The sequence below is a fragment of the Pistacia vera genome, unplaced genomic scaffold, assembly GCF_008641045.1.
Source record: "Pistacia vera cultivar Batoury unplaced genomic scaffold, PisVer_v2 Contig71, whole genome shotgun sequence".
NCBI classification, from domain to species: domain Eukaryota; kingdom Viridiplantae; phylum Streptophyta; class Magnoliopsida; order Sapindales; family Anacardiaceae; genus Pistacia; species Pistacia vera.
This window is the reverse complement of record NW_022196568.1, coordinates 217,986-342,082: the sequence shown is the minus strand read 5'-3', so window position 1 is coordinate 342,082 and position 124,097 is coordinate 217,986. Positions and strand designations below refer to the sequence as shown.

The 124,097-nt window shown below is 36.3% G+C and overlaps 9 protein-coding genes across 10 annotated transcripts; 5 read left to right on the top strand and 4 right to left on the bottom strand.

Annotated features, from left to right (window-relative positions):
* The first annotated feature begins 22,524 nt into the window (after positions 1 to 22,524).
* Positions 22,525 to 25,524, top strand: LOC116114341 (EEF1A lysine methyltransferase 4). Its single transcript, XM_031400488.1, has 9 exons — positions 22,525 to 22,786; positions 22,910 to 23,026; positions 23,579 to 23,647; positions 23,749 to 23,768; positions 23,844 to 23,896; positions 24,005 to 24,035; positions 24,145 to 24,223; positions 24,932 to 25,074; positions 25,246 to 25,524. Exons 1-9 carry the CDS (start codon positions 22,525 to 22,527, stop codon positions 25,291 to 25,293), a joined length of 822 nt encoding a protein of 273 aa, XP_031256348.1. The 3' UTR covers positions 25,294 to 25,524.
* Positions 25,525 to 26,453: 929 nt separating this feature from the next.
* LOC116114425 (calmodulin-binding transcription activator 2-like) lies at positions 26,454 to 35,171 on the top strand. Of its 2 annotated transcripts, XM_031400569.1 has the most exons (13): positions 26,454 to 26,593; positions 26,720 to 26,807; positions 27,891 to 28,010; positions 28,308 to 28,423; positions 29,342 to 29,430; positions 30,019 to 30,064; positions 30,410 to 30,692; positions 31,148 to 31,452; positions 31,790 to 32,164; positions 32,283 to 32,983; positions 33,223 to 33,793; positions 34,288 to 34,596; positions 34,752 to 35,171. In XM_031400569.1, the coding sequence occupies exons 2-13, from the start codon at positions 26,768 to 26,770 to the stop codon at positions 34,845 to 34,847; spliced, it is 3,051 nt and encodes a 1,016-aa protein (XP_031256429.1). In that variant the 5' UTR covers positions 26,454 to 26,593; positions 26,720 to 26,767; the 3' UTR covers positions 34,848 to 35,171. The 2 variants fall into 2 exon arrangements, with proteins under 2 accessions (XP_031256429.1, XP_031256430.1); XM_031400570.1 differs by lacking the exons at positions 26,454 to 26,593; positions 26,720 to 26,807; positions 27,891 to 28,010 and having other exon boundaries at positions 28,307 to 28,446.
* Positions 35,172 to 36,263: 1,092 nt separating this feature from the next.
* LOC116114340 (kinesin-like protein KIN-12C) lies at positions 36,264 to 48,303 on the bottom strand. The gene is made up of 35 exons (XM_031400487.1): positions 47,806 to 48,303; positions 47,563 to 47,718; positions 47,148 to 47,231; positions 46,932 to 47,051; positions 46,701 to 46,814; positions 46,522 to 46,614; positions 46,284 to 46,444; positions 46,107 to 46,181; positions 45,242 to 45,329; positions 45,074 to 45,132; positions 44,869 to 44,932; positions 44,727 to 44,792; positions 44,490 to 44,642; positions 44,307 to 44,417; positions 43,914 to 44,149; positions 43,757 to 43,826; positions 43,620 to 43,673; positions 43,475 to 43,533; positions 42,838 to 42,904; positions 42,686 to 42,745; positions 40,963 to 42,571; positions 40,805 to 40,878; positions 39,286 to 40,662; positions 39,072 to 39,179; positions 38,752 to 38,915; positions 38,579 to 38,666; positions 38,379 to 38,453; positions 37,727 to 37,966; positions 37,502 to 37,600; positions 37,342 to 37,416; positions 37,205 to 37,263; positions 36,905 to 37,016; positions 36,697 to 36,807; positions 36,445 to 36,617; positions 36,264 to 36,321 (listed from the first exon to the last, which is right to left on the bottom strand). Exons 1-35 carry the CDS (start codon positions 48,292 to 48,294, stop codon positions 36,264 to 36,266), a joined length of 6,801 nt encoding a protein of 2,266 aa, XP_031256347.1. The 5' UTR covers positions 48,295 to 48,303.
* A 4,024-nt stretch (positions 48,304 to 52,327) lies between these two features.
* On the bottom strand, positions 52,328 to 53,541 carry LOC116114449 (wall-associated receptor kinase 5). The gene is made up of 2 exons (XM_031400598.1): positions 52,689 to 53,541; positions 52,328 to 52,593 (listed from the first exon to the last, which is right to left on the bottom strand). Exons 1-2 carry the CDS (start codon positions 53,461 to 53,463, stop codon positions 52,490 to 52,492), a joined length of 879 nt encoding a protein of 292 aa, XP_031256458.1. The 5' UTR covers positions 53,464 to 53,541; the 3' UTR covers positions 52,328 to 52,489.
* Positions 53,542 to 54,078: 537 nt separating this feature from the next.
* Positions 54,079 to 55,135, bottom strand: LOC116114468 (1-Cys peroxiredoxin PER1). Its single transcript, XM_031400619.1, has 4 exons — positions 54,993 to 55,135; positions 54,759 to 54,907; positions 54,536 to 54,682; positions 54,079 to 54,446 (listed from the first exon to the last, which is right to left on the bottom strand). Exons 1-4 carry the CDS (start codon positions 55,108 to 55,110, stop codon positions 54,201 to 54,203), a joined length of 660 nt encoding a protein of 219 aa, XP_031256479.1. The 5' UTR covers positions 55,111 to 55,135; the 3' UTR covers positions 54,079 to 54,200.
* Positions 55,136 to 55,903: 768 nt separating this feature from the next.
* Positions 55,904 to 80,257, top strand: LOC116114397 (importin beta-like SAD2 homolog). Its single transcript, XM_031400537.1, has 21 exons — positions 55,904 to 56,114; positions 56,797 to 56,969; positions 57,064 to 57,234; positions 57,797 to 57,907; positions 58,014 to 58,091; positions 58,417 to 58,613; positions 58,696 to 58,756; positions 59,103 to 59,177; positions 59,318 to 59,395; positions 59,542 to 59,604; positions 59,685 to 59,768; positions 59,851 to 60,029; positions 60,667 to 60,706; positions 60,803 to 60,946; positions 61,143 to 61,262; positions 61,357 to 61,572; positions 75,997 to 76,173; positions 76,463 to 77,138; positions 78,702 to 78,910; positions 79,132 to 79,267; positions 79,976 to 80,257. The coding sequence occupies exons 1-21, from the start codon at positions 55,976 to 55,978 to the stop codon at positions 80,167 to 80,169; spliced, it is 3,321 nt and encodes a 1,106-aa protein (XP_031256397.1). The 5' UTR covers positions 55,904 to 55,975; the 3' UTR covers positions 80,170 to 80,257.
* A 1,632-nt stretch (positions 80,258 to 81,889) lies between these two features.
* LOC116114339 lies at positions 81,890 to 82,441 on the top strand. Its single transcript, XM_031400485.1, has one exon. The coding sequence runs from the start codon at positions 81,890 to 81,892 to the stop codon at positions 82,439 to 82,441; it is 552 nt and encodes a 183-aa protein (XP_031256345.1).
* A 6,400-nt stretch (positions 82,442 to 88,841) lies between these two features.
* On the top strand, positions 88,842 to 93,850 carry LOC116114338. Its single transcript, XM_031400484.1, has 5 exons — positions 88,842 to 89,098; positions 91,762 to 92,002; positions 92,077 to 92,783; positions 93,289 to 93,359; positions 93,501 to 93,850. The coding sequence occupies exons 1-5, from the start codon at positions 88,842 to 88,844 to the stop codon at positions 93,848 to 93,850; spliced, it is 1,626 nt and encodes a 541-aa protein (XP_031256344.1).
* Positions 93,851 to 101,778: 7,928 nt separating this feature from the next.
* LOC116114387 (ADP-ribosylation factor 2-like) lies at positions 101,779 to 102,613 on the bottom strand. Its single transcript, XM_031400521.1, has 3 exons — positions 102,464 to 102,613; positions 102,293 to 102,374; positions 101,779 to 102,133 (listed from the first exon to the last, which is right to left on the bottom strand). The coding sequence occupies exons 1-3, from the start codon at positions 102,601 to 102,603 to the stop codon at positions 102,128 to 102,130; spliced, it is 228 nt and encodes a 75-aa protein (XP_031256381.1). The 5' UTR covers positions 102,604 to 102,613; the 3' UTR covers positions 101,779 to 102,127.
* Between the last annotated feature and the right edge of the window lie 21,484 nt (positions 102,614 to 124,097).

Below are 124,097 nucleotides of genomic sequence, written 5' to 3'. Positions count from 1 at the left end.
GTTCTCTTTCTCACAATCTATGCCTTCTGCATAATCTGTATTTAAAGGAATCTCTACATCTGTGGGAACATCTACGGGATCCTCCTCCTTAACATTTCATTCTGCCCCCCATCACCAACCTCTTCTACAGTCTCCTCCTCACCACCCATTCACCGTCTACTCTTGATTTTTCAACTAACAAACATGGCCTTGTAGTTCAAATTAAAACTAGGCAAATCTCCGCCTACTTGCTCGTTATCCCTTTCCTTTGAACCAACTTCCAATGGTTTTCTACAAAAGAAACCCTTAAAATCGGTCTCGAACCTTATCGGCCACATCAATCATATATAACTTCACACTTTCATCCGACTTAATATAGCAGGAGGTACCTTATAATGTTCAGGAACTCGCTTAAAACATACTTCACAACTATATCACTACGGAGTAACTCAAATTACCTCTTCTAATTATTTCATCAATCACTCATCAAAACTAACCTCGTCTCACAGCAATTGGTATAACTTCTTGCTCTTCCCAATCCACTTCCAGCTACTTTCTTCCTCCATCCACTCACCAAAATATTCAAAACCCAAAACACGTGTCCCATGTGTAATAATAGCCAACTACCTGTAATGCAAGAAAAAAAAATATTCTTACTAAGGGTTTAAATATTTTAAAAAGAATCTGCACAGTCGCTAATGTGGTTCTGGTGTATCGCTTAAGCGATCAGTTCCTATACACCAGACTTTTAGCAGACGCTTAAGCAATCTTATGCCACATACATATCGCTTAAGCGATCTATCTGCTATATTACCAGACGTACCAGATCACTTAAGCGATCTATCATACCAAGAACACATTTTCAGTCATCTCCACCTACAATCGATCCATCATACCCAAAACACATACCCAGAACAAATTTTCAACATATTTCACTCCTTTCACTTCCATTACATCAAACATAGTCAACACCCTAAAACACTAAATCAAAATCATAACCCAAACCCATCCATGCTAAATCAAAATCATAACCCAGATCTTTGTAAATCGAAATATGAAATCAAAAGGGAGATACACATACCTGGACGAAATGTCAGGAGGAGGAGAGGAGGAGGAGGGAGAAGGATCTGTGTTAGAGAAGATGTTAATGACGGAGGAATGCGTTAACGTGACAGGAGGAAGAAGAAGAAAGTGTTTGGGTTTATTTGCAAGATTTCGACTCTTTAGAGACATTATAATTTTAAAAGATTACACGATTACATCAATTCTAATTAACCCCTAATCATGTTTCATTAAGCTAATAAAAAATAAGGTATTTAGTTAACATGAGAAAATTTAGCTGGCCGGTCATCCCAAGTTTGGATTTAAGAAAATGGCCATGAAACTGTTTATAAATTTTTTTTAATTTAGAGAAGATGATGTGGCATTGTTAGGATTAATTAAACACGTAAAAGGGTTAAAATGAAAAGATTAAAACATATGTAGGCCGAATAGAAATAATAAAGTTTTTAAAAATTGAAATTTCGCAAAACAAGCCCCACAAACTATTCACCTCGCTTAATCGAAATTCATCAGTTCAAAACGATTTGTTGAACGAAAGGGAGACGCGATTTTTCCGATCGAACACCTGCAAATTTGTAACCTAAATCAATTCTTGAACCCAAACGAAAACAGGCGCGATTTTCGGCGATATAGTCGCAATTTTTGATCGATTTGTTGAACCCTAAAATCGATTCCTTAACCGTAAATGAAATTTGTGCCATTTCGGTGATACAGTCCACATTTCCGATCGAAACTGCAAACTTTGACATCAAATTCAATCCAAAACCATGAGTGACACTGACAATGAGGAGGGAGGCCAACGCCACTTCGAATCCTAGATTCCGTGGCGCAAGCAGTTCAATGGCTGCTCCGGTGGATCATCTGACCAGTGAAGGTGTCCACACACAGAGGAGACGCCGGCGGCACAAGAACAGAGGGAAGAACCAGCAAACGGGTCTGAAGACTAGGAGTCGGCAAGAATTCAGGCCAGGGAGGAGATTCCGGCGAGAATTCTGGTCAGGAGAGTCGTCGGAGGATCCAGGCGACAAGGAGGAGGCCGGCGAAGATAGGGTACGTAGTTTGAGAATATTACTTGTACTTTCGCTTAAGCGATCATTTGTATCGCTTAAGCGATTATTCTGTTTTACTCGTGATCGCAGTCATGATCGCTTAAGCGATAAAATGATCGCTTAAGCGATCTGAGATCTCAGATGATTTGCCCAGACCGAAGATCACTTAAGCGATCATGAGTGTTTACTCTTGGTCGCTTAAGCGATCTAGGTCTAGCAGAATCACAGATATAATAAGCGATCGTTGTATCGCTTAAGAGATTCTCAGTTAACTCTTGGTCGCTTAAGCGATCTTGCATGAGGTAGAGTAAAGATCTCTTCAGCGATCCGAGATCGCTTAAGCGACTACAGTGGTTTTGGTTTATTTTTGTTGCTGACATTTTATTATATCGATTGTGCAGATTCTGCGGACGCGTAAACTGTAAAGATTACAAGTTGGAGCCTATAAGTGAGAAGGTACCCTTCTTCCCTACAAGGGTGACGGTGAGGTCGAGCTAGGAGGTTTTTGATAGAATAAGGGCCATTTTAGGTAGAATTAGGCATGGTGAAAGAGTTTTGGTGACACTTGTTTCGGTTTTTTTTAAGAATCGGAACAAAGTGGAAAAAGTCATTTTGGGGGCAGGGAGTGCATTACATGTTGATGCACTCAGTAAAAGCAACAAAAAATATGAAATGTGGTTCGTGGTGGAGGGAAAGCCACTACGGTTTGGTATGATGAATATGCGTTGGTGACGGGCTTAGGATGCGGGAAAATGCCACTAAGACGGAGGCAGACGCAATAAGGACGAGTCGGGAGCCGTAAACTTTTGTAAAAAGGTTTTGAAAGGGGCAAAGTCTATTACAGGAAAAGTTTTAGGAAGAGGCTATATACAGTTCAGTTTAGTGATGCAGAGAAGATAAAATGTGCTTGATATTGTTTTTACATTCTATCTTATGGCTGGTGACTTAACAAAAGCTGTTGAGAAAGATTGGTTATGTTTTAAGCGACTTGGAGTTCTTTAATTCTTATCCTGGGGACGGATATCATTTGAGCGAACCATCAAGAGCCTGAAAAAACCAAACATGGCGTTAAGCATGCCGAATGGGGCGGAAGGCTAAACCAAGCACGTATAATTTGTTTGGCTTCCATGGGCAATGCAGGTAAATATTAATAGCTCTCTGTTATATTTTTTAATATGTGTGTTTGAATAATGACAGGACTGTTTTTTACAATGTAGGCTTGGATGTACGAGGCCATCCCTATCTTCGCTAAGGTGGGGGGAAGGAGCACAATTTGAATGTGCAACAGCAATTTCCTAGGATGTTGCGGTGGCATGCAGGTGAGAACACATTGGGATTATGCCAATTAGAGATTGAGATTCAAGCAGCTGGGGTAAGATTGAAGGATTAAGCTTTTGAATTGCAGTTGCTTTTTTTTTTGCTTCAATCTGATTGATTTTTATTTCTGATTGCAGGGAGTCGTCCGTCCCTTTCTGACGCTATTGGGGATGAAGCGGAAGAGGACTATATCATCTTTCAAAGCAATGGAGGATGAAAGGGATGAACAGATAGACCGCCTAATGCGGACCTAAAAGGGGTCATGCATGTGATGGCAGTTGCAGGGCCATTGCTTGACAATGTCGTTGATGCTGAGGATAATAAAGCTCGGGGGCCAGGATAAGGAGAGAGAAGAGGGAGAAGAGGTTTGTATGCCTCAGCAAACCGTACAACAAGTACCGCTTTGCCAAGACATCGGCGTGGGGAGAATGAGGTTTGACCTCATAAACGGCCTGTTTGAGAGTTTTACAACAGCCGTTTTTGCAAGGTTTGACAAGATGGAAGAAACAATGAAAAGGGTGGAGGAGAAAGTGGATAAGCTGGGAGAGAAAGTAGGTACAATGGAGGGCGAAGTTGGTACAATGAAGGAGGAACTTGGTGGAGAATTAAAGGCGGTTGAAGTGCAAACTGACTTAAAAGAGAGAGCCGAAAGAGCAAGTTTGTGAAATCGCCTTACATGGTAGTGACACAGGTAAAGAAGAAGAAAATGAAGAAACAAATGGAGGAACACCACAAATGGAGGAGGTTGAGGAGGTTGGTGGTGGAAGTGGGGCGGTGATAATGGAGGAGGGGGAGGTGGAGGCGAAGGAAGCGGATGTAAAAATGGAGGAAGGGGGAGGAAGTGGGGAAGGGAAATTGGACCAAATGTCAATTTGTATAGGCCAATAGAGGAAAAGAAAAAACTCTTTATGCCTATTACAATGGATCAGGAAGTGATGGCCATATAAAGTGTAAGACAGGGGATCAGCAAATTTTATGCACTGTGAAATTACCAAATACCCTTTCGCCTTAAAAGACGAAAACGCCCTTCTTTCTTCTTGCATCTTAAATTATCTTCTATGTGTGGTGACCCTTAGGCTCCTCATCATATCGGCAGTGTATAGTATTGCGATTAACACCAATTAATCGTCTCACTAATACACAGACCAAGATTGGCCCCTAGCAAGGCATCATGGCCACCCGATAGATTCGGATTCAGCAAAGTAGCTACCTGTCAACGATACGGTTACCGTGCAATTCGATCTTTCATCATACGTTATCTCGACGAGACGAAGGCATAGAAATAGTGTCAACCTTCGGTTACTCTCGATATTATTTATTCAGTTTCTGGACCAATGACCCGTATTATAAACTGGATAGAGCAACAACTCAATCCCACTGTGGCCACAGTTTTAGTGTCATTGCCATATACTGAATTGCGCCGAGAGTAACTTTCTCCCGTACCCGGGAGTGATAAATCATCTGTCAATCCACCATAGTCTTGATACACTCCTTATGCAGCCAATCACCACCGTATTGACAGCTCTGAAAAAACTGCGTTAGGCTAGTGTCAAACTATACCAATCGATGCACAAGGCACTCCGGTGATCTCAAGTCTAAGGATCACATGCACCACCATTCGTTAGAGGATTTGTTCCATAGACACTGGGGTTACCTCCATATGGAATCCTCTGGTGGGTCAGTCTAGTGAACTTGCTGTGGTGTAATCGCCTACAACAAACACCCATGTGTTGCACCAGGTTGTCACCAAACAACCTTGACAAGTGAGATCAGTCACTGCCTTTCGACAGGGTCGTTCAACACTATGATGAGCCTTACCGTATTATCTGTGCCCTTAGTTCAGAATAATACTGGGGCTACGGACATTTCTAGAATGGCCACCATATGTGCTCATAGGGTTCTCACTATCAAGATTTGAAACACTTGATACCCTTGTCACGGCTCTACCATTCTAAGGACATATATCATACTTGCAATAATAATGGTTTACGCGATATAGAATAAAAAGCCTTTTATTGATTAATGAACATTATTACAAAGAGTCAATTCTACAATAATTGATTGGCTCTAGGGCATCTACTCTAACAATCTCCCACTTGCACTATCCAATCATTCAAGCCCCAACACTGAATGACAACAGTGCCTGCACTATAGCCAGTCATTCATGCACTCAACATTGAATGATCCAAGTGCCCATCATGCTTCTGCTTCAATAGAAACTTTAATAGTGTTGTAGGTATTCTGCAAATCTGCACATTCCCTTTCATATCGATCCTTCAGATCAGATTGAATCAACTAAGTAAGTGTTTGGATTTCTGGTGAGACCGTGATTGCTAGCACACAACAATGGCTCCATTGTTATCGCAGTACAACTATACTGGATTAGCAATGCTTGAAATCACATCAAGTTCAGTAATGAACTTCTTGATCCAAACCGCCTACACGGCTGCATTAAAAATGAGGTACACTTGCATCAATTGTAGAATCCACTGCAGTACACCAATTTGAGCTCTTGCAGCTCACTGCAGTTATATTGAGACAAAATGTGTAATCCCAAATTGCGAACTATAATCTCCTTTTCCTGTTTGGAAATAGCGTCATGGTATTCTCTACAGTGAGCTCATCTTTCTTCCATAATCCAAGATATACATTCTTAAGCCCTTTTCAAGCACTTAAGAATGTCCATTGACACTCACCCAGTTCATTCACTTGGATTTAGTTGATATCTTCTACTAGTGCCGAATGCACATAAGACATCAATCTAAGTACTAACATATTGCTCACTTGAGCCTGATTGACATCCATTACAAATGCTGAATGCACATTAGATATCAATCTGAACTATAAGATGGATCCACTTGCTAAAGCATGTGGGATCCTCTTCATTCTATCTATCTCATTGTGTGGTTAAAGACACATATCCTTACAGAGATAGACACCATATGCCTCAGAAGAAATCCCTTCTTGGATTTTCTATACTGAATGTGTTCAGTACCTTGTTATGTACTTTGACTTAGTTTGAGCAACCTACACGATCTATCACATAGATCTTTATTCCAAGGATGTAGGCTGTTTCCCCTAAGTCCTTCATGGAGAAGCACTTGGATAACCAAGTCTTTACCGACTGCAAGTTCGGTATATCATCCGATCAGAAGTATGTCATCGACATACAACACTGGGAATGCTACTGCGCTCCCACTCACTTCTTGTAAACACAGGGCTCATCTTCGTTCTGATGAAACTGAATTCTTTTACTGCTTTATCAAAACGAATGTTCCACTCCTTGAAGCTTGCTCGAGTCCATAAATGAATCTCTGCTACTTGCATACCTTATTAGCTTGACTATCAAGAACGAAACCATCAGGTTTGTCATATACACATCCTCCTCAAGGTTTCTGTTCAGGAAAGCAGTTTTGACATCCATTTGCCAAAACCCATAGTCATGATATCAGCAATTGCAAGCATAATCCGGATGGATTTAATCATGGCAACCGGCGAAAAGGTTTCTTCATAGTCAATGCCATAAATTTGTTTAAACCTTTGGCAACCAGCCGTGCTTTATAGTATGCACGTTGCCATCCATGTCAGTCTTCTTCTTGAAGACCCATTTACACCCTATGGGTTTTACCCCTTCAGGTGGTTCCACCAGAGACCACACTTGGTTCTGGTACATGGAGTCCATCTCAAATTTCATGCTTCAAGCCATTTAATGGAATCTGGATCCGATTTGTAGGTTCTGGGTTCCTCGTCTTGTGTAACCAGTACGTCACCATATTGAGTCATGAGATAATCGTATCTCTAGGCTCATGCGTACTCTCCAGATCACGTAGCTCCTGTGCTACCTGAGGTAGTTCACTTTGATCCACATTGTGGAGTAACCTCCTCATGATGCTCAACCACTCTTGTGGTACATCATCTCCGTCCTCGTCTAGTATATCTTGTGTTCTAAAACTTCATCGAGTTCTACTTTTCTCCCACTAGTACTTCTTAGAAAATATTCATTTTCTAGGAAGACACCAAATCGAGCAATAAAAATTTTGCGCTCTTCTGGGTGGTAGAAATAGTATCCTTGGGTCTCCTTTGATACCCCACAATATACATTTACAGGATTTTGGGCCCAGCTTGTTCGAAGTCATTTTCTTAACATAAGCTTCGCAACCCCAAATCCTAAGATAAGACAAGTTGGCTTTCGCCCCCTCCATAGCTAATATGAAGTCTTATCTACAGACTTTGACGGCACACGGTTCAAAACGTGAGTCGCAGTCTCTAGGGCTAACCCTAGAACGATGTAGATAAATCACTAAAACTCATTATGAACCTAACCATATCAAGTAAGGTCTTGTTCCTCCTTCCGACACTGCTTTGTGTTGGGGTGTATAAGGAGGAGTGAGTTGTGATACTATCCCACATTCCTTCAGGTATGTTTAGCTCAACTTGCCAAAGTTGGCATAGTAGTCATTTTGAGATTATCCTTGTTGTCTTTCTTAAGAACATATTATTATGAACCAGTTCCATAAAGAATATTATTTATCTCAAGGACAATAATCCATTTGTAAACTAATATTCTCTTTGTCCTATGTGGACACAGAAATATATAATTTCTAGAAACTGAAGAAAAACCATAATAATCCACAAGTTCCAAGAAACAAGTCCTACGGCTAAATCAGACGATAAGATCCTATAGCAAATGTAGCAGCACGTGCTTCATTTCCAACTGGTAGGTCCACCCTCCCTCGGCGAGCAATCTACTCTACCGTAGTTCCTACACATCAATCAATGTGAGTACCACATCTTGTGTCAACTAGATGTTTACGGGAGAAGTTAATCTCAATAACGTACCTGACGAAAAAGTAACATTCTTCTTCCCTTTGCTAGGAAGGCCTTGCAATGTTTCCTCCAGTGACTGGGATTCCCAGTGGGAACAAACACCTTTCCTTTCTACAACAGTTCTTTCCATCGACTTCTGAGCCCTTTCCTTTTCACATTGAGTTGGCTTCAACCAACGTCAATGTTTCTGACATTTTCATGCTGACTCAGTAGTCTTCAACAAATCCAGAAGCTCGGAAAGGGTATTCTTCTTATCTTCCTCAATAAATTCATAGACAAATTGAGAATAAGAATCTGGCAAAGACTTATATTAGGTTTATTGCTAAACCTTCTCTAAGTCCACATCCCAATCTCAAGCTTGTTCATATCCTCGATCCCTTGAGTATGATCGCCAATTTTGGTACCCTCTTCCATCCTACATCTGAATAACGACCGAGACACCATATGCTTCTCATTTCTTCGAAGAAAAAAATAGAAGCTAAATCCATTTTCTGGCACTGCTGTCGCAGTAATGGTGCCATTGATGCAAGCACAATGTATCTAGTCATTTCTGCTTTTGCATCATGTTATGCTTCACATATACATACCCAATCTCATGGATAGAACTATCAGCAGGCTCTGGTGATAGAGCTTGCTCAATGGTGTATAATCTATCGCTTGACTGAAGTATATTATTTATACCTTTATATCGTCAACGAAATTTTTCACCATTCCATTTCCTCCCAGTTCGATGATTTGTCGCAGTGATGTTGGGATCATTTGCTCAAATTAAGTGAATCTACAAGTGCAGAAAAAGTAACCGTTATTACCATGTCATTATTATGTTTAATATGGTCTTTTATTAAACGAAGCTCCCACTATTTACTCAAGCCAATAGCCCTCACTATTAACTCGGGAAACCGTTGACTTTCCTAGTGGACCGAGATCCATCCTGCCCATTTCAACCTTCGCTTGGCGAACAAGCCAAAATGGTTTTATGGTAGGCCAACAACTTATTCACACCAGTTGATAGCTCCCACTATCAACCTCAATGTGAGAAAGCCAACAAGCCAATCACACAATCCAATGGACAGTACATGCCATCGTCCTCAAGTGTGATTCTCAGTATCAGTAGAGTGGACACTACATGTCACCACGTACACACAATATGTGTACTGCTCTACTATGCCTAGACGCATGTTTATCAACCTTCGCTTTGGCGAACAAGCAAAACCGTCATTTTAAGTCGACCCATCACCATTAAGGAAAACTCCAATGTATTTAACCTCCCACTGGTTAGAAGTGTACCCTTCGCTTTGGCGAACAAGGTTTCGACGAACAGTGGTTGATTAAACCATGGTGATGGAAGGCTTTCGTGTTTATATACTTTAATTGAGGGTTTTGTTATTTATGTCTCACCAAATTATTATTGTTAGAATGACATTGTTTGGCATGTTATCAAACATTCAACCTTAGCATGCATTCTAAACAAAATTAAACGTGCCGGTACATGGCCCATCTAAAACCGATTTCCTCGAGCCTAGAGGAATCGGTGGGTCACCTAGGGGTCCTGTAATAAAATCTGAGTCTTCAAGTATGGTTGCCTCGTCCTTTGCTCCGACTTCAAGTACATTAAAAAATATCTTTCTAAATTTACAATAAATAATTATACAAATTCTTACATCAATAAATTTAGAAACCTCGATTTACATTCGAGGGAATTAGATGAGAAGAGAATATACATCGAGAAGAGGAGAAGGCAGGACACGCAGGCCCTATTTAATAAATAATACAACCATACATACCCAATATTTTAAAACATTCACCCTTAGGTCTAAGGCTCATGTACCGGCACCATGCAATATACAAACATGTACAAACATACATTTCAAAAACAATCAATTTCTGAAATTTATGTTAAACATTTACCCCTGATAATTTACGATTTACAATTTGTCCAAAAGTTTTGAAACTTTGCATTTTACCCCCTACACACTTGGAAGTGCGCTCGCTGCAGCGATGAGTTAGATCGCCGCGGCGTGCATTGTTTTGGTACAGCGCATGTCCGAAGACGTCGCCGCGGCGAGCGCTGTTTCATATAGCGCTCTCGCAAAGGACGATCGCCGCGGCGATGAGTTATATCGCCGCGCGACGACGATCGCTGCGGCGTGGATTATATCGCCGCGGCGAGCATACACAAGCTGTAGCTCCGGATCTGTTCATACGCAACCAAAAACACTCTAACCAGATTTTGCAATCAATCAAACACATTGATCTCAACAAAAATCCATCATGCATTAAACCAAACCAGCAGATATCAACAATTAATTAATCGATTAATCAGTTTTTTTTAAAAACATATTTCAAGACAGATTTACGCAGATTCAATATGGCAACATATTATCATCAAATACATGTTTCAACCATACACATAAAAATTGTAAAATTCAGTACCCTAGGCTCTGATACCACTGTTAGTAAACGGTCCCGAATACGCAGCGGAAACGAAAAAAATATAACTCAGGATCGTTTACATGAGCCAAATCAAGGGTAGATTTTACAAATTTATATTAAATAAAATCTGCATAAATATTCAACATGAGTTAAGAGAAACAAACGCACGTTGAAGGCTCCTCCAAATTTGTCGACGAACGTTTTGCTACCGATCCAAGTGTAGGACCGAACCTGCGTAGTCCACACGAAGACAATCTTAAAAGAACCAAAGAGGGATTTGCTAGATCCTCTTGGCTTCAAGATTAAGAAGAAGACAAAATCAATTGAATTGATTTTAGCAATGGTGTTACTGCCGTGGGAGAGGCAAAATTGGCTGCTGTGTGTTTTTGGTTTTCAAAAGAAAAACCCTTAACTCAAATCACACACATTTTTTCTTTTATATTTAAAAACAATTTGCCCTAATCCCATACGGAATAGGCTTGGGCTCAACCCAAACGCCCCATGTGCCAAACACTCCCAATTTGATTTATTTTAATTTCATCATTATCTCAATTAAAATCAATTAATATATATATATATATATATATATATATATATATATATATAACATTACAATAGTATAATATATTTAAATATGTGCGAACACTATTTAAACGTTAATTTCACTTATTTAATTTTTCTAACAAATTAAATAAAGGCTACGACCTCACAAATTTAATGCACTGTGAAATTACCAAAATACCCTTTCGCCTTAAAGACGAAAACGCCCTTCTTTCTTCTTGCATCTTAAATTATCTTCTATGTGTGTGACCCTTAGGCTCCTCATCATATCGGCAGTGTATAGTATTGCGATTAACACCAATTAATCGTCTCACTAATACACAAGACCAAGATTGGCCCCTAGCAAGGCATCATGGCCACCCGATAGATTCGGATTCAGCAAAGTAGCTACCTGTCAACGATACGGTTACCGTGCAATTCGATCCTTTCATCATACGTTATCTCGACGAGACAGGCATAGAAATAGTGTCAACCTTCGGTTACTCTCGATATTATTTTTCAGTTTCTGGACCAATGACCCGTATTATAACTGGATAAGCAACAACTCAATCCCACTGTGGCCACAGTTTTAGTGTCATTGCCATATACTGAATTGCGCCGTGAGATAACTTTCTCCCGTACCCGGAGTGTAAATCCTCTGTCAATCCACCATAGTCTTGAACACTCCTTGATCAGCCAATCACCACGTATTGACACTCTGAAAAGAACTCGTTAGGCTAGTGTCAAACTATACCAATCGGTGCACAAGGCACTCCGGTGATCTCAAGTCTAAGGATCACATGCACCACCATTCGTTAGAGGATTTGTTCCATAGACACTGGGGTTACCATCCATATGGAATCCTCTGGTGGGTCAGTCTATGAACTGCTGTGGTGTAATCGCCTACACAAACACCCATGTGTTGCACCAGGTTGTCACCAAACAACCTTGACAAGTGAGATCAGTCACTGCCTTTCGACAGGGTCGTTCAACACTATGATAGCCTTACCGTATTATCTGTGCCCTTAGTTCAGAATAATCTGGGGCTACGGACATTTCAGAATGGCCACCATATGTGCTCATAGGGTTCTCACTATCAAGATTTGAAACACTTGATACCCTCGTCACGGCTCTACCATTCTAAGACATATATCAATACATATTGCAATAATAATGGTTTACGCGTATAGAATAAAAAGCCTTTTATTGATTAATGAACATTATTACAAAGAGTCAATTCTACAATAATTGATTGCTCTAGGGCATCTACTCTAACAGCTAGTGGTGTAGGAAAAGGACCAAAGCGAAAACGATTGCCGCACAACAGTCGGACTGCATCCCTGATGATTTTCGATTTGATGACAGGATTATGCAGTACGTAAGGGGGATCAGCCCAAAATGGCCACGGTTGGGCCTTTGTTAAGAGTGTACTGCATCATCCTCGTTAAACAGATCACTGGATAGCAGTTGTTGCGCATCTAGAGGAGGGGTTTCTGAAGATCTCTGACTGCAACCCAACCATTTATCGAGACAAGCAGTTAGAGGTCGAGTTAGACCCACTGTCCAGGTTGTTCCCGCGGCTGTTGCTGACAGCGGATGTTTGGGCACTTCGATGATCAGGTGCTAACCGGAAAGTGGCCAATTCAGCGCTCTACTGCCCAATAAATAGTCAAGGTAAATTTTGTTTAAAACTAACTTACATAATACAATTGTTCTATAAGTTTATTATATGCTAATGTCTTCTTCCTATTGTAGCGCTGAATGTGGGGCATATGCCCTGAAATTTATTCAGTCGACATGACCATAGCCGATGGACAGCTTGAATGATGAAACAATGAGAGACTGTCAGGAGCGCTGGGCTGTCGACTGCTTCCATGGGCAGATGGATCCGTTTTGAGTGACCAGAACCTAATCAAAGGGTATGAATGTTGGACGCTGAATTTTGTGTTTATGTGATGTTGATGTTCATACTTGGGTTTTTTGAGTTGATTGTATTTATTCTAAACCATATAACTTCGCTGCTACACTGAGTTTTTTGACTTGTAGTTTATGAAAGATGGAATGGTCAATCTCCCAGAAAGTCAACGGAGGCACCATCTTGAATTTGTTGGATGCTAGTGCAGAGCCAGAAAGCATCGAGAAGAATGTTCTTGGGCATCTTTTCAGCATGGACTGCCCTGATACCATTCCTGTGGACTCTAAACTCTTTGGCATCAAAAACTAAATTAAAGGCAGTGTACAGGAAATTGTAAATAATTTACTATGTATGGTTGTGATCATTATAAGAATTGGTTTGATATTTGGGATATATTTTTGTTTGTCCATATAAGGTAATTCATCACAGTTTCAATTTACTATGTTGGTGTGTCCATATAAGATATTTTTGTTTGTCCACATATCTCCTTAACAACCAAGACTTTTCCAGAAACGATCGCTTAAGCGACCAAGGTGTGGGCAGATGTCATTTTAGGAAGAATCGCTTAGCGTATAAATGGGTCGCTTAAGCGATCATAGTCTGGGCAGAAGTCATTCTACTTCAGAAACGATCGCTTAGATCGCTTAAGCGACCATGTGTCTTTTAGGAAGGATCACTTAAACGATACAAGTGGTCGCTTAAGCGATCATAGCTTCTGCCTCGGAAACGATCGCTTAAGCGACCAGTGTGCATTTTAGGAAGAATCGCTTAAGCGATACAGGTGGGTTGCTTAGCGATCATAGTTTGGGCAGAATTCATTCTGCCTCGGAAACGATCGCTTAAGCGATCTATGATCGCTTAACCGACTATATGTCTTTTAGGAAAAATCGCTTAAGCATACAAGTGGGTCGCTTAAGCGATCATAGTCGGGCAGATGTCATTCTGCCTCGGAAAAGATCGCTTAAGCGTCCTAATCACTTAAGCGACCATTGTTCTTTTAGGAGGAATCGCTTAAGCGATATAGTGTCGCTTAAGCGACCATGTGTCTTTTAGGAAGAATTGCTTAAACGATCATAAATCGCTTAAGCGACTATGTGTTTTTTAGGAAGAATCGCTTAAGCGATACAATTCATACTGGTGTAAAGAACTATATTAAACATACAGTTCTTTTGCACGTCAGTATGAAACCTATAGGGTTTACGATTCGTTCAGAGCACCTGTTCTGTTATTACATTTATATTAAACATACAGTTTTTTACACGTCAGTATGAAACCTATAGGGTTTACGATTCGTTCAGACACCTGTTCCGTTATTACATTTATATTAAACATACAGTTCTTTTGCACGTCAGTATGAACCCTATAGGGTTTACGATTCGTTCAGAGCACCTTTTTATAGCTATACTAAACATATGGGGTTTACGATTCGTTCAGTATATTTTTATATTTGTTTGCTTAATTTTTACGAAATATAGTATATTTTTAATTATTTTCGACCCATTAAGTGATTAATTTTTATTACCAAAAAGTTTAAAAATTAACAAAACACCCCCCCCCACCCAACTTCCCAGATTCTGCTACCGTCGACAGCAACAAACGATCGAAATGGCCAGTAATGGCCATTGTGACCTTTTCCGGCCATATCCACCGGTGGATTTGGCCGAAAAGGCCACATCTTGCCGTCAGGACTTTCATGAAATGTCCGACTTTGATTACAACGCGCCAAATGTTGGCCATCGTTGACGACAACGACGGCCAAATGTTGGCCATCGTTGACCGACAACGACGGCCATATATTTGGCTGTCGAAGACAGCAAGATCTGGACCTCTCCATTCGTCTACGGCCAGTTCTGACGATCGTCTGGCCTTTTCCGGCCACATCCGTGGTCGATCTGGCCAGAAAAGGCCATATAGAGGCCCTATCGGGCAGATCCGACCACTGTGCATCGTAACGGCCTTTCCCGGTAGATTCTGGCTCTGGTGGCCGAATCTAGCACCGTGGGTAGGTGGGGGTGTATCTGTTAAATTTTAAAACCATTTGCACAAGAATTGTTTAAGCTGACAATGGATCGCTTAAGCGATCATTGTGATTGGCGAAGCAATCTGCCCAGGTGCATGATCGCTTACGATCCGTGATATTGCTTAAGCGAATCTTGTCTTTTTCCCATGGTCGATTAAGCGATAACACGGATCGCTTAAGCGATCATGTGGTTGGCAAAGCAAATCTCCCAGGTGCAGATCGCTTAAGCGATCCGTGATATCGCTTAAGCGAATCTTGTCTTTTTCCCATGTTGATTAAGCGATAACACGGATCCTTAAGCGATCATGCACCTGGAGAATCAATCAGTCCAGGTGCACGATCGCTTAAGCGCTCGTGTTATCGCTTAAGCGGTCCTGTCACGAAAACACTTTGTCGCTTAAGCGATACACTTAGTCGCTTAAGCGATCGTGGGCAATGTATACTTTTGCACCTTTTCTCCCGAATTTTGAACACTAAAATTACCAACACGTATTAATTCCATACTTTTTCCTCAATTTGACAACCTAATTCCAAACTAAAATCACCAACAATATTTAGACCATGTAATAAGAATACACAATATAAAGGATATTTATTAAAGTAGCAATAAAATTAAAACATCAATAATTGAAAACAATAACTCTCAATGGTTGCCCTTCGCAACTCCCTCAATTTCATCCTTCTTCAACCTAATTACTTTGCAACTGTCTCTTGTGGCCAGGTTGCTTGCAAATTGAGCACTTATTCATCTTCCGGGGAACCTCAAAGGCTGATGGAATACGCTTAACCTTTTTTCTCCCCTTTGGTGTCTTCTTGAATGGCGGCTGGAGATGTCAGCCACCTCTGGCGGCACTACCCACTGCTCTTCTGGAGGCACCAGAATATTGTTTCTGAATATGCGAGCATGTAGTGATCTGTCATATAAGAGGGGAGCAAAGTTCCATGTAATTCTTGAACCAAAATCTGGCTTCCGTTGGTGTTTTAGTGCTGCTAGTGCATAGGACAAGGTAAATGTTGAATGTCAAACACTTTACAGCTGCAAGTTTTTCTAACAAGTTAACTAGAGCATCCGACCATAGCCGCGCACAGTGAACTCTTGAGCATTAAAGATAGGCAACAGTGCATTGACAGTTCCATCGTTCTCGTAATAATTTTTCAGCTGACGGAACAAGGGTTGTAGTAAAATTATCTGACTCCGTACGACGCTCATGGAACCACCGCGACAGTGTCTTTTGGATTGCATCAAAAAGTGTAACTATTGAAAATCTCTTTCTATTAACACTTCGATTTATGGACTCAGCTATGTTCGTGGTCATGACATCAAACCTTCTTCCAGGAAAGTAAGCTCTATTCCATCTCTCGAAACCAACACATCATGCTCAAGATACTTAGCAACTCTAAACTCCTTCATTCGGATTTGCTGGAAGTGCTCCTCGAACTCATCAACCCGATAAGCTTTTGCTGTCATGTATATGTCTGAAGAGGCCAGCACACTAAACTTTTGTTTTATGTTCCACCAAGGTGCCTCATACAGAATCCGTGATGTGCTTGACGGTAAATAGTGGCAATCCCCTTCTTTATAGAGTTGTGCCTATCGGATATTATGCACAACTCGTCACTGCGGGCACTATCGTACGTACTGCTAAAAAACTAAGTCCACCGTCGTCATTCTCAGAGTCAACCACACCCATGCAACAAGATATGTTGATTCTCGTCCTGTGCAGTGGCCACCAACAATGTACCTCCATACTTTCCCGTCAAAAGCAACCATCAACAGCCACACACTTTCTCATGTTTACAAAACCCCTTATAGCAGAACCATAAGCAATAAAAAAATATTAACATCATATTCCTGTCCCACTTCAAAGCCGTCTTGTTACCTTGGTTTGTCAACTCAAGCATATAACGGTACGCTTCTAATACTGCGTACCCGTGCTCCAGCATGCCCCTCACAAAATCTTGTGCATGTTTCTCCCTTTCCAACATTTCCAGTAACTAACAGCACATCCCAACTCTGTGCGCACAAGTCTCTGAATGTCTTTAGGAGATGGACCTTTCCCTTCGACGAACCGACTTTTGACAAATTGCTAATAACATCAGCGGACGCTTGTCGATGCTCACCTGAAATATGCCCAAACCACATGTGTGCTCACGGTATATGTGCTAAGAATAAACTTTTCCGACTCCGCAACCTTCTACAATAAACCCGCCACTTGCAATTTCAGTCACGACATGCAACCGTCACAGCCAATGAATTTGACTTTTTGGTGATGAACTCAAAATTACCTTTCACAGCAACAAGTTTTAGCTTCCTCACCACTTCCTCTTTGTTATCAAATAAATACCCTATGTGCAACTCCGATCCATCCGTAAGACATGAGCTGATTCACTACTAGCTCCAATTGCCCCCTTTGAACCTACTAAAACGACCATAGTGTTCTCTTCCTCACAATGTACCCTTCTGCACTAATCTGTATTTAAAAAGATCTCTATCTGTGGGAACTACGGGGTCCCCCTCTCAACATTTTCATTCTGCCCCCCATCACCAACCTCTTCTATAGTGTCCTCCTCACCCACCCATTCACCGTCTACTCTTGATTTTTCAGCTAACAAATCAATGGCCTCGTAGTTCAAATTAAAACTAGGCAAATCTCCGCCTACATCCTCGTTATCCCCCTCTTGGAACCAACTTCCAACGGTTTTTTCTCTAAGAAACCCTTAAAATCGGCCTCGAACCACTATCGGCCATATCAATATATATAACTTCACACTTTCATCCGACTTAATATGCAGAGATACCTTATAATTTTCAGGAGCTCTGCTTAAAATATACTTCACAACTATATCACTACGCGAGCAACTCAAATTACCTCTTCTAATTATTTATCAATCAACTCATCAACTAACCTCTGTGCTCACAGCAATTGGTATAACTTCTTTGCTCTTCCCAATCCACTCCCACTTCTTTTTCTCCACCCACTCACCAAAATATTCAACACCCAAACAACTTGTCCCATGTATAATAATAGCCAACTACCTGTAATGCAGAAAAACAATATTCTTAAATGCTGTACTAAGGTTCAAATATTTAAAAAGAATCTGCATATTCGCATATTTGGTCTGATGTTCGCTAAGGGATCATGGTTTTTATACTGGATCGCTTAGCGATACACTGGATCGCTTAAGCGATACCTGGATCGCTTAAGCGATCCAGTATAAAACACCATGATCGCTTAAGCGATCTTATGCCTTACTGATCGCTTAAGCGATCTGCTCCCATACAACAGACTTTAACCAGATCCTTAAGTGATCATATGCCACAACCTATCGCTTAACGATCATATGCCACATACCTTATCGCTTAAGCGATCTATCTCTGCATTACCAGACCTACCAGATCTTAGCGATACACCGATCGCTTAAGCATCCATCATACCCAGAACACATTTCAGTCGTCTCCACCTACAATCGACTCATCATACCCGAAAATAAATACCCATAACAAATTTTCAACAAATTTCACTCATTTCACTGCATTACATCAAACACAACCCAACAACCTAAACAACTAAATCAAAATCATAACCCAAACCCATCCATTATTAAATCTTTGTAAATCTAAATATAAAATGTAAAAAGGATATACACATACTTACACGAAATGTCAGGAGGAGGAGGAGGGGGATCTTGCCAGAGAAGATGTTAATGGTGGAGGAAGAAAGAGTGTTAATGGCGGCCGGGTTGAGCCCTCTTTTTACGGCCGGTTAGGGTTAGCCCGCCTAACCCGGCAGCAACCCCGGCGGGCCGGGTTACACAATGGTACCCGGCGGCCCCCGGGTTGCTAATTTGGCCTCTTTACAAGAGCCCGCAACCCGGCGGGTTCTGGCGGGTTGGCTGTGCCAACGGCCAACCCGCCGGTTGGCCCAAAAAAAAAAAAAAAATTGTAATATTTTTTTGTTTTTTCAATTACACTTTTACCCTTGAAATCAGCCGTTTTATAGCCGTTGGAGGGGTCTTTTTCGTCATTTTCTTCCCTATTTTTTTCTAAATTGGACCTAAACTTTCATATTTTTCTCACAACTCAAATTCTCTCATTTTCTCATATTCTCTATTCTCTCAACTCTCAGTCTCAATTATTCATTTATTCTCTTAATATTTTGTTATCAATTTGCTCTTATTTAATTTTATATGTTTTGCATTTTCAATTCATATTTCCAATTTCCATTCCAAATCTCTTTCTTTAATTTTTATTTCTTCTACATCATTTTTTTTTTCAACTACAAGTCTGCAATGGATAGATATTTCTCTCCATCAATTTCATGAGGAAGAAAACTATTATCCTAGTCCTTCCCCTGATTTTACTATGAATGCGGAGATTCAAATAGTCCCGCTGTCCCAATCCCAGTCTTAGAATCCGATACACCTCAAAATATGTCGTCGATTCCACAGCGCCCGGTGGTTCTAGAAGTCGTCCTCGTAATCGTCGCCTCTGTCCAACTTCATCTCAAGCTGAGGCGGGATCATCAACTGCCGTCGAAAGCGAAAACAGCACACACATCAGACGTTTGGGCGCATTTCGACAATTTTACGAGACAGAAAATGGCGTTCAAGTCAAGAAAGCAAGATCAAATATTGTGCAATTTTTATAAAGCTGATTCAGGTAATGGTACTAGTACTTTAAAAAGGCATGCTAATAAACATATTAATCAACATGGAAATAGAGAAAGCATCAAACTCAAAACAATATGGGTACTACTTGGCGTTATATTCTGATGTATAGGGAACAGTTAGCTTTTATATTTGCTGCATCTGATCAACCTATTAATATGGCAGAAGATAAATATTTTGAAAGATTTGTTCAAAATTCATTTTTTCCAGATTTAAAAGTTATTCTAAACTGCAACTAGAAATGATTTATAAAATTGTTTAAAAAAATGAAATAGAATTAAAAATAAATTTCATACTTGTCATATTAGTGTGTGCTTAACTGCTGTATTTGGAGTGGTAGAGCTAAACAAGATTATATTTGTGTGACTAGTCATTATTTTGTAATGATTAAATTAAATAATCTTTATTAGGATATAGATTAATGGATGTGGATCATAGTGGTTTAGAAATCTATAATAAAATTATTGAAGTTTTAGAAGATTATGATATTATTGATAAAGTGATAAGTTTAACTTTAGATAATGCAAGTTCTAATAGTAAAGCTATAGAATTTTTTCAAATAATTATCTTTTATATATAAATTTGAAGTTTTTTCACCAACGTTGTGCATGTCTGTTATTAATTTAATTGTGAAAAGTGTATGAAACATTAAAAAAATATTGATAGAATTAGGAATCTTTAGCTTGGATTACTAGTAGTAATAAAAGAAATGCTGAATTTCGAAGCTTGTATAAAATCAAATATGTCTCCTAGAACTTTTGCATTAGATATGCCTGTTAGATGGAATAGTACTTATTTAATGCTTGATTCATGTTTACCTTATGCTAATATAATTAGTTATTTTGTAGCAATAATAGAGGTCCTCATCATTTGGTAGAAAATGTTGGAAGATACTAAGTATTTCATTCTTTTCTCAAATGTTTTTACCAAGCCACTTTACAACTTTCTGGTGTGTTTATCCTACTAGTCCATTGGTAATACATGCAATTATAAAAATCCCGAGTTATTTACAAAAAACAAATGATGTAAATTTTACATGCACCATAAAGGCAATGGAAAATTTTTTTTGAAATATTGGAAACCCGTTCCTTTTCTTTTGTTTAGGTGCTATATTTGATCCTAGAATTAAATTAGCACGTTTTAGAAAATGGTCTTGACAATTTAAGTGAAAATTTACAAAACGAATCATATGTCAATCAAATAGGAGAGGTAAAAAATAGTCTTTTCGAAGTATATTTCCATATGAAAACAGGTATGGGAACCCGCAGTCGCAAGAGGCGAAATATCCAGAGAAGCTATAGCAGAAGAAACAAATGAAGACTTATTCTCTTGGAATGCACTGAATAGGCCGAAGAGGACCCGAGTCCGAGCAACGCCTCCTCTTCAGAAGCACCACCACCAACAACAACAACAACTATTGCTATCCTCCAGGGAGTCGCAGGAAATGAACTTCAACAATATTTGGCAACCCCCGAAATGTTTTCAACAGGTCACTTGATCTCTTAGAGTATGGAGAGCCAGAAAATGTTTTATTTCCGGTATTATCAAGACTTGCCTTGGATGTTTTCGCTGTTCCTGTCTCAACCGTCTCATCCGAACAAACATTTAGTGCAAGTGGAAGGATTTTAAATGAAAGGAGGACTAAACTTGCTCCAAAAATGATTGAAGTCCTCACATGTCTTCGAGATTGGGAACGATCGCGCCATCAAGATCATACGAGGTTATCGACAATGCTTTAGTAGAATCATTTCAATTTTGTAATATAGATGATACATATGAGAGGTCCTAGTGAACCACCCCCAATTTAGTTGTTTTGTAAAATGTAATTTGTAAATTATTGTCATTATTGCACTCTTTTTTTTTACCAAGTTTTTCTCTCATTGGGTTTTTCTGGTGAGGTTTTTAACGAGGCAATAATTGTTGTAATTTCTTATTTTATTTTTGATAAATGAATAAGTCTAATTTTTCTTATATTACAATTTTATTGTATTAAATTGAATTAATATTTGAAATGTTAACAAAAAAAAAATTGAATTGAATTGAATTATTGATATTTGAAAAGTTAACTAAAACAATTATATTTATTTATTTATTTGAAAATTTATTAAAAAACAAAAAACAAAAAAAAAAACACAAAAAAAAAAAAAAATTCGGGCTAACCCGGCCCGACCGTGCCTAACCCGGCGGGTTTGGGCTGGCGGGCCGGCTGGGCCAGCCCTCTCTCCTAAATGGCGCGGGTTGAGCCCCCCGCCAAAGCATGTAACCCGCCCGGTCGGGCTCGGGCCGGCGGTCGGACGGTTACTTTTCCACCTTTACGAGGACAAGAAGATATAGAGGAATGGAGAAGAAATATACAGGAAGGAGGAAGAAGAGAGATGCAGAGGAAGAAGAGATGTAACAAAACTAAGAAGAAGAGAAGAAGGCAGAGGTAGAGGTAAGATGCATTAATGGCGGAGGAAGAAGAAGGGTGCTTGGGTTTGTTTACAATATTTCGGGTTTGTGGGAATATAGTATAATTTTAAAAAGATTATATAATACTTCTTTAATCATAATTAAACACTAATCAAGTTAATTACCCTTAATCAAATAACTATTTACTTAAAACTTTAAAATTTGATACTTTTTAATTAAATTAAAACTGCGAGGTTGTTTTAATAAACTCCCTAAGTTAACATTTACAAACTACATAACTTTTAATTAAATTTTAACTTCAAATGTCTTTTAATAACACGCAAGAAACTTCAGAGGTGTTAGGAAAAAAAAAAAAAAGCAGAGATCAATCGACCGGCAGAAATGACGAGGGATTGGGAAGTACACGCAGGCCGTACGGTGAATCATGGTACTGGGACAACCGTTACTCGCACGAATCAGGACCGTTCGATTGGTATCAAAAGTACCCTGCCTTGGCTCCTCTCATCAACCTCTACGTTCCTCATCGCCACCAGCGCATCCTCGTCGTCGGTTGCGGCAACTCCGGTGCGCTTGCATCTTATCGAATTACCTCTCAGATCTTTACATTTGTAAAATAATCACATGATTGTAATAGAACGCTCAGATCTTTCATTTTCTGAAAGTTTTTTCAAATGTGTTTGTTCACAGCTTTTGGCGAAGGCATGGTGGATGACGGTTACGAAGATGTGGTGAATATTGATATATCAACGGTTGTGATTGAAGCTATGCAGAGGAAGTATTCTGATCACCTTCCACAACTCAAATGTATCTTACACTACATAAATGCTACGTTACTGGCGCGGTATTTTAATGATTGTTACATGATAAATACTAAGCTGTTTGCTATGTTGCCGGGTGATCTTTTGGTTGGAAATATAAGGCTGTTTTAGTTACCTTAAATATTTTAAAAAATATTTATGCTATTTGAAACTAAAATTTCAGTGAGATAATGTTACATAATGTACATGATCTTGTTATTGTGGGGGAAATGTATGACACCGGCACGATAACGTTACTGGGTTGTTAGAGTACAACCAAGGATCAGATGGCTTGGATATTTTTTTGAAAGAAAATACTCCATTAAAATGATATATATGTAATATTCAGTAAAGTTGTGACATGGCTAGTTCCCAACTTTTTAAATATAATCTAAAAGTTAGTTATAAATTTCTTAATGAGTGGGTAAGGAAAGGGAGTATATAACTCATATTTGTTGAAGAATTTTTTTATTTTGGTGAGGATGTGCTATAAACATTGTCTGTTTTTGATAGAAAGTTAGGGTTGCATGTTGCTGTGATTTTCTTAACTATTAATCAGATTTTCAAATGGATGTTCGACAAATGGATGATTTTCAAACAGGTTCCTTTGATGCCGTTATTGATAAAGGTAGGTTATTTTATTTGATTACAACATTGATTTTGGTTGAGCATTGATTAAATGGCAGTGTATCTGAAGCACTTGTTGACGTTATTTAATGTGGTGTTCAGGAACTCTAGACTCTATCTTGGTGAGTGGCATTGTGCTGTATTATTCTTTGGTAGTTACCAGGACTAATTGCTAATAGCAAATGTTTAATCTGCAGTGTGGAAGTAATTCACGGCAAAATGCCACTCAAATGCTTATAGAAGTTTGGAGGTATGTAGAAACAATAAACGACAATGTACAATTTTCAAATATTTTCTCTTTATCTTGTTTTTCTTGATCTGTTCACCATATATTGAAGCAGTTGATGACAAACTATAGGGTCCTCAAGGATAAAGGAGTCTATATTCTGGTAGCTGTGCCTTATCCCATTTACTTGCATTTTCATTTTTTTTGCCTCTTCCTACTTCCATATTCAACTTTTTTAAGCATTTGTTGACTTGTCTTTTTAATGTATATAGGTCACTTATGGAGCACCAATATATCGTCTGAGCTTGTTAAGAGATTCAAGCTTGTGGAGGATAAAGCTTCATGTGATAGGTTGATTAAAGCCCTATTTCAAATATTCATGGTTTTGATTGGCTTTCCTTTCTCGTTGCTTCTTATGTAGGAGATGTAATTTTTGGGGTTCTTACTTGAGTGTAGTTTCCTGTTGCTTTTCTTCATTCATTCCTTAGTTTAAGTCATGGATGATGAAAGTTCTTGTCAGCTTTGATGCTTTGCTATTTGCTAATATATTCTCCTTATTTTAGTATTTCAAAACTGATGCCTAGTGAGAAACAACGGTGGCATGTGAATTACTCTAATGGCTGGTTGCTTACAATTGAGATGCTTAATTGCCATTGCATAATGTTGTGCTAAAATCGTTTTAAACTAGTCTCTTAAGAAATCGAATTATTTTTGGTTCATTTCTCCATTTGGTTCCAAGATTTAAAATTAGTCTAATATTATGTTTCTGATATGGCTTATATTACTTGTAGAATGATTAAACTTCCTGGATTTTTTGGCTCAAGCTTCTTAAGCATTGGCACCTATATCAATTATTAACAGATCCAAAAGGTTACCATCGCTAGGATCATTTCAACATACAAAGTTGTCTTTGACTGATATATCATTCATGCATTAATAATAGCCTGATAACTATTTTCCTGTTTGTTTGTCCTATCCATCTGATTTCCTTCCTGTTCCTTATAGACTAATGGCTAAGGCCCTAAGCACGGTTGCTCATCTTGCTGTTGTCATATGCAGAGAAACTTGTGATAGAAGAGAAATCTGAGCGTCCATTATGGGAGCTGACTAATCCTGTCCCAATGGAGAACGAGGGAAGCTCAGTGGAAGCAGCAGTACTTGGGAAGAACCCTGATGTCCATTATATATATGTCTGTACTAAGGTTTGTATAGTCGCTATAACTTAATGATCCTTGCTTGCCAAAATCAAATTTAGAGAAATTTATCTGAGTTACCTACAGTCCATCTTGGAGTAAGTTGGTGTTCTGAAGTAGGCTTGAGGTGTATATGTTGACTATGATATGACTCTGAAGCCCTTTTTTTTCCCCTTGAAGGATGAATCTTTGAAGGCAGGACCTAAGCTGGAAGCAGCAGTTCATTGAGGAAGAGAAGCATCCCCAGCCTTTCGCAAAGTTATTCTTTTTGCCTTGCTTGAAATATTCTAATATTTATGTTGAGAATAATTATGGTAGTCTAATCTGTTGTCTCTGTATCATGAATGGCCATGAGCCATTGGATTTTACATTCTCCCTTATTTTTGTTGAGTCAGTATTTTCCTTACTGATTAACTTGGATTGATTGAATTAAGTAATGACAAAATTCACAGTTGTTCATATTTGAATGTTTTATATGCTTGCCAAAACACAAAATGAATTGATGTGTTACATCTGGATTACACTTCCTAGGAGAGATGGAAAAGATGAGACCTTATTTTCTTTTCCCAAATGCACCAAAACTCGTTGCCTTAATGTCGCACAGCTGGAAAGACCTTCACTAGAATCACAATGGCTGTCAATCTTGTTGCTTACATACAGTTCATTCATGCTTCTGAAATCTCCTAACCCAAGCCTAAACTAGTAGAATGAAGCAATCTGAATGCACAGTCTAAGTGGCTCTCTTTCTTTACAAAAAGTGAGATGGAATTTTCTCATAAATCCATCATTTTTCAGGTTATGTATTGAGAGCCTAGTGAAAAACAACCCATAAAATGGAAAGGGGCTTTAGCTTCAATTAAAGGCCGATGAAAGTTGATAATGCCAATCACTAGATATAAAGGCGTGTATTGCCAGCAGTGTAACAACTGAGACACGACTAAAGTCTCCGTCACAATTTTGTCAAGTATGACAATAATAGCATTTTATTGTATTGTAATAGACATTTCTTATTAATAGTCTCATTAATATTTTACCTATAATTTATTACCATGCAGTCATGCTTACCCATCTCAATTTTATAAGACATGAATACGCATCCTTTAATTAATTATTTCCCTTCTTGTTTTTCTTTATTTAGTATAAAATTAAAAGCCATAAATATTCACTGTTATGCATTTCGAAACACACAAATATCAACGACCCTGACGACGCACTCACAGTAGCCAACCGTGCAGGTGACCACACAGAAACAAGCTTGCGTTGAAGACATCTCATGCCACGTCTTATGTAGAACGTAATTTTCTCCCTCTCGTCTCGTGTCCCAGTGTGGACATAAACCAAATAGACATTGACTTTTTTTTAAAAAGAAAAATTAATATAAACTCTTTTTTCTCTCTTTTTTAACATCTTTATTAATTTAATTTAATTTTCAGTAGCTTTAACATGCTCAAAATCTCTCTGAATTTCTCTTTCATTAACCACAAGCTAATCCAATTTTATTTCTGTTTAAGCTATCAAATCTTTGCGTGTACTCTCTCTCTCTCTCTCCTCGATTTCAGCTTTCGTTTTGTTTCCTTTGATTTCGTGATTGATTATGAATTTATTTGTGTTGGCTTTCGTGTTTTTATTGTTGTCCTTGTTTTGTTTCTTGCAGATTCGTGTTGGTTTTGTGGATTTTATTAGCTCATGAAATCTAGGGTTTATGGCACAGACTCGAAGATACGTTCCTAATCAACAATTAGGTATGTGTTTTTATTATTTCTTTTTTCTTTTTTTTTTTAAAGTTCTCTTGTTTGAAATGGCTAATTTAATGTTATGTTTGGAGTCTGTTGATGCGATTTGTCATAATTGTTGTTCAATTGATGCACGCAGGTTGAGGTCTCAGTTTCTTTACATTGATGGCTGTTTTTGATTGTTTTTGTTAGACATTTAGTTTCAGTATGTTTAGATGTTTTAAGATTGAATGTGTATGTTAAATGCTTAGTTCTTGTTTGCTACTTTATTAGTAAGCTAACCATATTTAGTGAGGTTCTGTTACTTAGGATGCAATTTTATGCATGTCTTTGTTCTACTATTTTGTTTGCATGTAAGTATATATATATATATATATATATAAGTTTAGGTGCGATGATAATGGATAATGTATTATATGCTGAATTTTTGTCTCTACGTATTCCTATATATTCTAGTGTTTGGATTTTGAACATTTAGTTCTTAAGCTTTTCATAATCTGTGAATGTTTTGGGATTTGGCAGATCTTGAACAGATATTGCGAGAAGCTCAATNAGATACGTTCCTAATCAACAATTAGGTATGTGTTTTTATTATTTCTTTTTTCTTTTTCTTTTTTTAAGTTCTCTTGTTTGAAATGGCTAATTTAATGTTATGTTTGGAGTCTGTTGATGCGATTTGTCATAATTGTTGTTCAATTGATGCACGCAGGTTGAGGTCTCAGTTTCTTTACATTGATGGCTGTTTTTGATTGTTTTTGTTAGACATTTAGTTTCAGTATGTTTAGATGTTTTAAGATTGAATGTGTATGTTAAATGCTTAGTTCTTGTTTGCTACTTTATTAGTAAGCTAACCATATTTAGTGAGGTTCTGTTACTTAGGATGCAATTATATGCATTTCTTTGTTCTACTATTTTGTTTGCATGTAAGTATATATATATATATATATATATAAGTTTAGGTGCGATGATAATGGATAATGTATTATATGCTGAATTTTTGTCTCTACGTATTCCTATATATTCTAGTGTTTGGATTTTGAACATTTAGTTCTTAAGCTTTTCATAATCTGTGAATGTTTTGGGATTTGGCAGATCTTGAACAGATATTGCGAGAAGCTCAATACCGTTGGCTTCGGCCTGCTGAAATTTGTGAGATACTTCGCAACTACCAACGGTTTCACTTAACGCCAGATCCACCTACTCGGCCACCAGGTTGTTATTGACAACTTTTTAAATGGATGTTCTATGCTTAGAACCATGTATATATTTCTTTGTTATCTATCTCTGTAAATATTTTATGTATTATTCATTTTTTTCATAAGAAACTGTGTACTTGTCATATTAAGATAACTTCATTTCTATGTGAAATGTTTAGATTTATGTTTTTTCCCTTTTGCACATATACTTTCTGAACTATATCATTAGTTTAATATTTTTTGAACAAATTTTTGAGCAATGGCTTCCTGTGTTGGGACATGCAAACAGTAACTAATATTGCTCTTTTTTCAGCTGGTTCTCTCTTTCTGTTTGATCGGAAAGCTCTTCGATATTTCCGTAAAGATGGTCACAGGTGGAGGAAGAAAAAAGATGGAAAAACCGTCAAAGAAGCTCATGAAAAGTTGAAGGTGTGCTGTTCAATTTATTATTTGTAAGTTCACAGTTTTTTGGTTGGTCTTGTGCAATGTAGTTGAGGTGTCACAGTGCCATTGCCTCCTATAGTGGACCTTCTATCTCTAAGTTGTCAGTTTTATCCTGTGTGGTTGCATGGGTTAGTTCTTTTGTTTCATTTTGATGGAACGTTTAGGATATTTATGGCTCTTCAACATCGATTTAAGCACAAATATTTAAGTTTCTTGCGCTCAAACTATATAAAATGAAAAAAATGTAGAAGTATCCTCACATGGTTGAATGTGCTCTGATCAAATCCTTTTGAAATATTCTGCAAAATAATTCATATACCAAAATGGAAAATACTAAAATTTATTTAATAAGATAAGTATTTAGTATCAATTGACTACCTTGGCTGCTGATTTGGCGTTTCATTTTCATGAACCCTTTTTGAATGCACCATTGAAAGTTATGGATGATTTAGTTCCCCTGAACTATATTACTGACTTTATATGGACAACGTTTTTGTGGACTTGTCAAGGCTTAAAAGGAGTTAGTTTCCCTGGAATTGCTAAGGTGACCTGAAACTTGTTACCGTCTTTCAATTTCTATTAATTTAATATATTTTAATTCTCATCTTCCCCTCCCCCCCCCCTCCCTGCTGCATGTTTGTTTTATGTTGGAAGCTTGGTTGAATCTCTTTCTCGTCTTTCATTTTGTTCTAAACAATTTAGCAATTTCGGTTTCAATGTTTCTGGTGTCCAAACTCTAATGTTTTATTAGGTTTTTTGCAATGCTTGTTAATTTTAAGCAGTAACTTTTCATGTTCTAGTAAGTGTCTATAGTCCTAACTGTGATTGGTGCTTTTCAGATTGTTGTGGCACTCTGAGCTTTGTTTGGGCTGTTTAATTATTTTGCTTAACTGTTTTTTGTAGGCTGGTAGTGTGGATGTTCTCCACTGCTACTATGCCCATGGGGAGGACAATGAACACTTTCAGCGACGAAGTTATTGGATGCTTGATGGGTAAGTTTTACTGTTTTCTTGTCTATTAAAAATTTAATAATTTGAAACGTCAAAGAACTTGAAATCACCTGTATTCCTATTGCTAGTTATCTGTGCAAAAAATTTATAATGGTTGTTAAAAGATTTCATATCACTAAATACTTCATGTTGATCTTCTCTGGCATTAATAGTTCTCTGCTCATTGCTTTCTGACTTAATTTGCTATAGTCATCCGATTTACCAATTTTAGTTCCCTCCTACTCCCAGAGATAAAAATAACCCCTAGCCTTTTGGGCCAAGGTTGATAAGACTTGGGATTCATCCAGCAATAAAATTTCTTCAGTTTCCTATGAAAAAAGGAAGTGCACCCATTATGTATGAAGTTATGGCTTTAGTGAAGTATGTCTGTCACCCAGCATGTTAAAATTTTTACATCCGACAGGCAGGAGCTTTTGTGATGCAACTATGTGAAACTGTTTGCTAATTATTAATAAAAAAGTTTTACAACTAAAATGAAATGTTCTTTCATCAGAAGTTCCTTTTGTTAATATTTGCATCATTTCTTTCTTACATCCTGTTATTACCTGACCTCTTGTCCACGTTTTTCAGGCAGTTAGAGCACATTGTTCTTGTGCATTACCGAGAAGTAAAAGAGGTATTTCACTGATAGTTGGCTTCATGTCTTTTTTTTTTTTTCCCTGCTTGTTTAATTCTTTGTTTCTTGGGGTTCCTGTGCCATTGTGCCTTTAGAAAATCAGTCCTTAATGAACACATTGCCAAGAACATTTGCTTTGCTTCTGTGCATTGGCATTTAGAAATTCAGTCCTTTATGAACATCTTGCTAAGAACATTTTCTTTACTTCTGTGGCATGCATGTTGGCCAATGTGTAACATATTTAATAAATTTGAAATGGACTGGGTTGACTTTACTTGGTATTCATATATGTCGGTATTGGTGATGTGGCTTAGATGGTTGATTATGTTCTGATGCATTATGCAGGGGTACAAGTCTGGCATCTCCCGTTTGGTAACAGACCCAGGATCACAGATTGAAAACTCTCAAACTAGTTCAACTCACTCCTTTGCACAAGCAAACTCACCTGCCCCCACAGTTCAGACTTCTCATGCATCGAGCTCGAGAAAAGTTGATTGGAATGGACAAGCATTATCTTCAGAGTTGGAGGATGTGGATTCCAGGGATGGTCCTGGAACCACGTCTCTTGTTCAACCTATCTATGGTTCCATGTCACAGAATACTTCTTTACTTTCACCTGACATTGCAGGTAAGGTGCATTGTGACATACGTGATCTCTAGTAGAAGCTTTTTTTCAAGTTATGTGCCTTTAGAGCTAATGCTAAGAATAACAACATTAATGATTCAATGTATACCTCTGTTCATCTGTTCTTGCTAGGTGGTATAAGAAATGATAAATATTTAGATGATGACAATATTTTTATCACTCAACAATGGAGAGTAGAAGTTTTGCGTTGGATTTATAATTGTGGTTGTTTGAATTGCCAAGGGTTCTTGTCTTCCATTAAACAGTATTTTCTGCCCACTATTTGTCAGATAACTCAAATTTTGCAGTTGTTTGACGTGAACTTCATCGAGTAATGCCTTATCATATGTACCAACACTTTTGTATCATCTTCAACTTAACATGTATAAATTTTCATGGGTTTTATCACTTTGTAATTTAATAATCACTGTTTTAGACATTTTTATCTGTTTTGTCAGGACTTTCTGAGTTATCAAGGCATTCTCCAGATTCATGGTTTACTGGCGCTAAATTTAATCATAGCACTGGATCAAATATGTGGACTCAAATTCACAACTCAAGGACCAATGCTCTCAATGTTCTCGACCATGACCAGAAGCTTTATGTTGAACAACCTGGTGGAACTGACTTCATAACTCATAAGCTAACTGATGCTAGATTGGATGGTGATAACACTGTACCAAACATTGTACCTTGTGGAGATAGGTTAATCACTGATGGAGATGTCCGTGCTGTCACAGCATCTTCACAGAGAGTAACTCAGGTCTGTTGTATGCTGCCCAGAAACCTCTACATTTGCTCAGCTATATTTGGTATTTCATTTTTTCATTCATCATTTGGCATCCATTATCAAATATTGAGAAGGATTAGTGGTTATACTTTAGTTGTGTGGTGATTGTGACTCTTTTTTTTTTTTTTTTTTTTTTTTTTTTTTTTTTTTTTTTTTTTTTTTTTGTCAAAGATCCAGTTGTAAGATTGAGACCAATCATCATCCTGCAAATGTTTAGGTTGTTCTGGGATAAACCTGTTACACCTCATGTGATTTTTTTTAGATAGATGTTTTTGCAAATATATTGACCATATGCTGCATTATGTCACAGGTGCCACAGGAGCGTGATTTCAATTTGACTAATCACCAGTATCAGAATTCTTCTGTACCCGAGACAGCAGGTGCTTCTGTCACTCAAGCTGAGAACAAATCCAAGGATCAATCAGGAGAGCTGAAGAAACTAGACAGTTTTGGAAGATGGATGGATCAAGAAATTGGTGGAGATTGTGATGATTCCTTGATGGCTTCAGACTCTGGAAATTATTGGAATACTCTTGATTCTGGGAATGACGACAAGGAAGTATCCAGTTTATCACACCATATGCAGTTGGAGATAGATTCACTGGCCCCTTCTCTTTCCCAGGAACAGCTATTTAGTATTCGTGATTTCTCACCAGATTGGGCTTATTCTGGAGTTGAAACAAAGGTATGCTTGCCTGGCTTATTGATAAATCACATGCTATTTGCTTAATGTTTTATCAAGTTATTGAGACTAAGATAAATTGAGATAATACAAAAAGGGTCTTAATGGTTGTTTTTGTCAGGTTTTAATCATAGGCACATTTTTGGGAAGCAAAAAGCTCTCAGGTGATACCAAGTGGGGCTGTATGTTTGGTGAACTTGAAGTTCCTGCTGAAGTGTTGACAGATAATGTCATCCGATGTCTAGCTCCTTCACATTCTCCTGGGCGTGTTCCATTTTATATCACTTGCAGTAACAGGTTAGCGTGCAGTGAGGTGAGGGAGTTTGAATATCATGAAAAACCAATGAAATCTTCATTTTCTGCGGCTTTGAGAATTTCACTGGAGGAGGAAGTACGATTCCAAACACGTCTAGCAAAGTTGTTGTATTTAGACCCAGAGAGGAAGTGGTTGGATTGTACTATTGAGGAATGTGACAAATGTAAGCTGAAAAATACCATATATTCTATGAGAGACACCAGTGAAAAGGGCTGGGGACAGGTTGAAGAGACTAATCTGGTCTTTGAAGATCATCGGCCAAATTCTAGTGAAAAGCTGATTCAGAATTTGCTAAGGGACAGACTTTGTGATTGGCTAGTCTGGAAAATTCATGAAGATGGTAAAGGTCCTCATGTTTTAGATGGTTGCGGACAAGGAGCCATACACTTGGCAGCTGCTCTTGGCTACGAATGGGCTATGGGTCCCATAATTGCTGCTGGTGTCAGTCCTAATTTCAGAGATGCAGGAGGAAGAACCGCACTTCACTGGGCATCATATTTTGGGAGGTCAGACTTCAACCATAAAAAAAAATTTCTTACACGTGTAGTCTCTCACCTTCATGTATGTTACTCTAAGACCATATTATTAGTTGCAAAATATATGTAGTTCTTGTCTATCACATTGACTTTTTTTAAGCATGGATTATACAGTACGTGATGGTTTTCATACCCAGATTTTTCATATCATTTGAATGCCTGTATACTGACAATTAATTTGTTATTTATGTTTATGCCCCCTTGTCCAGAGAGGAAACCGTTATTGCACTTATTAGATTGGGTGCAGCTCCAGGTGCGGTTGAGGATCCAACACCAGCATTTCCTGGAGGACAAACTGCTGCTGATTTAGCATCAAGTAGAGGACATAAAGGGATTGCTGGATACTTGGCCGAGGCAGATTTAATTAGTCATGTTTCTTCATTGACTGTCAATGAAAACGGGATTGACGATATTGCTGCAACTCTTGCCGCAGACAAGGCTACAGCTCAAGTTGGTGTAGAGTCGAATGGGGCGGTGGCTGAGCAGCTTTCTTTGAGAGGATCTCTTGCTGCTGTTAGGAAATCAGCTCATGCAGCTGCTCTAATTCAGCAAGCCTTTCGTGCTCGTTCATTCCGTGATAGACAATCAACTAAGAGCCTTAATGATGTCTCTGAAGTTTCAGTTGACCTAGTTGCTCTTGGCTCTTTGAATAGGGTTCAAAAGATGAATCATTTTGAGGATTATTTGCATTTAGCAGCCGTTAAGATCCAACAAAAATATCGTGGTTGGAAAGGAAGAAAAGATTTTCTGAAGATACGAAATCGAATAGTGAAATTACAGGTACTAGTGTTTGCACTGGTGCTTCTTTTTTTTTTTTAATAGTCATTCTGAGAGTAATTTATAGTGCTTACAGTAATCGTATAGTGATAAGAGAGATTTGAATTTGGAAAAATCTAGCAGAATGATTAATTAAAGATGAATCATAATGGAATGGATGTACCGATTCTCAAATATGTTAGCTTGAGTTGGACTTTTGGGTGCACCTGCATGTGATTGCTGTGTTGAATACAATATGATATAATCTTATAATATGGTGTTTCTGTTTTAGGTTAGTTGATATATTTGCCATCTATACGCATGTAATATAAATTTAACCCTGTTTCATATTATTTTATTGTCAATCTTTCGCTTCGATACCTTGTTCATGAAGTAGCGGGTATGGTTGTAAATGTATTACTTATTGCATAAGCTTGTCCTATGTATATTTTAGTTAGACTCAGGTTTCCAGATGTATGTGCAATACTCCCTTTTCATCTGCTCTTTTTAATTTTCAGGCTCATGTCAGAGGGCATCAAGTCCGCAAGCAATATAAAAAGGTTGTTTGGTCTGTCAGCATTGTCGAGAAGGCAATATTGCGATGGAGGAGAAAGGGGACTGGTTTGCGAGGATTTCGACTTAAAAACACAATGGCCAACATGGCACCAGAGATCGATAAAACTGATGAATATGAGTTTCTGCGAATTGGCCGGAAGCAAAAATTTGCTGGAGTTGAAAAGGCTTTGGAAAGAGTTAAATCCATGGTTCGTAACCCAGAGGCACGTGATCAGTATATGAGACTAGTTAAGAAATTTGAAAATTTTAAGGTATATTCTCTGTTCCTTTCAATAATTGAAATCCTAAAAAATGTTATATTTTATAAGTTATGCTTGCTGCAATGACAATTGGTTCATGGCATAGAGTTTTTTTCTTCATGCATTAAAATTCATTTCTTAATTATGTATTCCTCGGTGATGAACAGATGCTTGACGAAGGAAGCAGTGCACCGTTGCAAAATGAAAGTTCTCTAAACAGTAAAGCAGAGGATAAATTGTATGCATCTGCAGCTGATCAATAATCTAGATAATGTTGGTATGGAACTAAACTCTGTGCAGTTAACTAGTGTCTAACTTGGATTAATGGAGGGTTTGTTGACGTTAAGAAAGACAGGATAGAGGAGAGGGGAGGCTGGGAGATTGTACATGTGTCTTTTTTTATTTTTTGTGTTAACATTAGTAATTTGTTTACCCGATTATAGGGTTAAGGAAATGAGACAGCAGCCAAGTTGATTAATGGTTGTAATAACAAGTTAGTAGTGCTAGTTCTCACAGTTAGCTTATGAGTATTAAAAAGTGTTATTAAATGCATAAGTTTATCAAAAAGTGAAGTTGACCCTATCAAAGCTTGTTGCAATTACTTGTTACAATTTCAACATTTTCTTATATATTAAAACCACTTTTTTAAAACCCGGCTTGGTTTGACTGGTTTAACCAATTTAAACAGGACATGGGAGCTTCACTGGGTGGGGTTAACATTTTTCCTATTCACCTAAAACCCTAAAATTTAGGATAATGAGCGGTGAACAATTGAAGGTTGAGATGTTGAAGCTTTTGAAGAGAAAGTATCGATGAGTGCAATAGTGGTGACGGAGTTGATTTCTAGTGAATGAATTGATTGGAAATCAAAAAAAAATTGCAACAGGAACAATTGGCTTTTGTCAGCGATTGGTGAGGCTAACAGGGGTGGGATGAGATGGGTTTTGGTCGAGAGGATGAAAGGAGTATTTTCAAGGTGATGGAGAGAGCTATCGACGCCAACGTCGGTGAGGTTTGGCTTAGAATGTCAACGTTGATATCGGTGAAATCTAGTCGAAATCAATGGAGAATGAGCTCAAGGTACAATTGAGATTGCATTTGGGATGTTGTTGCTGCCAATCAATCGCAATAAGGATTTAACATAATTTTTAGGGGTATATTTGCTAAATTTTAAAAGTTGTCACTTGGTTTGACCGGCCAATCAACCTAGGACCCGACAACTTTATGGGGTTTCACCTTAGATTGGTTATTAAAAAGTTGATTAACACTATTAAGTACATAAGGTTTTATTCTTGACACCAAATTCAAAATTTTATAGAAATTTCAGTAAAACCAATGCTCTGAGTAGAAAGCAAACAATAGATATTTACTGCACTATGCACACTTCTACAACTGATCACAAGGCCAGATCAAATCAATTTACAAGTAAAAATGTGTAAAAACTCATGGCATTGGCCATTTATCTCAAAAAGGCACGCGGCTTAGAGATAAATCACACACCAACACCACTGTACAATAACACTCAGACATAACCCCACCATTGAAAATGAAATCGATAAATATTACAGAAGCAAGCTGACAAAAGCAACACCCTAAAAAATTGCCTTACTTCAGCAGAGCATCTGCACAGAAACTCTGAAACTGAGTAGTGAATAGTTCCAGTACCTTGGGATATTTGTTCATACATCTGCAGAAAAAGGTGATGATCTTTGTTCAACCAGAACTGGCCTTGTTGAACTACAATGGCACCAGGATGAAGGCTTTTGTGCTAATCAAACGAGCCCTTCTACTTCCTGTGTTCGCAATCATAGATTAATATTAATAAACTGAAGCAAGTGTTTTGAGCATTTAAATAGTTACCATCGCCAACCAAACTTTTCATACTTATATTTTGTTTCAAAGCCATTTACAGGACGGCTGGTACTCAATCTACGATATTGAGCAAGTTCATCATTAACGCGAGAAAGAAGCTTTCCGGAGTGTGCCAGCCTCTGTTTGAAATCAGTGTCACCCAGTTTCAATACGCCACTCTCCTGTCAGATGAGAAAGACTTCAGCAAATATGAAAATGAGTAATCGGTTAAATGGAATTGCTGGTAGTGGATAAACTTGCCTTCTTCGTGGACTTTTGTTGTACTTGTTCTTGGGTGATTTGTGCACCGAGAAGTTTTTTCACAATGTCATCCAATTCTGTGATCCTCCTTAATAAATTAGTCTTATCCATCTGGATCATAAAGGCAGCAGAAAAAATTGCTTACGTGATTCCATTTATACTACAACAACAATGTAAAGAATTTAACTGGCATTTAAGTTGGACACACCTTCAATATTTCATTCTGTGTCGAAAGCAACTGATCCCGCTCATGAAGTTGCTCTAGACTCACCTGGGCCTTCAGTATATCTGCATCTTTCTGATTTAATTCTGATGTACAACTGCAGTATATTGAATCAATCTCAACCGTTCAAAAAAAAATGTGAAGGGCCCAATAAACAAGGTCATCTCTGTGACAAAGATCATTGAAACCAAATACAGGTGTAGTTTCGACTGTATTTAAGTATTGAAATGACATGGAAAGAAAAACAGTAAACTCAGTTTTCAGATTGTAGTGAAAAAGTCTAACCTATCTCTTTCCTCCATTAGATCTTCAATCCGTTTCCTTAGATTGAAAATTACTTGCTCCTGACAGATCAAATAACAAGTATATCAGGACTAGAAGATAACTAGATGAATCATAAATCAAAATATAGTGATATTAACCTTTGCATGCAACTCTTCAGTCTGCTGATGAGCTGCCACCAGTAATTTTTGAACATTGTCCTGGTCTATCAAGTTCTAGAAGAAACGAACAGAAGATATGATGTTGATTATCAGAGCATCAATGAACATTCATGGTTATTATGATTAGCATAAAACTTACTGCATAGTTAGTCATATCCAATTTGACACCAAGTAAATCACGAATGACATCATGTGTCATGCTTTCTGCTGCAGCCAGCCTTGTGTTCAGCATACAAACCTGATGTAATTATAAGATTGAGTCAGAAATTTTATGAATCACAATGATTGTGTCAATACTTTGTACTCCAGAGACAAACATCCATGCATATCTTCATAAAACACAATCAAGTGAAAAGCTCTTCACCTCCTTATGCCGACTAGCTGCCAATTCCTCCAGCTCTTCTATTCGATGCCTGGCCACTGACAACTCTTGATCCTTCTCCACATTCATCTGCTGAACCAAGCTCGCAATGCATCTGAATGGTGAGCTGGAACCCCTTGTTCTCGTTGCTGTTCTCTCAGTTTTATCTGCTGCTGGTGCTGTTGATGCTGGCTCGGATAAATTTGTTTTCATTTCACGAATCATTGCCTCCAGAGTTTTGTACTGTTGAAAGGATGCTAATGTAAAGTCATAATTCTGATCATAGAAATGCTGAAAGGTTATGGTTCATGCTTCAATATAGAACACATATGGTAAACCACTAACAGGTAAGGGCACCTTGAAGTTGAAGCAACAGCATAAGTTAAGAATTTTCAATGATTTTATGTCTACAAGTATATCAGATAATCTGTTTGATTCTAGATATTATAAATGTAAAGCCTAAAATGGTGTTATAAGATAACACTCTTATGGGAGACTGTCATATGGCTTTCCTTCACTTTTGTTCTTATAATATAGCCCCAATTGTACCGAGGATAAAGATACCACGTGCTGAAGATATAAACTAGACTTTACATGCCTGCTTCAAAGTTCCCAATATAATGACCAAAAATTTAATGAAAAACTATAAATATACCTTCTGTTGGTATTGTGATGCCTGGGCTTCAGAATGCAAAACAACTTCGGAAATGTACTCTTTGCACCGTTTGATCTTCAAAATGTGGAGAAATTGTCATCATAAAAAAAGGAAAAAATGTAAGTAATGTAATGCGAAGTACCACCATACATTAAAAAGCTTTTAAAACCAGAGCAGACTTGGGTGGGTTAGGATTGTACCTCTTTATTCTGTTCTTCTCTTTCTCTCTCCAGAAGCCTTATTTGGTGATGTGCCTCGTGAAGTTGCAGTAGCCTGTCTTGCAGTTGTCTGCGTCAAAAATAAAATTTTCAGTGAAAGACACAAGAAATAGCATGAGCCAGATTATAAAAAGAAAGCAAGCTGGTCATCTGACCTAGACATTTGATCTTCAGTATGCTCAGAATTTGTATTTCCTGAATCTAAAATATCAGGGAAGCTTTCAACTGTAGACAATCTCTGTCTCAGAGATTGAATTTCCAGTTGCAATGATTCTCTCATCAACTGATGCCTTTCTACCTCCTCATCCATTTCTCCCACCTAAGAGAAGAAACATGCATTTTAATTATTTTAGTGAAGATCATTAAGGAACGGTAACCTACAAACCGAAAGCAGGACAAAGAGACAAAACGCTTTATAATCTTCTGTTTATGAAAAGACTTGAATTTAGTAATCGAGAATCCCGAGGGAGCAAACCTTTTTCTCCAATACATTTATGGTACACTCTAGCTCCTCAACAGAGTGTTCTAGAATCTTGACTTCCTCTTCCTTCTGGTCAGCGTATATTTTACTTGCCTCCGACTCCTATGTAAAAAAAATCAAGAACAATATAAAAGCAGGTATAATTAAGAAAATGGCAGCTGCAAAAATATGGTATTAAAAGGAAATTTATCTCTTTCTATATATATACCTGGCGAGCTTCAACTGCAAGAGCTTCATTTTCATCAGCTAATGCATAGGCCATCTCAGCCTTATCATTCAAGGAGCGTACTTCTTCACGTAGTTCATCTCTCTCGCTATTGACTCTCCTCAGTTCTTCCTCTATGCTTTCAATTTCTTCTCGGAGTTTGTCTCTATCACTAGTGACTTCCCTCAGATCTTCTGTAATGCCTTGTACTGAAGAGAGCAATTTTTTGTCCTCTGAAGTACGACGAAGAATTTCTTTCTCCAACCCTTTGACTACTTCTTTCTGTTCTTCTAATTGCTCTTCAGCTTCAGATTTTTTGAGATAGAGGTCTTTCAGAAGCATCCTCAAGTCAGCATTTTGTTCAGACAAAGTATCAACAGTTTCTTTAGCCTCCTCAAGATTGGAATTCGATACGAGCAAAGCATTTTCAGTGTCTCTCAGACTAGTTTCAAGTTTCCTATGCTGAAACAACAGGTCATCAAGTTGACTTGTCTTCATATCTAGCTCATGTCGGACTTGGCTCAAAGCCAAAAACAACTTTTCAGTTTCATCTTTTATGTCCTTCTTGCTAGAGGCTGATTCCTGAAGCAAGCTAAAATCAAAAAGGACACCCTGCAATAAAACTTCTTTCCTCTCCAGTTCTTTCTTAAGAGACAAGTTCTCATATAATATATTAGTATCTGATGGGCACAATTCTCTCTCTTTCAAATTTTCAACTAGTTCACTGTGATCCCCTTCATCTGTATCTTTCTTATAAGTATGCAAGATGCCATCTTGAGCTCTCACACAGATCTGTTGCAAAATATCTTCAAGTGAGCTGCTTTCTTTCTGTCTTAATGTCTGAGAATCACATTCCACTTTGAGGTTTGGGGTTTTGTGCATCAATTCTCCTACATGGCACAGGTACAAGACATAAAGTGCAAATCCATTCTCCATTATCTCAGAGAAAATATCTTCCAGTGATGATCGTGAATTGCGGACGAAGTGACACATCTCCTTCCAAATTGATAAGACATCTGAATATAATTCCTTGAACCTGAAATCCACTTGTTTTTGTATTTGCTGAAAATACCCTTCAAGCGAGGACATTGAGTTTACTATTTCTAACATGCTATGATGGATATGATGCATCAAAATTTCATTTTCTTCTTCTTTCAAGCGTATTGAAGACTTGAGTTTCTCAACTTCACCCGTCAAGCTTGTTCTCTCTTCCATCAATTGCTTACCAGCTTGCCTCCACACCCTATTCAATTGTTTTCCCTTTTCATTTGCTTTCAGCAGTGCGTTTAACATTAAATCAGCTTCTCTCATGGTTTCACGGGCCTCTTCAAATTTCTTTAAGAAGCAACTACCATGATTAGTTTTCTCACTAACAACCACCTGCATTATAAAAAATATTACACATGATAAAATGTTAAGTTGCTCATGCCTTGTCAAATGATAAATTCTTAAAAATGCTAACTAATGCAATAATGTACATAGAAGATAGCCAAATGACAATAAAACTTGGATGAATGTGTACCTCTGAGGTATTAGCACAGCCTGCTTCGTCTACCTTTATCGTCAACCCAGAAGATGGAACCTCTTGTTTCATCCCTGCCATATATCAGCTAGTAAGCCCTTTTCCAACATGAGTTTATTGCATTTATTTACAAAAAGAATAATAATATTAACTGATACCTTCAACTAAAGGATGATCTCTGACATCATTCTCATTGAGAAGTAGGCTTAATCGAACATGTAGTTTATTGAAAGCATAAAACACCGTCTCCAACTCTCTTAAGTGGAATGTCATTGCTTCAACATGAACTGACTGTTTCAATAGCTTCTTTAACTTTTCTGGGTCCTTTAGATCAAACTTAGATGCTGAGCCTCCTTGAAATTTGAGGTCCAGCATCGCTTCAGTTGACGTTGGATTATACTTAGAGAAGTCCAAGGATCTGTCCAGATCGTTTTCTGAAGCAACACTCTCAGTTGAATCATCTGAGTCTGATGCGGAACAATCAGCACTGCATCCATCAACATCTATTAAATCTTCATTCTCGGTATGCCTGACATGCACACTTGAATTTTTGTTAGTCAAATCATCAATGATATTGAGTCGGTTATTTGTTTCAGCAAGTTCATCTTTTATCTGCTGTAGAATGTGACACTGATTTTCAAGCTTGTTAAAATCAGATAGCCATTTTACAACTAGTAAAGAAGCTTCTGCTCGTTTTTCTGCTTCAAAACTCTGATCCTCTTTAGCTTTGAGTTTACTCTCTAGCACCTCTACCATATTGATTTTCTCATTGAGCAGCAAGCTTAACTGGACCACCTCCTCTTTGCTATTTTCAGTATCTGGTTGTTGAAATTCATTCAAAGCAATTGTTGCTCCCTTCAAAGAAATTAACTTTTCCTCCATATCCAATACCATCTTCTGTGCATCTTCTAAGCTTTTCTGCAGTAATAGAATTGTTTCTTCCTTCTCTATGCATTCTCTGGCAGCACTCTCAACTTTTTCACTAATCCAAATGTTAACTTGAGGGAATGAACAAACAATACTTTCTATCTGGCCAGAGGCATCTTTGAGGGATCTAGAACCATCTATAAGAAAGTTTGTCAGCTCCAAGGTTGCCTTTTCCCACTCCGTGCAAAGTGCCCTTATTTCCTCCTCTTTAGCTGTTAATGCGTTTCTTAGAATTGTATTTTCTTCAGTCATGCAACATAATCTTTTGTCAAGTTCTAACTGAAGGGCCGCAACATCTTCCTGTAAATGAAGAATGGCTCTACTCGTCTCCAACTCAGCCTGTTCACAAACTAAATCAGTTTGGTGCTGACGAGATAACTGTGAAGCCTGATCCTCTAGATATTGGCAATTGAGGGATCTGGCTGCCTCAAGGTCCTTAGTCAGTTTATCCAGTTTGGCCTGCAATGACATTTTGTCAATACCTTCACTGTGCTTCTTTACCAGTAATTTGTTCTGTTGCTCTAAATCATCTTCAAGACAGTAACCTCCAACTTTAAGCACAGACTGTTTTTCTTCATTGTCTCTGTTGCTTAAGATTTCCATGTACCTATGATTCTGCTCGCGCACAAGCTGCAGCTCTCTAAATAGATCGACCTGCTCACTTTCCAGTGCTTCAATCAACATTCTAGCTTCCATTAACTCTTTTTCAGCGTCACTAGGATGCAAAACTGAAGCACTAATCATATTCTGGTCATATTTATTTTGTGTAGTAGCATCATCTGTCTGGGCATAGGATGCAACCTCATCTCCAGAGTCACTTCTCATAGATATTGATTCTACCTGTAAAAGTAGTTACCAATCGAAGAGAATTTTAAAAAATATAAAACTTGAGCTAATAAATTATATGTAAATATTTGAGCTCCTAGCGTTGATCTAGTTTGTAAATTTTCTTACCAATGAATATCTATCTGTTTGTCTGAAGTCCTCATGATTCCTGGAAAAAGAATCTGCAACCTGCAAGGCCATGCACCATGTATAATCACACTGGGAAATATGATCAGCCATCTCAATAACTCTACTTCAAGAAGATAATTAGTGATCCTTACCGAACTTGATGTTGCATGTCCATGGTTCAAGTGCTTTCTCAGTTCTGTTTGCAGTTCATCTACCTCCCTGCTGACACAAACCATTAATAGGAACACAAAAAGGAGCAAGAAATGATCAACTAACACCTAAGACAATACAATGTTTGTTTCAGTCACACTGATAGCATCAAGAATGAAACACAAATGGTCAGTATTACCTTAGGAACCCTTAATTTCACATGAAAACAGATTGACAGGATATATTGGGACAAAATATGGGGATGGTCAATCCACCCAAATAGTCCATATAAAATGCAACACAAGGCTGATGCTTGATCCCTAATGGGAGGAAAGACTATTAAAACGGATATCCAAGATAAATTGACACACCATGCAAGCAGTTTGTTGCAAAGACCAGGCCAAAGCATTTCATTTGTGCACTAGCCACCTGTTTGAGTAATAAGCACTTGTTTGCAAAAGCTGAACTAGGGTAGAAATTAGTTTATAAGCGATTGGAAAAAAGATTTTTGAAATGTCTCTGAAATTCTCACTGAGAACCTAGATGGGATGGCCCCGTAGATGCTAAATAGGAAATTGGAGGCAGCATGAGGCAGTACGCATCAAAAGCCAATGCCTAAGTCAGATGATTGAAAGATACCTCATTAGTTTGGAGTTCAAATCCCTGCAATCTTCCAACTCTTTTACAGTGTCATTATCCTGCACCCCAGGTGAGTGTACTATTAGAAACTAGTAAATATTTTACAACACAAACTTGATTACAATAACTAAGATTTCAGTATAACCTTTTTCTCGTATCTTGAGGAAATTTCTCCCTTTCCTTCAGTTATATCCAGAATCTGCACATCAATTAAGAATTTCCTTTTGTCACCACAGGAGACCATTTCAGCTTTGTAACAGAGAAAAATATTTATCCTCAAACCTGGTCACGTAATTCAGCTACTTCAGCCAGCAATGCTTCTCTCTCTCCCAGCTCATAGAAGTTTTGAAACCTGGCATGAAAAGTGAGTCGTTCAAAATCTTAAAATGGAGTGAACCATCTTTTCTGATGCATTAGTAAAAATATACACAGTAGTTACAATTGAAGCTGTTCCAGAAGTCTAATATTCTCTAAAGCAAAACGCGTCAATTCTGGATTTCTGTCAATCCTTGCTTGAAGCAGTTGAATCTCTTCCTTTAAAGCTTTAATTTCTTCCATGAGATACTTCTCAGCAGACAAAGAGCCATTTACCAATGATTCAAGTTGTTTTATTTTCTCCTCACGAAATTTTAACATCATTTTAATGCGTTGAGCATCTTCCTCTCTCTGGCACGCCTGCAAATTGCAAAAGTTGCCCAACTGTAAAATAACCCCCATGTAGATAGCTTCTGCTTCAGCAAAACTAGGAACCTTTTAAACTAAGCTACTAGTATTGAGGGAAAAATATTCAGAACAAGAAAATGATGGAATTACTTGTTATAATCAGACTTACCAAGCGATTTGTGTGCTCAATTTCAGCCTCTAATTTCAGAGCTGCAGTCTCCGCCAGCTTTTCCCTCCTCAAAGCACCAAGTAACGTAACTTCCAAGCATTTCACCTGATTCTTATACATTAGCGCTGGTTGTTTATGACACCACTCTTAGGGAATAAATTTTGATATAGTAATGGACCTTACCTTCTCATTTTGTACCTTATCACCCATCTTTTCTTCTTCAGAAAAACTATATTTCATAAAATTATCTCTCAGTCTAGATTCTTCAAATCTTGAACCACCACAAGATGGAGACCTTGATTGGTTATGATGCTTCATTAGAGATGACAACTGGCCCTGTTTGAGTGTGATAAAGACGTCAGCTTAATAATTGCGTGCATCCAAAGATAATACTAGCAGAAATCTGCAGCTGGTCCATACCTTCAATTGCTGAATCTGCCGCTGCAGTGCAGTAACATCACCAGAAGCATTTTCGTTGACTTTAGCCTAGAAAAACGAGGGGAAATTAAAAATCTCTCTTTTTTCATTAGAAGAGAAACAGACTAAAGTTCAAAGTAAGTACATCATTCTGGATAAGTTTGGCACGCTGAGCAAACTTTAGAGTGCTCAGTGTTTCATTCGCAGAGCTGTAAGAAAAGCAATACCTTTTATACAAAGAAACAAAAACAAAAAACCACAGGCCACAGGCCACAGGCCATAGAAAGTAAAAGATCCAATGGAAAAGATAAATGTGGTTTCACAAACAAAAATTAACGTTTAACACAAACCAATTTGATGGGCTGACATTTGCTATGATAGTAGTTTTTGAGTTACCACCAAGAGAATCCTGTATCCAAAGATATAGACATTATCATCTCTTACACATAGAAGTCAAATTTATGGACTTATATCTAATTAGGTAGAACTATCTTCCACTATATCCGTCAGTAACTAACCTGAAGTAGGAATGTGAGCCTTGAATCTCTGTAGGGAACATGTCTGTGTTTCCCATGGGCTAAATCCACAAGAGACATGATCACCAAGCTAAGCATAACATACAAACCAAATAAAAGTAAATTAAGGAGTCAAAAGAATGTAGTTGCATGGAGGAGCATACAGGCTAGATTCAGTTATTAAAAGATGTGTTTGTATAAACTCAGCATTTGTTTTGATCATTAACAAATAAGGTTATGCTATCAGGGATCTCTTAAGAACAATCATTGCCAAATCATAAATACGGCGAGACTCAGCAAGTATTTCAACTTCTCGTGCAAAAACATGTGGTGAGGAATTACTATAAATGAGAATTGACAAAATAATAGCTTTGGGATCTGTTTACGGTATTGAAAAATAATAATAATCCCAAAATGATAATGAATCTTTGTGAAATTATTATATATACAGAAACAGAGCACTTCGATTCATGGGATATCCAAAGATGTAACAATTAAAAGAAAAACCAAACCAAGAGGACCTATATATTGTGCATACATTTGTGAAACCAATTTTAATCAACCTCTAAGGCCAAGTTCTAGCTCATGAAAGATAAGGATTCTTTATGTAACATGCTCTTTGCAAACAGCCTCATCAAAAGAGAAAAGGAGTGATGCCCTGCTTATTTTCCACCATGACTATTTCATTAAATGAGCTGGTACGTGGAGGGGTTGTCTCATCTTGGGAGCATATAAACGTGCTTGGTACAAAAAAAGAATATGTGAAACACTAAAGTTAAAAGATATGACATAACCCAAAGTAAACATTGCAGGTACTGCAGCGTCTTTGGAGCAACCTGGCTGAGAAACAGGTCTCTGATATATTTACCCAAGAGTTGATAAGGATTTGTTTATATTTGCCGCTTCTTTCAGACGATCTCCTTCTGCTCCAGAGCTCTTTTGCCTGATTATATGATCTGATTAGTTACGCATTTGTCAAATAGTAGCTCATAGCTTCTCAATGGGTATAAGTTGAAATTTTGTCTTGGCAAAAAGCTATAATTACCTTTCAGAACCAGCTAAATCAACTAAATTTAACCTTGCAAATCTGAAGTGGGTCATTGAATCTTTCTCCCACTGACTTTCAATGATACAGGTGAAAACACTGTGGGATCTGCTGCTCTCACTGTTCATATTGGTAGCTGCCATTTTTCTGTTTGCAGCACCCTGTGTAATTTTAGTTGTGTTCAAGCTCAGGCACATGATAAATGGCTGAAGCACAAAATTTTACAAGTAGATAATACCTCTAACAGAAGATCAAGTACATCATTAACAGTTGTGACATTATATTCTGTCAGGTTTTCCACATATACACCTTTCTTCAAGTCTTCTCTGAGCTACAACAAGAAAATTAGGTCTGTGATCCTGTCTAACAATTTAAAGTAAAATACCAACCATAAATCGTGAAGGAAAGTGAAATTACTTGGAGATTAGTTGATGAAGGCTCCAACAGGTCTGTTATCTGCTCATTGTATATCTCTAGAAATGAACATTTGCAACTGAACTTCAGCCTCTCATCCCTCCGGTTTTCTTCTTCCTGAACATATAAATTTTAGTAAAATTCCACACCTCTAACTCAAAGAGAAAAGGAACAAACTATCAATAACTGAGTGATCTGATTATAATATACAGTGCAATTTTTTTATAAACACACCGTTCTAATCCTTGAAAATAAATATTCAAATATTCGAGGAGTTATGCCACAGTCTTCACTGAGTTTGCCTTCTACCTCATTTATCTCACCCATCATAGTATATGTTTTGCCACTACCTGTCTGAAAGAAAAAAATTAAAAAAAAAAAAGGTAAAACTTCAAATTTTGCTCTACAATAGTGCTACCTCAACAAGAACAAATCCCCGGCATGACCTACCTGACCATAAGCAAACATGCAGCTATTATACCCAGACAAGCAATTCTCCACCATGGGCAGTCCAGCTACCCTAAACAACTTTTCCTGCACCAAAATCAGGCAGTCAACCATGTAAATTCGCTAGCAAACCACTGCTTATGCTCCATTTTATTTCACGAGGTAATACGGGAGGAGAAATGAAATAAAAACATTAATAATTCGTTTCTAAAGATTGAGAAAAGAGAAATTTCCACTAACTTGAAGTCTAATACAACTATTTGTCTTAAATTTTCCACTCCTAAAAATTAAACATATAATTCCACAAAAAAATAATAATTCGCCAACTTCTAGTTGTCTCTACTACATTGAAAACAGGAACTAGAACTTATCAGATAAAACAATCCTGCAACTAGATAATTATCTGTTAAAGTACGACCTGTGATATCGTCTCGCAAGCTACATCGTCAAAGGTAAATCTAGTTTCCGGATGACCAAGCCAAACCAATGTTTGTGAACTCTCCTGCCTCAAACACCTTGCGTACCCTTGTGAAACCCTCTCTATTGTACTCAACGGCCGAATTCTTATCAACACCTTCAAACAAAAATAAATAATATAAAAAATTAATAACCGCATCAATACGTAAATAAACCAGCCGCTAATAAAAATTAATGCACAAACCTGAACGTTGTGATAGTTCCAAAACAAAGGATCATCGACAAGTTCGAATTGCGGAACTTCAACCGAAAACTCATTATTCATAGCTGAAATCCCTCTTGTAACCCTAGAAAAAGAAGAAGAGCTGATTCCTCTTCCACTAAGCGAAAATCTCGAGCCGCCACTCCTCGCAGGCGTGCTCTGCACCGAGCTCGGCTCCATTTGAGCCCTCCCGTGGTGGCGAGCCGGGAACCTAGGCGTGGCATGAGATAAACCAACACTTGCATTACTTTCTAATATCACTTTGCTCTTATCTGAAGCTGACCGATTCGTTGCAATTCTAATAAGTTCTGACTCTTGAACTGAGTATTGAGAAGGATCTGGAATCGAGTTTAACGGCGTTCTCGGAGGCGGAAAATTAATCGGATTCAACGAAGTTCCGAGCTCATTCTCGTTCGATTCATGTTGTGAAGTTTTTGGTGCTAATCGAGAACTCGAAGATTCTTTAGACATGCTATTGAATCTGAAGATTTACAGAACAAAAACTAATATTTTAATTTAGAGTTTCAAACCTTCGATACGGTCCATGAAGAACAAAAGAAAAGAGGAGGAGCGTTTCAGAGAGGATCTTTTGGTTGTGGTGGTTAGACCGTAGGAGATTACAGAAAGTGCTTCGAGATTTGAAACTTGGAAGCTGAATGAATATCAGTGAGAATAACGAGATATTGAATAGTGTTATTTAAAAAAAAAAAAATATGAAAGATAAAATAAGCCCGCCCGTTTTCAAATTAAACTTTTTTAGGAAGGCCCTGATTTTTTCAAAATAATAAAATGACCCCAAACTCATCCAAAACTTTTGCGGTTGCTCTTTGCTCATCTATAATGACTTGGCAGTTTGGCATCGTTAATAGTGAATATAATAGCGTATAATTTGTATTAAATTTTAATTCTTCCAAAATGATCATAAATTTTATATAAAATTGTTTAGAATATGTAAAAAATTTACCTCAAGTAATGCATAATTTTTTTAATATTAGATCATATTGTCAATGTAGATATATATTTTAAAAATTAATAATGATGATACTATTGGTGTGATCGTAATATATACAATCAATAGGATTTTTCTAATCCTCCTTCTCGAAAGAAAGAACATCAATTTTTTTTCTTTTCCTTTCTGCAAGGACGAGGAGATTGGATCTAGCCATAAGAAGAATGTTTAACTAATAAATAACTAACATCATGGTCTTTGTCTCTTTAACCCCCTCAAACACTACAAGGGACGTTAATTAAACTTAACAATACAATTGTCAATAAATTTATAATAAATAATATATTGGATATAAGTTATACAAAAATATAAGTAATTATTGATAATACTCTTTATAATTAATATATTTATAATTGAGTTTGACGATATGGAATAAATTTATAATACTTGAAAGAGTGTAAAATAAAACCAATATAATTTACTAATGAACAAATTATTAAACCAACACAAATAACAACACCTCCAAATTGAACTGCAATAAAATTTTTATTAATAAAATATTCAAATATTTATCTAGCTTTTATAGTAAAATATTATAACTTTTGTTGTAATTTCATTTTTATGTTTCAACCCCTCAAAATAACGCATCAAAATACAAATTTTTGATATTTATCTTTTTTTCCTAATTCCAATATTTTGATATGACTCATATATGGGTAGACTAGATGGTTAGAACGAATTAAAAATAGTGTGGATAGACACACTATCTATCTCTTGACTCAAAATGGGAAGAAAAAAGGATCTTAGAATGTCTAGGATTGGGAGTGGTGGACCTAGGATTTTTGTCCAGGGGGGCCTTTTACGACTCCGCCATTGTTTGTTAATCAACTAGTTAAAATTTTTAAAAAACCACCAAACCTTGAGTGAAGGAAATAATACAACATCAATAAACTGAAAAGAAAAATACAATAGTAGAGTACTTTCTTACTTGAATAAATCAATGAAAAGCAAAATTTTAAACAAATGTATTGAGGGGTGAGAATCTGGAATTTATTAAATCAGGAATGAGAACTTGTAGATTCGCGAAACCTTGGGTGGGAACATGTCCTTTACTCATTAAATTATAATCTAATTATTATTTTTTTTAATTATGTCACGTCATTGTCATTAGTTAGAGGATAAATTTGTGAAAAAAATAACATAATCATTCGAAATTTATTAAAATCAAGAAAAGTAAAGTTAATTATTAAATAGATTATTAGTTTATAATTATATAAATTATTAATTTTTATTTCTATTAAAAAGAGGGTGTAAGTTAAAGTATGAAATCTTTTATTAGTAGAAGAATTTTGCTTCTACTAAGTAATTAATTAAGTTGAGGGATAAAAGATATAAAAATAAATACAGACGAAATGACAATGAGGTCAGGTCAAAGAATTAGGGGAAAGGGCAAAAACATGAAAGTCAAATTAATAAAGACATATATAATCTCAAAGGATATTAAGGGAAAGGGGAAAAACATGAAAGTCAAATTAATAAAGACATATATAATCTTAAAGGATAAGGAGAAATTCTAGGGAAAACTTTTCCATAGAATTTTTTTTTTTTTTTTTTTTCCTTTAAATTCTCAAAGGGTCCGCCCCTAATAGGAAAGGACGGTCCCTTTAATATATATATATAAGTTTATTGATAATAGTAATCATATTGCGTCTTAAAAGAGGTACAAGTGGATTTTTTCTCAATATCAAAATTGGGTGGTATACATTTGAATTTTGAAGTTTTAGATGATGCAATGAGAGACAAATTGAACAAAATAAAGTAAGGAAATCCGTTGCTACATAAAGCAAGGCATCCAAGGTTTTATAAGTGATTTTAAGGGGGCTTTGGGTTTAAGCATCGCTAATGGGTCCAGATTACACAGAATGAGACAATAAATGAAAATGGGCCATAGAATTTAAGAAGAGTAATCATAAAAAGATTCCATATTGAAAAGCCAAATCTAATCGTATAAACAAAACAAACTTTAATTAGCTTGTGTTTGCTTCATCATTTTCAAATTCCAACAGTGAGGTTTGAGTGTCGTGTATACTTCAGTTTGAAATCTGTTACCGCAAGTATTAAAAGAGTAAACTATTCGATAAACATTGAGTACTTCCCTAATCACTTAATTCGATAACAAATCTTCATTGTTACAAAATTAAGTATGCCAATAAATCAGAAGAAGTAACATTTCATGCTCACACTCATCATACAGAGCCAGGGTTCATCGTTTGCAAAATTAAGTATGCGAATAAATCAAAAGAAGTAACCTTTCATGCTCACGCTCGGCATGCAAGGCCAAGGTCGTGAGCATGGAAGGCTAGGGTCCAATGAACCTAATACCCTAATAAAATAAAGGTAGATAGAATTCATTCTAAAAAATTAGGGGTGTTAAAAAAAATACAAAAATTAAACCGAACCGCTAACAGAATCGAAAAACCGGTTAATTGAAAAAACGGTTCGGTTACGGTTCGAAAAATTCAAAAAACCGAATTTTCGGTTCGGGAGAAATTAGAAACGGTTAACCGAAAACCGGTTTTTCAAATATATATATATATTATATTATATTATATCAAATAAATAAATAAAAACCTAAACTAAAATAAATCCCTAATTCACTCAATCTAAAATCCCAACCCAAATTTTTTTTCTTAGTTCCCAATGTATTGTCCATATTTACAATTTAATTTAGGACAAAAAAAAAAAGTTTTATAAAAAAAAGAGGGAAACCGGTTTAAAAGCGGTTAACCGCTTTTTTTAAACTGGTTTTCTCAAAAACCGGTTTGGTTTCGGTTCGAAAATTTTTCCGAACTGAAAATTCGGTTCGGTTTAAAAAAACGGTTAATCGGTTCGATTAACCGCTTTTGAACACCCTTATAAAAAACTAGTTCAAAAAGAGAAGGGAGTCTAACCATTGTATATATCATAATAACCCACCAATTTGACGATGTGGGACAAATACAATTTTTAACATGTAAGTTAATTATTCACCGACCCCTTCTCTTTCTATGTTATATTAACCTTTTTAGTCATTCTCTCTATTTCTAGCACACGGTGTTCTGATTTTGGTGTTGGAATGTGTTAACACAAGCTAGTGATGAGTTTTTAACAAAGAACTTGATCAATCAGTTGAAGATTTTCAGGGTTTCTATAGTTTTCGTTTCAATCCAAACCTCAGGCTAGTACTAATTAATTTAGTTATTAGTTATAAAGTACCTGGGATTTGGTTAATCGTGCGTGTAAATATTTGACTTCATCATATCGTAAAAATTTCGAAACCGGCCGAAAGATTTCACATTATGAATTTTGTATTTCCATTTTGATTTCAAATTCAAAAGAGAACAACAGATAATGAAATGATGGAAATTGACAGATCTCTTCCACTAAGACTTTCTCTATAAATTATCATATGAAAAGTTGGATGAAGTATTATTTGTGAGTATAATTTACTATTATATATCCTAAGTTTCAAGAATATCTATCACTCAATGCCAATGTTCAAACAAACTCAGTAATTTGAATACAATTTTTTTCATTCACCACGTACAGTTGGGAAAAGCCTTAAGTTTACACGAAAATTATAGAATCAGACAGCTCAAATATGGCAACAGTTATAATAAGCAAATTACAGAGACCAAATTACCAGCCCGACCTGCATTTGATACAAACCAGAAACTATCATGAAATTATGAGATCTAGAAATATTCCTAGAACCAAGAGAACTACATGAAAAACTGTCCACGGAGTATGAACCACTCCTCCATCTGTAAAACTGCCTGGAGCTGAAACACAGAAAGCACAAGTCCAAAATTACTTCAACAATATTACTGCAAGTTCTTACTAATTAAACCCAAATAGCTCATAATAGTATTCTTACCACATTGTCTAGTAGCATTCATGGTGCTTGAGCAGAGGCAAGTCATCCCTTCAGTCTCAGTGTCGAACCCACATGTCCCACCAGAAAGTGAACAACGTTGACATCCAGTATCAGGAAGAGAATAAGAAAGTTTGATCCCGTATACCCAATCCAACGGTCCTATGCCCTTCAAGCTATCTGTATTGATCACACTCGTATAATGCGTGCAGTCCAAAATGTTCATGCTCATGTACTTCACTGTATCATAGTTAGTGAAGCAACACGGCGGAGAACTGTTAGAGAGTAAGTGGAAAACTCTGAACGCATTGCAGGCTCCATAAAGTTCATCACAAGAATGATCAGAGATGTTGAAACAGAGATTCTTGTAATGGTTGAGTACAGGAGAGTCAATTGAACAATTCAGGAGAGCAAAAACGGTGTCTGGTGATGGAGGCATCATGGCAGATTGAATATCTGTCATGATAAAGTCATGGTGAGGTTGCAATATTGAACATGTGGACATAGCAGGATCGTATACAACCATTGTTTTCTTATTGTAGTCTATTGACTGGACCTTGTAGCTGCCAGATGGTGTTAAGAAGAACAAGTCATTGGTGCAGTTGAACATGTGCCGGTACTGCGGGGCGCCGCAGCCGTCATCCACTCCAAACGGGTAGCGGATGGGAATGTTGCCGCAGAAGCCCCTACAAGTAGCAGAGGTGTGAAGTGGTTCAACAATCAGAGTTAAAATGCTGATGAAATTGAAGATTGTGAAGGGTGTTAGGAGAAACTGCATTTTGGTGCTACTTGCATATCTCTAAGTGTGTAAATGTGAGAGTGCAAAGAAGAAAATGTGTTAAGAAAGAGTAAAGGTTTTACAGAGAAAGCGTACGTAGGCACTAGTAAAGGCTCTCCTGAATTTTCTCCACAAGTCAGGAACACTTTTTGACCGTTTAGATTAAGACAGCCTGGTACTGGGATCCACAAGTTGAAAAACGAGTGAAAGAAGAAGAAAAGCCAGTAGCCATCTGTGATCTTAATAATTCACTTGTATAGCTCGATTTACGAACACTTTGTCCTATAGTGGGCATATGGAGTAGTGATGGCTAGCTGTTTTTTATGTAGAAATTAAAGGATCAATTAGCCACCGTTATGCTGATATGACATCTACCGAGCCATTATATATCAAGAGTACATAGAACCAAAATTCTCATCTGTCTCTTCGCTTTTAGACTTGTTTCATTAAGTAAATATTGGATTTCAACTTTTCAGTATATACTTGATATGGTTCATTACTTGAAAACATAGTGCCAATCCCATGGTTTTAAAAGATATAATAATATAAACGGCCTGGAAAATCTACCCAAAAAGCCAAAGCAAATACTCGCATCCATTAACTACAAATGGCTGATGCATAGCATATAAAGGAAAGAATTTCTACAGCACAGAGTTTTAGTTACTCAGAGAGACAGAAATCAACTACAGATAAGCATAACTATCATATAATAGATCACGAAATCCTCCAGAGTAACTTCAGACATTAACAAAACGCAAGTAATCCTTCTTGGATGGAAGTTCCACTGTCTTATAACCATTGGGGAACATTACTTTGGCTTGCTCATTGGTCACACTGGGAGATATCACCACAGGTTCTCCCGGTTTCCAGTTGGCAGGTGTCGCAATCTTGTGCTTTGTCGCCAACTGCAGAGAGTCTATCGCTCTCACCACTTCATCCATGTTCCGCCCCGTCGTTGCAGGGTAAAGAAAGCTCAACTTGATCTTCATCCACAATACCAAACATTAAACATTGTTAACAATATTATGAACAATTTATCAAATTTAACTAGCAGTTTAGTCCAATTACGCACCATCTTGTCAGGGCCCACGATATGAAGGGCTCGAGATGGCATATGCTGTCCTTTTGAGTCTTTCTCATCTGGGTCCACCATGTTGAGTTGCTTGATGACCTCTCGGTTGGGATCTGCGATGATCGGGTATGTCACCATGCATCCAGGCTGCAGCACGTAAACCAACGAGTAATTAGCCATTGATAAGAATATTGTAAGAAGTTAAAAGGAAATCAGAGCTCACAGCGTAGGCTTCAATGTCCTTGGTCCAATCATTGTGGGACTGCACATCGTCACAAGACAAACCCAGAAGTTTCACCCCTCTCTTTTCAAACTCCGGGATGTATTGGGCCATTTTAGAAAGTTCAGTTGTACACACAGGTGTGAAATCACCTGCATGCATGGAAATTTTAAGCAATCAACATCAAGAGAACACCAAATGAAACCAATATGAAAAGCAAAACAGAAGGTAAACAACCGGGGTGAGAGAAGAGAAGGACCCAGCCATTGCCGACGTAGTCATGGATCTTCATCTTTCCTTGGGTGGTTTCGACATCAAGGTTGGGACAGGTATCTCCAATTGTAAGGCCTGGCATTTTCAACTCACTCTGCAACTTCAGCTTTCCTTCTAAGTGATCTNGTGAGAGAAGAGAAGGACCCAGCCATTGCCGACGTAGTCATGGATCTTCATCTTTCCTTGGGTGGTTTCGACATCAAGGTTGGGACAGGTATCTCCAATTGTAAGGCCTGGCATTTTCAACTCACTCTGCAACTTCAGCTTTCCTTCTAAGTGATCTGATGGTGGAGAGATTACGAGGATTTAAAAGAAGTGAAGAGTCTGTGCATGCAGAGAACGTGGCATGCTTAGTGGCTAACACATTTTTTGGCAGTAACGTACCTGCGCGTAAGTCGTTGATCTTCTTCCACATGTACCTTTTTTTCATTATCTTTGATCGATTCTTGTGTGTGCATTTTCTTAACTATCTTGATGATGATCTTTTGGGTAGTTGTATATTTATTTTGTTTGCACCATGTCAAGTAAATGGCGATTTCAGCAAAATAATCAAAGATGCTACTTTGTTCTGGAACCGCCGTAATAAAAGCCGTAAACTTTGAATTGAAAGATTTTGGAAGAGTTTCTGCTAGATCACTAGATAACATAAAAGGTTTAAACCAATGGATCGACTGAGGGAATGTGGCTCAAATGGTAGAGCGGTCGCTTTGCATGCGAGAGGCACCGTGTTCGATCCCCCGCATCTCCAATTTTTCTTTTTCCTTGTTGTTGCACCAGAACCGACATGTCGTCCGTTTTTTATCACACTAATGTGTTTTTACAGCTACTAAAGACGACAGATAAAATATTCATCTTTTCCCGCCCAATATATTTGGCACCACCTGACTCTACAAATTATTAGGGTTCTTCTTTTACCAAAATAACATAAACCAGAACCCAATCTCACCATGGACGTCAATCAAGTGGCTCAGCTACTAAACGACACACTTAGTGTCGATGTCAACGTCGTTCGCTCAGCAACTGATGCCCTTGACCGTCTCTCTTTCTTCCCTCGCTTTCCTTCCGCGCTACTCTCCATTGCCAGTGGTAATTTCTCTTGTTTTCTTAAAGTTTCCGCTTTAGAGTTCCATTCAATTTTTTTTCCTTGGTAATCTTGGAAAACTCTGCTTAATTAAGCTCAATTATGACTGTGTTAAACTGTTTTTATCGAATTCTGAGCTCACTCTAGTACTAGCGCGTAATACTAGTAGTAGATAAATATAAACAAATTAAAAATATTGGAATTGTTGAGAAATAATTATCATGTGATCTTCTCCATTGCCACAGGTAATCTCTTTTTGTTTCCTCAACAGTTTCCACTTTACAGCTCCATTCCTTTTGTTTTTCTGTTAATAATCATGACAAACTCAGTTTAAATAAGCTCAGTAATGACTGTGTTAAGTTCGTTTTTAGTGAATTTTGAGGTCACTAGTACAAGCCCGTAAAATGATTGTTGGATAAACAAAAAAAAACAAAAAAAGGGCAATACTAAAAAATAGTCACACTTGAGTTATTATGCAGTGTTTGGTGGCATCTGATTTTTTTGAGATTTGTTACTTAAACCAAACTTAATTTTCTGAAGGAAATGACCTCTTTCAGACAGCTTTAATTTTGTTAGCAATTTATTCTGAACAATCTATTTGATTTTTGTTTGAAGGTGCACACACACACACACACATTGAGAATGTTGTTGTGAGAATTTGATGTTATTGCAACTTTTAAACCATAGGAGGTCAGAATCAAGGGCAAAAAATTGCTGCAGCCGCATACTTGAAGAACTTTACAAGGCGAAACATTGAGAGCAATGTTTCATTCTCAAATATCAGTAAAGAATTCAAGGACCAGCTTATGCAAGCGATGCTTCAAGCTGAGCCTACAGTTCTGAAAGTTTTAATTGAAGCAGTATGCATATGATACTATCTCTGTGCTTGGAATTTTAAAACTTGTTTTTGCAGTTGTTAGTTGATGTATGAAAGGATTTTTGTCTTGTTGGTAGTTTCGGGTTATTGTTAGTGTGGAGTTCATGAAGCAGAATTCTTGGCCTGAACTTGTTCCTGATCTGCGGACAGCTATTCAAAATAGTAACCTAATTAACAATGGTGCAAGTTGTGGATGGAATACTGTTAATGCGCTCATGGTTCTTCATGCACTTGTTAGACCTTTCCAGGTATTTCTTATGTTTCTATGTATTATTTGACTTGCCCATAGTTGTTTACAATTTTGTTTCCATCTGTTGTGGAGAATTATGTAGAATCCCTTAACTAGTGTGGAGTCATTTGTGAAGGGAAACATGATACAATTGATAAGTTCATGGAAAATTTATATGTAATCACTAGCTATATGTGATGATGATAGACATGTATATCTTGATAAATAACTCCAAATTCATTTCTCTTGCCATATATCTCTCCGATTTGATGGATTCTGCTGCAAACATCATGCCAATCAATTTTCCTTAATCAGGTTAGCTTTTTAAGGTGTTTATTTGTGTTATTATTTTTCTAACTTCTGTGAATTTGCTTTCCTTTAGCTAAGTATGGTGTGAATATTTGTATTGCTTTTTATCTCTATAAATTTTTATCTGAGATAATATTATCTGTAGACTCTCAATTGTGAGTCATCATTTGTATGTGATCCAAAAGGTGGTCCTTTTAAACTTCTATATGTAAAAACCAATCATCTGGTCTTCCTTTCACTTTGTGGCTTCTAATTAGAAGTGTTCTTGACAGTACTTTTTGAATCCTAAAGTTGCCAAGGAGCCAGTACCACCGCAACTCGAGCTAATTGCCAAGGAGATTATTGTGCCCATGCTAGCAATATTCCCTCGTTTTCTTGAAAAGGTTGTTTTCTTCCCTTTTCTTTAGCCCTCTCTTCCTCATCTTCACTTACCACCTTTTGATGAACCTCCATGGACCATAGTAATGAATTTTAAGGTGTGTGAAACAGGTGTTTGCTCCCAGTGGTAGAACAGAACTGGAATCAGAAAAGATCCTTCTCATTGTATGCAAATGCATATATTTTTCAGTAAGTGCTTTTGAAGAAAGCTCGCATGGTACCCATATTATGTAGGATCAGGCATAACCTTTTAATGGACAGCAGGGGTTTTTACTTTTCTTCATTATTTAATGGGTTTCGTATAAATGCAGAACCAAAGATTCTTATCAGTTATTATACTTATACGGAGCCAAAATTTATAGATTTGATGGTCATTATGCATATTCTGTATTGTTATCCCATAATAATTGGTGTACACCTGAAGTTATCACTGACCTTCTTTGTTTCTCTTGCATATTCATTGGATTTTTCTTTTGCTTCTGGCGTTTCTTTTGAATTGTGATATCTTTTATAGGTTAGGTCGTACATGCCATCTGCTCTGGCTCCTCACGTGCCTTCATTTTGTCGTAATCTGATTGCGATTCTGGGTACTTTGAGTTTTGATGACAGTCTTACTCCAGGAGATGATTACTTGCTAAGGTTGAAAACCGGAAAGAGGAGTTTGCTGATTTTCTGTGCTTTGGTTACCCGGCATCGGAAGTATTCTGATAAGTACTACCCTGATTTGCCATTTAATTATGTTATATTAAACCATTAGTGGTTAGTCTTCATTTTAGTTGCCATATCATTTCAGGTTAATGCCAGACATCACAAACTGTGTTTTACAGATAGTCAAATACAGCACAAAAATCAGTGTAAGTTTTTCTTTTAATTTATTTATTCTCAATTACTTCACAGTTGGCATGTACTTTTGACTGTATGCAATATGTGTTATGAAGAAGGGACTCTGTTGACTGTCTGAAAATGTTACCATTCATTACCTATTAGATCGCAAAACTTCATTTTTGAGTGTGCTACCCCCTTTTTTCTTTTAAAAGAGAAAGAAATCTATAATTTTCTTCAATATTGGTGCTTTCATTTGATTCTGTATACTGTGACGAATAAATCAAGTTTTACTTTATTAATGGCTTATTGTCCTTGTCGCTTTCTTGTGTTGCTTTGTTGGATTTAAGAATTTGAATAATGATTTTCATTGTGCAGAAGCTTGATTTCCTGCAAGAGAGGATCATATCATTAGCTTTTGATGTGATTTCACACATTCTGGAGACAGGCCCCGTAATTTCTTCTACATTTGTTGGTTTACTATTCAATTATACAATAAGTGGTTTCTCTTGACAAGATCTTACTAATTATCTGGTTTGGATGAGGACCATTGCATTTCTACAATTTTGAAGTTTTCAGTTCATTTGAAACAGGGATGGAGATTAGTTTCACCCCATTTTTCATTTTTGTTGGACAATGCAATCTTCCCAGCATTGGTACTAAATGAGAAGGTATGACATCTCATGGTTAAAAGAGAGAAACAATATGATATCTGGATAGGAAAAAACATGTTCACTATCATTTGAAAATATCTTTGTTAAAGTTTGAAGTTGACTGATAGTAATTATCTAGTTCTTATGGCTGTGATTGTGAGCAGGATATTTCAGAATGGGAAGAAGATGCAGATGAGTACATACGGAAAAATCTTCCATCTGAACTTGTATGAGAATATATGATCTTTGGGACTTAATTATTATTCTAATTATTATCGTCATTGATCTTTTCTCACTTTGTTGTCAGGAAGAAATTTCCGGATGGAGGGAAGATTTATTTACAGCCAGAAAAAGTGCTATAAACTTACTGGGTGTTATTTCAATGTCAAAGGTTTTATTTGATTGTCCTTAATGAAAGTCTGAGCTATGTGTTTCAATAAAATTGCTGTTCAATTTCCCTTTAATGCCTTCAGGGACCTCCAATTGGAGCTTCTGCTAATGGTTCTTTGGCTCTATCCAAGCGTAAGAAAAGTGAAAAGAGTAGGAGAAATAATCTGCATCGTTCTATGGGGGAGTTGCTGGTGCTTCCATATCTGTCAAAGTTTCCCGTTCCATGTGATGGAAATGCCTCTGATTCTAGAATTCTGAAGGAGTAAGTTCGCTAGCATGTCTCATATATATTATAATGGTCCATATTTTGTTTCAATGCCCCATTTTTTAACTTAAGCTCCTGCAAGTTATCCTAAATCATATCACTAAAAACTGTATGTAACATAAACACAACTACTAGGTTTTGGTTGCAATAGCGTGTGGTTTTGTTTTCTCTTGTTCTTTGTCATTTTCATATGTAGTCATTTCAAAGTTCAAGCTCTCTTATTTTGATTTTTTTTTTTTTTAAAGTGATGAAGTATTTTGGTCATGTTTATTGAACAAAGTTTGAGCAAATTGTTTTGTGGCTGTCTGGTATTCAAATAAATAAGAATAGAAGAAAAAGTGATGAAATCAAATAAATGAGGATCTTAGTTTTATGAAATCTTAGCCATGGCAGGTGTATTTCTCTTTTTCCTTGTTCTTTTTGTGGTTCTGGTAATTCTTTTCTCTGTTAATATGCTTTGTATTCCTTCTTTTCATTCATTCTCATCATGATGTTCCCATAATCATCATTTTCTTCTATGGAGATGCCTAATCACTTCTAACCTAAATGCCTATCAGTTTCTTTTTTGAAATTTCTTTAGTATCTTTTGTGCTTTTTTATTTATCTTATTCTGTTGGTATGTCAATTATGGCAGTTATTTTGCAGTTCTGATGGCTTATGGTGGCCTGCAAGATGTAAGGAAATCTGTTTCTATTGTTCAACCATTGGTGAAGTGTGGTTTAGTGAGAATTTACAAATGAGGATTTTCAATTGTGATATCACATTTACAGTTCCTAAGGGAGCAGAAACCTGAATTCACAACAAATCTGGTTCATAATCGGGTGCTACCATTGTATGCTATGTCTGTGTGCCTGCCGTACTTGGTTGCCTCAGCGAACTGGGTCCTTGGAGAGCTAGGGTCTTGTCTGCCAGAAGTAAGACAGTTTACTGCTTTTGAGCTTTTCTTTTCTCATTTCATTTGTGCAAAAGCATTGTTTTTTTAAGCATTCATTTAATTTCACGTTTGTTTAATATTTCGATACACTTTCATAAGTGCTGATATTCATTTCTAATTTTCTGATTTATCATAATCTTCATCATTATACTCTGACTTTTCAGTCTTGCTTTCAGGATATGAGTGCTGATATATATTCCTCATTGCTTAAGGCATTGACAATGCCAGATAAGGGGGACACTTCATTTTATCCTGTGCGGGTTTCTGCAGCTGGGGCAATCATTGGGATACTTGAAGTAAGTGTCCAAATCAACATTTTGGATTGCTTAATCAGGAATTTGTGCTTCTGGTTATTCACCTGGCTTCTATGTTATTTTTTTTTTGCTTCAGAATGACTACCTGCCACCTGAGTGGTATCCACTTCTTCAAGTTGTAGTTGGAAGTATTGGTAATGAAGATGAAGAGAATTCCATTTTATTTGAGCTTCTCAGTTCTGTGGTGGGGGCTGCAAATGAAAATGTTATAGATCATATTCCTTTTATCATTTCATCGTTGGTTGGTGCAATCTCAAAGCACATACATCCTAATTCAGAGCCATGGCCACAAGTATGTGAAGATTCCTGTGCCTAGGCTGTTTAGTTAATCATTTCAAATAAAGTGTTCCTGAAAACAGAAAAGGAGGAGGAACAAGAAAGAAAAACTGTTGTAACATTTAAAAAGAGCATTTGAGAATTTTGTCTATTATGATTGTTATTACTGTGGCAAATTTCAAATGATGAAGGTTGTTGCATTCTTATTAGGTTGTTGAGCGGGGCTTTGCGGCATTAGCACTAATGGCTCAGTCTTGGGAGAACTTCATGCCTGAAGAAATTGAGATGAAGCTTGGCCCATTAAGAATCGTTCTCTTGCATGTAAACCCTAAAATGAACTCTCTTTTGACTTGGAAATTCGACATAACAACAAGAGGCCACCTCTTTATTTCCTCCGACAAATACAGATAAGATAAGCAGACATTGCTCATTAAATGTACACGATATTTTCTTATTGATTCATACCTACCGTGCATGTCTAATAATTAGCTCACTGTTATGTAAACCAATTACGTAATCTTTGTCGAGAAATCTCAGAACGGGTGGACTGTGATACGATAATTAAGCGGACTTGCTTTTGATCCTGGTCATCAAGCCATGTTTTGTGTGAAGAATCACACTGGCTGCAGGAATCACAGGGCAAGTTTTATCAACTTGGACTGAGTAATTATACAAAATAGTTGCGGCAACAGCTTTCATTAGGGTAAAAGCCATGTTCTTCCCTAGACAAATCCTGGGTCCTGCGCTGAAAGCAAAGAACTTGTTTGATGGCTCATGTTTAATCTCTCCTTTCTCACTTATCCATCTCTCTGGCTTGAACTCTTGACAATCCTCTCCCCAAACCCACGTCATCCTCGCCATCGCATACGAAGACATCTGCACTTTCGTCTGCGGTTTGATCCGGTGCCCACTTGGAAGAATATCATGTTCTAAAGCTATCCTCTCCTGAAATGGAGCCGGTGGATACAGCCTTAATGTTTCGTATAAAGTTGCTTGCATGTAAACCAGTTTCCGCACCTCTTCTATGCTTGAAATCTCCCACTTTGAGCCTTCTTTTGCCGTCAGTTTTTCCTCCATTTCTTCTCTGATTTTGTTTTCGACATCAGGGTTCTCCGAAAGCAGCCAGAAGAACCAAGTTAGCGTTGCACTCGTTGTGTCTTGTGCAGCGAAAATGAAGCCCAGGACGTTGTCTCTTATGTTCTCTTCCGGGTGTAATACGGAGCCGAACACTTCATGTTCAGTCAAAAAACACTGCAGGAAATCGAATTTTTCTTCGTCCTTGTTGGTTTTAAGCTCCTCTCGCTTCATTGATACGTATTTTGTTACAATTTCACGTAGGGTGTCTCTTGCTGCATTCAGTTTCTTCTCTTTCCCAATCCCCACCCAGCTCAGCTTCCATAAACTTTCCGGCATGAAATGCCTGTAAAATATGGCTTCACACATGTCATCCATGGCTTTAAAGAAAGGATGTTGAGGGAACTCAACAGAGAGCGTCTTGGGGTTGAATCCTGTAGACATTATGCACGCAAAATCATACAAATTTCTCTTGAACAAATCTTCCAAATCCACCACAATCTCTTGTTTCGAGACGTGCTCGAGCACTGGGATCAACCCTTTTTTTATATTCACAGGGATGACCTTGGCCATGAACTGATGAGTCTGCGGATGCATAAAGTAATTATGAATGAGTTTCCTGTAAGTCTTCCAGTCCTCTAAGTCCAAAGTGAAGAGCGAAACCCCGAGAGCATCAAACAGTTGTTGAAACGCCGGGCCTTTGGGGTAATTCCAGAAGTTTTTGCTCATCACATGGTGGACATTTCCAGGATTTGTCGTTGCCACCATGTCCATTTTCGAACTGTGCACTGAAATTGTACCCAGCTGGCTTCTCTCCAGAAGCTCAGTGAACTTTTCAGGAAGATTATGGAGATTGAGAAGAAAAGTAAGGGACATTCCAACAAATGACCAGTTGGCAAGAAGCAAAAGGAAGAGGATGAAGCAAAGAGTTGATAAAATGAGTTCAGGGTAGTACATTGACAAGGTTGGGAATTCCATTTTTGCAAAATTGGAATGGTTTGAAAAGTTGTAGTTTGTGGTATGTTTGTGAGGGTGGTGGCTGCTTTTAAAAAGGAATTTTTGGGGACAGCTGAACAAACAACCTTAAATTTAGGACTTAATTAGGCAGTGAATAGAAAAATCAAAGGCCCTTCCATTTAAGCAACCATATACTGTATATATATATATATATATATTAGCTCATAATCCAATCTATCCCATTTGCGAACTAACTAATTGCAAACTTTTATGTTGGGGATGTGAGAGAAAAAATATGAGATTGGATGGTAAATGTAATATTACCCAATATATATACGAATATAAGCAAGGACGTAGCCACATTGGAAATATGGGTTCAATTGAACCCACTCAAAATTAAAAAAAATAAAAAAATAAAAAAATGAGAGCTACCATCTTATAGTATTTATAATTTTGATCACATTTAAATTATATTAAAACCACTCAAACTTTATATTTTATAAGTATATAAGCAGGGATGTAATGTGCGCGATATGACAGATGTGGTGGTGGGCCGTGCGGTGTCTAAATATTCAAAGCCCGTTGTGTCGTGAGCTGTGTCATGCCAAGGCCCGCAAAAATTCATGCCCTCTCATGCCATGTTGACCTACAAAATCTGAAGGCCCATGGCACGGCCCACTATATATCGTGCCGTGTCTTGGGTCGTGTCGTGGGTTGTGCGTGGGCTAGCCCACATGCTTTATAAAAATATTTAATTTTAATATTTATAAATTATGGTAATTTTGATTTAAAATTATGGTAATTTTGATTTATAATTAATAATTATTATAAAAATATTTTATATTTTATATTTAATGATGTTTTGTATTTATATTAATTAAAAAAATATATAATCACTATGAAATATAATAAAATAATGAGTCATTGAAATATTAATTGAATTTCAACACTTTTTATTATTTATAAGTTATAATTATAAATTACAAATATAAACCTAAAAATTAGGATTAAGAATTATTATCCATCTTTATTTCCATTCATTTTTAAATTCTTAAAATCTCCAAAAACACATTTTTTTATTTTTTATTTTTCTCGTGTTGTGTCGTGCTGGCTCACGTGCCTTTTTTAAGCCCTCAACATGGCCCGCATATTTTCATGCCATGGGCCGACACAGCCCACCGTCGGCTCTACCCAGGTACCTTGTAAAATTTTAATTACCCCCTATTAATTTAAAAAATGACAAATAAACCTTAAAATTTTTTAAAAATACACCCCTGAAAAATTAAGAAAACGAGCATTTAGCGGTTTTCTATTTTCATTACTCATTCATTTGTATCCAATTAATTTTACATCAAAGTATAGTTGTGGAATTAATTTTGGGAATTAAATTTTAGTGAACTTTATTATCCAAAAATAAAAATATTATATAATATTATAATTACTAGAGTGAAAATGAAGGTTTTAAATTTGCCCATAAGTTAATTAAACCCCCACACTTTAATAATGTTCCTCAATTGATCATATATAATTACTAATTTACTATATATTTGCTTAGAACTTTATAATTGAAGTAAATATTATTCAATCAAATATACTATTTTATTCAAAAATAATTCTTTTAATTGGATCTTAATTCCAATTATACACTTAATTAATCAAATAATTAATGAATCTAATATATTTTGATTTTCTTAAGTCTTAATCACATGCCCTCAAAATGTTAACATTATAATATCTTTTTTTTTTTAATAGAGAAATAAAATATAATTACTAATAATTAAATTATTTCAAAAAAAAATTCATACACAATTAATAGGTGGTTGAGATTTTTGTATTTTAATAAATAAATGACTAATCACTTATCTTTGATACTCGTTGAACTTCAATTCATACAATCATACTTATGAATTAATAAAAAAAATTATATAATATTAAAATTACTAGAGTGAAAATGAGGTTTTTGAATTTGCTCATAAGTTAAATTAAAATTAATTATGACAAAAGAATCAAATCAAATCAAATATTAATATTAATATGATTTATGAATCTTTAATTAAATAATTAGTATGACTCTAAGTTTATTTTATGCCATTAATTTTAGTTTGATTACAAAACATTTACCCTTCTTAATATGTTAATGTTATAATTAATTAAATATCTAATAATTTAATTAAGTAATGTACTAATTTTCATCAATTTATCATATATAATTATTTTTCTTAATATATAATTAATTTATCATGTACTAATGTCACTAATTTAAGTTTGATTACAAAACACTTACCTTTCTTAATATATCATGAGTTGTCATACTATAATATTATAATTAATTAAAATTTTAATCATATAATTAAGTAATGTACTAATATTCATCAATTTATCATATATAATTACTTATTCACTATAGATATATTTAGAACTCGATAATTGAACTAAATATTATTCACTCAAATCCACTATTTTATTCAAAAATAATTATTTTAATAGAATTAAAACACTTTTGTTTTGATCCTAATTCCAATTATACACTTAATTAATCAAATAATTAATTAACATTATAATATATATTTAAAATATAAAATATAAAATATAAAATTTATTATTTACTATTATTAAATATAATTCACCTAGCCTCACCCGGCCATGTGTCTACTGTCTTCACTCTTCTTGCATTTTAAATTTTTGTGCAAAATTACAAAAAACCCTCATACTTTACTGGTATATATTCTGATTTAGTTCCAGTTCCAAGACAGGTTCCACTCTAGGTACCTAACCTCGACCAATCCCAGGTTGCTGGTTCGGTTCCGATTCCTGCTCATACAAGAACCAGAATCGGACCTGCACATTGTCGTTTCCAAAAAAATTGGAACTAGAACCTATGTTGTGAAGGTTGGTTTGGGTTCTACTCAGAACAGTTACCCATGCTCATCCCTAGTTTGGTTGGTTGCTTATCTTGTGGTTTTTCCATTTCCATAAATGAATATGAACAGTCGAATCTTCTAATTTTCTGTGTATAATTAAATTAATTAAATTTTTGAAAGTTAATTATTATAATTAATCAAGTATTTAACATCAAACCCACTTGCCATAAATAAATTCATTTCAATTTAATGCACATGGAGTCATGGACAGTCTCAACGTCAGGCCTCTTTTCTTGTTCGGCTTTAAAAGTTTCAAGTCTTCATCTTATCAACAAAAATTTCCCGATTAAAATATTGTTCATTATATAAATTAAAATTAATATATACAACTATACATTACATAATTGATTGGTTTATATTTACAATCCTTAATTAATTAATTTGAATATTCGTCAAGCAATTTTCCAATGTGTGGGGTGTTTCACACAAAACTTTAAAACTATAAATTTTTCTTCGAGATTTTAGAAATAATGAAAATTTTATTACCTTTAGTAAGTCGATAATGAACTGGTAAATTTTACTATATGATGAGTTGATAATTATTTAACTAATTATCTCTCTACCGTTTATTTTAACATAAAAAATAAATAGGTTTTTGTTATTTAGTTATACTTAACCAACATTCGAGATTTATTTCATAATAGATAATATTCTTAAAACTAATCTAATAATTTTTTGTAAATCTAACTCGCTTGTCACACAAATAATAAAATTGTGCCGTCTAATATCTTGAACAATAATGTTACATGTAAAAGAAGAATTATGACCAAACCCGATTTTTACTTTATCTGTTAACGGCTATAGGTTGGGATCTTAACTTTATAATTATAACGAAAATTTTGACTCAAATTATTGACAAACAGATATGCAAAACTCATTTTCAAGTCCAGCAATTTCTTCATCCACCCTTCATATAAATTTAATGCATATTAAACAATGGACAAAACCAAGCCTCATTTTCTGTTCGGCTTTAAATGTTTTAGCCATGGACATGCAAACTCTTCTTCTGTAACCAGGTCTTTCTATCTTGGTCAAGAAAGAGACTTTGAAGTTTGAATATAACCATATACTATACCATAAATACAATAATTTGCACCAAATTTTTAATTATTTTAAAAGTTGTATCGATTTAATTGTATTGATGTTTGATTTTGACACCAACGACTCGCACGTGTAAAGTACTAAGCTGTTCTTAAAAATTACACGTGAATGATTATGATAAGATACCAAGACTGAATAATAAATAAGATATATGATTTTTAAAGTGGTTCGGATGCCTAAAAAAAATCCTACATTCACTATTTCTTTTATATATGAGAGATTATAAGAGGTTGCGTAGAGCGAACAACGAGCTTATATAGGTACAATAAGAAAAATGCTATATCCACCGAAAAAATGCATTGAAACACGTGGAGGCTGCCGCGTTGGACGATTGAATACTGACATAAATGGACGGCCGTCCAACGATTTCGGACGGCCGTCCATATATCCTGGACGATCGTTCAAAGTGGAATGGATGACCGTCCATAAAAAATTGTTTTATTTAAAAAAAAAAAACAATGGACGCCCGCCCATATTTTTATGGACAGGCGTCCAGTTAATATAGACGACCGTCCATATTTTATGGACGGGCATCCAGTTAATATGGACGACCGTTTATGGACGACCATCCATAAAGATGGACGCCCGTCCATAAACTTTGGACGGGCGTCCATTGTTTTTTTTTTAAAACAAAACAATTTGGACGTACCCCACTTCTTCTTCTTCTTCATGGCCTTCCATGGCTTCTTCATTGACTCCCTCCATCAAATCTTTTTCATCTTTCTTTCCCATTTCGTGATCATCAATAGTTACAGTCGTCTATCATGATGGAACTATCTTTTTCATTGTGGGACTGCACATCGTCACAAGACAAACCCAGAAGTTTCACCCCTCTCTTTTCAAACTCCGGAATGTATTGGGCCATTTTAGAAAGTTCAGTTGTACACACAGGTGTGAAATCACTTGCATGCATGGAAATTTTATGCAATCAACATCAAGAGAACACCAAATGAAACCAATATTAAAAGCAAAACAGAAGGTAACCAACCGGGGTGAGAGAAGAGAAGGACCCAGCCATTGCCAACGTAGTCATGGATCTTCATCTTTCCTTGGGTGGTTTCGACATCAACGTTGGGACAGTAAGAAAGTCTCTCACCACCATGAAGATTCTGAAGGGATGAGCTTCTTCCTTTGCTGAGTTTCCATGAAAGTATTCTGTAATCTCCTTCACTAAAGACAGAGCAACACTTTCTTGGGCTTGAATCCTTATAATCTCCTCCTCGACCATTCTAATAAACCTATTAATTGACTCTGAAAATTTATTCCTACTTTCATCCAACCCCTGTGTTTCAATTAATCGCACAACCTCGCTGATGTTTGCGAGGCCTTTAGAAATCTTGGACACATCACTGCTGAGCACGTCAGAATCCATGGCAGCAGATTTCTTCACAATGGTGAGCTCTGAACTTAAACCAGATACAACTTGCAAGCCTAGCTTCCTGCACTTGGCATCATCAGGATTTTGGCTAATACCTGAAAGACGAGCACCTTCAGTTCTTATAATTTCTTGTACAACAAAATGCAGTAGGCTAGTTATTCCATCGGCACCCTTAACATCAACAAGCTTGAGGAGTGTGTCAAGCTTAAAGGCATGAGCATCACCACAGTTTGTCCCAACATTCATGCGGTTCCTAGTCTTAAGTGCAGCCTCTAGAAGCTTCAAAAACATTATGCTATTTCTCAATTCCTCACAGGCAGCCTGAACAGAAGAAAAAAGAAAACAATGAGACTTTGCCAACCATATAAGCAACAATATAATTTGCTGCAACTTCAGCTTTCCTTTGAAGTGGTCTGATGGTGGAGAGATTACGAGGATTTAAAAGAAGTGAAGAGTCTGTGCATGCAGAGAACATGGCATGCTTAGTGCTGGACGTAACGAGCAGGAATGGGTCGAGCAGATAAGCTGGACGTCGTGTGAGTTTCAGAGGCTAAATATTAGCTTGAAAAAAAAAAAAATGCCGCTGTTGATAAACTAAGGAGTCAACTTGAAGCTTTTTAATTAGAGAAGGGACACCCGTCCAAAAATAAAGGACGGTCGTCCATCCCATATGGATGGGCGTCCATTACATACGGACGGTCGTCCTTACACAATAGACGGTCGTTCATTCATTGTGGACGGGCGTCCATTCCAGATTTTTTTAAAAATTTTATATTTTTTATTTCGTTTACTAATGGACGGGCGTCCTTTAAATAAGGACGTCCGTCCGTAGTAAATGGACTCCCGTCCATATAATATGGACGGGAGTCCATGTTAGTGAACGGCCGTCCATACGTTACGGACGACCGTTCATTAGAAAAAATTTAATAACGTAAAATGCATTGATTGGTCTGAGTCAGTATACACGTAAGCCGGTACAAAATTTCGGTGTAAAAACGTCGGTGTATGCAGTATTGTTGGGTACAATAATTGAGTATTCAAAGATAATATCAAGTCAGTCTCTTTCTCGTAGGTTATCTTTGCTCTGAAAATGAAGATTATAATCAGAATGAAGGTTCAGGATCATAATCCTCAAAATAAAGATTACTTTTCTTAATATATAGTTAATTTATCATGTACGAATGTCGCTAATTTAAGTTTGATTACAAAATACTTACCTTTTTTTTAATATACCATGAGTTGTCATACTATAATATTATAATTAATTAAATTTTTAATCATATAATTAAGTAATGTACTAATATTCATCAATTTATCATATATAATTACTCATGCACTATAGATATATTTAGAACTATGTAATTGAACTAAATATTATTCACTCAAATCTACTATTTTATTCAAAAATAATTATTTTAATAGAATTAAAACACTTTTATTTTGACCATAATTCCAATTATACACTTAATTAATCAAATAATTAATTAACATTATAATATATATTTAAAATATAAAATATANGCACAACCTCGCTGATGTTTGCGAGGCCTCTAGAAAGCTTGGACACATCACTGCTGAGCACGTCAGAATCCATGGCAGCAGATTTCTTCACAATGGTGAGCTCTGAACTTAAACCAGATACAACTTGCAAGCCTAGCTTCCTGCACTTGGCATCATCAGGATTTTGGCTAGTACCTGAAAGACGAGCACCTTCAGTTCTTATAATTTCTTGTACAACAAAATGCAGTGGGCTAGTTTTTCCATCGGCACCCTTAACATCAACAAGCTTAAGGAGTGTGTCAAGCTTAAAGGCATGAGTATCACCATAGTTTGTCCCAACATTCATGCGGTTCCTAGTCTTAAGTACAGCCTCTAGAAGCTTCAGAAACATTATGCTATTTCTCAATTCCTCACAGGCAGCCTGAACAGAAGAAAAAAGAAGACAATGAGACTTGGCCAACCATATAAGCAACAATATAATTTGCTGCAACTTCAGCTTTCCTTCGAAGTGGTCTGATGGTGGAGAGATTACGAGGATTTAAAAGAAGTGAAGAGTCTGTGCATGCAGAGAACATGGCATGCTTAGTGCTGGACGTGACAAGCAGGAATGGGTCGAGCAGATAAGCTGGACGTCGTGTGAGTTTCAGAGGCTAAATATCAGCTTGAAAAAAAAAAAAAAATGCTGCTGTTGATAAACTAAGGAGTCAATTTGAAGCTTTTTAATTAGAGAAGGGACGCCCGTCCAAAAATAAAGGACGGCTGTCCATCCCATATGGACAGGCGTCCATTACATACGGACTGTCGTCCTTACACAATGGACGGTCGTTCATTCATTGTGGACGGACGTCCATTCCAAATTTTTTTAAAAATTTTATATTTTTTATTTCATTTACCAATGGACGGGCATCCTTTAAATAAGGACGCCCGTCCATAGTAAATGGACTCCCGTCCATACGTTATGGACGACCGTTCATTAGAAAAAAGTTAATAACGTAAAATGCATTGATTGGTCTGAGTCAGTATACACGTAAGCCGGTACAAAATTTTGGTGTAAAAATGTCGGTGTCTGTAGTATTGTTGGGTACAATAATTGAGTATTCAAAGATAATATCAAGTCAGTCTCTTTCTCGTGGGTTATCTTTGCTCTGAAAATGAAGATTATAATCAGAATAAAGGTTCAGGATCAGAATCCCGAAAATAAAGATTACTTTTCTTAATATATAATTAATTTATCATGTACGAATGTCGCTAATTTAAGTTTGATTACAAAATACTTACCTTTTTTTTAATATACCATGAGTTGTCATACTATAATATTATAATTAATTAAATTTTTAATCATATAATTAAGTAATGTACTAATATTCATCAATTTATCATATATAATTACTCATGCACTATAGATATATTTAGAACTATGTAATTGAACTAAATATTATTCACTCAAATCTACTATTTTATTCAAAAATAATTATTTTAATAGAATTAAAACACTTTTAATTTGACCATAATTCCAATTATACACTTAATTAATCAAATAATTAATTAACATTTTAATATATATTTAAAATATAAAATATAAAATATATTATTTACTATTATTAAATATAATTCACCCAACCTCACCCGCCCACGTGTCTGTTGTCTTCACTCTTCTTGCATTTTAAATTTTTGTGCAAAATTACAATAAACCCTCATACTTTACTGATATATATTGTGATTTAGTTCTAGTTCCCAGACAGGTTCCACTCTAGGTACCTAACCTCGACCAATCCCAGGTTGCTGGTTCGGTTCCGATTCCTGCTCATGTAAGAACCAGAATCGAACCTACCCATTGTCGGTTCCAAAAAAATGGAACTAGAACCTATCTTGTGAAGGTCGGTTTCAGTTCTACTCAGAGCAGTTACCCATGCTCATCCCTAGTTTGGTTGGTTGGTTGGTTGGTTGTCTTATTGTTTTCTATTTCCATAAATGAATATGAACAGTCGAATCTTCTAATTATCTGTGTATAATTAAATTAATTAAATTTTTGAAAGTTAATTATTATAATTAATCAAGTATTTAACATCAAACCCACTTGCCATATATAAATTCATTTCAATTTAATTCANGATTTTTCTTTTGCTTCTGGCGTTTCTTTTTAATTGTGATTTCTTTTATAGGTTAGGTCGTACATGCCATCTGCTCTGGCTCCTCACGTGCCTTCATTTTGTCGTAATCTGATTGCGATTCTGGGTACTTTGAGTTTTGATGACAGTCTTACTCCAGGAGATGATTACTTGCTAAGGTTGAAAACCGGAAAGAGGAGTTTGCTGATTTTCTGTGCTTTGGTTACCCGGCATCGGAAGTATTCTGATAAGTACTACCCTGATTTGCCATTTAATTATGTTATATTAAACCATTAGTGGTTAGTCTTCATTTTAGTTGCCATATCATTTCAGGTTAATGCCAGACATCACAAACTGTGTTTTACAGATAGTCAAATACAGCACAAAAATCAGTGTAAGTTTTTCTTTTAATTTATTTATTCTCAATTACTTCACAGTTGGCATGTACTTTTGACTGTATGCAATATGTGTTATGAAGAAGGGACTCTGTTGACTGTCTGAAAATGTTACCATTCATTACCTATTAGATCGCAAAACTTCATTTTTGAGTGTGCTACCCCCTTTTTTCTTTTAAAAGAGAAAGAAATCTATAATTTTCTTCAATATTGGTGCTTTCATTTGATTCTGTATACTGTGACGAATAAATCAAGTTTTACTTTATTAATGGCTTATTGTCCTTGTCGCTTTCTTGTGTTGCTTTGTTGGATTTAAGAATTTGAATAATGATTTTCATTGTGCAGAAGCTTGATTTCCTGCAAGAGAGGATCATATCATTAGCTTTTGATGTGATTTCACACATTCTGGAGACAGGCCCCGTAATTTCTTCTACATTTGTTGGTTTACTATTCAATTATACAATAAGTGGTTTCTCTTGACAAGATCTTACTAATTATCTGGTTTGGATGAGGACCATTGCATTTCTACAATTTTGAAGTTTTCAGTTCATTTGAAACAGGGATGGAGATTAGTTTCACCCCATTTTTCATTTTTGTTGGACAATGCAATCTTCCCAGCATTGGTACTAAATGAGAAGGTATGACATCTCATGGTTAAAAGAGAGAAACAATATGATATCTGGATAGGAAAAAACATGTTCACTATCATTTGAAAATATCTTTGTTAAAGTTTGAAGTTGACTGATAGTAATTATCTAGTTCTTATGGCTGTGATTGTGAGCAGGATATTTCAGAATGGGAAGAAGATGCAGATGAGTACATACGGAAAAATCTTCCATCTGAACTTGTATGAGAATATATGATCTTTGGGACTTAATTATTATTCTAATTATTATCGTCATTGATCTTTTCTCACTTTGTTGTCAGGAAGAAATTTCCGGATGGAGGGAAGATTTATTTACAGCCAGAAAAAGTGCTATAAACTTACTGGGTGTTATTTCAATGTCAAAGGTTTTATTTGATTGTCCTTAATGAAAGTCTGAGCTATGTGTTTCAATAAAATTGCTGTTCAATTTCCCTTTAATGCCTTCAGGGACCTCCAATTGGAGCTTCTGCTAATGGTTCTTTGGCTCTATCCAAGCGTAAGAAAAGTGAAAAGAGTAGGAGAAATAATCTGCATCGTTCTATGGGGGAGTTGCTGGTGCTTCCATATCTGTCAAAGTTTCCCGTTCCATGTGATGGAAATGCCTCTGATTCTAGAATTCTGAAGGAGTAAGTTCGCTAGCATGTCTCATATATATTATAATGGTCCATATTTTGTTTCAATGCCCCATTTTTTAACTTAAGCTCCTGCAAGTTATCCTAAATCATATCACTAAAAACTGTATGTAACATAAACACAACTACTAGGTTTTGGTTGCAATAGCGTGTGGTTTTGTTTTCTCTTGTTCTTTGTCATTTTCATATGTAGTCATTTCAAAGTTCAAGCTCTCTTATTTTGATTTTTTTTTTTTTTAAATTGATGAAGTATTTTGGTCATGTTTATTGAACAAAGTTTGAGCAAATTGTTTTGTGGCTGTCTGGTATTCAAATAAATAAGAATAGAAGAAAAGGTGATGAAATCAAATAAATGAGGATCTTCGTTTTATGAAATCTTAGCCATGGCAGGTGTATTTCTCTTTTTCCTTGTTCTTTTTGTGGTTCTGGTAATTCTTTTCTCTGTTAATATGCTTTGTATTCCTTCTTTTCATTCATTCTCATCATGATGTTCCCATAATCATCATTTTCTTCTATGGAGATGCCTAATCACTTCTAACCTAAATGCCTATCAGTTTCTTTTTTGAAATTTCTTTAGTATCTTTTGTGCTTTTTTATTTATCTTATTCTGTTGGTATGTCAATTATGGCAGTTATTTTGCAGTTCTGATGGCTTATGGTGGCCTGCAAGATGTAAGGAAATCTGTTTCTATTGTTCAACCATTGGTGAAGTGTGGTTTAGTGAGAATTTACAAATGAGGATTTTCAATTGTGATATCACATTTACAGTTCCTAAGGGAGCAGAAACCTGAATTCACAACAAATCTGGTTCGTAATCGGGTGCTACCATTGTATGCTATGTCTGTGTGCCTGCCGTACTTGGTTGCCTCAGCGAACTGGGTCCTTGGAGAGCTAGGGTCTTGTCTGCCAGAAGTAAGACAGTTTACTGCTTTTGAGCTTTTCTTTTCTCATTTCATTTGTGCAAAAGCATTGTTTTTTTAAGCATTCATTTAATTTCACGTTTGTTTAATATTTCGATACACTTTCATAAGTGCTGATATTCATTTCTAATTTTCTGATTTATCATAATCTTCATCATTATACTCTGACTTTTCAGTCTTGCTTTCAGGATATGAGTGCTGATATATATTCCTCATTGCTTAAGGCATTGACAATGCCAGATAAGGGGGACACTTCATTTTATCCTGTGCGGGTTTCTGCAGCTGGGGCAATCATTGGGATACTTGAAGTAAGTGTCCAAATCAACATTTTGGATTGCTTAATCAGGAATTTGTGCTTCTGGTTATTCACCTGGCTTCTATGTTATTTTTTTTTTGCTTCAGAATGACTACCTGCCACCTGAGTGGTATCCACTTCTTCAAGTTGTAGTTGGAAGTATTGGTAATGAAGATGAAGAGAATTCCATTTTATTTGAGCTTCTCAGTTCTGTGGTGGGGGCTGCAAATGAAAATGTTATAGATCATATTCCTTTTATCATTTCATCATTGGTTGGTGCAATCTCAAAGCATATACGTCCTAATTCAGAGCCATGGCCACAAGTATGTGAAGATTCCTGTGCCTAGGCTGTTTAGTTAATCATTTCAAATAAAGTGTTCCTGAAAACAGAAAAGGAGGAACAAGAATGAAAAACTGTTGTAACATTTAAAAAGAGCATTTGAGAATTTTGTCTATTATGATTGTTATTACTGTGGCAAATTTCAAATGATCAAGGATGTTGCATTCTTATTAGGTTGTTGAGCGGGGCTTTGCGGCATTAGCACTAATGGCTCAGTCTTGGGAGAACTTCATGCCTGAAGAGGTTGAGCAGAGCAAGTCAAGTGAAAAGTGGAAGTCTAGTCAAGCTGCCATTGCTAAAGCCTTGTCAGCACTCTTGCAACAGGCTTGGCTTGCATGCATTCATCCCTTGGTTAGTCTTAAGTTCCCTGTGATATATTAAAAACATGATTCTTTCTCTCAATGACCGACTTGGATCATATTTTTTGTTTTATTTATTTTTAAATAATATTCTACTTGAATATTTTCTTTTTTCTCATTCCAAAGGGGGAAATTTTTTTGTTTTGTTTGACTTAAAGATTTTTATTACTCTGAATCCGTTTAAGATCAGTTTCATAATCTACATAGTCTGTGGATTTAGCTTTGCATTTGTCAGAAATGTTTGCTCATTTAACATGTAAAGGATACATCACTAGGATCAGGAAGGTGAAGTTTCTACCCCTTTCTCGTGCATAGACGATTCTTCAACATTGCTACGGTCTATCATGCTCTCTGTCTCTGCAAGCAATGCCATTGGAGAGCTTAAATTATCAGAGTTATTATTAGTTTGGGCTGATATGATAGCGGACTGGCATGCTTGGGAAGAAACAGAGGATTTGTCTATATTTGACTGCATTAAGGAGGTCGTTAGTCTACACAGTACATACGGGCTCAAGAACTTTGTTGTCAGACAGATGCCATCCCCTCCTGCTCCACCTGTGCCCCAGCGGTCAATAATTGAAGGCATTTCTGCCTTTCTAAGTGAGGCCATTCTACAATATCCATCTGCAACCTGGAGGGCCTGCTCATGTGTGCATACACTGTTACTTGTTCCAAATTACTCCTCTGAAACAGAGAGTGTGAAGCAATCGTTGGCAGTTGTTTTCACCCGAGCAGCATTTTCTCATTTTAGAGCAATTCAAAGCAAGCCTTGCCCACTTTGGAAGCCTTTGGTGCTTGCTATATCATCATGCAACCTCTGTTGTCCTGATATCGTGGATGGAATTTTAAATAAGGATGAAGATGGAGGCTTCACAATCTGGGCATCTGCACTGGCTTCTTTCTGTAGTAGCAACTTTGAACCTAGTCTTTGCACAGAGTCTGAGATTAAGTTAGCTGGTTAGTTCCTTTCTTCCTGAATTTTGAATTACTTGGAGGAAAGCCGTCTCAATAGTGTAGCCACATCTTTGGATATGTACAGCTAGTTCTCTTTCTAGCATATTGCTTAATAATCCTTTCTTTTTTTCAAAAAATAATGTCGCCTATTTGTTGGTTGATGTGTGGCAAAATGTGGCTGAATGTTGTTTTTCATATAATTGATACTGTTTGACATTTAGATTTTTCTGATTGTTGATGTTTCACTGTTGTGTTAAATGGTACCTTGGGCCCCGAACTGACTGATCAGGAGCTTCACGGTTCAACATTTCTGCTGGGTGGGGATTTGACATATATAGTTGCTCCAGAACTGTTGTCATGTTCACAATACTGCTATTTGATTTGTGTTGTGTCATATATNGCGGACTGGCATGCTTGGGAAGAAACAGAGGATTTGTCTATATTTGACTGCATTAAGGAGGTCGTTAGTCTACACAGTACATACGGGCTCAAGAACTTTGTTGTCAGACAGATGCCATCCCCTCCTGCTCCACCTGTGCCCCAGCGGTCAATAATTGAAGGCATTTCTGCCTTTCTAAGTGAGGCCATTCTACAATATCCATCTGCAACCTGGAGGGCCTGCTCATGTGTGCATACACTGTTACTTGTTCCAAATTACTCCTCTGAAACAGAGTGTGTGAAGCAATCGTTGGCAGTTGTTTTCACCCGAGCAGCATTTTCTCATTTTAGAGCAATTCAAAGCAAGCCTTGCCCACTTTGGAAGCCTTTGGTGCTTGCTATATCATCATGCTACCTCTGTTGTCCTGATATCGTGGATGGAATTTTAAATAAGGATGAAGATGGAGGCTTCACAATCTGGGCATCTGCATTGGCTTCTGTCTGTAGTAGCACCTTTGAACCTGGTCTTTGCACAGAGTCTGAGATTAAGTTAGCTGGTTAGTTCCTTTCTTCCTGAATTTTGAATTACTTGGAGGAAAGCCGTCTCAATATTGTAGCCACATCTTTGGATATGTACAGCTAGTTCTCTCTCTAGCATATTGCTTAATAAGCCTTTCTTTTTTTCAAAAAATAATGTCTCCTATTTGTTGGTTGATGTGGGCAAAATGTGGCTGAACATTGTTTTTCATATAATTGATACTGTTTGACATTTAGATTTTTCTGATTGTTGATGTTTCACTGTTGTGTTAAATGGTACCTTGGGCCCCTAACTGACTGATCAGGAGCTTCACGGTTCAACATTTCTTCTGGGTGGGGATTTGACATATATAGTTGCTCCAGAACTGTTGTCATGTTCACAATACTGCTGTTTGATTTGTGTTGTGTCATATATATAGCACTTCTAGGACTCCTCAAATGGCAACCAAAAATTTTAGTCCTTGTGATTTCACTTTTTTTGTATGGGTAGATGGCTATTCAATAACATTATATTAATACTCCAACCTTTCCAGGGTTGAAAGCTGAATGTCAACTTTGGTTGACAGTCTTTTTCTCTCTTATCTTCTTTCACTGCTCTCTTTCCTGAATTATTTCAGTATAAGGGCCTATCTAATGGCTGTTAATTTGCAGTATTAACACTGGCCAAAGTGGTTGAACGGCTTCTAGGATTAGGGAATCCAGGGGGCAATTTGTTACAGGATTGCTATGCTTCACTAATGGAGGCATCTGTGCGGCTGAAAGAAGTACAGGAAGAAACAGAAAATGATGAAGAAGATGACGAGGCTGAAGATGAAGATGAAGATGAAGATGATGATGAGGAAAGCCAAGATGATGATGAGGTTTGACTTTCAAAATATCTTGTACTGTTCTAAATTCCAAGGGATGCTATCATTTACTGTTTGCCCATTATTCTTTAGTTGAGGCTTAAAAATAAATTGGCAAATAAAGCTGAAGTTAGATGTATATGGGAGATTAGGTTTTTATGTTTGAAGTACATTAATTCTTGTCCCATGTAGTCAATATCTGGAAGGTAAACATTGTGTTTGGTTTTGTTGATTAGGATTCTGAAGGTGATGAATGCGAAGAAACTGAAGAAGAGTTTCTGGAAAGGTATGCTCAAGCAGCTGTTGACTTGGAAAATAATACACTTGTTGAAGAAGGAGACGTAGAAGATCAAGAATATGACATTGATTTGGGTAAGCCTCTTAATTCATTGTTTTACGAGAAAATTGATGAAAAATCTTTTGCAGGCTATTTGATGGTTGAAATTAATATATTTGTGCTTGAAGCTAATGTATATAACTAAGTTATATTGCAAATTGAGAAAATTGGGCGTTGATCTTTTCGAAGTTTTTTGACAGGGATTTTAGCTCAATGTTCACTTCTGAAATTTCCTTTTTGTGCATAAAGCATGGATTTGTGCCTCATCAGACAAGAGTTTGACACATTAACTTTTCAGATATAATCCTCTTAGCTAAACTCTATTAGGTAGTATCGTATTTTAGGAAACTCAGCCTAGCAGCTAAGAGAGATAGTTTATTCGTTTCAAGTTTCAATATATGTAATACTTAAGACATGATTCACATCTTTGCATTTTCAAGAGAGGAAACCAACCCGCCATAACATTAGCAGCCAGTGCGGTTGATCAGATCCACGGATTCTATGAATATAACCATAAGAATACAATATCATTTTTCATATACTGTTGTGTTTATATGTGCATACTTAAGTGCATCCATGTGTAAAAGCATGTGAAAACAATCACACCAAGGATAGATCATACATATAGATGTTGCTGCATATATAGGCCAAGGGCTATGAACTAATGTACTTTATGCAGGGCCTCTTATATGCAAAACAGTTGTGAATTATTTACTTATCTGCTATTCTGATTGTGATTATAGGTTCTTTAGAAGAGGTTGACCAACTGAATGTCGTGGCATCATTGATAGAGAGATACCACAATGTTCTCATGCAAGGACAGGCATTGCTATCACAGGAGCTAATTTCAAAATTCCGGAATGCCTTCCCTCAGTACAATTTTTTTTCCAGTTATCAAAGTGAGATGGGGGATTTTGTAAAAATTTTCCAGGGCTGACTGTTAGATGCCCAAATACTCTTCTCATTATTTAAATTGGCTTGTTTTTATATTATTTTTTGTGTGAGTGTTATTCACAAAAAAATATGAGTAGTTCTACTTCTATACAAGTTAATAAACTAAAGTCTTGTTTTTTTTTTTTTTTTAAATAATAAATTTATTCTTAAATTAAGTTATTAAACATACCTGTATTTTCTTATAAACACTTCTGACACCTTAATTATGTAAATATAAACCTTAATTTTTTATATTCGTATTCAAAGTTCAAACTAATTTTTTTGATGAAGTTTCTAATTCAATCTAGTTTGAACTTTTTGATAAATATGAAATATTTTGTAGAATTAAGAAATTATGTCTTTATGGGAGAACATAATTTTGAAAATTGTGTTAGCTCTTTCAAAAATTAACCGAGCTGTGTGTAAGTGGGTTCAGACACTGTGGTTAAAGAAAAAATAATTTTGAGAACTATATTTCTTTTGATAACACTCTTTGCTTCATCAACTTCTCTTTACCTAAAATAAATTCTTTTAAAAAAAAATGAATTTTAGCAAAACAAAAAGTGAGGTACCGAAAACAAACAATCAATTATAAATATAATATCTATATTTTCATAAGGAAGTTGCTCTCTATTGAACTAATACTTTTATTATAAAATTAAAACTTTTTTATATTTATCAAATAAAAAATATTCTAAATTTTAATTTTTATTTGGAGTAAAAGGAATTTGCAAAGGGCAAAAAAAATGAATGTAGGTTATGATTTGATCTTTTGAGTTGTTTTATTTATGGACAAATTTATAATTAAATTTTTTTTTTTTAAATAAACTTTCTTTATTTGATCTGATTGCAAAGGCGACGGCAGGTTGCTTATTGGAATCTAATTTCTTGATGGCTGCAAACTGCCTACTTCTCATAACACCAAAATGCAATCTTCCATATCAGCCCTCACCAATTAATGAGTCTGCACAAAAATTCTGTTTTATTCCTTTGAGTTCATCAATTGAAATGGCAGGGACAACTACAGGTTGAACCTTTAATGTCTGTTTCCTTTGGTGCAGCTTCTTTCATGTAATAACCTCCAGTAATGCCTTAAAAAAAGCACCTGATTAGGTTCATAATAATGAAACAAAGGCCATAATAGATGGAATGATAATGAGATATATAAAAAACCAGAATTTGCACTTCATATCACTTGCTGAGTTATTAGGTGCAAATGGTCCGTTCTTATTAGGTTTGTTGATTGGGGCTTTGCGGCATTAGCAGTAATGGCTCAGTCTTGGGAGAAGTTTCATGCCTGAAGAGGTATTTTGTGTCTTATTCTAGTACTTAAGAGCTAAGTTATATAGCAGTATTTTATAGCAATGAAGGTGTATTCAGAGTGTTGCCTTTTCTTTCTTTACTTGCTACTAATTTTTCTTTCTTATAGCTTTTCATAATGTAGTAGTTTCCTACACTTAATTGTAAATTATCCCCTCTTGATTCTCATTTTGTTCTTTGTTTCTCTCATGCATCTCTTTCTCCAATGATGTTTTTAGAGCTTTTTTCCAGAGTGGTAGTTTCCTACACACTTAATTGTTTTGTTTACGTTGTGATAACCTCTACAGTACATAATACATGAACCATTTCAGTTACAACCTCTTTTCTAATTAGCTTTACACGTTAAACCAATCTCGCTATAAATTAAAGTTAAACTCCCCTACAACTTTGCAAACAAATTACTAATGGCCTACCATTCTTCAGCTTTTCTTATTCCTCTCCTTCTATTTTCTTTCCTTTTTCACTCATATGCCCTGACTCCCCATCTCCAAGTACCTGACAAAGTAATTGATGCCCTTTGTGATGAAATTGTGAACCCAGAGCTTTGCAAAACCACTCTAAAAAATTTCACAATAAAATCCCAAGTGGCAGATAGGCATGAACTTGGTGTAATCACAGTTCTCTTAGCAACTACACAAGCAAGATTAACCAGAAATGGTTTCAAAGAAATCCTACAAAATGAGAAAGATGATGCAACGAAGAACTATTTGTTGAATTGTTTGAATGATTATACAGTAACATTGGACAAGCTTAGAGCTGCCGATTTGCTATCCAACCAGAAGGATTATAAGGGTATGATCAAATTGGTGAATGAAGCCGTGGAGATGTCAAGAAACTGTAGAGATGGTTTCAAAAATTTGCCAAGCCACCCATCTAAAGCCTTGGAAGAAAATTACCAGAAAATGGTATGGCTCAATGACATGGCACTCATCACTCTTCATGTTCTTGGTGGGTGACAAATGAAATTTCATGTTACAGACCCTAAATAAAATAAGATTCTATATCATATTATTCCATTGGAAATCTTGGCTTCAAATACCAATAAATCCACTATTTAGTTCCATGTTTCACCTTTCATATATTTCAATGCAAAAATTGAAAACACTTGTATTCACTCCATAAAAGAACATAGCAAGTGGTCGGACATTATTCTATTAAGGTGGCATAGTGAGAGGGATGTTTATAACAAATGGTCCATTCTTATTAGTTGAACCTTTAATGTGTGTTTCCTTTGGGGCAGCTTCTTTCATGTAATGACCTCCAGTATTGCCTTAAAAAAAAAAAAGTAGGTTCATAATAATGAAACAAAAGCCATAATAGATGGAACGGCAATGAGATATATAAGAAACCAGAATTTGTTGAAATGGGGCTTTGCGGCATTAGCACTAATGGTAATGGCTCAGTCTTGGGAGAACTTCATGCCTGAAGAGGTTAAGCATAACTAGTTAAGTGAAAGGTGGAAGTCTGGTCAAGCTGCCATTGCTAAATCTTTGTCAAGAGAGGCTTGGCTTACACGCAGTCATCGAAAATGTGGTTGTTTAATTCTCACCATCAGTGACAATGACCACTTTTTTTGTTCGTTTGATTGGGGTGTTTTCACCCTCGACAAGAATCGTTCAAAAAGTTTTTGCCATCCTATTAAAACTAGATTAAATAAATGGCTAGCTACTTGCATATGTGTACATTTATAGTGGTATTTTCAAAAGAAAACTCCTCTTTTTATGTAAAGAATATATGTTGATATTTTTTTTTGTTAAACATTTTATTCCGTTAATGAAATTTATATTATATGATCATATAGCGTGATTATATTTATTATTGTTTATTAATTCTTTTAAGACTGAGATAATGATAATAAACAATAAGGTTTTACTATGGAATCAATAGGAGTAAAGTTGAAAACAAGTTCAATATATACAAAAATAAATTACATTTAAACACTAATTCACGGTACTACATCAATATTTTTTTGATCGATTTAATTTCCCATAATAACAACGTAGATTGAAGCGATAGAGAAATTAAAAAAAGAAATGTGAAAGTACGTATAAAAAAAAATGAATATCTATTCAACAAAGTATTAAATAATATTTATAGTGTGATATGATATTTAAATTGACATACTATATAGTATAAACAACCTTTCCTTAATAATAATATAGGATCTTATAATTTTATATATTTCAATGCATAAATTGAGAACACTTATATTCACATTGGACAAAGCGGGAGAAATAGAGAAGGCCTAGCTTTAAGCAAATTTATTAAGTCTTTGTTTTTTATGGTACATAACAAAAAAGACTGTATTCTCATGATTCAACAAAATAATTGTTTATCAAAGTCGACAAGAAAGAAATACAAAGAGCACCAAAAGAACAACCCGGTTTATGTGGAGCATAGCATCAAGGAAGATTCAGTTCAGGTAGAGCAAGGAAGGCAAGAGGGTTTGGATTAGGTAGAACCCATTGATGAAGGCCAAGCTCAAAACACTCAAGAGGAGGCTGAACTAGAAGGGGATAATGCAGCAAATCGGAATGACCATCAGCTCACAAGAGACCAAGAAAGGAGGCAACTCAGACCACCTTTGAGATATGGTCTTGCAAATGTTGTTGCAGTTGCACATTACTCGAAATGAGGGTTAATCAACTACGAATCAGAGACTTATAGAGATGCCATGGGATGTAAGGGTTCATCAAGATGGAAGCTAGCCATGGAGGAAGAAATGCATTCCTTGAGGAAGAACAACACTTGGGAATTAGTATCTAAACCAAAAAACAGAGAGTTGTGGATTGTATGGATTTACAAGGTCAAGGAAGGCAATTCTCCAGGGGATAAAGTCCAATATAAGGCTATGCTAGTGGTGAAAGGGTTCACACAAAAAGAGAGCATAGATTTCACAGAAATTTTCTCACCGAAATTTTCTCACCGGTTGTGAAATACAAGATGATAAGGATGGTGCTAGCTACGGTGGTCCAATTTGATTGGGAGATTGAGCAAATGGATGTGAAGACAGCGTTCTTACATGAAGAGCTACTACGATTCATGCTTGTACTACAAAGGTCACAAGGTGGAGGAAATGGTGATTATCCTAATCTATGTTGATGATATGCTATTGGTTGGTAGCAGCAAGGAGAGAATAGAAAGATTGAAGGCTCAACTCAGCTCAGAGTTTGAGATGAAGGATCTTGGTCATGCTCAAAAGATCCTTGGGATGTGTATAATACGGGAAAGGGAGAGAAACAGGTTGAAAATTTCTCAGACTTCATAAATAGAGAAGATGGTGTCTAAGTTCTCTATGGAAGATTTTAAACCAATAAAAATTCCCCTTGCTGGTCATTTCAAGTTCTTTAGCGATCAATGTCCAAGTTCAGATGAGGAGAAGAAGGAAATGGAGAAAGTTCCCTACTCTAGTGCGGTTGAATCAATCATGTTCACTATGGTAAGCACTAGACTTGACATTTCTCATGCTATAAGTGTCCTCAGCAGGTTTATGGGTAATCTTGGAAAAGAGCATTGGATTGGGATGAAGTGGTTGCTGAGGTTTTTGAAGGGAAGCTCAAATGTGAGGCTTGTTTATGAAAAGAGGGGTAAGTCTATTTGGTTAGAAGGTTATGGGATTCAGACTATGGAGCAGACCGGGATAAGAGAATATTGATCATTTCCTATTTCTTCAACTTAAACGGATGTTGTATAAGTTGGAAAGCTTAGTTACAGCCTATCGTAGCACTCTCAACAACTGAAGCAGAATATATAGCAACTACAGAAGCTATTAAGGAGGCCTTATGGTGGAAAGGATTGTTGGAAGAGTTGAATATCCTTAAAGAGCAGGTGGTAGTATACTCCGATAGTCAAAGTGCTTTGCATTTGTGTAAGAATTCGGTGTTTCATGAGAGGACAAAGCATATGGATGTTTGGTATCATTTCATTCTGGAAAAGGTGACGGAAGGAAGCAATCATGTGGACAAAGTAGCAACGGAAGAAAATCCTACAGCTTTAGGCACCAAAGTTCTAACTCTAAATAAGTTCAATCATTTCCTTGGACTTCTTAGAGTTAGAACCGGATGATGTGTTGTTTTATGCTTGAGTTTGGATCCTAAGTTCTCTGCACGTTTGGTTCGTTTTAATTGCTTAGACAAAGGTAGAGATTTTTGGTATTTTATCTAAGAATAAAAGTTTTGAGGAGTTCATGAGAAGAGTTTGCAGAATTTTGTGGTGTTTTGGTTAAAACACACAGCTTCACTTAAACCTCTTGGAGGGCTATGATTTGTTTGATTCTCTAGATCAAAGGGCTGAGATTGGTTTCAAGTTGGTTATGGTAGCTATCGCTCTATATAAAGGGTGTTATAGTAGCAATCAAACGACACTTGCATCAGATTTTTAAAGTCTTCTTCAGATCAGATTTTGGCTGAGTTTTAAAGAGAGAAGCTCTCAAATCTTCAGAGGCTTTTCTGGTAAGAGAGTGTATGTGAGATTGGGGTTAATAGAGGGCTTTGTAATTGGAATTTTCTGGGGAAAATTCCAAGGAAACACAACTTTCTTCTTCCTTTTCTTTTCTCTTCTCTCATTCATCAAGAACACATTGTTCTTGGTGAGTTGTTGTAATTGTAAGAACTCCATTGATTTAGTGCAAAGAGCTCAGAGGAGGCTCACGGGGCGTAGGTAATTTGCCGAACCTCGATAACAATTTCTTGTGTTTTCTCTTTTGTGGTTTGATTCTTGTTTTGGTACAAATCATTCTAGATTTGGGTGGTCGAAGGTCACAACCTGGGTTTAGTAGGTGATTTTCGATACTCAGGACTACCAGCCCATGAAGGCAAGACCAAATCAGTCATACTAGAGTGTACAGAATAAAAATTTTGGGGATCACGGAAAAATTCTGGGATGCACTCATTAAGAGTCCACTGGTAAAGTCTTTGCATGGTAGAAGGATACTCATTTGGCTCATAAACAGAAAGCACATCTGTACGTAGAACACTCAAAGGTAGCCTCTTAGCTTTATAACTGCATACAACCAGTTCCAAAAGGCACTTATCTGATACATGATGTGCAATTTCAGAAGTTGAATAGGTGAAGTTCAACTGCTCATCTCCTTTTGCTACCTGAAGTTTTCCCTTCAATGAGGAGACTGAGAGAACACAACACATAATCCTCAAGATACTCAGACAAGAAGTCAGAAGCAAACTCTTCCAACATGGAGTAAGAACAAACACCAACCTGAGCAGCTGGAAACAATGCAGTGATTGTTCTTAAGCAAGAGAATCTCCTAGAATGGTTACACATCAAATTTTTAAGTAGGTCAATTTTTAATTTAATTATAATTACCATAGTTTGGGTAAAGACGAAAATGAGCCTATCTATATATCATGTGAGAGGTTAAATATCAATTAACTGAGAAATTCAGAAAGTAACTACTAACAGATTTTTGTTTTTTTTTTCCCTCCAAGATTCTGATACACCCTCTCCTATATTTTCTGACTACAATCCTTTCCCATATTTTCTGCGTACAATCATTTCCCAATCAGAGCAATCAACAAGATTATTAAAGGTTCACTTTCGTTTTATGACTAGAGATGGGCGTTTGCCCCGGCCTCGCAGGGATCCGACCCGACCTGACCCGACCCGAATAGGGCACAGAATCCCTGAAAAATTCGGGGATAGGACCGGGGGTGGTCCTCAGAAAATCCCTGCACCCGGGGACAAGCTGAGGGAGCAGATAGTGCAATCTCCGGCCTGATCCGCCCTGCCCCGCCCTGCTTTTTTGAGAATTTTATGTTTTTTTTTTGTTCCCTTTGCGAGATTGTATATAAAATTAGAGTTTAAATCATGGTTTTAAGTAATGTATCTAAATTTATGATATTTACTTTTATAATACTTTCTAATGTTTGTATTAAATTTATAGAAAAATAATTTAAACGAGGGAGTCTAATAATTAAATATATGTATAATTACTTTGTGAATTTCACAAAATAATAATACATGACCCAAAAAAAATTTTGATTAGATTATTATAATTTACCAAACCAATATATTATGAGATTTATGTTGCAATGGATGATTTGAGTATATTATGAGGTTTATGTTGCAGCCTGAATGATGTTTATATTTTATTGCTTTGAAATCCATGAGCATGTTTCAATTTTTGCCAAGAAATTGTTGTTATTCACTATATTCATGTTAATTCTCAACAAAATTTTCTTTCAGGTATTTATTTTATGAATTTTAGTAGATGAAACTATTTCAGTGGAACATTACAATGCCTCAGCAACATAAAGCATCGGAATGTATTGGAATCTAAATTTCTCTATTTAATACTTTATAGAAAATGTGTCACTAACTTAGTAACAATTAAATTAGTTTATGGTGGTAGTTATGTATTGTTTTTTAAATTTTAATTTAAATTTTACAAGAAATTGTTGATTTTATACTTTCTTACCTTAAATTTAACTTTTTTAATGAATTAACTACTAAAATTAAGCAGTTAAATATAGTACCTACTAACGTGCTAGTTTTTCACAATTAAAATAATTATAATAATTTAATATTATTGTGAGAACATGCGGAAAGTTTTTATCTACACGGGGCAAAAATCCCCATTCAAGGGATAAATCCCCGTAGGGGAAAATTCCCCAAAAAGCCCCGTTCATCAGGTCAAACCGGGATGGGGATAGGAGTGATTCCATCCCCACAGGTTGGGGATGGTCATGAGAAAAATCTCCACCTACAGGGCCGGGCCAGGGATAGTCATGGGAGTGGGTAACGGGGACGGGGCCGGGGAATGCCCCGACCTGGCCCGTGCCCATCCCTATTTATGACCGTAGGGCAAAAAAAAATTATTTATTTCATATTTATATGTTTATACTGTTTGGTTTATAAGAAATTGAAAGAAAGAGCAAGAAAAATGTATGTTTATACTCCTGTTTGGTTTCTAAGAAACTTTAAAACTTTGCTAACATAATCCTCTAATCAACAAGAATCTCAATGGTGCACTTTCATATTTGAAGGAAAAAGCAAGAAACATAATCTTTATATGTCTATTAAGAGAAACTCTTTTCCCTGCATAGAGAACAAGATTCTCAAAAGTGTGAGGCTTATTCTATCAAGTTTACTATTTATTAATAACCACTATTAATTTGATTGTGGGTTAATTTTTGTCTTTAATAATTTCTTAATTTGAGATCGATTTGCTTAACTATTCCAAAAGTCAAATAATTGTCTCAAGCATGCAGATAATGAATTGGTATTTCAATTAATGAAACAATCGATTTATAGATAAATATGTTGTTTGAGTGATACAAGTTACAGTCTTTATAAATATATGCATGGCTAATGCTAATCAAATACAGTGGATTGGAAAGCATGGCTAATGCTGATGTGGATTGGAATACGGTTAACGCTATCATCACTGCATACCAAAAAAAAAAACCCATTGAAGACAATCTATTATCTTCTACCTCCACGATTAACTGCTTGCTACACCTGGACAATGAACTTCGAGCTATTGTTCGTGAGCTGTGCTATGGGATGAACCTTAATGCGGCCGAAGCAATGCTTGAGCAACAGTTAGTGGGGTTGGGATATGATGATAAGTTCAGAAACAACATTCAAATTCAGCTGTAAGATTTTCTAAACAACTTTAGAGGGTTTCAAAGCATGATTGTTTTACCACGGCGTCTAGCAGAGCTGAAAAGATTAATGTGCATAGAGGATCCTGTAATGAATATCCTTTTGCAAGTGAAAGACAGTGTTCTAACACCCAATACTACAGAGGCCAGTCTGTGGCTTCTTTGAGATGTGGAAATTTCTTAGTGAATTGGTATCCAACTACTTTCCATTGCACTTGCTCAATGTATGCCTATAACATACTCGTTTGTTTCATGATTTTGTTAGTTTAGTATTCACCAGCTGTTTTCAAAGTAGCATGAGGTATTTTCTTTTAGTATGTTGATGTTCAGCCTAAAAGATACACATGGATGAATAAAGATAACTTTTGTTCAGTCCAAATGTGCTATAAATCACTTCAACAAATTCAGCAAAGATTTTCTCTCTTTATTTATATTAGTCATGGAGTTGTGTTTGTTTCTTTTTGGGTTTTCCAAAATGGTTGCTATTCTGTTGTGCAATGAGACTTTGAATTAAACTTAATTAGTGGCAAATTTTGTTGGTTTGGGGATTTTCATGCTAAATTTTGGAACTATTGCAAGTTCTTAAATTTGATTGGAAATACTTTTTTTTTTTTCTTTTTGGTCTAAATGTTGGCAAGAAGGGAGATATTTGTTCTTTTTATTGCTACTGGCTAATTCACATATTATGAATAAAGTCTTTTTGTTATATGTACCAAAGATTAATGACTGAAGTTTGACTTCACAAACCCTTATTATTCACCGATCAAAAGCTAGAATTAGAGCATTAGTTTAATTTTAACATACTTCTTAAAATTGTTACAAAGTAAAAGATCTTCATTTGTTATCATCCAAAAGGACCTCTCCTTAATTAAGGTAAAAAATGATACTAAATTTTGAGAGTATACCATTGGCCACCTTTTTGGGTAACTGCAGCAATATGGTGGTATATATTATTTTCAAGAACCTAACTAGCTACAGTATGAAGGATAAGATGGTGAAATTTCAAATGCAAGTCACTTCCATTGTTTTTCCAAAATGGTTGCTAGTCTACAATAGTCTTTGTATGTCTAGACTTGAAATAGATTTGTTTCCGGTTGCTTGTTTTGGACTTGTAGAAATTTTTTGTTAATGAAAGATGGTTGGCCTTCTAGGTTCATGGTTTTTCGTAAGCGTTTATATATAGTATCAGTAAACTTCACTTTACTTTAGGGTCATGAATTGCCCTCTCTATTCACCTGTCAAAACCTATAGTTTAAAGCATTCATTTAATATAATATAGAATCTTATTTTATAGTGGGTGTGCAGGGCGGAGGGAGGGGGATTACGGAGGGTCAGTTGACCCTCCTTGACTTTGAAAATTATTAAAATATATATAATTTGATCCCTCTTGAGTCTTGTCCTCTCCATTTATCTTCATATCCCTGCTTAAGGTTTGATCAATCAAGGCATTTCTAACAACAAATTCTTAGATATCCATCTTCTGTTCCGACAAGAAACAATCGTGAGAAGGGTAGAATACTTATGCTCAATAAGACCGACAACCTTTTAGTTCCATGATCTGCCATATAGAGTTTCTACGGTATAATTCGATACTTCCCATCCTGATATAGAGTTTTCACATAGTTATATACGAAAAGTAGTAGTGTTAGGATTTATATGTACTTTTTACTTATTCTTAAGGGTAGTTTAGTACTTTTGTTCAGTTGTGTATATATTTAACTTTACTCTCTTTTTCTTGGGCTAATCTTAATACATGAAACCCTAATTTTCCTTTCTCAATCTTCTTTAAATCTTTGAGTATAGTATGTTAACATGATATCAGAGCAGATGATCCCAAGGGGATTTAGTAGCTGTTTTTGTTTTCTTCTTTTGGTGATTTGTGGGTGATTCTTGTGGTTGAGTGTGTGGCTTGGTTTGTGGTTGAATTCATGGGTGTTTTTTGGCATTGATTGTTGTTGGTTGGCAAGTGCTGGATAGGGCTAAGCTTGTGGTGGATTGTAGGTTGAAGGTTTAGCAAAATTGAAGAAAACCAGATCATAGGGGCCCAACTGCAATTTTTCAAACCTGTAGGAAATTTTTTGGGGGCCTGTCGTAGGTTTGAAAAGTTTTAGGACTGTTCTGAAAATTTTCTTTTCATTGAATTTTTTTTTTTTTTTTTTTACTTGGTGGTGTAATTGTGTTGATTTTTATTATGACTAGTGAAAACGATGATTCTCTTCAATCTATTAGTGTGAAATTAGTTAGAAGTACGAACTATTCATATTGGAGTTAAAAGGCAAGAAGATATGGGGTTAAATTTTTGGTACTTTGGGCAAACCTAAAGATGATAAGGCTGAAAAATATATAGAATTGTTAGAAGTTTGGGATGTGAATAATTCAAAATCATTACTTTGGATAAATAGCTCTATTGATCATTCTATAGGTACGCAATTGGCTAAGTATGAAATAGTCAAAGAGATTTGGGAACATTTGGAAAGATTGTATACCTAATCCAACTTTGCAAAACAATATCCGTTGGAGTGATATATTTGATCCCTCCAACGGAACAATATGAGTGTCTAAGAGTTTTATTCAGCAATGATAGATCTTTGGGATCAGTTGGCTCTTACAGAATAAATAGAGTTACGAGTTTTTGAACCATATATTGCTTGTAGAGAAGAACAACAACAGGTTCAATTTTTTATGGCTCTTCGTGATGAGCTTGAGGGACTTCGTGGGACAATTTTGCATTGTAGACCGCTTTCTTCTATTGATTCAGTGGTTAGTGAGTTGTTAGCAGAGGAGATACGTCTTAAAACTCAAACGCAAAAAGGAATTCTTCCCACACCTATTCCTTCTGTTTTGGCCGTACCATCTAGGCCATCCTCCAATTATCAAAGTAAGCCCAATTTGAAGGTTAGTTATGATGAATGTAGTTTTTGTAAGCAAAAAGGTCATTGGAAGGCTCAATGCCCGAAGTTACTAAATAGAGGACACCTACCACCACAACACCATCCTCTTCAGGGAAATTGGCAAATCAACGACCTTATAAGTCTTCTCAGCCTAAAACTGCAGTAGTTGTATCGTCATCAGACTCATTTGGTTTTGGCATCACGCCATCTCCCAATTCCTCAATAGCCGCATTTGCTGAGCAGTTTCAAAAGTTTCTTGCCACACAACCGCATGCTATGTCTGCCGCGTCTCCTACAGGTTTGTCAAGTTCTTCAGGTATGCCTTCTACCATGTGGGTATTAGACTCTGGAGCTTCTCATCATATGTCACCTGATCCCTCATCTTTTACTTCATTATGCCCTAAATCATTTGTGTTTGTCATGACTGCTGATGGCACTCCTATGCCTTTAGTAGGTGTTAGTTCAATTGTCACGCAAAATATATCTCTTCTTAATGTTTACCACATTGCTAAACTTACAATGAATCTTGTTTCTATTGGCCAATTATGTGTGACTGGTTACTTAGTCCTTTTTTCTTCAAGTTCTTGTCATGTGCAGGATCTACAATCCCAAAAGCTGATTGGGACATGCCGTAGGCAGAGGGGATTATATGTTTTGGATACGCTAAAAGCACCAGATATTGCAGCTTCTAGTATTGACTTGTCATCTTTTCGCTTAAGTAGTTCTTCTTCTAGTTTTTATTTATGGCACTCTTGTCTTGGTCATGTTTTGGCCTCTCGTTTAAGGTACTTAGTTTCCACAGAAGCATTAGGAAATTTGCAAACTAATGATATTTCAGATTGTTCTAGTTGTAAACTTGCAAAATTTTTTGCTTCACCTTTTAACCAAAGTGTTTCTTCCTCTTTTGCCCCATTTGATTTAATTCATTCTGATATGTGGGGACCTTCCCCTATTTCTACAAAAAGAGGGTTTCGGTATTATGTTTCCTTTATTGATGATTTCACTCGTTATTGTTGGGTTTATCTTATGAAAAACCATTCTGACTTTTTTAATATTTATAATGCATTTTGAGCCCTCATCAAAACTCAACACTCTACTGTGATTAAGTGTTTTAGATGTGATTTGGGTGGGGAGTACACTTCAAGTAAATTTTGTGAATTGCTTACTTTAGATGGCACCATCCATCAAACTTCGTGTACTGATACACCAGAGCAAATGGTGTTGCAAAGAGAAAACATATGCACATTGTTGAAACCGTGTGTTTCTATTGTTATCTGCCCATGTTCCTAGTTCTTTTTGGGGAGAAACAGTTCTTACAATAGTCCATCTAATTAAAAAGATCCCATCATCTAACACTTCAGGTTTGTCTCTGTTTGAAAAGTTGTATGGACATGCCTTTGATTATTCTTCTTTATGAGTTTTTGGATGTACTTTTTTTGTCCTTCGACCTCATGTTGAACATAGCAAATTATCTTCTCACTCTGCCATTTGTGTTTTTCTAGGTTATGGTGATGGTAAAAAAGGATACCGTTGCTTTGATCTAATTGCACAAAAATTGTATGTATCTCATTATGTTGTGTTTCTTGAGCACATACTTTTCTTTTCTATTTCTGATAGCTCTCTTAATCTGACTAAGTCTCATCTCATTCATATTGATCCCTTTTATGATGATGAAGATAGTTCATCCTTTAAGGTTCCACATGCAATAAATACAACCCCACCTCGTGTTTCCTACTCTCATGTTCCAATTACCCATTTTCCTCTTCATTATTCTTGCAAGGTTCACCCTAGTTTTCCTGTAGATACTGGTACTTTGGTCCCTGATGCTCCCTCTCTCCGTACAACCACTTAAGCACCTTCTGAGGTTGTGGCTCCTTCCCGCTATCCTCAACGCACTCGTAAGTCCACTAAATTACCTGATTTTTCTTACTCTTGTTCTTTTGCTTCTTTTGTAACCTCTATTCACAATCTTTCTGAGCCTTTATCTTATAGTGAGATAGTTCTTGATCCACTTTGGTAGCAAGCTATGGCTTAGGAACTTTCTGCTTTGCATAAGACAAACACTTGGGATTTTTTTGCCTTAACCCCCTAATTAGAAGGCAATTGGTTCTCGTTGGGTTTATAAAATAAAAATTAAGTCTAATAGGTCAATTGAGAGTTATAAAGCTAGATTGGTAGCTAAGGGATTTTCTCAACAATATGGTATGGATTATGAGGAGACTTTTGCTCCTGTTGCAAAAATGACTACTGTATGTACTCTTATTGCGGTTGCATCCATTTGTCAGTGGCATATATCTCAAATGGATGTTAAAAATGCCTTCTTGAATGCAATCTTCATGAAGAAGTCTACATGGTACCTCCTCCTAGTATGTCTCATAGTCTTGGAGAAGTTTGCAAACTCAAGAAAGTTTTATATGGTCTAAAACAAGCACCTTGAGCCTGGCTTGAAAAATTCTCTACTGTGATTTCTTCTCTTGGTTTTTACTCTAGTAATCATGATTCAACTCTTTTTATAAAGAGTACTCCTACTGTTCGTATTGTACTTTTTTTATATGTTAATCACCTGATTATTACTGGTGATGACATTGATGGAATTGCCTTGTTGAAATCATATTTGGCTAGTCAGTTTGAAATGAAGGACTTGGGCTCTTTGCGCTATTTTTTGGATATTGAAGTAGCCTTCTCTCCAAAAGGTCATCTTCTTTCTCAATCCAAGTATACAACTGACATCTTAGAGCGTGCTTGTCTTACAGATACCAAGATTGTTGATACTCCTCTTGAGCTTAATGTTCAATATTCTCCCTCTAATGGTGTCCCTTTGCAAGATCCCACTTTGTATCGCACTATTGTCAGTAGTTTGGTGTATCTCACTATTACTCGTCCAGATATTGCACATGCTGTTCACATAGTCAGCCAGTTTGTAATCTCCCTTACTACTATTCATTGGGCAGTTGTTCTTCGTAAATTGTGGTATTTTAGGGGTACTATTTTTAAAAGTCTTTTACTTCCATCTACATCCTCTTTGGAGTACATGCATACTCTGATGCTAATTGGGCTAGTGATCCTATTGATCGCAAATCTATCACTGGCTACTGTATTTTTTTAGGTGATTCTCTTATTTCTTGGAAGAGCAAAAAACAGCCGATCATTTCTAGATCTTCCACAGAAGCTGAGTATCGTGCTATGGCATCTACTACCACTAAGATAGTTTGGTTACGTTGGTTACTTGCCAATATGAGTGTTTCTCTCTCATCCTACTCCTATGTACTGTGATAACAAGAGTGTTATTCAAATTGCTCACAACTCAGTTTTCCATGAGTGAACCAAGTACATTGAGACTGATTGTCACCTCACTCGTCATCATCTTCAGCATGGCACTATTACATTGCCTTTTGTTTCTTCTTTTATACAGATTGCAAACTTGTTTACTAAGTCATACTCTATCTCTTGCTTTTGTTTCTTGGTTGACAAACTCTCGATGCTTCTTCCTGCCACATCGTAAGTTTGAGGAGGGATGCTAGGATTTATATAATTATATGTACTTTTTACTTATTCTTAGGGGTAGTTTAGTATTTTTGCTCAGTTGTGTATATATTTAACTTTACTCTCTTTTTCTTAGGTTAATCTTAATACATGGAACCTTAGTTTTCCTTTCTCGATCTTCTTTAAATCTTTGAGTATAGTATGTTAATAGTAGTAATACCTGTCAAGATTAGATAGTTTACTGAAAATACAAGAAGATAAGGACATGAGTATAATATTTGTGATGCAGATTATGATTTATGTGCTCAAAGCAGGCATGGAAAGAACTCAATAACAATGCTGCATACGTACTTCATTGGCAGATTTAGATAAAGAGGAAAGTCCAGTCTTATTTTTGGAAATTGAAATAACATCCTGGCCCCATGCAGAGAAACCAGATATTCCATCTCTATGTCCTTTAAAGACAATGGGTTGTGATAGCCAATTCCTGCAGGAATTATACAACGATTGAAAGATCCAGGAGGGAAACCAGATAATATAAAACATTTTAAAAGAGTTCCACTTTTCTTTAAAATCTTTTCCTGTGAGGAAAGTATTATTTGAGCATGAACCAGGAAATAGTTGAGAAAATTTATCTGGTATAATAAACCTAAACCAAAGATAGGAAATGCCTAAGCCTAAAATGGTATATGAGCACGAGAAAGAAAGCCCACAAAGTAAGATTCACGTATATGAAAATATTCCCCAGTCTATACCAAAATCATTTAAGAAGAATTCAGACAATTACACTTAATAATGTTTCTTTCATTTCCTCTCTCAATTTTACACCATCACAGTTACACAAAGATTGATTGGCGATTGGGGCATTTTCAAGCTGGATAATGATTCGGAGGTTGTGACCAAAGGTAACAGATCAAACAGATGGCCACCACCTTGGATTACTGCACCTCTGTGGTGATTTTTACGAGAGGAAAGGGAGGATCCATATTATAAACTGAAAATTTTAGCAGGGCTTGCTCAATTATTATAAGAACTTCCGCATTTTGTGTTTCTTGTACTTAGATCTAAGTTATATAGCAGTATTTTATAGGCATGAAGCTGTATTCCATAGTAAGTTGTATTTTTCATTTTGTTCTTTCATTGTTTTGTTTACGTTGTGATAACCTCTATAATACATAGTACATGAACCATTTCAACAACCTCTTTTCTAATTAGCTTTGCAAGTTAAACCAATCTCGCTATAAATTAAAGCTAAACTCCCCCACAACTTTGCAAACAAATTACTAATGGCCTTTTATTTTTCAGCTTTTCTTATTCCTCTCTTTTTAATTATTTTCTTTCCTTTTTCACTCATATGCCCTAACTCCCTAATCCCTATATCCAAGTACCTGACAAATAATTGATGCCCTTTGTGGTGAAATTGTGACCCCAGAGCTTTGCAAAACCACTCTGAAAAATTTCACAATAAAATCCCAAGTGGCAGATATGAATGAACTTGGTGTAATCACAGTTCTCTTAGCAACCACACAAGCAAGATTAACCAGAAATGGTTTCAAAGAAATCCTGCAAAATGAGAAAGATGACGCACGAAGAATGATTTGTTGAATTGTTGGAATGATTACACAGTAACATTGGACAAGTTAAGTGCTGCCCATTTGCCATCCAACCAGAAGGATTATAAGGGTATGATCAAATTGGTGAATGAAGCTGTGAAGATGTCAAGAAACTATACAAATCTTAGATTTATAGACTTTCTTTTCTAGTTAGTATAGTATTATTAAGTTACGTTAGGAAATAATTTATAATCCTAATCATAGGAGAATTAGATTTATAGAATTATAGTTGGAGCAGGATCAGATTTCCTGAAAATCTTAGATTTACAGTTAGACTGGGATTGGATTTCCTGAAAATCCTAGTAGATTTAGCCATTTAGGACTCTCATTGAGAGGCTATAAATACTTTCTCTCTGTAGCACCCAAAAATATATTCAGGAAACTAAAGCAAATAAGTTCGCTAGGTATCTTTTAAATATATTTTTTTTTTCTTTTCCAGGTATCTTTCAAATAAATAAATATATATAGATTACTCTAGATCTATATATATTGTATATATAATATATATGCTTTTTTTTTTTTGATTTTTTTTTTTTTTTTTTCAGGATGAAGGATAGAAATAATGTGGATTGGTCTTCAGATCTGTAACGCCCCGCTTGAGGTACGTTGTTATTGTTTCCTCTTTCGCCTCCCTCATTGAGTTTTTTTGGTAATATTGTTTGATTTTCATGTATGAGTGTGTGGTAGTTAATTGCCTTGAAATGGGTTAAAAAATGGAAGAAGTGTAGTATGCCGAGCTTCGCCGGCGAGCAGAAGAATCTTCGCCGCGGCGAAGATGTGTTGAACCACCGGAAACTCTCTGGACGGTTTCGCCGCGGCGACATAAGTTTCTTCGCCGCGGCGACGGGCCGATTTCATTTTGGTTGATTTTTAGACATTTTCTTCCCTAAGGGCAATTTGACCTTTCTACCCCTAATTAGGAAAAGTGGGGAGTTAATTATAAGGATTTTTCTTGGAGAAGTGTTGATATGGGGGTGAGTTTGTAATGAATCAAAGGATATATGGAGAATTCCCAAGAGAGTAGGCAAATGGAATGATGTGTTTATATTTCATTAAAAGGAATTAGAATCAAAGAAACCCCTCATTTCTTCTTCTCAAACGCAACTCTCCATCTTCACTCCTCTCACCTTCTCTTTCTTTTCTTTTGATCAAGGATTTCCAAGGGATTTTTGAAGTGATTTGAGGTAGAAAAGCAACCTAAGACTTCCTAAGGTAAGGATTCCTTTTTAAGTTGTGTGATTTGGGAGTTTTAACCCATATTGAAGATTGAGGGTTTTCATTCTTTTGGTTAAGATTAGAGGGAAAGTCAAGCTTAACAAGTGAAAGGAAGAACTTGTGAAGTCTCTCCATAACAAGGTGAGTAAAACCCAACCCAAGTTGAGATTTATGAATTCTCTTGATTAGGTTTTGATAGAAAGATGTATGTATGTGATGTGCATGTAATATGCCATGTATGGAGTATTAATTGGAGATTTCTATGCTTTGTGAATGTTAATACCTTGCATAAAGAAATGGGTTGTTGGGTTGACAAGGTAGTTGAGATGGATTTGAAGGGTTATGAAACCCTTTTTGGAAGTGTCTTGTTTGACAGGTTTTCATGGCCTTGTGAAGGGGTTTTTCCCCATTTTGGATGGTTAGAAAAGTTTTAGAATCATGGCTATAATGATTTTTATAGTGCACATGAGTTGTTGTGATGAAATGCCTAATAGAGGTTTGAGTGTGATAATGAACCTTAATTCTTGCAACATTGCATGTTGGTATATCATAGTGCATTGATGAAGTTGACCATCCATAGGCACTAGTTGTACATGGAGAGTGACCAAAAAGTGTAAGAGAATTGTGTGTGTAATTACCCTATGATTAGAGACTTGGTGAGTATAACTACTTTAAGTAGAGAACATTGAGAAATACTACAATAGAATGAATTAGAAGTAGTAATGTTGGGATGATGCTTGTGATCATCACCCGACCGCTATGGAATCGGATTGATGCTTTGGATCATCATCCGAATAGCCCTTAGTGATGGGTCGATGCTTTGTGATCGTCACCCAATGAGTAATAGAAATGGGGTAGATGCTTTGTTCACTATCCATTAGTTATTAGATAGTGGGTTGATGCTTTGTGATCATCATCCACGGCTAGTACAACGGGTTGATGCTTAGTGATCATCACCCTATAGTGACTAGAGCCGGTAAATGCTTGGTGAACGTTACCCAAAATTCATGAGGAACGGGTAGGTGCTAGGGTGATCTCCACCCGATAGTTAGGAAGAATCGAGTTGGTGCTTTGTGATCCTCACTCTGGTAGTCACTAAGAACGTTTTGGTACTGTGTGAATTCCACCCGATAGCCATAAGAGGGAGATGGTCTGTGTAACGCCATCCGGCCGTCCCTCCGGTAAGATGAGGCCATGATGTTATTAGAAATAGAAATAGAATCAGAAATAGTATAAGGAAAGAATTAAGAGTTATATACGGACAGACATTTAGAGGGTTTACTTACTGAGCATATTTTTGTGCTCACCCCGTTATTTCCTTTGTGGATGCAGGTCCTAGTGATGAAGCAGTCGGAGAGGCGTCGGCAAGCGAAGAGGAATAGCTACACTGTTCCCCTAATTCATCTTTAAAATGCATTTTTGTAACCAGTACTATTTGTGTATAAAAGACATATATTATTATTATAGAAAAGAACTTTGGGCCCAATTTTTTATTGCAATTATCATGCATTGTACTAGTTTTCAGTATTTGTTACAAGATCTACCTGAAGGATTCTTGGATGATCTCAAGAAGTTAGCTCTAAGTGACTACGTATCTTTTGGTAATGTTTGCAAGACATGGAGAGGCATTGTGACCAAAGCCATTTGTGCTAAGCCATTGCGAGGTTTTCCATGGCTGTTGATGTCTGGCTAATATGAAACCACAACAAGGAGTTGCTTTAGTATACTTGAAAATAAAATGCGATTCCTGCAGATCCCCAAATCTTACGGAGAATGTGTTTTGAGCGAAGGATGTGTTATGGATTCTTTTGAAGAATGGTTGATTATGGTGAAATTTCATCAATGTCCATTCAATATCTCTGTGATTAATCCATTGTCAGGCGTTAAAATTCATCTTCCTCCAATGGACGAGAATTATCGTAAGTTGATGTTTTCAAAATATCATGGTGATGAAAACTGTGTGTATATGTTATTCACTCGGTTGTGGAGTAAGTCAATATTTTGGACCCCGGAGCTCAAGATTGGTGTGAACTCAGAGCAGATCGGTACTATGATGGTATATCCTTGAATGGTTATTTTTATCTTTTGTACAATAATAATAACATCAGGGTCATTGATGGTACAAATATTCTTTCAACAGTTACAACTGAATTATACGAAGTTAGAATGCCTCATGATCTACCTATACAAGATGATGATGACATATCAATGTCATCGAGGTATTTAGTGGAGTTATGCGGAGAGATTATCCTTGTGTATCGATATTTAAGGAGAAAACATGATTTCCACTCTAGCATAAGGTTCGAGACTTATGATTGTAAGATATGTAAGCTAGATTTATCCAAGAAGGCTTGGGTGGCATTAGATAGCTTAGGGGATTATGTTTTATTTGTGAGTAGAAATTGTTCAAGATCTATTCTTGCAAAGGAACTTGGACTTGGTATGGCGAATTGCATCTACTTCACTTATGAATATGATGAACCACTAATGAATGAATGGGAATTCCCTCAATGTCGAGAAGGTTCCAACCAAAGAGATTGGGTTGTTTTCAACCTCGACAAGAATCATTCAAAAAGTTTTTGTCCTACCGAAACTACACTAAATAGATGGCCATCTACTTGGATAACTGTACCTTTATGGTGGTATTTCAAAAGAAAACTCCTCTTTTTATGTAAAGTCTTAATATTTTTTTGTTAAACATTTTATTCTGTTAATAAAGTTTATATTATATGATCATATAACGTGATTATGTTTATTACTCCCTCTGTTTAGAATAAAAGTCGTTTTAGTCTTATAAATTTTTTTCAAAATAAATGTCGTTTGGCCAAATGCAACCCTCTCTCTCTCTTTCTCGAAGTATGCCCCTGTCTCCTCTCTCTCTCTCTTTCCCTCACCTCTCATCTTCTCTCTCTCTCTCTCTCTCTCTCTCTCTTTCTCTCTCTTTCTCTTTCTCTTTCAAAAGCCATTAAACACAACTTTTCCATCAATCATCATTGTTTTTTCTTCGTTCCATTTCCCATGCACTTTCAGAGGGAGGAGCAAAGAAAAAAAAATTTACATTAAAAAATTAGTTTATTAAAAAACGTGCAATAACTGAAAACGGCTTTTATTTCGAAACAGAGAGAGTAATTCTTTTAAGATTGAGATGATGTTAATAAAAAATAAGATCTTATTATGGAATCAATAGGAATAAAGTTGAAAACAAGTTCAATATATACAAAGATAAATTACATTTAGACACTAATTCACAGTAACATTTATTTTATTGATTTATTTTTCATAATAACAATGTAGATTGAAGCGATAGAGAAATTAAATAAAGAAAAAAAATAAGAATATCTATTCAACAAAGTATTAAATAATATTTATAGTGTGATATGATATTTAAAATGGCATACTATACAGTATAAACAACCTTTCCTTAATAATAATATAGGATCTTATAATTTTATATATTTCAATGCATAAATTGAGAACACTTATACTCCCATTGGACGGCGCGGGAGAAATAGAGAAGGCCTAGCTTTAAGCAAATTTATTAAGTCTTTGTTTTTTATGGTACATAACAAATAAGACTTTATTTGTAATGTATCATCAAGATTCAACAAAATAATTGTTTATCAAAGTCGACAAGAAAGAAATACAAAGAGCAACAAAAGAACAAATATCTCCTTTCCTGCCGGAAACTCAAAAAAATGAATTTCCAAAAGAATAAGAGAACTTGCAATAACAGCAAGTCGGTAACATATACAACCCAAGCCAACACTAGACTCCTAACTTTACTGATAATCACTCAATAATTCACCACCTGCAGTCCATTAAGCCTGAAATATTAAAAATAGTGATTGAATTAGAGAATAACCAAAAAAAAAAAAAAAAAAAATTGGCAATCTAAAAGCGAATCCTAAATACAATATGAAGAGCATCTCCTGATGCAAGTTTTAATCGGAGCATTTGATTATCGTAGATGCTACTACATATACCTTGTTAGCAATGTTGTTCGAGAGCCATTCCAGTCCCTCATAAAGCCCTTCTCCAGAAGTGGCACATGTGCTCTGGATATACCTGCAAAATATCAACATTCAAAAACTTGAGTGTTTTCTATAGGTTTGATTGCCTTCCTCTGGGAGAGTAGCAATATTTATAAATTTTACCAGTGGCGTTGTCGTAGAGAATGAAGGCCAAGCTTATCGGTGATCTCTGCAGCATTCATTGCATTTGGAAGATCTTGTTTGTTAGCAAACACAAGCAACACAGCTTCCCTTAATTCATCCTGTCCACCACAAATAATCATCTTACTATGATTTTATGATAANCCAAAAAAAAAAACAAAAAAACAAAAAAAACTCAATATTTGAGAAATTGAAGTTTTAAGATAAGAAGAAGAAGAAGAGGAAGAAGAAGAAAGATTAAGGAAACCTATAATGCAAAATGGTGTAAATTCTCAACTCTTACTTGCATACTTATTGTACGTTTATATATAGCTTAGATACCCAAATTTGATTTCAAGTTCCATAACATGAGTAACATAGAGAATTCATACTTCATAATTAATTTGGGGACCCCAAAATCAATTTTATCATGAGTTTTCCTTTTTCCTTTGTGTTTACTTGCCAACCAAACAAATGTGACTATAGAATGTTAACTTTCCTTGAAATGACATGAAAAGGGAAGTTACTTCACTGAATAACATCAAAAAAGCAAGTCACCTCGTAAGTCCTCCTTGAGTTACCAAAAAAAGTCACAAAATAGTCACTTCAAGCAAACTAAAAAGTGGTACAAATGGATCCCTCCTTTTGAGCAATTACACATCAATAATTTGCTATTAAAAAGCTTTACCAGTGCCTGTTCAATATATCTCATATACTAATTACTTTTGTAACATCATAGATATTGACCACAAATTTAACTATCTCCTTTGGTAGTTCAGCTTGCCAATGAAGCAAGCGAAAAGGGAGCTGAGGAGGATGGGGAAGATGATAAGAACAGCTGTAGCAAGACCTAAGAGAATGTGGTCATAGCCGAATTAGTCTTTTAAGAAAGCAGCAACTGTTTTGGTCTCTCCAAACGATGATATTTATTTGTGAATGTCACCGTATTGCGAAGTTAACATGTCATTGAGCGCCCAAGACGTTGGAGATAGATAACACAACCAGATCCAACAATTTAGAATTCGATGCAAAAAATAAGAACTCCAATGAATTTGTTTTCATATGAATGATAAAACCATATCAAAACCAAGGTTTCTCATATTTGAAGAAGAAATAATTTCCCCAATAAGTCAATGCTAATCAAGCAAATAATCAGGATAACATTATAATTTAATTAGCTTACTTACGATGAAAACATAGAAGAGGTTCAGCATTGTGTAGGTAGATGAAGTCAAAACAGAAGCCAATTGAATGTTTGGTGTCAAAAACTCCAGCAGCATTCCCAGATAGTTGAAGCACATAAGTGAACAGAACATCAATGACTTTGTCTGGTCTCCCATCTCTCTCGCACAAATAAGTCTTGAAGAAGAGAAACCTTCAGATGTGAATAACCTGTTGTCTGAAACCAGTGACTTGATGAGTAGGCATTCAGACCCATAAAGATTAGAATGTTAAAAAATAAAGCTCATGACTTGCCTGTAAAATTTTCTGGATAGCAGGCAAACTCATTGTCTCCACAGCTTTTGGTGTAAAGAATTTTATGAACTCTTTCAGCAGTATGTAAGCCCACTCAGCTTCAGCATCTGATAAAGGAGTCACTACAAGAGGTAAACAGTAGGGAACACACATTTCAGTTGCAAATGATCCCATTGCTTTCAAGGCTCCTTGTTTTGCAAAATTTGCAGCATAACAAAGACGAGATCCATCTTTTGCTATGAGCTGAAATGGGGAGATAAACAAGTAGGATGACTTGACTGTTTTGGAAAAATGAGGAGATTCCAGAAGACTTTTAGCAGATGGTGTTCTAATAAATTTGTGTAAAAGGAAATAAAATAACGTTCTGACATATACTTTAATGATAAACTTATACCAGATAAACATGAAGATGAAGTAAAGAAGACATAAAAGAAAAACCTTGAAGCCTGATTCTAAAATATCTAGTACCATAAAAAGAAATAAACATGTACCTTGTCCAGTCTTTTTCAATGCATGCTTCAACAAGTATTTTTGTTCGAGGAGGAAGTTCCTGCAACACACCAGGAAAGACACCACTTTCCAAGTACATTGTCAATGAAGTCGAATAAAAAAGTGGCCTTCGCAAATGAAGTTCTGCCAAGAGACAACCAACTGAAAATATATCCTTCGCAATATCTTCAGATAAAGTCCTTGAATGAGATGATTTTTCCCTCCAAAGAAGTAACTCCTGATATTCCATGGAAGTTGCGTCTTCAGCTTCAATATGCTCAAGAAAATAATCCAAATTGATATCAGATGGCACCACATGCATGTTGATTGCCAACATCAAATAAACTAGAAAAACTTCCTCTGACACTGTCATGTAAAAAACCTTTTTCTGGAGAGAGGTGCATTGCAGGGTCATCTTGATGGTAATAGCAAAGAGGACTCAAATGTCGAGCATGTTCAGAAAAAGCAGATGCTTCTTTTAATTCTTGTAAATTGGTAGCTTGAAAGAGAAGAGAAATTTCATTATCCACTTTATTAACTTGGCATCTGGATCTAGCTGATTCACCATTACTAGACTGTTTCTTCCAGGTTGTGGTCTAATGTACAGGGTGTGGTAGAGCGAAAAGCTGACGGCGTCCAACTGACTTTGGCATTGTTGGCTCAGATGAAAGCAACATAACGTTCTCGGCAGCAAGAGCTGCCTTGTAATAGCCACTACTACTCAAAAGCTTATAATGAAATACATATAAAATAACATAAAGAAATTGGGCTCAAAATTTTCTTTTTATTAAAACATATATACATATTCTTTACAAACATATACATTTTTACACAAAATGTATAACATATACGAAAGTCATCGAAAACATAAGGGACAGTGCAACCGCTTCTTCTCGAACGCCGACATCCATCCGACAGTGTCCTCACCTAGGTCCTGCAAGACATGGGAAAACAACGGGGTGAGCACTAAAACAATGCTCAGTAAGTAAATCCTCTACTCATACTAGCCCCGTAACTCTCTTTCTCTAATTCTTTCCTTACAACTCCTCATTCAATTTCTCTTTGGGTACTTCTCTATTTTTCTCTTTCTCTTCTCCATAGAACTCTTTTCTCATAACTCTTTCATAAATCACGACCCCATCTTACCGAGGGCACGGTCGGGACTCACTCCCACTCTACGTGACCTCTACTCATTCTAGCCGATCGGACTCGGTTATACATGGATTCGGAACCCTTGGGCATGTGAGTGTATAATCTCTCTCTCGGGTACTCGGGTATAGCCCTCATCCGCATGCACTCTCACGGGCTACACCACTTCTCTATCTGATACTCATGCCGCTCTCTCAATGCGGCGTACATGCGGGAATACTCTACCCATTACTCACGGGTTCCCCATCGCACAACCTACTCTATTCTCTTTCTCCTAGCTCTAAAGAACTTATACTCAAATTTTTAAATAATCTCAAGCTACTTCTCAAGTGTATAAACAAAGGTGTAGAGCCAGCTCATGCTCCCTAATGCATTAAGAAATGCCACCTACAGATTTCCTCAAAACCGTCATTCTGCTAGGTCACACTAAACGGCCATAACTTGTGCATCCACCCAGATTCTACGGTTTTGGTCTCGTTTTAAAGCTTAGAAACGGGCTATAACTTCTCTGTTTTGGTCTCAGCCTAGTTCAAACCGTAATGCCCAAAAATTCTTAGAATACAACAGTGACAGAACAGATTTCACTTAGGCCTTTCATCAAACAACTCATATCATAAACCACTCTACTAAAATTACTATTATACTTCATTCTCTAGCCATCCAAAATGAGAGAAAACTCCCTCTATACTCATAATCCCTGTCAAGAAAAGCACTCCCAAAAAGCTTCACACAACATCTCTCAAACTTCATCTCAATCCTTCTCAATACACATTAAAACACTTCTCATACATGGAATCTATCCAACAACACAAAAATAGCTACTCATCTCAACAATTTCTCATTGTTATACTACATACTGATCATGCATACATCTCTACACAAAAGCTTGTTTAAAACTCAAGTTGGTTGGATTTACTTACCTTGTACAAAGATACTTCTTTAGCACTTTTCCTTCCCTTTGTGCTCTTGTCTCTTCTCTACAACTCAAAACAACCACAAGGACAGCGAGAACCAAATAAGACTCACTACAATTATAAAATTCACATCTAAAGCATGAATCCTTACCTTAGGATGCTTTAGATGAAATCCTACTCAAAACCCTCTTAAAACCCTTAGAAATCTTGGAAGATTGGATGGAGAAATTGAAGAAAATGGGCAAATGAAGAGGCGGTAGAATGAAATAAAGTTTTCTCTACACTTAACCCTTTTTAGTTCATATTATAACATCATTTCCCATTTTGCCCTTGCCTTTCTTGGAAATTTCATCTATATCCTTTGATTCTTTACAAATACACCCCCATCCAAACCAACTCTACTAAATTTCTTTCATTTTACTCCCCACTTTTCCTACTAATTAGGGTAGAATGGTCATTGTGTCCCAAAAGAAGAATTCTCTAGAAAACTCAAGAAACTTTGTCTTAGCTCGTCGCCGCGGCGTCTTGCGTCGCCTCGGCAAAACAGGGCAGAACCTACCCGTGGTTGCAACTCCTCCTCGCCGCGGCGAAGCTTCTTCTTCGCCCCGGCGAAGATTGGATTTCCAACTTCACCAAAACTCAACCAATTTCAAGGCAACAATTCAACCAACTCAACATACAAACTCAATTAAAGTTGAAACAATAAACTTTTAACTAATACAGCAAATCTTAAACACGTACCTCAAGTGGGATATTACATGCCTACCCTAACATTTTGTACCCAAAGGTGATATCTATCCGATTATGAATTTGGCTTGAAACCCAATGGTCTTCTAAAGCTTCTCGATGCAATTTTGTAAATTCCTCAGTGTTGGTATTTTTGTCTAAGAATAAAAGTTTTGAGGAGTTCATAAGAAGAGAAGGCTTGCAGAATTTTGTGGTGTTTTGGTTAAAACTTACAGCTTCACTTAAACCTCTTGGAGGGCTATGATTTGTTTGATTCTCTAAATCATGAGCCATTTTTCAATGCTATAAGGGCTAATGATTTCAAAGCCAAGATGAGGGAAGGATCAAGTGGAGAAGGTCTATTCATTAGAGGAAGGCCTGTAACTCGGAATGGTAGCAACAACTATGGCAACTACCGGGACAAATCAAAAGGTAGAGGACAAAGCCATGGAAGATCACATTCTAAACCGAAATTTGGGGGAAAGCAATGCTACTACTACAATAAAGAGGGCCATTTCAAGAGAGGTTGGAGGAAGATGATGAGGGATGAGAAAGGAAAAGGTCATACCAATAATGGAGAGGCCTCAATTGCCAAGGGAGAACAGCAAGATAGTGATGTTCTCATTGTGTGCTCAAATGTGAGCGAAAGGCAAAGAAGCGAGAAATTGATCTTGGATTCTGGATGCACCTATCATATGTGTCCTAAATGTGATTGGTTCAAAAATTTCAAGGAAACCAATGGAGAAAAGTATTCTTGGGGGACAACACTTCTTGCCAAGTTAGGGGCATAGGAGACATCCAATTGAAGATGTTTGATGGAGTTACAAGGCTGCTGCAGAATGTGAATATCTTTTGGATTTGAGGAGAATTTTGATATCTTTGGGGCAGCTAGATTCCATGGGGTACACATACAAAGCAGAGGGAGGAAAGATCAAGGTAACTAAGGGTGCTTTGGTGGTAATCAAAGCAGCAATAAGGGATGGACTCTATGAGATGATTGGAAAGATAGACATCAAAGATCAAGTAGCAAACTTGATGGCTAAGATCGACAAGGCAACTCTATGGCATAATCGTTCGGGACATATGAGAGAAAAAGGGCTGCAAATTCTCAGCAAAAATGGCTCACTTAATGGTGACAAGGTAGAAAAGATTGACTTCTGCAAAAGTTGTGTTCTTGGGAAGCAACATCGGCTTAGCTTCAATACCAGAGTGCACAAATAAAAGGGTATTCTTAACTACATACATGCCGATCTTTGGGGGCCAACAAGAACACCAACACAAAGAGGTAATCTTTACTTTCTTTCTTTGATTGATGACTATTCTAGAAAGGCTTGGGTTTATTTGCTTAAAAATAAATCAGATGCTTTGAATAAGTTTGTGGTGTGGAAAAAGTTGGTAGAAACTCAAACGGGTAGGGTTGTTAAGGTTTTGAGAACCAATAATAGTCTAGAATTTTGTAATAAGGAATTTGACAAGTTTTGTGAGTTAAATGGAATTCTAAGACATAGAACGGTTGTGTATACCCCTCAACAAAATAGAGTTGTTGAGAGGATGAATAGGACCCTTTTGGACAAGGTTAGATGCATGATTGTTAGCTCCGATTTACCTAAGTGCTTTTGGGGGGAAGTTGTGCCTACTGTTGCGTATTTGGTTAATAGATCTCCCTCTAGAGCTTTGGACCTTAAGACTCCCGAAGAGATGTGGAGTGGGAAACCTCCTGAACTAAGCAACCTTAGGGCCTTTGGATGTGTTGCGTTTGCACATCAAAAGGATGATAAACTTAACCCAAGGTCTAGAAAGTGTGTATTTCTAGGACATGGAGAAGGGGTTGAGGGGTATAGGTTGTGGTCCTTAGAGCCTAATGGAACTAAACTCATAATAAGTAGGGATGTCATTTTTAATGAACAATTATTCCCTTATTTGGAGAAAACTAACCCTGCAGGAGAAAGTGAGCAAACCAACCCGGTTTATGTGGAGCATAGCATCAAGGAAGATTCAGTTCAAGTAGAGCAAAGAAGGCAGGAGGGTTTGGATCAGGTAGAACCCATTGATGAAGGCCAAGCTAAAAACACTCAAGAAAGGGCTAGGCTAGTGGCGAAAAGGTTCACACAAAGAGAGGGCATAGATTTCACATAAATTTTCTCACCGGTTATGAAATACAAACGATAAGGATGGTGCTAGCTATGGTGGTCCAATTTGACTGGGAGATTGAGCAAATGGATGTGAAGACATCATTCTTACATGGAGAGCTTGATGAGACCATCTACATGACGCAACCTAAAGGATATGAGGAAGGAAGGCAGGGGGATTTGGTGTGCAAATTGAAGAAATATCTCTATGGCTTGAAGCAATCACCTCGGTAGTGGAATAAGAGGTTCGATTCCTTTGTAACTAGTTTGGGTTTCATGAGGAGCTACTACGATTCATGCTTGTACTACAAAGGTCACAAGGTGGAGGAAATGGTGATTATCCTAATCTATGTTGATGATATGCTATTGGTTGGTAGCACCAAGGAGAGAATAGAAAGATTGAAGGCTCAACTCAGCTCAGAGTTTGAGATGAAGGATCTTGGTCACGCTCAAAAGATCCTTGGGATGTGTATAGTACGGGAAAAGGGAGAGAAACAGGTTGAAAATTTCTCAGACTTCATATATAGAGAAGATGGTGTCTAAGTTCTCTATGGAAGATTGTAAACCAATAAAAATTCCCCTTGCTAGTCATTTCAAGTTCTCTAGCGATCAATGTCCAAGTTCGGATAAGGAGAAGAAGGAAATGGAGAAAGTTCCCTACTCTAATGCGGTTGGATCAATCATGTTCACTATGGTAAGCACTAGACTTGACATTTCTCATGCTATAAGTGTCCTCAGCAGGTTTATGGGTAATCTTGGAAAAGAGCATTGGATTGGGATGAAGTGGTTGCTGAGGTATTTGAAGGGAAGCTCAGATGTGGGGCTTGTTTATGAGAAGGGGGGTAAGTGTATTTGGTTAGAAGGTTATGGGGATTCAGACTATGGGGCAGACCGGGAGAAGAGAAGATCGATCATTTCATATTTCTTCAAATTAAATGGATGTTGTATAAGTTGGAAGGCTCAGTTACAGCTTGTCGTAGCACTCTTAACAACCGAAGCATAATATATAGCAACTACAGAAGCTATTAAGGAGGCCCTATGGCGGAAACGATTGTTGGAAGAATTGAATGTCCTAAAAGAGCAGGTGGTAGTATACTTTGATAGTCAAAGTGCTTTGCAGTTGTGTAAGAATTTGGTGTTTCATGAGAGGAGAAAGCATGTGGATGTTCGGTATCATTTCATTCAGGAAAAGGTGATGGAAGGAAGCATTCGTGTGGACAAAGTAGCAACGGAAGAAAATCCTGCAGATTTAGGCACCAAAGTTCTAACTCTAAGTAAGTTCAATCATTGCCTTGTACTTCTTAGAGTTGGAACCAGATGATGTGTCGTTTTATGCTTGAGTTTGGATCCTAAGTTCTCTGCACGTTTGGTTCGTTTTAATTGCTTAGACAAAGGTAGAGATTGTTGGCATTTTGTCTAAGAATGAAAGTTTTGAGGAGTTCATGAGAAGAGAAGGTTTGTAGAATTTTGTGGTGTTTTGGTTAAAACACACAGCTTCACTTAAACCTCTTGGAGGGCTGTGATTTGTTTGATTCTCTAGATCAAAAGGCTGAGATTGGTTTCAAGTTGGTTGTGGTAGCTATTACTCTATATAAAAGGTGTTATAGCAGCAATCAAACAACACTTGCATCAGATTTGTTATAGCAGCAATCAAACAACACTTGCATCAGATTTTTAATGACACGACCCACCTCGACCCTCCGTACCCCATAAGCTCCAGGCGCACCTATGAGACTCGGGCGGCCGAGATGTGCCGTGTGGGAATCTAAAAACCTGTATTCTAAATACGTTTTTCATAAAAACATTCGCTTAGACTCATTTTGAAAGCATAAACACATAAGATAGATAGATATATATATATACATATATATATATATATATAAGATATGAATATCTAATACCATTCGTTTTTGGATTTTATGAACGTACAAGTTAGCTTTCATATTTTCAAATGTATATATATATATTTGAAAATATGAAAGCTAACTTGTACGTTCATAAAATCCAAAAACGAATGGTATCAGATATTCATATCTTTTATAATCAACACAGGAGATAAACATAAGGATAAAACATAATTCGGTAGCGATAACAAGCATGACATTTTTACACACATGATGAGTCGATGACGTAAGGGCCCAACCTCGAGAGGAATCACTCCTCAGCACGACTCTTCCTGTGAACCTGAGAAAAAGGGTCTAAAAGGGGTGAGCTGAAATACTCAGTGAGTGGGGGATTGGGGAGAGTTTGCAAAACATTCTTCAACAATAGTCATGGCATGCAATAGTTCTTATGAAATCCTGAAAACAACATGATTCTATGAACGTGTTATGGAAGTAACTAAATCATTCCTGTATGCATGTATAACTCGTTTTCTAAAATTGTTCTAAGTACTGTAATCTCATCATTTAAGCTGAAAACAAATTCTGAATTATAGCTCATCATTGAATGCTTAAAATTCTTTTTCTGGAAACTTAAAACATAACTGTAAGTGCTTATGCTTCTGGGAACAATATTTCCTGTAAGGCATGCTGCAACCATCTATGTCATCACTCAAGAATGCATATGATTATGAAAATAATAACTCTACTAGTCATGCTGCAAACATCCAAACCATCATTCAATGAACACTCATGATTCACAAAACAAAATCTGGTAACTAAATTTATAACTGCTGTGATGGTATAAAATTGAAAACTGATTTTTCTGAAACTATGCACTGATAACTGATTTTGGAATACTGCAAACTTTATGCTGATAACTGAACTTTAAATTGGATACTGTAGCTTTTACTGATACTGAAAACTGAAACTATTAACTGATACTGAAAACTGTAGGCTGGTATCTGAAAACTTTAAACTGATATCCTGTTTCAAAACAGTAAACTGATACTGTAGCTTTTACTATTACTGAAAACTATAAGCTAATATCTTATTTTGAAAACCGGGGCTAATATTGAAGGCTCTCTTAATATTTTGAAAACTCATATTGAGACTATCGCTCATAACTGATACTCAAAACTGAATGTAATTTTGAACATTCTAAAACTGATTATGATATTAATAACAAAAAAACCCTCACCGCAACTAGTACCTTGAGGGAAAATCTCGATACCTGGTGGGCATCCCACACACAGGCAGAGCTGGGAAAAACATCTCAATACCCGACAAGATCTATCATCGCGCGGGCAGAGCCTGAAGAAAACCATCTCAATACCTGGCGGACAAGCTCAACGCCCAGGTAGAGCACTAAATATCTCAATACGCATGCGCAGAGCCTGAAGACCAAATATCTCAATACCCAGCGGAATCCTGCATCGCGTGGGCAGAGCCTGAAAACTGGGGGATGGGTACTTCGTAGGGTGGTTTTAGCACCATAACAATCTCATGCATAATCTCAAGTAACATGTAAGTCAAGAGCATATTTCGTAAGTGCTTATAAATCATACATATATGACATAATATTCAAAAATCACATACAAGGGTGAAACTGCAATTTTTTAAACATGTTTCAGAACTGACATTTTAACCCAGACTCAAATTTACCACAACATCATATCACCACGCATTAATCCAACACCACCCGTGAACAATAATTCCTTTTTAATCTGGTCAATAACCAATATTAAGACATTTCTACAATAACACATCAAAAACATCAAAGATGAAGAAGTGATTTTAAATAAGTAACCCAAGGAAAAGTATAAAGAAATTCATGAAGACCATGTCCAACAAATTGAACAAGTAAGACAACTCAACACTTACTACGGACTTGGCCCATTTCTAACAATTTAATGCAAACTCCATTCACTCTTCAATGACCCATCCATTCCAAACCCAAGTAGCAGTCCACAAAAAAAAAAGACCAAAACCAAACCTTTTCTCTACAAGTCTTTTTCCAACTCAAAATTTACATATTGTCAAAAAGCTTTATTATCATGAGAGTTATATAAATGCATTTGCATGACACTCAACATGAAAATTCATTCCCTCTAAATACATCTAATAAAATATTTACACAAAAACTTGTCCAGCTGTGACATGCAAAGGTAAGTTAAACAAGTTTTTCACTCCCATAACATAACTTCCAGAATTCAACCAAAACCATGCAGCAGTATAAGCCAGCAACCTCCATATAACAGCAAAATATTTAGCAACCAACACATCCTAACACACCAGCCGAACCCACATAAAACAATATGTCACAAAACACATGCATGAATAGAAATTTATGCAAAGCCCATAAACAATAATCATATCTCGACATGCAAAGGTATAAGTATAAGTTTTTCAAGAAAACAATTTAGATCCACTCACAAAAAAATTCAGCTCAACCCGAAATGCCCAGTTGCCTCAAGCATCATCCTTCTCTTCACCTCACTTTCTCTCCCTCATTTATCTTTTTCTTTCCCTTTTTCTCTCCTCTTCCCTTCCTCCTCTCGACCGAACGTTCTCTCTTCCATATTTCTTCTTTTCTCCCTTCTCTCTCTTCCTTTCTCTCTTTCTTTTCTTTCTCTCGATTTTCTACTCTCAACCTTCTTCTGCTTCATTTTTTTTTGGGCCAAAATCAGCCCCTTCTCTTTCTTTTTTATATTTTTAATCTTTCTAAATTTATGCTTCTGCCCCTAGATTACAGGTAATCCCGCTAAACCCCTACCACATCAGCTTTTCTTTCAAATAAACCTCCAGATTTTGCCCCTTGTTACATGCAAACCCAGCAGCTTCCTTTTCTTGCAAATTTCATTCCCAATAAAACTTTTAAAAACTAACAGAAATCCCCTTCCATAAAAATAAAATCACACAGAATATTTAATATGTATTAGGATTAAAAAGGGGGTTCCACATTTAAAGTCTTCTTCAGATCAGATTTTGGCTGTGTTTTAAAGAGAGAAGCTCTCAAATCTTCAGAGACTTTTCTAGTAAGAGAGTGTATGTGAGATTGGGGTTAATTGAGGGCTTTGTAATTGGAATTTTCTGTATGTGAGATTGGGGTTAATTGAGGGCTTTGTAATTGGAATTTTCTGGGGAAAATTCCAGGGAAACACAACTTTCTTCTTCCTTTTCTTTTCTCTTCTCTCATTCATCAAGAACACATTGTTCTTGGTGAGTTGTTGTTGTAATTGTAAGAACTCCATTGATTTAGTGTAAAGAGCTCAGAGGAGGCTCACGGGGACGTAGGCAATTTGTCGAACCTCGATAACTATTTCTTGTGTTTTCTCTTTTGTGGTTCGATTCTTGTCTTGGTACAAATCATTCTAGATTTGGGTGTTTGAAGGTCACAACCTGGGTTTAGTAGGTGATTTTCGACACTCAAGACTACCAGCCCATGAAGGCAAGGCCAAATCAATCATACTAGAGTGTACAGAATAAAAAATTTGGGGATCATGAAAAAATTCTGGGATGCACTTATTAGGAGTCCACTGGTAAAGTCTTTGCATGGTAGAAGGATACTCATTCGACTCATAAACAGAAAGCACATCTGTACGTAGAACACTCAAAGGTAGCCTCCTAACTTTATAACTGCATACAACCAGTTCCAAAAGGCACTCATCTGATATATGATGTGCAATTGCAGAAGTTGAATAGGTGAAGTTTAACTGCTCATCTGCTTTTGCTACCTGAAGTTTTCCCTTCAATGAGGAGACTGAGAGAACACAACACACAATCCTCAAGATACCCAGACAAGAAGTCAGAAGCAAACTCTTCCAAGGCAGAGTGAGAACAAACACCAACCTGAGCAACTGGAAACAACGCAGTGATTGTTCTTAAGCAAGAGAATCTCCTAGAATGGTTACACATCAAATTTTTATGTAGGTCAATTTTTAATTTAATTATGATTACCATAGTTTGGGTAAAGATGAAAATGAGCCTATCTATATATCATGTGAGAGGTTAAATATCAATTACCCGAGAAATTCAGAAAGTAACTACTAACAGATTTTTGTTTTTTTCCCCCTCCAAGATTCTGATACACCTTCTCCCATATTTTCTGACTACAATCCTTTCCCATATTTTCTGCATACAATCATTTCCCAATCAGAGCAATCAACAAGATTCTTAAAGGTGCACTTCTGTTTTATGACTAGAGATGGGCGTTTGCCCCGGCCCCGGGGGGATCCAGATCAACCCGGCCCAAATGGGGCGGGGAATCCCCAAAAAATTCAGGGATAGGACCGGGGATGGTCCTCAGAAAAATCCTCGCACCCCGAGACGGGCCGAGGGAGGGGATAGTGCAATCCCCGGCCCGACCCGCCCGTCCCTGTGAAGCTTCGCTCGCCCCGCCCTGCTTTTTTGAGAATTTTATGTTTTTTTTTTTTTGTTCCCTTTGTGAGATTGTATATAAAATTAGAGTTTAAATCATGGATTTAAGTAATGTATCTAAATTTATGATATTTACTTTTATAATACTTTCTAATGTTTGTATTAAATTTATAGAAAAATAATTTAAACGAGGGAGTCTAATAATTAAATATATGTATAATTACTTTGTGAATTTCACAAAATAATAATATATGGCCCAAAAAAAAATTTGGATTAGATTATTATAATTTACTAAACCAATATATTATGAGGTTTATGTTGCAATGGATGATTTGAGTATATTATGAGGTTTATGTTGCAGTCTAAAGGATGTTTATATTTTATTGCTTTGAAATCCATGAGCATGTTTCAATTTTTGCCAAGAAATTGTTGTTATTCACCATATTCATGTCAATTCTTAGCAAAATTTTCTTTCATGTATTTATTTTATGAATTTTAGTAGATGAGACTATTTCAGTGGAACATTACAATACCTCAGCAACATAAAGCATCAGAATGTATTGGAATCTAAATTCTTCTATTTAATATTATATAGAAAAGGTGTCACTAACTTAGTAACAATTAAATTAGTTTATGATGGTTGTTATGTATTGTTTTTTAAATCTTAATTTAAATTTTACAAGAAATTATTGATTTTATATTTTCTTACCTTAAATTTAGCTTTTTTAATGAATTAACTACTACAATTAAGCAGTCAAATATAGTACCTACTAACGTGCTAATTTTTCACAATTAAAATAATTATAGTAATTTAATATCATTATCGTGAGAACATACGGAAAGTTTTTATCTACACGGGGCAAAAATCCCCATTCAGGGGATAAATCCTCGTAGGGGAAAATTCCCCGCGAAGCCCCGTTCATTAGGTCGGGCAGGGACGGGGATGGGAGTGATTCCATCCCCACGAGCTGGGGATGGTCATAAGAAAAATCCTCGCCCACGGGGACGGGCTAGGGATGGTCATGGGAGTGGGTAACAGGGATGGGGAATGGGAATAGGGTGCCCGACCTTAACTCGGCCCCGACCCTAACTCGGCCCCGACTCGGCCAGCGTCCATCCCTATTTATGACCGTAGGGCAAAAAAAATTATTTCTTTCATATTTGTATGTTTATACTGTTTGGTTTATAAGAAATTGAAAGAAAGAGCAAGAAAATTGTATGTTTATACTCTTGTTTGGTTTATAAGAAACTTTAAAACTCTGCTAACATAATCCTCTAGTTAACAAGAATCTCAATGGTGCACTTTCATATATGAAGGAAAAAGCAAGAAACAGAATCTTTATAAGTCTATTAAGAGAATCTCTTTTCCCTGCATAGATAACAAGATTCTCAAAGGTGTGAGGCTTATTTTATCAAGTTTACTATTTATGAATAACCACTATTAATTTGATTGTGGGTTAATTTTTGTCTTTAATAATTTCTTAATTGGAGATCGATTTGCTTAATTATTCCAAAAGTCAAATAATTCTCTCACGCATGCAGATAATGAATTGGTATTTCAATTAATGAAACAATCGATTTATAGATAAATATGTTGTTTGATTGATACAAGTTACAGTCTTTATAAATATATGCATGGCTAATGCTAATCGAATACAGTGGATTGGAAAGCATGGCTAATGCTGATGTGGATTGGAATACGGTTAACACTATCATCACTGCATACCAAAAAAAAAAAACCCATTGAAGACAATCTATTATCTTCTACCTCCACAATTAACTGCTTGCTACACCTGGATGATGAACTTCGAGCTATTGTTCGTGGGCTGTTTATGGGATGAACCTTAATGAGGCTGGAGCAATGCTTGAGCAACAGTTAGCGGGGTTGGGATATGATGATGAGGTCAGAAACATCATTCAAATTCAGTTGCAAGATTTTTTGAACAACTTCGGAGGGTTGCAAAGCATGATTGTTTTACCACGCGGTCTGGCAGAGCTAAAAAGATTAATGTGCATAGAGGATCCTGTAATGAATATCCTTTTGCAAGTGAGAGATGGTGTTCTAACACCCAATACTATAGAGGCCAGTCTATGGCTTCTTTGAGATGTGGAAATTTCTTAGTGAATTGGTATCCAGCTACTTTCAATTGCATTTGCTCAATGTATGCCCATAACATACTTGTTTGTTTCATCATTTTGTTAGTTTAGTGTCCATCAACGGTTTTCTAAGTAGCATGAGCTATTTTCTTTTAGTATGTTGATGTTCAGCCTAAAAGATACATATGGATGAATAAAGATAACTTTTGTTCAGTCCAGATGTGCTATAAATCACTTCAACAAATTCAGCAAAGATTTTCTCTTTATTTATATTAGTCATGGAGTTGTGTTTGTTTATTTTTGGGTTTTCCAAAATTGTTGCTATTCTGTTGTGCAATGAGAATTTGAATTAGACTTAATCAGTGGTAAATTTTGTTGGTTTGGGGATTTTCATGCTAAATTTTGGAACTATTGCAAGTTCTTAAATTTGATTGGAAATACTTTTTTTTTTTTTTCTCTCTTTTTGGTCTAAGTGTTGACAAGAAGGGAGATATTTGTTCTTTTTATTGCTACTGGCAAATTTACATATTATGAATAAAGTCTTTTTGTTATATGTACCAAAGATTAATGACTGAAGTTTGACTTCACAAACCCTTATTATTCAACGATCAAAAGCTAGAATTAGAGCACTAGTTTAATTTTAACATACTTCTTAAAATTGTTACAAAGTAAAAGATCTTCATCTGTTATCATCCAAAAGGACCTCTCCTTAATTAAGGTAAAAAATGGTACTAAATTTTGAAGTATACCATTAGCCACCTTTTTGGGTAACTACAGCAATATGGTGGTATATATTATTTTCAAGAACCTAACTAGCTACAGTATGAAGGATAAGATGGTGAAATTTCGAATGCAAGTCACTTCCATTGTTTTTCCAAAATGGTTGCTATTCTACAATAGTCTTTGTATGTCTAGACTTGAAATAGATTTGTTTTTGGTTGCTTGTTTTGGACTTGAAGAAATTTTTTGTTAATGAAAGATGGTCGGCCTTCCAGGTTCATGGTTTTTCGTAAGCATTTATATATAGTATCAATAAACTTCACTTTACTTTAGGGTCATGAATTGCCCTCTCTATTCACCCGTCAAAACCTATAGTTTAAAGCATTCATTTAATATAATATAGAATCTTATTTTATAGTGGGTGTGCAGGGCTGGAGGGAGGGGGATCAAGGAGGGTCAGTTGACTGTCCTTGACTTTGAAAATTATTAAAATATATATAATTTGATCCCTCTTGAGTCTTGTCCTCTCCATTTATCTTCATGTCCCTGTTTAAGGTTTGATCAATCAAGACATTTCTAACAACAGATTCTTAGATATCCATCTTCTGTTTCGACAAGAAACAATCACGAGAAGGGTAGAATACTTATGCTCAATAAGACCAACAAGTTTTTAGTTCCATGATCTGCCATATAGAGTTTCTACGGTATAATTCGATACTTCCCATCCTGATATAGAGTTTTCACATAGTTATAAACGAAAAGTAGTAGTGTTAGGATTTATATGTACTTTTTACTTATTCTTAAGGGTAGTTTAGTACTTTTGCTCAATTGTGTATATATTTAACTTTACTCTCTTTTTCTTGGGCTAATCTTAATACATGAAACCCTAGTTTTCCTTTCTCAATCTTCTTTAAATCTTTGAGTATTGTATGTTAACATGGTATCAGAGCAGATGATGCCAAGGGGATTTAGTAGCTGTTTTTGTTTTCTTCTTTTGGTTATTTGTGGGTGATTCTTGTGGTTGAGTGTGTGGCCATTTGTGATTGAATTCGTGGGTGTTTTTTGGCATTGATTGTTGTTGGTTGGCAAGTGCTGGATAGGGCTAAGCTTGTGGTGGATTGTAGGTTGAAGTTTCAGCAAAATCAAAGAAAACTAGATCATAGGGGCATGGTTACAATTTTTCAAACCAGCAGGAAATTTTTTAGGGGACTGTCTACAAGTTTGAAAAGTTTTAGGACTGTTTTGAAGATTTTCTTTTCATTGGAAGTTTTTTTTTTTTTTAATTGGTGGTGTAATTGTGTTGATTTTTATTATGGCTAGTGAAAACGATGATTCTCTTCAATCTATTAGTGTGAAATTAGTTAGAAGTAAGAAGTATTCATATTAGAGTTAAAAGGTAAGAAGATATGGGGTTAAATTGTTGGTACTTTTGGCAAACCTAAAGATGATAAGGCTGAAAAATATATAGAATTGTTAGAAGTTTGGGATGTGAATAATTCAAAAAACATTACTTGGATAAACAACTCTATTGAGCATTCTATAGGTATGCAATTGGCTAAGTATGAAATAGCCAAGGAGATTTGGGAACATTTGGAAAGATTGTATACCTAATCCAACTTTGCAAAACAATATCAGTTGGAGTGTGATATTCGATCCCTCCAACGGAACAATATGAGTGTCTAAGAGTTTTATTCAGCAATGACAGATCTTTGGGATCAGTTGGCTCTTACAAAATCAATAGAGTTACGAGCTTTTGAACCATATATTGCTTGTAGAGAAGAACAACGACTGGTTCAATTTTTTATGGCTCTTCGTGATGAGTTTGAGGGACTTCGTGGGACAATTTTGCATTGTAGACCGTTTTCTTCTATTGATTTAGTGGTTAGTGAGTTGTTAGCAGAGGAGATACGTCTTAAAACTCAAACACAAAAAAGAATTCTTCCCACTCCTATTCCTTATGTTTTGGCCGTACCATCTAGGCCATCCTTCAATTATCAAAGTAAGCCCAATTTGAAGGTTAGTTATGATGAATGTAGTTTTTGTAAGCAAAAAGGTCATTGGAAGGCTCAATGCCTGAAGTTACTAAATAGAGGACACCCACTACCACAATGAAAGATGGATGCATGGAGAATCATGCATATCATACTATAACAAGTATAGTCATAGTTTTTAAAAAAAAAAAAAATTCAATCAAATTGAAATAAGTAAGGTAGAACATGTTACCTTAAGCCCTTAGCAACCTTGGAGATTCTTAATTTCAAGAGAAATTAAGTAAAAGAGTATCCACACCAAGGGAATAAGAAATTTGGCCAAGAGAAAGATTTAGGGTTTTTAGAGATTTTGATCTCTACATAAAAATTGATATATCATTTTTTTTATATAAGAATCCTTGTAAACAATTCAATAATTGTTTTGGACTTCCTTAAACAATTCCATAATTGTTATGAAGTTGTTAAATTTCTTTAAATTAAAACACTGGATTAACATTTAATCACAATTAACAATTTAACTCTTAAATTGTTTACATAACAATTTAACCCTTAATTGTTTACAATTACAACCCCTTATAAAATCCAATTTAATATAAAGAAAATGATTAATGTAAATAACTTTATTACCCTTGGTAGGTGCTAGCCAACCTTGGATAATCAACTCTCTTTGGTTATTTCTCTATTCTCCTTAGTTTTTATGTGTGACCTCTTAGGTTCATTGTGGCCTAGCCGTGGGCCAATATCACAGTCTATTTCGATATGTTTTTTCATAACTCTTTATGAACAAAACTCCCACTGATTATGGTAGGCATCTAGCAATGCTCCATAACCCTAAGTCACAATGAAGATATACTCCAACAAGCCTTTTACAATCATACACGTTGTATAATCAAATCATTCTGTTGTCTAATCCCAATTAAGAATGGATTCATGGTATGTCAAAATCCTTATCTTAATTTTAATTCAATACATATGGAACGTGTCACCATGAAACAACCTTTCATGTAACATTTTATTTACCCCGGCGGAGATTTCCCTTTTTCCAATGTATCTTGACATTTGTCTAGGAACTTGATATCAATCTATACCAAGTCAACGGATCTCATCTTGACTATCACTTGTCCTCACATATAAACAATACATGGCCAAATCGGCTTATTAACACATGGCATGACTAGCCTCGTGTTTATACACCATATGAACCATATGCGTTTATGCAGAATCCAACCGTGATATCTCAGGTCTAAGGATTAATAATACACTAGTACGATCTTATGATAAATCATTGATTACATTTTAAATGTCCATGTGATTCATCATAAATGGCCATATTCGATAAACATTTCACTAACCGCGTATCCATGCTAATGCCCTAATGATATAACTTTTATAATCACCCACACTAATACCATCACATGATATTCTACGGAGGCATTCAACATGCCTACTATGTAATATTATTGCCCAATTAATATTACCTATGTAAGGAATACCTTGATGATTTTGATCTTCTAAAGATTTGTATCATCCGGACATTTCACATGTAATACATATATATAAATGAAGCAATAAACCACATGTGAAATAAGAACACTTTCTTCTATTGATAAGATAAAATGTATATACAAAATATATATACATTAACATATATATACAAAACATAATGCCTTGGAACTGATGACACGATTGGTTCCTAGGGCATACACTAACACATAACACCATCCTCTTCTAAGGAAATTGGCAAATCAAACACCTTATAAGTCTTCTCAGTCTAAAACTGCAGTAGTTGTACCATCATCATACACATTTGGTTTTGGCATCTCACCATCTCTCAATTCCTCAATAGCTGCATTTGCTGAGCAGTTTCAAAAGTTTCTTGCCATACAACCACATGTTATGTCTGCCTCATATCCTATAGGTTTGTCAAGTTCTTCCGGTATGCCTTCTACCATGTGGGTATTAGACTCTGGAGCTTCTCATCATCTATCACCTGATCCCTCATCTTTTACTTCATTATGCCCTAAATCATCTATGTTTGTCATGACTGCTAATGGCACTCCTATCCTTTAGTAGGTGTTGGTTCAATTGTTACGCAAAATATATCTCTTCCTAATGTTTACCACATTGCTAAACTTACAATGAATCTTGTTTCTATTGGCCAATTATGTGACTCTGGTTACTCAGTCCTTTTGTCTTCCACTTCTTGTCATGTGCAAGATCCACAATCCCAAAAGCTGATTGGGACAGGCCGTAGGTAGAGGGGATTATATGTTTTGGATACGCTAAAAGTACTAGATATTGCAGCTTCTAGTGTTGACTTGTCATCTTTTCGCTTAAGTAGTTCTTCTTCTAGTTTTTATTTATGGCACTCTTGTCTTGGTCATGTTTTGGCCTCTCGTTTAAGGTACTTAGCTTCCACAGGAGAATTGGGAAATTTGCAAACTCATGATATTTCAGATTGTTCTAGTTGTAAACTTGCAAAACTTTCTGCTTCAACTTTTAACCAAAGTGTTTCTTCCTCTTTTGCCCCATTTGATTTAATTCATTCTGATGTGTGGGGACCTTCCCCTATTTCTACAAAAAGAGGGTCTCGGTATTATGTTTCCTTTATTGATGATTTCACTTGTTATTGTTGGGTTTATCTTATGAAAAACCATTCTGACTTTTTTAATATTTATAATGCATTTTGAGCCCTCATCAAAACTCAACACTCTACTATAATTAAGTGTTTTAGATGTGTTTTGGGTGGGGAGTACACTTCAAGTAAATTTTGTGAATTGCTTACTTTAGATGGCACCATCCGTCAAACTTCGTGTACTGATACACCGGAGCAAAATGGTGTTGCAGAAAGAAAACATACGCACATTGTTGAAATCGTGTGTTCTCTATTGTTATCTGCCCATGTTCCTAATTCTTTTTGGGAAGAAGCAGTTCTTACAAAAGTCCATCTAATTAAAAAGATCCCACCATCTAACACTTCAAATTTGTTTCTATTTGAAAAGTTGTATGGACATGCCCCTGATTATTCTTCTTTATGAGTTTTTTGATGTACTTTTTTTGTCCTTCGACCTCATGTTGAACGTAGCAAATTATCTTCTCACTTTGCCATTTGTGTTTTTCTAGGTTATGGTGATGGTCAAAAAGGATACCATTGTTTTGATCCAATTGCACAAAAATTGTATGTATCTCGTTATGTTGTGTTTCTTGAGCACATACCTTTCTTTTATATTTCTGATAGCTCTCATAATCTAACTAAGTCTCATCTCATTCATATTGATCCCTTTTCTAATGATGAAGATAGTTCATCCCCTAAGGTTCCACATGCAATAAATACAACCCCACCTCGTGCTTCCCACTCTCATGTTCCAATTACCCATTTTCCTCTTCATAATTCTCGCAGGGTTCACCCTAGTTGTCTTGTAGATACTAGTACTTTGGTCCTTGATGCTCCCTCTCTCCCTACAACCACTCAAGCACCTTCTGAGGTTGTGGCTCCTTCCCGCTATCCTCAACGCACTCGTAAGTCCACTAAATTACCTGATTTTTCTTACTCTTGTTCTTTTGCTTCTTTTGTAATCTCTATTCACAATCTTTCTGAGCCTTTATCTTATAGTGAGGCAGTTCTAGATCCAATTTGGTAGCAAGATATGGCTGAGGAACTTTCTGCTTTGCATAAGACAGACACT

What these genes read in the sequence shown, in the direction of transcription:
- LOC116114341 (XM_031400488.1), top strand. Translation starts at nt 22,525, where the DNA reads ATGTCTTTTAATAACACGCAAGAAACTTCAGAGGTGTTAGGAAAAAAA. An exon ending in CGTCGGTTGCGGCAACTCCG is followed by an intron (nt 22,787 to 22,909) that starts GTGCGCTTGCAT and finishes GTTTGTTCACAG; the next exon opens with CTTTTGGCGAAGGCATGGTG. An exon ending in GAACTCTAGACTCTATCTTG is followed by an intron (nt 23,769 to 23,843) that starts GTGAGTGGCATT and finishes TTTAATCTGCAG; the next exon opens with TGTGGAAGTAATTCACGGCA.
- LOC116114425 (XM_031400569.1), top strand. Translation starts at nt 26,768, where the DNA reads ATGGCACAGACTCGAAGATACGTTCCTAATCAACAATTAG. An exon ending in TCCACCTACTCGGCCACCAG is followed by an intron (nt 28,011 to 28,307) that starts GTTGTTATTGAC and finishes CTCTTTTTTCAG; the next exon opens with CTGGTTCTCTCTTTCTGTTT. An exon ending in TGGGCATCATATTTTGGGAG is followed by an intron (nt 32,984 to 33,222) that starts GTCAGACTTCAA and finishes CCCCTTGTCCAG; the next exon opens with AGAGGAAACCGTTATTGCAC.
- LOC116114340 (XM_031400487.1), bottom strand. Translation starts at nt 48,294, where the DNA reads ATGTCTAAAGAATCTTCGAGTTCTCGATTAGCACCAAAAACTTCACAA. An exon ending in CTTGCGAGACGATATCACAG is followed by an intron (nt 47,232 to 47,562) that starts GTCGTACTTTAA and finishes ATTTTGGTGCAG; the next exon opens with GAAAAGTTGTTTAGGGTAGC. An exon ending in CTTCTGGAACAGCTTCAATT is followed by an intron (nt 43,827 to 43,913) that starts GTAACTACTGTG and finishes TTTTCATGCCAG; the next exon opens with GTTTCAAAACTTCTATGAGC.
- LOC116114449 (XM_031400598.1), bottom strand. Translation starts at nt 53,463, where the DNA reads ATGCAGTTTCTCCTAACACCCTTCACAATCTTCAATTTCATCAGCATT. An exon ending in GAATGCTACTAGACAATGTG is followed by an intron (nt 52,594 to 52,688) that starts GTAAGAATACTA and finishes TCTGTGTTTCAG; the next exon opens with CTCCAGGCAGTTTTACAGAT.
- LOC116114468 (XM_031400619.1), bottom strand. Translation starts at nt 55,110, where the DNA reads ATGCCAGGCCTTACAATTGGAGATACCTGTCCCAACCTTGATGTCGAA. An exon ending in AGGACATTGAAGCCTACGCT is followed by an intron (nt 54,683 to 54,758) that starts GTGAGCTCTGAT and finishes TACGTGCTGCAG; the next exon opens with CCTGGATGCATGGTGACATA. An exon ending in TCGTGGGCCCTGACAAGATG is followed by an intron (nt 54,447 to 54,535) that starts GTGCGTAATTGG and finishes TTGTGGATGAAG; the next exon opens with ATCAAGTTGAGCTTTCTTTA.
- LOC116114397 (XM_031400537.1), top strand. Translation starts at nt 55,976, where the DNA reads ATGGACGTCAATCAAGTGGCTCAGCTACTAAACGACACACTTAGTGTC. An exon ending in GCAAATGCATATATTTTTCA is followed by an intron (nt 58,092 to 58,416) that starts GTAAGTGCTTTT and finishes TATCTTTTATAG; the next exon opens with GTTAGGTCGTACATGCCATC. An exon ending in GTGTTATTTCAATGTCAAAG is followed by an intron (nt 59,769 to 59,850) that starts GTTTTATTTGAT and finishes TAATGCCTTCAG; the next exon opens with GGACCTCCAATTGGAGCTTC.
- LOC116114339 (XM_031400485.1), top strand. Translation starts at nt 81,890, where the DNA reads ATGGCCTACCATTCTTCAGCTTTTCTTATTCCTCTCCTTCTATTTTCT.
- LOC116114338 (XM_031400484.1), top strand. Translation starts at nt 88,842, where the DNA reads ATGGCTAATGCTGATGTGGATTGGAATACGGTTAACGCTATCATCACT. An exon ending in AACAACATTCAAATTCAGCT is followed by an intron (nt 89,099 to 91,761) that starts GTAAGATTTTCT and finishes TATTGCTTGTAG; the next exon opens with AGAAGAACAACAACAGGTTC. An exon ending in GTTTTGGCCTCTCGTTTAAG is followed by an intron (nt 92,784 to 93,288) that starts GTACTTAGTTTC and finishes CCATGTTCCTAG; the next exon opens with TTCTTTTTGGGGAGAAACAG.
- LOC116114387 (XM_031400521.1), bottom strand. Translation starts at nt 102,603, where the DNA reads ATGATTATTTGTGGTGGACAGGATGAATTAAGGGAAGCTGTGTTGCTT. An exon ending in TCTCTACGACAACGCCACTG is followed by an intron (nt 102,375 to 102,463) that starts GTAAAATTTATA and finishes GATATTTTGCAG; the next exon opens with GTATATCCAGAGCACATGTG.